The 133,747-nt window shown below is 42.7% G+C and overlaps 7 protein-coding genes, 2 long non-coding RNA genes and 1 other non-coding gene across 25 annotated transcripts in view; 3 read left to right on the top strand and 7 right to left on the bottom strand.

Annotated features, from left to right (window-relative positions):
* Window positions 1-4,278, top strand: part of LOC145659080 (uncharacterized) — a 5,472-nt gene extending 1,194 nt beyond the window's left edge. The window contains exons 3-4 of one of the 2 annotated variants that reach the window (XR_014125081.1): window positions 760-886; window positions 2,257-4,278. This is a non-coding gene — a long non-coding RNA (uncharacterized LOC145659080). Of the gene's footprint in view, window positions 1-759; window positions 1,017-2,256 lie in introns of those variants that run through there. The other variant, XR_014125080.1, reaches the window with a different exon arrangement.
* LOC113587078 (uncharacterized) overlaps window positions 1-4,625 on the bottom strand; it is a 14,494-nt gene extending 9,869 nt beyond the window's left edge. Inside the window, exons 1-3 of the mRNA XM_081720010.1 lie at window positions 4,285-4,625; window positions 1,418-1,569; window positions 1,028-1,132 (exon numbers count right to left, since the gene is read on the bottom strand). The gene's annotated coding sequence lies outside the window, so the exon portion shown is untranslated. The remainder of the gene's footprint in view (window positions 1-1,027; window positions 1,133-1,417; window positions 1,570-4,284) is intronic.
* Window positions 4,626-6,705: 2,080 nt separating this feature from the next.
* Window positions 6,706-30,009, bottom strand: prrc2b (proline-rich coiled-coil 2B). 6 transcript variants are annotated; one of them, XM_081719257.1, is made up of 31 exons: window positions 29,815-30,009; window positions 26,212-26,390; window positions 25,394-25,571; window positions 23,051-23,153; window positions 22,740-22,803; window positions 21,645-21,788; window positions 20,716-21,053; window positions 20,392-20,519; window positions 19,814-19,977; window positions 19,386-19,473; window positions 19,153-19,306; window positions 18,734-19,076; window positions 18,410-18,573; window positions 17,933-18,134; window positions 17,456-17,663; window positions 15,328-17,340; window positions 15,012-15,199; window positions 13,143-13,258; window positions 12,818-12,959; window positions 12,545-12,621; window positions 12,006-12,275; window positions 11,821-11,922; window positions 11,552-11,744; window positions 11,207-11,304; window positions 10,713-10,840; window positions 10,102-10,342; window positions 9,753-9,920; window positions 9,220-9,299; window positions 9,021-9,108; window positions 8,586-8,795; window positions 6,706-8,197 (listed from the first exon to the last, which is right to left on the bottom strand). In XM_081719257.1, the coding sequence occupies exons 2-31, from the start codon at window positions 26,324-26,326 to the stop codon at window positions 8,033-8,035; spliced, it is 6,672 nt and encodes a 2,223-aa protein (XP_081575383.1). In that variant the 5' UTR covers window positions 26,327-26,390; window positions 29,815-30,009; the 3' UTR covers window positions 6,706-8,032. The 6 variants fall into 6 exon arrangements, with proteins under 6 accessions (XP_081575383.1, XP_035382849.2, XP_035382848.2 ...); XM_035526956.2 differs by having other exon boundaries at window positions 8,706-8,795; window positions 18,410-18,576; XM_035526955.2 differs by having other exon boundaries at window positions 18,410-18,576.
* On the bottom strand, window positions 22,563-22,705 carry LOC113587572 (small nucleolar RNA SNORA68). The gene has a single exon (XR_003411754.2). It is a non-coding gene; the product is annotated as a small nucleolar RNA SNORA68 (small nucleolar RNA).
* Window positions 30,010-34,103: 4,094 nt separating the features above from the next.
* LOC113587011 (inactive phospholipid phosphatase 7) lies at window positions 34,104-40,132 on the bottom strand. The gene is made up of 3 exons (XM_027025483.3): window positions 39,585-40,132; window positions 38,729-39,403; window positions 34,104-36,422 (listed from the first exon to the last, which is right to left on the bottom strand). The coding sequence occupies exons 2-3, from the start codon at window positions 39,201-39,203 to the stop codon at window positions 36,034-36,036; spliced, it is 864 nt and encodes a 287-aa protein (XP_026881284.2). The 5' UTR covers window positions 39,204-39,403; window positions 39,585-40,132; the 3' UTR covers window positions 34,104-36,033.
* A 139-nt stretch (window positions 40,133-40,271) lies between these two features.
* Window positions 40,272-51,455, top strand: fam78ab (family with sequence similarity 78 member Ab). Of its 6 annotated transcripts, none has more exons than XR_014124928.1 (4): window positions 40,272-41,976; window positions 45,741-50,090; window positions 50,534-50,611; window positions 51,030-51,455. XR_014124928.1 is itself a non-coding variant. In XM_027025897.3 (2 exons), exons 1-2 carry the CDS (start codon window positions 41,654-41,656, stop codon window positions 46,264-46,266), a joined length of 849 nt encoding a protein of 282 aa, XP_026881698.1. In that variant the 5' UTR covers window positions 40,272-41,653; the 3' UTR covers window positions 46,267-51,455. The 6 variants fall into 6 exon arrangements, 1 of the variants encoding a protein (XP_026881698.1); XR_014124927.1 differs by having other exon boundaries at window positions 51,033-51,455; XR_014124926.1 differs by having other exon boundaries at window positions 45,741-50,611.
* Window positions 51,456-58,724: 7,269 nt separating this feature from the next.
* Window positions 58,725-94,181, bottom strand: nup214 (nucleoporin 214). Of its 3 annotated transcripts, none has more exons than XM_035527489.2 (36): window positions 93,984-94,180; window positions 92,654-92,849; window positions 92,070-92,221; window positions 91,742-91,940; window positions 91,197-91,267; window positions 91,015-91,078; window positions 90,655-90,758; window positions 90,447-90,553; window positions 90,181-90,247; window positions 89,571-89,697; window positions 88,670-88,828; window positions 87,280-87,760; window positions 86,870-87,003; window positions 86,583-86,674; window positions 86,320-86,400; window positions 86,030-86,179; window positions 85,724-85,882; window positions 85,224-85,327; window positions 84,943-85,125; window positions 84,750-84,835; window positions 84,335-84,418; window positions 83,920-84,204; window positions 81,420-81,584; window positions 80,780-80,885; window positions 76,781-76,847; window positions 75,418-75,496; window positions 74,779-74,869; window positions 74,321-74,391; window positions 72,108-73,739; window positions 70,032-70,099; window positions 69,095-69,257; window positions 66,073-66,225; window positions 64,100-64,271; window positions 61,417-61,556; window positions 60,178-60,211; window positions 58,725-59,453 (listed from the first exon to the last, which is right to left on the bottom strand). In XM_035527489.2, exons 1-36 carry the CDS (start codon window positions 94,023-94,025, stop codon window positions 59,417-59,419), a joined length of 6,105 nt encoding a protein of 2,034 aa, XP_035383382.1. In that variant the 5' UTR covers window positions 94,026-94,180; the 3' UTR covers window positions 58,725-59,416. The 3 variants fall into 3 exon arrangements, with proteins under 3 accessions (XP_035383382.1, XP_035383381.1, XP_081575106.1); XM_035527488.2 differs by having other exon boundaries at window positions 86,583-86,677; XM_081718980.1 differs by lacking the exon at window positions 66,073-66,225 and having other exon boundaries at window positions 86,583-86,677; window positions 93,984-94,181.
* Window positions 75,389-80,766, top strand: LOC145658942 (uncharacterized). Its single transcript, XR_014124837.1, has 3 exons — window positions 75,389-75,526; window positions 76,682-76,912; window positions 79,211-80,766. It is a non-coding gene; the product is annotated as an uncharacterized LOC145658942 (long non-coding RNA).
* Window positions 94,182-94,728: 547 nt separating the features above from the next.
* On the bottom strand, window positions 94,729-121,525 carry nacc2 (NACC family member 2). 3 transcript variants are annotated; one of them, XM_035527490.2, is made up of 7 exons: window positions 121,231-121,525; window positions 105,850-105,957; window positions 104,274-105,129; window positions 101,629-101,805; window positions 101,236-101,341; window positions 100,503-100,600; window positions 94,729-100,345 (listed from the first exon to the last, which is right to left on the bottom strand). In XM_035527490.2, exons 3-7 carry the CDS (start codon window positions 105,091-105,093, stop codon window positions 99,795-99,797), a joined length of 1,752 nt encoding a protein of 583 aa, XP_035383383.1. In that variant the 5' UTR covers window positions 105,094-105,129; window positions 105,850-105,957; window positions 121,231-121,525; the 3' UTR covers window positions 94,729-99,794. The 3 variants fall into 3 exon arrangements, with proteins under 3 accessions (XP_035383383.1, XP_081575220.1, XP_026881468.2); XM_081719094.1 differs by lacking the exon at window positions 121,231-121,525 and adding an exon at window positions 106,079-106,096; XM_027025667.3 differs by lacking the exon at window positions 105,850-105,957.
* A 2,028-nt stretch (window positions 121,526-123,553) lies between these two features.
* Window positions 123,554-125,430, bottom strand: tmem250 (transmembrane protein 250). Its single transcript, XM_027025472.3, has 2 exons — window positions 125,234-125,430; window positions 123,554-124,659 (listed from the first exon to the last, which is right to left on the bottom strand). The coding sequence occupies exon 2, from the start codon at window positions 124,466-124,468 to the stop codon at window positions 124,049-124,051; it is 420 nt and encodes a 139-aa protein (XP_026881273.1). The 5' UTR covers window positions 124,469-124,659; window positions 125,234-125,430; the 3' UTR covers window positions 123,554-124,048.
* Window positions 125,431-133,747: the final 8,317 nt, after the last annotated feature.

Consider the following 133,747-nt stretch of genomic DNA (forward strand, 5'->3'; position numbering starts at 1 on the left):
GAATTCAACCACTCCACATTTCCATTCAGAATGGATTCGTTATCACTACTGAAACAGCTTAGAAATGCATACAGGCACCAAAGCATACTTGACAAGCACAATTAATATTTAATGTTTAAGACCATGCATTAGACTTTTTCTGAAGACAAAGAGCTCAAGTGGAATTCATGCTTACTTTTTTAAAGCATTTTTCATTCATTTCCATAATGTTTTTCATATTAATGGTGCTAAAATAAAACAGTGCTTGAGGTGATTGTGCCAAAAGCATTGTAGCATATTAATGTGCTGTGCTGTCACAAATGGTAAAGTGAATATCATGGTGGATGCTTTGTCTCATTTTTATAATGGTCTCACTACCATGGTGCTTTGCGAGAACTGAGGCCTAAATATTTGTATAAGTCTATATATGAGCGTATGCTGTATTTTTGCCAATTTAAGGTGAAATGAGTTTCCATGAATAGGAATTTGCTTACAATTACAATATTAATGCCATACTCTACCCATGTAAGAGAATCCATTAATGCTTTATTTTTAGATACATAAGTGCATGTGATGAATATTTGAGATTTTACTACTGGCAATATACTGTAGAATCACAATAGATCTACAATCATTGGAAGTTTAAAGACAAAATTGCAATGTTTTCTTGCTTAATTAGCTGATTAAGAAATCAGCTAACCTAGAAATGCATCTTGAAATTGCACCGATTCAGAAAAACTGAACTTCACCAATTTACACTTTTTGTACATCTGGTTCTAGGTGCATCACCAGGCACATGACATTTCAGAAGCAGCATCACTGTTACGCCGTGTGCGAATTGGAGACCACCCAATTTCTGACTGGGCATCATCTGTCTGAGGTCCCCACCCCCAGCGGGAGGAGCTGCGTAAGCCTTGATTTTTTCCTCTCCATAAGCGAGGCTTGGAGTTCATCTGTGAAAACGCTAGAACATGAACTAAATACCATAAACAAACTCAACTGCTTAGCTGATCATGGTAAAAAAAAAAAAAAGTAAAAGTTTTGAGACCTGGACAAATACTGATGTGTTCATCTGGAGTGCTTCCACACGCTCTCTTAGATGACCCAGCCAGTCCACATGCTCAGTGATCGACTGTCTCAGATCACCATTGTTCTGTTTTGATCAGAGAATAACAACATAATCAACATGCTATCTTATAATTAATCAGTGCTTTTTTAGTTCTAATTCTATCCAAAATGTATAGAGTACTGTATTACATCATGACCTGATTCCTTCTCATCTTATAACCTGAAAACTGATCAGTTCATTTAAATCTATTCAAAAATGATGATGACCACAATGACCGACACTTTGAAAAAAACATACATTTGGGAAGCTTTTCACTGAACCAAAAAGTGACCCTACATAACCTCACAGAATATCGTTAATGTTTCGCACCCCAAACGGGCTTTCTCTGAGGTCAGCAGCTGCCAGGCGTATGTGTTCCAGTTTGTCAATGTGCTCCTTTAGTCGATCTTCCAGCTCCTGCATCATCATCAGACCTTCATCTCTCTGCTTCCCCTGTCCGCCCACCATGCTGCAGGACAATACTGATACAGGCAGGAGATATAGCAACAAAATAGCCATAACAGCTTGTCAGGAAGAACACTGCCAATTTATGCCGATATTAGACAGGGTTGGACAATTCCAGACTCAGGAAGCAGCAGCAGTTTTGTGATATCCCAACTCCAGCATGCCTGAACTGGCTTATCAGATAATTACACTGGACAACAAAACCTGTAATTCTTCTGTCACATATGGTTTTTAAATGACAGGGCAATTCAATTTTACATTAAATATATATTAGGGGAGACTGGGGATGGTTATAACCACATCACTTTCACTAATAAGTGATGGCCTTAGACTTGTATGATCAGTTTCATATATGACCACTTTCTTCCTGACTTTGCATGTGAAATTGCATAGCTGTATGAAGAAGTATGCAGATTTTACAGCCAAAAATTATTTTCAGATAAGAAAGACCAAGTACTATTTTTTTATTAGTACTGATTCAGTTTTATTTAACTTGCATTATATTAAAGAATAGTCTCTTAGGTAAAATGAGAGGCATTTAATCTAAGCTAATTTTCAAACCACCATGCTGCTACAGCTAGCTAAACAATGGCTTGTAGGGATGGAGATGTTTCTTGCACCTTTACAAAATGTGTTACTAACTCCATAGTAACAACTAAACACATTTTCATTATCCTCCTTTTCCTTTATATTCCTTTTCTCAGCATGCCAAGACAGCGGGTGAAAAACTGATAGGGCCCTGCGTGCACACATACTTAAATCTGCATCGGTTGAGATGAGGCAGGGAAAGACAGCAAAGTCCGTCACCAAAGGATATTCTAACTGAGCCGATACTGCAAGAAATTATTAATTTCAGAGAACAAGGATCAAGACAGCTACCCAGTGTGGGTTATGACAGCAGTCAAAATGTATTCACTGTGCAGCTAAAGGATGCAGCAGCAGATTTGTTTTTTTGTACTTACTCCACATGAGGCAGGCCTACTGAGCATCTGACAGGAACACATTAGTGTGTTAGACCTATATAGAAATTGGTTAGTATATGTATCGGTTGTTTTATATGTGTGTTGTGTTGGTATGTGCAAGAAGGGATGTCTGTGAATAAGCTTTTCATTGTTTCTGGCCACCTGTGTCGGGATCATATGACCACGTACCTAACTAACAGTCTTTATATGTATGCATCCAGAAGCTACTACTAGATGTTGAAATATTTGCATATGCACAATAAAGTGATTAGGATGTATATTTTGTGGTGTGGTCTCTATTTATAATCTTCACTCTTATTGTTACAACTTACCCGGTAGAGGGGCAGATTGTGTTAGTTACCCTGTTAGAGAGGCAGATTGTAACAGTGGAACTCCTTGTATTTAGCCTCAGTTAATGAATTATGTGTTATATGTGGAGAGGTTGGAAACTTTACTCTTTGCAGAAGACAAATAAGGGAAGATGGTATAAATATTTGAGAGCTTGAACATAAATATTCCGTGAGCTGCTGAAACAAGAAGTGTTACAACCATCCCCAGTCTGCCATACTTATTCATAAATAAGGCTGCTATCACACTTATGTGTACAGATTTACTTCTAAAATGTACAGTGCATCATTTTTGAGTACATACTATGGGACCAAATCAACTATGGGCGATAGAGAAAATTAAAAAACATATTTGGATTCAGAATGCAAAAATACATAATGAACAGGTATTTTTTTGCAGGAAGCAGTCATTGTTGACCAGTGTTATTAGGCCCTGGATAAACCAAAGATGTGCAGAGGCGAGGAAATTTCAGCAATACAGTAATGTCAGTGATACAGCACTGGACCTACTCCCCCCCCAGATCTCAGACCAGCTCAGTTTAGCCATATTCCTCCACATCTCTATGGTCAGAAAAGAAACAATGGAACATGGGCCAAGAAAGAACCCTTGTATACTGTACATGCAGTTCTTAAAATCACTTTTTCTTCTACTGGTTACATAATTTTTATAAGTGTGTCTATGTAAGAGTGTCTAACCAAACGACTAAATAGTATCTTGAAAAAAAATGCACAAATAGGGGAAAATACAAAACCATAGCTGTTTCAACACTGATCACTAAGTTATAGGTTAAGTAAAACTGTACACCTTAATTAGAAGAAAACACATGCATTACATGCAGGGGGAAAAAAAACCTTAACAAACTAACTAAGAAATTTTCTCAGAAACGACTTAAGTTTCCAAATCCTAAAAAATAGGACGTTAATCACTTTTTCACCAACTGAACATGTGACCAACAGCGATGGATGCGCAGTATAAGATGATAATAAAATCATGAATCCATACACTGCATCGGCAATGATGCAAGCATGATAGGCCTACTATAATCCCTGCGAGGATGACTATTAATTTAGTCTTTTAATAGCATTTTAGACAAAACAGAGCGACAATGGTTTCAATCGCCATTTAAATCAAAACAGCACCTGAAAACAAACCAAGTGTACGCATTCCTTAAAAGACTGGACAATCTATTACTAAGATATATGAACGAACACATCACCGTACTGTTAAAGTCCTAAAAAAACCCCCAAAACATTTCTTACAAATCCCAGCACACCCCTGATCATTCAGAACGTGGCAAGAACTAAAGCGCAACAGGTCCAAATAACGGTGTAACTCCTGATACTTTTCATGCTCAAATCGACTACGAGATTTTTGTTTACAGTATCTGAAATATAGTGATGGCACTTCTTTTAAACGACTTACTTTTCAGCACAGAGGCAGTGGAAAATTCCCTCTTGTTCCACCTCTTAACCTGTTGAGTTCATGCAAAAAATGTTTGGAATTCCGTACCTCGCCTGTCTACGTCACCACACACACTATCTCAGCCGAGGGCTCGTGTGCTCAGGGCTTCCTCATTTCTTATGTTAACTTTTTCATCTACATTTTTCCTCATTAAAAAAAAAGGAATGCAAATATGTTTTAAGGTTAAAAGGGATAAAGGTTGAAACGACACGAAGGAAAATAATTGGTCTATGTACGCATGCTGTAGAAATACTGTTATGTTAGTGTGCTGGATTAAACAAATAAAAAATAAAAGATGTTATTTTCATGAAATATTGTCGTAAAGAAAAATTTAACACGGCCAACTGCTACTTAGTCCCATCTCACTAAAACCCCGGACATGCTCTTTCCGGTTTAAGCAGTTGGCCTAATCTTTGGAGGAGCGAACACACCATGCGTAATGTACGTTCGGGACATGTATTCACTACTTTCTGAAGTGGTTCGTTTTTTACCCCCACCAATGTTTGAAAATGTAGCTAGTAATATATGAGAAAGAGATTTGCATTTCTGTTTCATTTGGGTAAATTGTTTCCTCTACAAGCTGTCATTGCTTAATTTATAAAATAAATAATTCGACTACAATTGTTATACGATGCCGCGATAATTAACGCGACACACCTAACATTGCGTGAAACGAAACAAATTCTTTTATCAAACGAATTAGAAGCCAACTACATTACAGATATTTAAACCAGAGCTGATACTTGTTCAGCGCCGCCAGGCGCTTGGGAACATGCGTGCCCAAGTATGAGGGCTAGCGGAACTGAACCCCAGGCCGGATTCCGGTTTCGAGCACTTCTCAAGCAAGTTACGCTCACGGTACATGCACAGAAAAAAGGAATACGGACGGGGATTCAAACGGACAGACGTTAATGTGGACTGCGATATGGTCCGCGCTACACTAACTCACAGTGGTGATCCCTTGGTTTGATATTATTAAAAATGGACCCATATTATTAATTTACGTGTTAAATCATATGAATGCTGTGATTAAACAAATACAGTCCGAGAAGCCTGCGGCTGCTAGAAAGTTGCTTTGCACATGTGCAGCCTTCTGCGATAAGCAAATATTGCGATATCGATGAACAAACAATAGATCGTGCAGGTTTTGCATGGAACATCACACCTGATGCATAAGTAATAGGCAGGAAAATCAATTCCTTCCTCGAGGTCCGTCCACACGTTTTCTCCATTCCCAATAGCAACTTGCATTTGCAAATAATTCTGAAAAGGAACAAGCTTTTTGGAAAAAGCAGTCTGCTTTATTTTTTCCTCTCAACGAGATCATGTAACAAGAAAAAGAGCAATTATGATCACATCTCTGAAAGGATAAACAACATGGAGGGATAGACAGACTGAAAGGGCAGCAGCGAGCACTGTCGCTTACACAAACTTAAATATGTAGAACTTCAACAGGAAAATACCCATTGTCACCCCTTTAAATACAAGTCTACAAAGAAAAGGGCAATAATGTGTGCCTGTACAGTTATTACTTTGTGATCAAAGAACGATATTACCATTGAAGTTCAAGTGTTCAAGCAGTGTCAATGTACACCTACCGAAGGGAGGGAGGGAGGGAGGGAGATAAAAAAAAACAAAAACAACCCACACACACACACACACACACACCATGAGGGGGAACTGGGGCAGAAAATATCCTGCAAACCAAACCAAGTGACAGTCCCAATTTGTGAAAGAGGTGGTGTCCCTTAAGCTAAGCATTTTCCTCAGATATTAACAAACATTATTAAATGCGTCTTCAAGCTTTTCATGTCATTCTGCAAACACAAGTATGAATGGCTATAGTGATGCACATCTGTATGATCAATACCTGTAAATTCTCGTTTGGTTCACCATTGATAACCATGAACATACTATTTACTTGCCCCACCCCTTTGAAATGAGAAGTGCAGCTGATGTGCTCAGATTCATACATCAAAAACGTGCACGTCTTCACTGAGGCGCTGTAGTCTTAACCAAAATTACATGACTACACACCAGACAAATCAGTCACCCCCTCCATGATGCCACACCCTTGGACCCTCACAACAATTAGACCACACTGTACTGCTGGAACCATCCCTTGGTACTGTACATGACAGCAAGGACATTGTGCCCAAAATAAACCTTTTCAGCACCAACCCCAATGAGCCAACACGATCACAAGCATTACGATAGGACATCTCAATCATCCACACAAGTGTTTCAGGTGAGCTGATTAAAGAGGCAGTGGGAGGGAAAACAAAAACTAAACTAAACACTTGCTGAATAAGCAAATCAGTTAATGCAAATTTAGGTCTTTGTTTCTGAAAACAACCAAATCAAGCTCACATTTTTATATTATATATATATATATATATATATATATATATATATAAAATAAAAATGAGAGAGAGAGAGAGGAGAGGCAGGGGGGAGGAACATGTCAGATCAGCGATAGGGATAACACAGAAAAGCCATTTAAATGATCAAGTGCTCCAAGTTTTCACACATTCCACCTTGGTTCACCAAATGCACACAACCCAATATTTCCAAAAACACACATCCCTCAAATAATACATGCCCTCCACTGGCCCAGGCTAAGAAACAAGCACGCACACATGCACGCACACACCAATTCCTTTGAATACTGACACCGCACCAATGCCGGTGAGACTTCAAGAAGCAAAATATCTGCAAAAAACCCAACCAAAAAAACAAACAAAAAAAAACCCCAAAACAACCCCCTCCCCCCAAAGATTAGTTACATAATACATGAAAAAAAAAAACAGCTTTTAAAAATAATATAGGTCTTCACTAAGCAGTCTTTCATAAGCTGTTGAAGTTCAGTTTCTCGTTCGCCGGGATCGCATTTTACAGGTCAAGCTTGCCTTGGATTCACAGAACAATGTCCTTAAACTGGGTTTTGAAGTTTGTTTTATTCAGTAAAAGGTGCCCTTTAATAATAGAGCAAATAGGCATTGATTATGATAGATATTTATTAAAAAAGAAAGGAGAGGAAAAAAAAAAAAAAAAAAAGTTAAAATTCCATGGTACCCAGTAAAAATGACAAATGGTTCCATACACTGCAGTTCTTACAGAGGCTTACAGGTAAGCTTCCAACATGTTCATTGATTCTCAACCGTCACTCAAAACTACAGTCCAAGCAGATGGGAACAGTTTGGCAATGGATTGGAAGATGTACAAGCTGAGGGAGGTTGTGATGCTTCCTTATTTTTCAGTTTTCTTTTTTCAAACTTTGATGCAGAAAACATGAAATTTGCCTTAACATTATTCTTTTCTTTAAATGAAAAATGTTAATAAATAAAGATGATTTTGAAGAGTCTGCTTAGAAAAGTCCCAAGCTATTGTGTGTGTATATATATATATAATATAGTATACATTTTATTTTTGTGTGTGTGTGTGTGTGCGCACACGCGCATGTATGTATGTGGTGTGTGAGTATGTATACATGTGAGGTGTTGGATTTTGGTGCTCCTGTTTCAGTTTCTTGTCTTAGAGAGAAGTGAAAGATGGACGTGGGGGGAGGGAAATAAAAATAAACAAAACAAAAACAAACAAACAGGAAAAAAAGGGTAGAGAGGTCCTAAGGTTGCCTGAAGGCAACGAAATCTGAGCAGCGTGGAGCTGAGGTGACTGCAGCAGACTGGAGGCGGGCAGAGGTTCCACATCAGACCTTGTTGTCCTCTGCTTTGGCTGCCTGGGGCTTGATGGCTCCGGTGCGCCCTGGCTTGGCTTGGCCAGAGGCCAGGGGCTCCTGGAGCTTGCTGGGCATCACTGATGAGGAGGCCTTCAGGTCGCCCACAGCCTGCCGGGACTCACGGAGGGCCTTGGTCTGTGTGCGAGCAGCCAAACAACCGGAGGAAAGGGAAGGAAATGCAATGTTTAAGCGCAAGAATGGCTCACAGATGCTGATGGGTGGGGGAAAGGCACAGTGCTTTATATAAAGAGCAACATTCTTTTCATCAAAAGTACTGTTGTTTTTTTATTTTTTCCCCCCCTCATAAAATTAGACAAGTTCTTCTATTTTCGTGTATGGAACAACTACAGAGAGTAATAAATTCTAACATGGCAACAAAGGATAGCAATAAAGTCCAACAAGCAAAAAAAACCCCACGTGACCTGCTGGAATAATGACAGAGTAAAACAACTGATTCCCACTTAGTCAAAACAACAAGAAAAAGCCGAAATGAGATTACCTACATTTACAGTGGGTGGCTCACCTTCGTGCCCTCCTCAGGCCCCTTGGTGGCCGCCTCAGGGTTGGAAGGTGGGGTGGAGTGGGGTGGCTCGCGACCCGGGCTGGGGTAAGGGGGGGAACGAATGATGACGGCCTTGTTTACCTGCACGACGGGCCGCTGGATGGGGCTGGGGAAGGGGCCCGCGGTGGGGGCACGGATGTGCATCACCATGCTGCCCTGGGGAGGGGCCACCTGGCCAGAGGAACAGACAGGAAAAGAAACAAAACACAATTAAGTGCTGGCGGCTCTTCAACAGTACTTTAAGTTGTGGCAAACCAGAGAACCTGCTCTGTAAGAAGTCCAACTTTTATCTTGTGGAATTACAAAAGGCAAGAACCCCCCAACAAAGCAAGGGGACGGAGGGAAAAAAAAAAAAAAAAAAAAAGTACAAAACCAAAATTGCCATGAGGTTGATACCTGTTGAGGGTAATGTCCAGGCAGGGGGCCCACAGCCTGGGGACCACTGGGACCAGAGGGCTTCCCACTGGGGCTAGCCGAGCCAGGCCTGCGGAGGGCCAGCAGACACGCCATCAAACCCACCATACACGTGAAACCCGCTCTTTCTGCTTTAACAAGCCAACACAAGTCATGTCATTTAGGAACTGCTCACGCTCACCTGTAGGAGCCAGCAGGTATTCCAGGTGAGTGGTTGCCCTTGTCGGAAAACTGGAATCCTTTCATCTCCATCTGGGATGGCTGCGAGATGGAGGTGGCAGAAAGGAGCAGTTATTATCAAATCAAATACACTAGAGCTCAGCCAATTGTGTGTCACACTGCCAATGTCTGGCTGGCTGCCTCAGAAGAACTCGAGGTAGAGTTCCAGCTTAAAGTTGCAAATTACCCAGATACCCACAGAAAGAAGCTTTTGTCTGAGAGCTTTTGCAACACAGCCTTTAGACAATGCAGTTTAAAACATATCGAATACCACCCAGAAACAGAGGAGTCAGAATATAAACTGCAACAATAGGTCTTAAAAAGTCCCTTTTAAAAATGTTGAAAACTTTGAATCTTCTCAAATACAAACAGAAAGAAGGGTGGTTGGGTGTTTCCAAAACCTAAGTGCTGAAAGAACCTGAAAGTTTTTAATCTGTTCTAACGCTTGGCTAGGAACACGTTATTCCCAAAGACACCTCAAGGGGGCCAGCTCACCTCCCTGTTAGTAGGCATGATGGGTGGCTGGGAGCCGGGGGGCATGATGCGCCGTGGGGCGCTCACAGACAGATTCTGCCCCTGCTGCAGCTGGATGGACTGGGGCAGGATAAGGTGCTGCTGGGCTGAGCCATAACGCAGCTGAGAGCCAGGCAGTGGCATGGGCACCTACACACACATACACAGATTTAATGAAACAAAGTAAGAGAAACACCTTAATAAAAACAAATAAAGAAAAAGCATTTCTTATTTTAAGAGTCAGTATATTTGGACAACTGTTTTACTTTTGTTACTGTTTGTTAACAAAAAACTTCAATTAAACTAAGATCACCAGATATGTTCAGGTCACCTGAATAAGCTGGGAGTCCATGAGCTGGGAAGTGCCCATGCCAGGAGCCTGGTTCATGGGCCCGTCGTAAACCAGGGGCTGATTGCCGTTGATGGGCTGGTAGTGGGAGCCTGACTGGGGTTTCACCATGTCAGAGGGCTGCATGCCAGGGAAGGTTGAGTACGGGCCTTTAAGAGGGGCCCCTCCCGACAGCACCATGGGACTCGGCTGAGAGAGGTTGGGATGCATGTACACCTGGGACCTAGAAATAGCATGTTAGTGTTCACCAACCTTGCTGGAAGGGTCTCAGCAGAAATGCAGCACTTTTCATACATGTGGTCACTATGGTCAACATTTTTAGCTTCAAACAGGGGAAGGGGGGGGGGGGGGAATTTAAAAAAAAAATTAAAAAATAATATATATATATATATATATATATATATATATATATATATATATATATATATATATTTTTTTTTTTTTATTATTTTTTTTAAATTTATTTATTTCATTTATTTTTAAACACCACTGACGAATACAATACAGAATTCACTAGTAATTAATTTCACCCAACAGATCTAACTGGCCAACACCTACAAATGAGAACAGCATGATTCCTGTGCTCAGTGTACCTGAAAGGGGGGATGGAGTTGAACATATCCTGGGACTGAGAGACAGGCAGGCCTCCCCTGAGTCCAAGCTGGGCCTGCGCCTGCAAAGATGTGTGCAGGGAGATGGGAATCTGCTGGGCGGCTGCTGCCTGCACACACGCACACGCACACGCACACGCACACGCACACGCACACGCACACGCACACGCACACGCACACGCACACGCACACGCACACGCACACGCACACGCACACACGCGCGCGCACGCGCACGCGCACGCGCACGCACACGCACACGCACACGCACACGCACACACACACGCACACACACACACACACACACACACACACACACACACACACACACACACACACACACACACAGACAGAGAGAATGAGCACAATCTTGATAGACAAGCTGAGTTAAATCAAGTCTGTACAGGAGGGGTAAAAAGCACCACCCAAGACAGCCATCCTGGAGGGCATTACGGAATACTCTTGACTGCTGCTGGTACCTGCTGGTAGCTCTGTTGCTGGGTCATGGTTGGCGGCACCAGTCGAGGCTGACTAGGAAAAACATGGCCGTCCAGATACAGAGGAGGGATGTGATTACCTACAGAGAAAGGGATAAAACATACCAGCTGTTAGTCAGCCAAAAAAATTGTAGCCAAACAATTTGTTTTCTAGACATGCAAGTAAACAAGTCATGTGAACGGATCGTAAACTGACAGATCCCTCAGGAAATGAGGTCCTACTCCTAAGAACTGCCTGCCATTTGAATGGTCACACACCTGCCCCTGAAATGTAATTCTCGTGCCCTCAGTGCAGCACTAAGGCAGACTTAACAGCAGGTGGGTCACCTTGCATGGACACAGAGGGGGCAACAGAGGCCACGGGCATGGGCGGCATGGAGACACCTCCGAAGGAGCTGTAGCTGACGCCGCTGGAGGAGCCGGCGCTGCAGGGGGGCTGGGTACCTGAGCCGGCCCCGCCGGGGGAGCCCTGCTCGGGGAGCGACTGCGAGTTCTCCCAGGCTTTACGGGCAGACTCCATCTGCGGGGGAGAACAGGAGCATGAGAGAGTCCAGCAGCACTCTCACTGGGGTATCTGCAGTGCCAGCAAGATCTACCTTAAGAGTGAGGTCCGTGGTGGGGAAGGATATTGGGTTGAGGTTGATGGCAGGTTGCAGGTGATCTCTGCGCAGCATAGGAATGCCCTGAGCAAGGCCCGCCTAAAGACACACCAGTTTCAGTTACCGTGGAGTGAGGAGACCAGTCACAAACGCTCATCATGCCATAAAGCTGGGAAACCCACGTTGCCAACGAGAGCATCCTGCAGCTTGGTGACTGGGCTGGACACAGCCACAGGGGCAGACCCCGGCGGAAGGCTGAAGTCCGAGTCCTTCGCACTGACGCCAAACTCGATGGGGGGAACAGGGATGACGCTGTCCACACCGTTGACCGGGGTGATGGGCCCCTCCAGACGCTCCATGCCCTCTGAGCCCTTGCGGTTCTTCAGTGAGCGTTCGTTGCCGATTGGACCCGGCTTGTGCTCTTTGCTCTGTTCGGGTCCCGCGTCCGAGTCCTAGAGAATGAACGGGTCAATAAAGGGACAGCTTGAACATTAAATGCTGAAGTCGGGGGGGGGGGGGGGGGGGGCATTAATATTTTATGCAGGGGCATTATTGGCACTGCATAAAAATGAGCTTTTAGTTTTGTTTTTTCTTCGTTGCCCACACTGTTGGTCATGTTACTGTTTTTGGATGAAAGACTTTAGGTAACATTACTTCATGAACCTTAGGAGGGTGTATGTAATTCAACTGAGACAAAACCACACACAACTACATGCGTTACCTCAGAATTTGGTTCGCTCCCAGTGTACGAGACCTGCTTCGTCCATGAGTCACCACCAGACGACTGAACTGTAAGAGCTGGAGGGGGGGGAAATCAAGTTTCAACATTCAGCTTAAACACACACACACACACACACCACGGCTTCTCAAAACCAGGGAAAGGACAAGGGAATTTCTCATAGCTAGAATACCACAGACACAAAACATCATGCTTCAGAAACAGGGGTGTTAAGAGTTGCTGAAGGGCTACCAGCCTAGATCAGGACAGTTGTACCTGTGCTGTTGGTTTCCCATATCTCCGTGCCCAAGTTGCTGGTTGAGAGGGGCTCTTCCGGCTGTTCCATGGACATGCTGCCCTGCTTCTTAGCAAATCGGGGAGGCATCTTTGAAGTGACTGATCTATTCTTTACTGCTACCTACAGGCAGACATCCCCACACAAACGCTGTCAGAGCTGTAAAATTTGCCTTCGGTTACTCATTAAGAAGACATGATTGTAAGTAGTTGCAGGGATGCACAGAGATTTGGCTACTGATGAGCTCTACTTTGCCATTCTGCTAAATATGGAGGATGAGTGCCTCCTAAAGAAAGACAAACGTACCGGCGGGCCCTGCTCCTTCCTCCTGCGCTCGTCCTCCTGAGGGCGGCGCTGTTTTTTTGAAAGGGCATCCTGGAATCCCTCCGGACTTGGAATGGAAGCTCCCGAATCGCTTTCAACTGTGTCACAGAGGAGTCACACTGAATTCAAGGTCACCAGACCTTGTAAGCTCTAAAACTAAGAAAATATTCTTACATAATAGCTAAGAGCAACAAGTTATTCTACAGAAACAACTTTAGTACTAAACGTTTTAACATGCACAGCCAGTATTATTAGCAGAGTAAAGATTCTCCACAAGGAGGAGCTATTAGCACTTAAGTGTCAGACAATAAGCAAGAATGGTGCTTTATGTCAGTAACAGTACAAATACATCCAAAACCACATACAGCAATAACTACAAATAGGAAGAGATGTTATATTAATGTGTCAGTATTTTCTTCCTTTCCATCTTTGTTATTGTAAAGCAACCCTGAGGCTATATAAATTAAACTTATTTTTAAAAAATGCAGTAAATGCTATTAGTATGTTACTTCATGTGCACATAGTATAGGAACATTAAGCACACTACTGAATTCGTATGTTGCAGACAACAAACTCTTAAAATATTTTTCTAACTAGAGCCATTTATTGGTATACTAATTTAATGTAGCATTTTGTAAGTTACTTTTTTGAATACAGCATGTGGGGCCTTTTTATTACTTGTATATTTCCCCTAGAGATGCCACAATACCAGTTTTTCTGGTACGAACCTGATAACGATATCTTGTATTTCAATGTTGACCGATATCGATACCAATCTAATATTTTCAGTGTTGTGGGAGATGCATTATATATTTTATTGATATCGTGCATGGATAAGACATGAATAAAATGACAAAAAACGAAACTTTGTTTACAAGACTAAAGTGTAATTTCTTCCTTCCATTGCCTTACAGTCAGTGTCTGACTGTCAGCACACATTCACTTTGTCTGGCTGTCTGTTCAGTACAGCTGCCTCACTCACCCCTGAAACTTGCACTGTAGTTTGTGCATTTTTTTTTCTTATTACTGAATTGTTCTTGTTTTAGAGGTAAATTGCTGTTCTACCCAATACACAGCGAACGCTCACCAGGTACTAATGTGAGCAACAGAGACAGACAACCAGTACTACGAATCTTCACTCGAGTTGTTTTGAAACAATTGAAATTTAATCTGAAATCGTTTACAAGATGGTCATTCTTTCTAGTGGAAAAAAAACCCCTAAAAAACAAAACAAAAAAAACAACTAACTCCATTGACGTTAGTCTGATCGCCAAATATGTGAATTTAGAGAAGGCGAGTACTTTTAGTTTGGTGATCATTTATCCTTTCTGCCTGTTTCTGCTGCTCTTTCTCCCAGACCCTGAATTTCCTTTATTTCAGGTCAAATTAGAAATGTAAAAAAAAAAAAAGTTTTAACAAACAAAATCAGAATTGGTTGCAGATATAGCAGTGAGCAAGTGCTAAAACACTACTTTTGTCTTGTTTAAATGCTCTCACTAGAAGGTAGAAGGCCTGTTCCTCACACTAGGTTATCAAAATGATAGCGATGGAAATCACGTGAGACTGTATGGATATTTGCATTTGAACATAAGTTTTAGTCATTAATGAGAAGAAAACTCTACTGTTAAACTGCTCACTGTTCTCACATGCGCTGTGCTAGTGCAAAGCACTGTTGGCCTATTTTTCAGGCTGGATTTGTGATGGTAGCAGATCAGTTTCCATTACAAAAAAATAAATTCACCGATATTCGAGCCAGCATTTTTGCTGATATTGGCCTGATACCGATATGTGGTATTGGATCGGTGCCATCACTAGTTTTCCCTTTATGTTTTTGTGTGGTCTTATTCTTACTCGGGTAACTATTCAGGTCGTATTGGGAGAGGGGCTCAGCCATGTCTCCTTTGATGCCCCGTGGTTTCAGCTCCTTCTCCATCTTCTTGGCGACAGCATCGGAGGTGCTGGTGGTGAGGCCTTCCTCTGTCTGCTCCACCGTGTACACCGGCACTGTGCTCAAACCTGGAGCTGCATCATCTGGACTCCTGCACAGTTCAAACCAGGCTACTTGTTTGGAAAGATGTGTTATTAATTAATAGGTCTAATTAATAACTTAACTCAGTCATTAAATGTGCCCCCACCATTTTAGTTCTACGGCAGTGTTCGAACTCACCTTCTGCAGTTGGGTGAGACCCCATTCTGCCAGCCGTCATTGCGGTTTGACGAGCCAACACTAGAGGGGGTGTCCGTAGAGCGACTCATCTTGCTGCTTTCCAAAACGACCATGTCATTCTTGCGGTTCTGTCGGTCCACAAGAGGGCGCTGGCTGGAGAAGCTCCTTTTAGAGAGCTCTCTCTTCTCTGAGCCGGCCTCGCTGTGGGTGGGGTCAGCGGGTGCATCGCCATGCTGGGCACCGCCCCGCTTCTCCCGCCAATCGTTAAAGTCACTGTTCTCTGAACCGGTCTCCCAGTCCTCACCCTGATGTCCAAACTCCTGCTGCCTGCCACCAGAGTACTGGCCTGGCCAGTGATCGTCGGCCTTCGAGCGACTGGGCCAAGGGTTAGCGAGGTCCCCGTTGACGTACTCCTCGCTGTTCCACTGAGCCCCAGTCTCCCGTTCCTGACGCAGCCTCCTGAACCGCGGCGGCTTGTCCTGGCGTGGCGGGCGACGTCTCCTCAGGGGCCTGTTGTCAGGGTTGTCGTTGTCCAGGTAGTAGTCCCCCTCCCCTCTGTCCTCTACACCATTCTCCACAAAGGACGCGGAGAACTTTGGTGGGTATTTTAGGGGTTCACCCTCGGCTGACTTCCTCGAATACGAGTCGCTCCCAAAGTTGTATCCATTCTCCTGCGTGACAACACCTCCAAACTGTGTTCCTCGTCCCCTCCAGGTAGAGATTTCCCTTGTGCCAAAGCCGCGGTTGTACCCGGCATTGAGGCGCGGCGGGAGGGACCGGCCGAAGCCTCTTGTTGTTTTGGGCTTCTCCCGCGCCTCTCCTCCTCCACCCTGATCATTGTTGTAGACCTTGTTGGACCTCCACGAGTCCCTCTCCACCCTCTTCATGTCCCCTGAGCCTGAATATGGCGCCTCGCCGTTCTCGGAGCCCTTCTGCCGACGCCGTTTGGGCAGCTCCTCGTACTCTGATGCCTCGCTCAGGGTCTCGCTTACATTGCGGCGCCGCGGTTTACCCCGTTGTAGCTCCTCGGCCTTGGCGAAGTCCCGTGGGGCCCTGCCCCGGCCTGCCCGCTGGCCGTTGCTGGAGTTGTATGCACCCCTGGGGTTGTCTGAGCGTTCCCCACGCCCCCTGCCGCCCCGAGAGCTGAACTCCCTGAAGCCCCTGCCACGGCCCCGCCCTGTCCCTCTGGCCCCGGCGAATGCCTGCTCTTCATCAATGAAGATCCAGTTGTTGCGGCGTGGCACTGGTAGCTCTCGGCTGTCTAAGGGCTCTTTAAGCTGGGACTTGCCGCCATCCCAGGTGTTCTCCTTGGTGGACTCCTCGCTTAGATTGCTGGCCTTTTCTACTTTGGGAGGAGCAAACTGCTTCTCCTCGTGAAAGGCGGCTGGAGGAGGAACAGAGTGCCTGCTGGTCAGGGGCTGGCTGTCCTTCTTCAGGTCATACACGTTGGTCAGGACCTCCTTCTCCAGCCGATATGGAACAGGCTTTTCTTCTGGCTCCGATTTGGGCTTCTCATTCTCCTTGTCCTCGACCTTCAGGGCCTTGAGCACGGGCTTCTTGATGGGACCGGTCCTCCTGAGGGTCCTGCCGCTGGACTCGGATGGCGGGCCAGCACTGCTGGAGCTGGAGCCGGAGCCTGGCTCGGCCCACTGAGACTGCATGCAGCCGTCTTTCTTCAGCGAGCCCTCTTTTCTCCAGAAGTCCGAGTCATAGCCCTTCTCTTTACCCTCACACGCATCGTCGTGGGAATCCGCACTTTCCCTCTGGTGCCTGGTGGAGCAGGCCTCCTTCTGATGGTCAGGTTTGGAGTATTCTCCATCTCCGTGGTGCGGGCGGCCATGCACCGACGGTGGTCGAGCCTCCTCATGCCCTGCGTCACGCTGGGAAGTCAGAGACATGTCGGCGCCTCGTCCCTGACGGTAGCCCTGGTGTGGGAGGTCATCGGTTGGGCTGTCCACACGCTCAGTCCCTCTGTCTTCATAAGAGTCCTGCTGAGAGCATGACCTGTCACTCCTGCAAGAGGAGCAAAATAAGCAATAAGTACAAAAAAAACAAACACCCCCCCCCAAAAAAACAAACAGCAGCAGCAAAACTGCAAGCACCAAAATTAAAATTCAAAACAGCCAACCTGTCATCTGTCCTATCAGTGTTTTCATGCTGTCTCTGGTAAGGTGGAGTAAAACTGCGAGCAGGAGGGTAGCCATCTTGGCTCCAGACTGGGTAGGGTTCGGTGGAGGGTGCTCGCCTCTCCTGGTGCATGCTGGGATGGCTTCCTTCATCAGAGGCTGAGCCAGGGCTATTGAGGCGATCCTGCTGGATGACTGACTTCATCATTCCTGTACAAAACAACCTGTAGTCATACAACCAGCATGGTGCACACAGGCGGAGCAGTCCAGCAGATGGCACTGTATCTGAGTAAAAGAATTTCCTGATTTGATATTCAAAAAAGGTTTGCTGATGGTAATTTTTCACACAAACACACAAGTTTCAGTGGTTTACACCACCACAGTAATAAAACGCCCCCCCCACAACTTACAATTCCCCTAATCTAAATTGACTAGTCACAGTAAACTACTTTGAGTTGCACGTGGGACAATCAGCTCACCGGAGGAGTGGACACTGGGAGGATAGTAATCAACAGGCGAGCGACCCTGGGCCATGCGGGGGTCCATGTAGGGGGGCATCATCATCCAGCGGGGGTCAAAGCCCAGCATGTGTGGGGGATAGTACCCTCGCTGTGGGTGCCCCGAGCCTGCCTGCGGAGGATGGCCTGACTGCTGCCATTGCTGCATCTTGTACACCTGCTCCTGAAGGGGACAGCACAGAAGTGTTGCATTCAATGACCACACTGGCGAGGAAGCACTATTTAAAACCTACAATGGCTCAGCGGATGCAAGACAACCACAAGGATAAGACCGTAGAATGCACATGCATGCATTACTGCCCTCTCCCAGTCTAAAACTGAAACAGAAGAGCTCCCTTTGAACTCTGCCAGAGGGCTGAAACCACTAAGCCCAGAGAATTATGGGCTTACAAGCTTCAGGGCTCGCTGCCTTTGAAGGTTCCGGCCACTGGAGCTCACCTGCTGCTGGTGCTGCTTCTGAAAGCGCGGCGGGACGGCCTTGTGGTGCCGACCGTAGTCAGGAAGCGGAGAGGTGGGTTCTGGGCCATCGTCCTCGTTCCGGTAACCCAAGCCGTCATCTCTGTAATCCTGGCTAGGGGACTGACTACAAGGATGCTCTGACACTTCTGTGACAGTTTCCAGAGAGCAGGGAGAACACGGACAGGGTTTAAAGCATTACTAAAACATGACAGGGTGGGAAAGAGGTCATATTACACTGGTTTAGGGAGGATGTGTAACTGCAGTAGTTACAGGATGAGGACCACTTCTAACCCCGTCGTTTACCTTTAGTGGCATGCTGCCAGGCCTCCAGATGTGGCTTGGTGGGCTCGCGGCCGGGGGACGGCACAGGCTCCTTGGCCTCGGCGGCGTGCGTTTCCCTCTGCGAGTCCCCGGTGCGTGGCGGCCGCTCGCTCCAGCCAAACTTCTCGTCCAGCTTCTTCAACTTCTCAGCACAAGCAGCCAGCCTTTCTTCACGGGCGCGCCGCTCCTCTTCCTCCCGCCGCCGCCGTGCCCTCTCCACAGCCTCAGAGAGGACCCCCGACACAAACTTCGCGCGAGGGGGAGCAGGGGGCCTCTGCAGCTCTTCAGGCTCCTCCGCAGACTCACTCGCCCCACTAGGCTTATGCTATTTAAGCACACACACCCCGATATTACTGCAAAAGTCACTTGTGCTGCACAAGTGCTCCAGGAGCCATTATTACCTGTGAATCTGTGGAGGCATATCTGCCATTTGCCTTCCTGAAAGGTGGGGCATCGAACTGGTGCTGGAAGGAGTCTTCTTCGGCCTCCTGTGGGTAATGACCCTCTCCTGAACTCACGGATGACTGACGTTCCCGGTGGGACTCCCACTCTCCCCTAGAAGCAAGCCTCAGCAAGTCAGCTTTAACAACATTATAAAATAGGGCATTTTTAAATCTATATCAAAAACAAGTACCAAATTTTATTCTTCTCGCTGGGAGCATGATCCTCATCGTCATCACTGAATTTGAGCTTTTCACTGTAATCCACCTCCTCATGGAGACCTTGAGGCAAAAGTCAGTTTAAATCAACCCTGCAAAGTCTTATCTGGTACAGCCATTCATAACGAGTGCGAGACCATAAATGATAAGCACTTTGATCATTATTAGCTTTACATTGTGCTACTGGAGTGAAAGTCGTAGTCAACCCACTAACTTATACTGCTTGAGCGTGTTCACATAACCTCTGATCCAGGTTTATGCTGACAGAACATTTATCTGATTGTGATTTTATCAAATTGATCTTTTTTTCTCTTCTTAAAAAACACCCTGCCAGAAACTAGAGCACAAACATATCTTTTGCAGTGATATTTAGGCTTATTGTGGCCATCCCTGGACAGCCTACCTGCCCATCCGTCCTCGCAGTCATTGTCCAGGTCATCAAGGTCCTTCAGATCATCCGGGTTAATGATAGCAGGCCGGGGTGCCCTGTCTCCAGGGCGACGCAGCGGGCGGGGAGAGGGACGCGGGGGAGCACGCGCAAAACGGTTCTCCCTTCGCACATCTCCGCTACACAACAGAAACATTTTAGACAAATACATTTTAATAAATAAATAAATAAATAAATAAAACGAATTACAACTCGAATACTCCCCGAGAATCATACGCATAAACCTCAGTCCACAGCATGGTGGGATTTAAGTACCAGCTGCACCAATAAGCCTGGGGCTTGACAAGCTGCCACCCATGTGCTGAATCTGATCTGCTATGATCAGGTGGTGGGCAGACCATACAGTACAACAGTCTCCCAGGACAGGAGGCCAAAACCCATCACAGATGCTGTACTGGATGTCCAGTTTTCAAATAATGCTTTCTCTGTCTGGTTTAAAAAAACAAACAAACAAACAAAAAAAACCACAACTGGGCATCCTGTAGACGTTCTGGCAGGTAGACAAAAATGTTGATTTGTAAGTGAGCACCTACTTGACAGGCTCTGGAGTAGGGTAAGCTGGTCTGAAGGTGGGCCTAGCATCGAAGCGCAGGGGGGCAACCACAGTGGCAAGGCCATGCTCAGAAGAGCCGGGGCCGTCACGAGTCTCTTTGGGGCACATCTGAAAAACGCGGAGGTAGTGGGTTAGTAACTCATTCTTACTGGCTGGTTCATAACTACTCACTTACAATTTTTTGCACGATCAAGCAAATTAATTAGCTCATTCCTTGCTACACTAATCTAAAGCTCACAATGTAAAAAAATCTAAAATATGACTGAGGGCATCATCTGGCAGCAGAGGTGTCTGGAGGACTCACGAAGGCAGGCAGCATGTCGTGGTAGGTGGTGCTAGTGTGGTGGAATTGGTACTGCAAGGCAGAGGGTACTGTTCTGCGCAGGGGCTGGACCGGTCGCAGCGGGGGCTCCTTCAGGTCGGGCGATGGCGCCGTGGCAGTGGTGGCGGCGGCATTGGCAGATGAGGAGGAGGAAGATGAGGAGGAGGAAGATGAGGAGGATGAGGGAGGAGGAGGAGGAAGGGGGGTTGTGGCCTCAGCCGGGCTGCTGCCACCCTTGCTCTCCGGGTCAGAGGAGAGGGCGGGTGCAAGGGAGATGGGCTGGAGGTACCGCCCACCACCCTCCCTCCAGCTCGTGACATCTGAACAGAGATGGAAGAAAAACAATTGCAAAAACTGGAGACTAAAGTAGGAGGGTCTAATTAAGTTCAGTTGTATTTGATCTGCGCTTTAAAAAAAAAAAAAAAAATTTTTTATAAACACAATAGATGTTGCCAAAACAAAACAGAAAGCCAGGAGAAGGCCACCCAAGTGAAGGCAGTGAAAAGTGCCTGAAATGGCATGAGCAAGAACCCTCAGAAGGCGCCGAGAGGTAAAAGAGGGAACACATCCTCTTCTGATTCTTCAGTCCGTGACATCGAGAGTAACTTCCCCTGTATACATTTTGGGGGCTTTACTGGTCAAATAAAAACATCACTAGGCCACCATCTCTTTTGTGTGTAGTAAAACAAACAAACAAAAACAAATAGATTCTCATTTGTCTTGGTCATTCCTACGATACAGCAGTAGCTACAATGGATAAACTATTTGGGTGAGGGGTGTGTCACTTTTTTACATGTTCCAAGTTTAGCTTCTTGTAGCCTCACTCATAACTGGAGCACCTGCAGGGTTGGTGTACTGAGCAGGAAGAGCGCCGATCTAACAGCCTTGGCGCCAGGGTGAAGTGGACTCACTCTGCGGGCGGAGGCTTGGTCCGGGCCCATACGACGGATCGAAGGCGCTTTTTTCCTTGCCAGCCCTGTCCTGTTCTCCTGCTGCTTTCAGCGTCGGAAATTCCTCGTGAGAGAAGGGCTGCAGTCGGTTTGAGGCCCTTAAACCTGAATGGTGGGCAACAGCAGCAGCAGCAAAAAAAACAAAAACAACACTTTACGACAACCAGCTCCTTAAGAAGAAGTGTCATTAATCATTAACAAGAGTAATTGTAGCACAAACAAAAGGGTCACAGTGAATTCTTGCATGTCAAAGAGTGGACTCATCTACACTGTTGAAACTCAAATCTTGCTAGTTACATATCTTACTTTGTCTTCTCCATCAGTCAGCATTATAACTGTCCGCTGCATCCTTAATCAGATGTTTGTTGACAAGTTGCTACCATTTAAGCAGCAACAGAATGTCTAAATCAAAAATAACGCCTACATTTACATATGAAATGACTACATTTACATTCAACAGGTCAACAAGTCACTTTTTTTGTTTATGCTGCCTTTTCAATCTTGTGCTTTCAAATTATTTATGTGCTTATGACCTAATTAATAACAATTCCTTTATAAGGGATAGCTTATCATAAAAAGATCCCCATAAACACATTCAAATATGGACACGCGTTTTCATGCATACACATTGTTGTACCTCCAACATTACGAGAGAGACGTAACATATGATCTTGAACCAGGATGACTGGAAATATGCTTAAACAAAGTTGATTCAGAAGGTCAAGCTACTCTAAAAGCTCTACTTAAAACGCACAGCATACAAGCGGAACATTCTCCAACCAAAAACAGAACCATGCCTGTTCGTGACTACTGCGAGGTTCTAGAGTGATCTCCCCTAGCCGCAGGTATTCAAGTTTCAAGGACTCCAAGTCTTGTGCAGAATGTCGTACCTTGAATTCACTTTTATTGGCACAAACACAGCCTATAAAAGGCAACAAGGTCCTTACATTTTCTTTGCGCGCACACAGCGTAAATCACCACAGGAAACTAATGACCTTTGGGTTTGTTTATTTGTGTGCAGTAAATAGTAAAAGTGATGGGTGTAAAGCCATTTACCATCTTGATCTGCTGCCTTTCCATTTAGTTGTGCCCATTGCTTTGGTCCACCTGTGCTTGTGTTCTATATATATATATATATATATATATATATATATATATATATATATATATATATATATATATATATATATATATATATATATATATATATATATATATATATAAATAAAAAGGAAAGAAACAAATTAACAATGAAAATTGTTAAGCCATGAGTGTAAGCCAATATTGATACAAAAAGCATTGATTTTACTGACATGGAAACTTTGCTTTGTATAAACAGGGGTGAAACTTCCCAGGTTTATGCCTACCTCCTGGCTGGCTGCCGGTGTTGGCTTCTGAAGATTGGAGACAGATTTCTGCAAAGGCAGTTGCTGCTGCGACTCCGGCAGCTGTGCTGTCAATGCAACGGAACTGGTGAAAGGTGGGGAGAAGAAAAAGAGGGAGTTAGCCCCCCCCCTCCGCTCTCAACACCCTGACAAGGGCACAGAATGTGCTGACTATGTCGCATTTAAGTGGTCCTTCAAAAAAAAAAAAAAAAAAACCCCACACACACCACACCACCAACCCACACAATGAGATGACACCTTTATCCAAAAATATAACATAGTACCAAAAAGCATACAAAAGCATGAGACTAAAACAGTAGGCATTTAACGCATGTTGTAAGCTCGTTAGTACAGGTCCTGAACCTTTTCCCCCATTAAGACACTAAATGGAATACAACACAGCATCCCTAAATGTGACACCAAATGCATTGATCACGTAACTGCTGCCCAGGAAACAATGATTGCTTAAAGATTAGAGGCTGCAAAAGCAATACCAGGCTCATGAAATGATAGCAACCAAAGATAGATGCTACAGCAGGACACCAAACTTACTGCATCATGACTCGCCCGTAATAAGACTTCGATTCAGCCTCTAAAGTTATAAATTTCACCTTACCCACCCCCAGCTGGTTTTTGACCATATTCCCATACAACAGCAGACTGAAATAATTGCCTTTGCCCTAATCTCTCCTCATGAACAGTACCAAGCACACAATCCCAACAGTAAAAGCTTTAACTTACACTCAGTCAGATATTCAGTCCAAGTGAGACCCGACCCCCCCCCCCCCAGAAAACTATGCATTCCAGAGATGGCGGCTAGGTGATCAAGTTGCATCCAAACAGAAAGCACTGGAAAGCTAGGTAGCCTGAGGTTGAATTGGGGAAATCCAAAAAGCAAATGACTGGTGTCTCAGTAGTACAGGCTAGACTGTTGTGCATTGCATTTTTTTGTGTTTAAGATCCATTTTCACAGATTCATGTGTCATGTGTGATAGCTTTTCTAAAAATCACAGTAGCTTGGGCCCCTATTACCAGGACCCCTCAATCCATTACTCAGGAGGCAAGACCGTATTTGTGTTCTTTAACATATGAGGTACCGTGTGTATATTTGACATCCATGCAGCACATGAACAGTTTACTGGGTGGGCCACGAAAGCGCATGCAATCAGGATTCTGGCATGTGCACAAAAAACTAGAAGCAAGGTCTGGGCCTGTTCTAAGGACTGGTAAGTCTGGTTCATCAGCAGGAAATCAGCATATGGCTTCATAACATGGCAATTTGCATTTATCTACAAATGTTCTGCATGTTCCAAATCCACCTGCTTGGAGTTAGACAGCATCATGTTCTACTGTTCTCTACACACTTATGCATGCACACACTTTCCTTTTTTCTTTGCTAACTCATTCAGCCTCTCCATGGTCCTTTGTCTTGGCAAAAGAGTCATCCTCTGAAGCACACTGGTTTCTAACCGAGGCCAAGCTAATGCATACGGCTAACTCACATGGCCATCCCAAGGCTCTGTGGAGGTGTTCATTCATTCTCTCTCTCTGTCTCTCTCACACACACACACACACACACACACACACACACACACACACACACACACACACACACACACACACACACACACACACACACACACACACACACAGACGCTCCCTCTCTCTCTCTCTCTGAGTTTGCTCTTGCTCACAGACACACACGCATAGATTCAGGAGCAGGAAACGGGCCACAGTGAGAATGAGCTGTGGTCATCACAAAGCCAATCACATCACAGTCTGGCTGCCAAAACCCTGTCACTGCAACAGCAGTTAGACAAAATGTATTAAAACTTCATGTAAAAAAGAAGAAAAAAGGAAAAATGGAGACACTTTCAGTCGTCCAATAGCTGCCACTTTGACTTTTGATAAGAACAGGGTCTAAACCTGCCAAGTCATGAAATTACCTGGAAATTAGCCATTGTATGCCTTTGTCCAATTTTTACGGTAGCCATATTTTACATCTCATATTTCAGATTTAAAATCAGACAAACAGGGACTATTCTGAAAGTTATTTGAAATGAAAATAGAAAATACTGAGTTACTTCCAGCACATTTTCTTTCACTCACTCAACCAATTCATTACGGGACAAGTGAAACATCACATCTATGACAGGTAGCACATTCAAAAACAGCGCCGCCACCCCCCCAAAAGAAACTACTGCCATACATGGACTCGCAAGTATTGTAGAAACTGCGGGGGTGGGGAATATAGTCACTGATAAAACCACTGCAGTTTTTCACAAGACAGCGCAAGTGACAAAAGGCCAAAAAGATTTACCACACCTCTTTTGATCGGACTGTTCCTGCTTGTTCGCCCATCCTGTTCCGTCTTTGGGCACAATAATCACGTTGGGATCGTTTCCTTTATTCTCGGATTTCAAGCTCGGCAGGTGAGCGGGTGGGGGCATGCGCCGGGCAGTGGCCACTTTGCCAAGACTCTGCAAGCCATGTCGCGGAACAACTGATGAAGAGGAAGTGCAGGGAGAGGCAGAGGATAGGGGGACGGAGTTGGAGAAGGAGAGGGGGACAGAGAGGGAAAGAGAAGGAAGGTGTAAGAAAAATGGGAAGGGGAAAACAAAATGCAGCCTCATGACTTTAGCAGGTTTTCTGTGCGTTTTGAAACAATTAGGTTACCACACAATTCAGCTCAAAGTAGGGTTGTGAATTTTAGAGTTTTGACCTCAAAGTGAAGAACAGTGCAACATGAAATCAAATTCTACACTCTGAATTCTGAAGTGTTAAGTTTATTCTGAGCAACTAGGGTTAGCCCTAACTAGCTTGTCTCTGCCACACAGTGCTCTGTTACTGAGCAAATGTGCTGAAAGTAGACTGGGAACCTGGATGTACTGCATTTGAACATTTCAAAATAAGACAAGAATTTTATATTGGATAAAAATGATCACATACTTTGCTGAATATTAGGCTCAATTAAAAATTATTGACATGCCAAAATTCATGCGGATTAATCACCACCTTCACATGAATACATTATCAAAACACCCAATGAAAGAACCACACGAACATATTGTCTTTCCATCCACTAATCACGCTAAAGAAAAAGCTGATTTCTTATGGCAACATGCAAATGCATCCAGTCTTACCTGTGGTTTTCTGAGTTTCTATTGACTTTCCCTTGTATTTGTCAAATAGGCTGAGCGAGGAATACTTGCTTTTCCCATCCTTGGACTTGGTTATTTGCCCCAAACGATCGGACATTGCGATGTAATGTCATCGAGTATGGGAATTTTTCTTTGCACCTCTTCCTGTGGACGTTTTGATTCTGTGGATACAAAGACGATGGTATGAGACTAACCACATACCAGACAGAGCTAAAAACAGCGTAGAGATTACTTTGGAGATATTAAAATGTGTGTGTGTGTGAGCAAGTTTGTGTTTGAGCATTGCTTAACCACTTAATCTGAACTCTAAGGATGTGTACATGTTAAAAGTCATATTTAATGCTACTAGTAAAATAAGGACATCACAGCACTGAAAGACTTGCAAGGAAACAATGATTTACTTTGTACAAGCTGCCCCATAAGCAGAAATGGGAGTTTCAATTCAGGTTTTTGATAATATCTACTGGGAACACTGAGCACTAATACCAATATGTAAACAAGTGAGTGTCTCAGTATTACCAGCACATTGGCTCTTATTATCCTCACTAAATTTCTAGAAAAATTTGCATTATTTGCCATATATAGAAAAAGTGTTAAAATATAAATTATACTTCATAATTGTAAATGACCTACGAGAAAAACTAAAAAAGTCACACGAGTAATGTTAACATCCCCTGTATGAAAAGCCAGTATAAAGCAACTAAACATCTCCATGGATCTCAAAGCATCTCCTCAAACAGAAGTTCTGATTTGAAAACCTATTTCACAGAGTTCTCTTAATCAGTCTGAAACCTTTAGGTCATTAATATCTTTAGCATGCTAGGTTAACACAAATGTCAATGTTTTTAATTTGGAGCCAAACACTTTCCTCTCAGTATTACCAGGAGGTTCTGCATGTGCTCAAAACAACATTCAATGATGCAGTCCTCAACTGCCTTAGGGAGGCGTTTTGTTTTTTTGTTTTTTTTGATTAGGTCTACAGACTGAACTTAAGTGACATGTTCAGTTCAGCTCTGCCTCATTTAGCATTTTAACAGCCGGTTGTGTCATACACACAAACCTGTGCAAAAAAGGGCACAGGGGTCAAAACAGTGCCTGGCAGCCATTAGTCAATGGAAATTGGTTTTGGCTACTGATGGAGTTAAATTTTCTGTTAAAAGACCTTTCAACTTTAATGAGAATTCATAGCTGATGTACCACTCTTTCCTGGCAGAGAATATGATGAGCAAAGTATAAAACATCTAACTCAAATGAGAAGCAGGCTCTATCAGAACTGCCATTTCACTATAGAGCTACACAGCAAGTTATTTCAAACTCTAACCTATTTCTCTCAATATATATTTGCAATATAATACACAAAATTCATTTCAAAGTCATTCACTGTAAACTGTTTCACTAGTTACACCATAACTATGATATGGTGTCAAATAATGGTGAAATGGATTGTCTAACAAATGCGCACCATAGAGTCAGCCAATGTGGCATGTGCATTTCGAATGTGAAATCTAACATTTCAGGTAGAAACAGTGGACAGCAACCACCACAGGCTCCAAAAGAACAAAGCAGTCATAACAAAATCACTTGAGCCTTAACAGACTTCCAACAATCTAATAAAAGGGGACACCATTCCACACAAAGTGCTCAGTGGAACGCTATGACGGGAGCTCAAAGCCAGGGCTCAGAAGAGCGCCCCAACTACATGTTGGGTGCTGGCCAGCCAGCCAGCACACCAAGGAGAGCAGCAATGACACAAATGCATGTGTCCTCTGTATAGACAGTCACAAATTACTCTTCTAAGCAAGAGACCATAGCAACAGAAAAGGTTCCTGTCCTCTGCGGGGGGAGAAAAATGAATACTCATGAGGCAACATTTGGATGGCTTGGTAGTCAGGTGGAGCAGGAACACTATAGAACATAGACGAGTAATATCTCCTTGTCAAGCAATTCTGTCCACATTTTCTGACCCTCATATACGGCACTGATAGTACTTGTAATTGATGATAACTGAGAAAGTCAAGAGTCGCGAATAGGTCACATCTAATTGTCAATCGAGGTATCGGCTTAGGCGTTTAGGGACTAAGCCTAGCTAACCAACCGCGACTGCGGTAGCAAACCCTTTCGAGATAAAAAAAAAAAAAATTAAATTTAAAAATAAAAAACCCACCACATATGTAGCTAGCTATAATCTTGGTAAAGGACATTAGTTGGCTAGCTAGCCAGTTAATACACCATATAAACAATGTACTCATCTTGTAGATAAATAATTTAGGGTCTGTAATTTAAATTAAGCCATACAACGACACAACAAAACAGCAAGCAACGTGATCCTCAATTTATGAAAAATCTGAAGACTGGAAGTGTCTGGGTTCCATCTTGATGACTAGCTAGCAGCAGAGCGCCGTTCCTCTTCACTGGTGTCCAAAATCCGACATGCAATCAGTTCAGGGGCGTAATTAGTTGCCAAGTCTAAACAAATTTTATGCACCATTTCAAATTACTATCTACAACACTAGGCTCACGACGGCAGGTCCAAAATACGTATGTTATGCTATAGTTGCGCAAGGCCAACTCTGAAGTGCCATTTGACAAAGCTGTAGTTAGCAAGTTAGAAAAGAGGCTAACTGAGAAGAGCACGTTTGCTGGGAGAAAAACGATGAAACAAGCTCGCTAGCTCATCACTGTAGTCCAAGCCACCGATGTGTGTAGTGTGTACCAACTGGTACGTTAAACGACAGCTGGCTAGGTTTGCTAAGATGAACAGAAGCTAGCGTTAACTAGCTAGCTAACGCTAGAATCATTAGCCACAGCATCTAACTTGGCTGGTTAGCTCAGTTGCCTAACTAGCTAAACAATGAAGTCCGTCCTAGAATTCCTATATTCGATTAGCAACGCTCACAGTACAATTTCCACTCGTGAATACATGTAGCTAGAACATGGCAAACATTAACGACCACTGTCCAGCCTACTCTCAAGTTTTATGGACAGCTTGCTATCTATATAGCTAATGCTCGCTAGTTACCCATCACTGTATGTAAACATAGCTAGCTAGCTAATGCGGCTTGCGCTCATTTCAAATATAACGATTAGTGTTCCAGCAGGGTTTTGCGACAATATAGGAACATGAATGCAGTTAGCTTGTAAGTGAATAGTTAAAGAACTGTCAAACAGAATAGCCATTGGCTATATAGTCAATAGTATTTGCAAATAATGCAATGGACCTAGCTAGGTTAGCTAGCTGGCAATGCTAGCCAGCTAAGTCAGATGCTGTCGTGATCATTTAAAAAGAAAGAGCTTTGGGGCTGCATAGAAAACGACACCAGGGTGATTACACCAACTTTCGGCAAGAATGTAATACTGTAAAGCTCTGTCTGTTAACAACTTTCGAATAAAAGCTGCTTATAGACGTGTCCAACATATTTAGTGCTCCCCTGATTTCAGGTGCAAAGAGGAAAACGCGAAGTATACTGCCAGGGCGATTAAAAATGGCTGCTGCTCAGAACAAAGCAACAATAAAGTAAGGGTAGGGGAACCTCCGACGGACCTCAGGGAAAGAGCCTTTTCACGGATATGCAAGTAAGAACTCACCGATTCAACGTATTGCGTTTTCTTCAGATCAGATATCGTAAAATATTTCCACCTGCTAGTAAAACCCAAAAGGATGGATAAAGATTCTTCGGCCAGTTCTTTTTCTCCTCTCCGTTTACTTGTGTTGCCTATAGGACCTACTCGGCCTAGTAAAATAAAAGCAGTTGCGCTCATCGACTATGGTGTCGCTCTGTACGGATGTGACGTGTATGTTAAACACCGCCCCCTACAGTCGTTCTCGTGTATCGTAGACATAAGTGTGACGAAAGTTGCCTTCAATCTTTTTAATTTTTAGGGGGTTACTGAGCTCTTAATAATGATATAAATACGTTTGTGCAACTTTTCCTGCAGAAAACATGTAGCCTGCATACGTCGTGAAAGGTGTAACACAGTGAAATCATAATTATATGGCCTCTTTGTGAATCTAAATATTTTAGCATACGGTAATAAGCAAAACAATGACATTAACCCAGGGATGCCAGATTCCAGTTTTAGTGGATACTATATAAGCCCAATAATTACTTTATAAATATATGAAATGTTGATATATTGACTGCTTTATATAAGGGTAAATATATTTAAGATTCAGGGTGTAATTATTTTCACTGGGGCCAACAAAATACAAGTGTCAATAAAATAGTTAAATAAGATGTTTCTGCCCTTGAAGGCAATTGCTTAGATTGAGTTGTTGAAAATGAAACGGTATATGGAAAAGAATGCAAGTTGTTGAAAAGTTAAAGGCTAACATCGTACTTAGGAGTGATGGTGTTTTTTCTTGTCTTGAACTACATTCATTGCACAGGGTCAGTGCGTTTATACACTTTAATCACGTGATATGATTCAAGGGAACTGCAGTTAATTAAATCCCTTAATTTGGAATACCCTGCAACGTCAGCACGCAGAAACATGACGTGTGTTGCAATTAGACAGTTCCTTTGTTTGCTAATGCATAATGTCGGCTATATTTTGCACGTAAAAATAATATTTCGCAAAACTAATATTTACTAATACAAGCTCCTATAGCTACCTCAGCATTTAGGCTACCTCAGCATAATTAGCTAACTAGGTACAAGTTAACTAGTGAAATTCGTTTTCCAGCTAATTTGGGACCTTTTGAAATATTGATTGCACCCACGCACATAAGTAAGCTCTGGCATATTCCTGTTTATTTACTGCTCTCCGATAATTAGCCAGCCAGCAGGCTCAACTAGTCAGAATATCTTGACGAAAAACCCAATTATTGATGGATAAACCTTCATGTCAGCTTCCTTTATCGTGACAAACTGTTATTCACTTCTCCCTGGACATTCTAAAATTCTCTTCGATATGAATGTTTTCACTCCATTCGGTTTGGAATCTCCCTTAAACTGGCCGAATTTCTTGTATAGTCCACTTCGCAGGGAACTAGGCGATGGGAACGCACCTTCAGTCCGCTTCTGCACTGCGTTGTCTGCATTAGCTTGAATTCCCCACTAGGTGACATCCTTGTCAAGCTATGGTTTCTGAACCTCGCGTATATTGAGCAGATGTATTTTAGGCTTGCCTAAAAGTAGAGTTTATGTTTATTTGAAAAAAAAACCCAAAAAAAACCCAAAACAAAGTAGATGCACCAAACACTGCCAAAGCAAACAACAAAGTGTAATTCCTATTTTAGATCTTTAATAGTTTATCAACATTTATGTACTTCTTTTAACATTTACATTTACATTTATGGCATTTAGCAGATGCTCTTATCCAGAGCAACTTACAAAAGTGCTTTGTCATTTACTCATAGAATATATCCAAGTACAGTAAAGTAGGTTAGAATTAAACATACCAATAAACTAGAATACTGTAGAATACAGGGATGAATGCTGATACCTAGAAGTGCAAAATACATAAGGTCTATCCTAAACAATGATAAGTGCTATAAACAATAAGTGCTAGAGTTTGTTAAAAAGCATAAATAGTGCCCTACAATAAGTACTAAATTAGTCAGTCAGTAAGGGAGCAGTGTCAGTTGTCCTTTAAATATTCTGCAAATAGATGGGTCTTCAGTCTGCGTTTGAAGACTGCAAGGGACTCTGCTGTCTGGACAGCAAGCGGGAGTTTATTCCACCATCTTGGAGCCAGGACAGAAAATAGTCTCGATGCTTGTCGTCCATGAGACCTGAAGCAAGGTATTTCAAGCCGAGCCGTACTTGAGGTTTGAAGTACTCGAGGTACAGATCGGGCTTTGACCACTGACCTCATGTATGAAGGGGCTGGTCCATTTTTGGATTTGTAGGCAAGCATCAAGGTTTTAAATCTGATGCGTGCAGCTACAAGGAGCCAATGAAGGGAGCGCAGCAGTGGAGTAACGTGTGAACTTCGTCAGATTGAAGACTAGTCGTGCTGCTGCATTCTGGACAAGTTGTAGAGGTCTGATGGCTCTTAGAGGAAGACCAGCAAGTAGCGAGTTGCAGTAGTCTAGCTTTGAGTTCACAAGAGACTGCACAAGCACCTGGGTAGCTTCCTGCGAAAGAAAGGGTCAAATCCTTGGTATGTTACAAAGGAGGAATCTGCAAGACCAGGTTAGATTAGAAACATGAGTTGAGAATGACAATTGGTTGTCAAAAGTTATGCCCAGACTACGGGCAGCTTTGGATGGTGATACCAGGGAGTTCTCAAAGAAAACAGTGAGGTCATGGTAAGGGTTGGGAGTACCTGGGATGAACAGAAGCTCAGTTTTACTGGGGTTGAGCTTCAATTGGTGGGCTGTCATCCATGACGCAATGTCAGTCAAGCATGCCGAGATACATCTGGAGACCTGCGTGTCAGAGGGTGGAAAAGAAAGAAATAATTGAATGTCATTGGCATAGCAGTGGTAGGAGAAACCATGAGAAGATATTACATCACCAAGAGAACGAGTATACAAAGAGAAGAGAAGGGGGCCCAATACTGAGCCTTGTGGAACACCAGTGGAGAGTCTACACAGTTTGGATGTAGATTCTCTCCATGTCACCTGATAGGACCGTCCATCCAGATAGGACTGAAACCATCTCCAAGCAGAGCCAGTCACACTAAGCCTGGAAAGAACAGTTAGAAGAATGTTGTGGTTCACTGTGTCAAAGGCTGCTGAAAAGTCTAGAAGAATCAAAACAGATGACTGTTTGGCAGCTTTAGCGACATGAAGTTTCTCAGTCACTGCTACGAGGGCCGTTTCTGTAGAATGTGCCAGTTTGTAGCCAGACTGATTGGGATCATGCAGCTAGTTCTGGATGAGAAAAAGAGACAATTGATTATAAACTGCTCGTTCAAGGGCTTTTGAGAGGAAAGAGAGAAGTAATACCGGTCTGTAGTTGGTAACGCTGGAGCTGTCAAGTGTGGCCTTCTTGAGGATTGGTACCACCCTGGCGGTTTTGAATGCAGTAGGCACATATCCAGAAGATAAGGAGTTGTTGATATCCAGCACATATCCAGGAATACTGAAAGTGCTTTCATTCCGTTTCTCATCATGCTGTAATAAGCAGGAATTCCTTGTGTTCCTTCAGAAAGGCGTGTGTCTCGGCTACATTTGATGAGCCTTATGCTGGGACCCATCAGATAATTCTCCCTCCCCCACACGTTAACCCCATAATAATCCTCTTCTTTCCCCATCAGTCTTGGCCTATCCTGAGTCTACCAATCAATGCTTCTGAGGGACATCCATCTACTTACTGGCCCATTGTGCTTGTGTTCACATTTATTCACCTCTGCCTGGAGCGATTAATTCTGCAGGGCTTTAAAAAAAATTGAATCCCTAAACTTTCATCTGTTATGCAGCCTAAATTCATTGTGCAATACAATTTAATATTTACATTCTGTGTGTCTAAAAATATTAACTGGGGTGTATAATAAAATATTAGCTGGTGCTCAGCTCTGTAAAACAATCTGGATTATTTTAGTGTCATGTAGATTGAAGCTGTGGAGTTGATTCTTTTTTTTTGCGAAAGCACTGAAGGCAAGGAGCCAATTGTGGAAACATTTGATTGTGGAAGCATATTAGGTTGGGAAGCATGGTGGCACAGTGGTCAGCACTACTGCCTCACAGCTTCTGTGACTTGGGTTTGATTTCTAGCTTGATTTCTGCCTGTCTAGAGTTTATGTGTTCTCCCTGTGCCTGCATGGGTTTCTTTGGGTACTCTGGTTTCCTCCTGGCTGGTGTTTTTGCGGTGACTCTCTGTGTGTGTGCTCTGTCCAGGGTTAGCTCTTGTGTCAGGCCCTGTGCTGCTAGACTAGGTTCTGGATACCTGTGACCCTGAATTGGATTGAGCAGTTTAGAAGATGAATTACTTTCTTATGGCCTTTATTAGTTAACTGTATCAGTACGTTTTTGTTTGAAAATATATATTTTTTGTCATGGGTTTTTTAAAAATGTTTTTTCTGCCTGTAGTTTCTATAAACACTGTGCCCGTTTCTTTGGAAACAGACTCACATTGGATAAACAAAGCAGACATGTCTGCCAGTCCGATGGACAAAGTTTATGGAGATCATAATATTGGTCTGTTTTACGATTACCATCAGTGAATATTCAATTTACAGTGTCCCTAGTTTTATTACAGTAAATACTGTAGAGGTAAACATAAAGCCAACGGTATTGACAAAGTTGTAGAGAAGACACATTTCTTGCCGTTTTTTGTTAAATTTGATGGGCACCAGACATTAACCCCATGCATGTGACCCAGACAAGCATGGTCAGCTCTGATACTCTAATCTACCAGAGAGCAAGCAGCTCGCTTATCTGCTGTGTGTAAGGAGAGCTAGAATTATCATGAATGTGAACACCACATTAAAGTCCAGCTCACATGATCAGTGAGGGTTTGTATAAGATCATGCATACAGACTATAACAGAATAAATAACAAATAAAAACCTATTAATACATCATATATTACAACCAATATTAATAATGGTTGTCACATAGAATGGAATTTTTCATCATTACATAAAATGTACTATTTTAGCCTATATGGGTTTAAGAACTACACTTGCTAAACAGAAAAAAACCCAAATATTGTAAATAATCAGGAAGGAAAACAGACTAAAATATGGCAGATGGTTGATTTTATATTGTATGCCCAGAGACTAGTGAAAAAAGGTTAAACTGAATACTAAGAAAGAACAAGTAAAATGTTACATCACAACAATGAAAAAAACCTTTTCTTGTCTTCTTAGACAATTTCTCATCCTACACCTGGAATGAACATGTGCATAATTGAAAATGAATCGCAACCATTGCATGCATGCTTATACAATGCTTATACAATTATGTAACTGGGACACTTAAGAAAATACCCACACCCACACAAAATAAGCAGCTGCCAATGTGGAAATTGGTGCAGACAAACAAACAAAATAAATGCTAAAAGCATATTTTGAGTACTCAAAAAACATGATATACTGAACACGTTGAAGGCTTCCTGAGTAACAACCCAACATAGTCAGCCCAATATTGTACGATATGCAGTGTGCTAATACATGATCATTTACACACGGCATATGGCAATTTACTTGTATGCTGCTGAGGACATTAAAACACAAAAGCATAGTGACTAATGGTTTATGGATGACACGTTTCTCTTTCAACATTCATGCCATGGTGAAGCAGTGTCATAGGTGGACAGAAGCTGGGACTGATGTGTAAATGACGTGTGTGTGCCAGCAGTAGCTACACCTGCGTTCAAGCCCTTTCACATTCACAGCATATGAAACTACAACGCACATCACTCATGACTAAAAGAACACACACAGGCATTGTATTTTTACACTGGCACTGAGGTTTTCATTAGAGGCAAAGAGCTGAAACAACCACATACATACAAAGGTAAATGCACCCTATAATTTGTTGCATCGAGTAAGCATGTCAGTTTGATAAAATAAGGTAAGTGGTAAAGTAGAAGAGAGAAGCTTGACAGATTAACAAATTAGAAGAGTCTCCATTTCCCCTGCTACCAAGACTGGCAATTTGCCCTGTCCTGTGCATCTTCGAGTATGGTTTGTATATCAAGGAATTATCACATCTGATCTTTTACAGGTCAAATAAAATCTCAGTGTATATATTTAACTGTCTTCTTGAGGTTATTTCCCTTTATTTCATATGTATCCCCAGGTCTACATTCTCCTTTGCGCAATCAATAAGAGTTAAAGCACGCTGGCCTCTAGGTCTCAGGGTGGCTCACGGACCTGTAGAAACTTCCCGTTTCTGCCGTGAGGATGGGCTCTAACGAAACGGGCTCCAGCTGAGCGTTCCTATAGAGATGAGGGTCTGGCAGGCGCTGGAGGACAACCAGACCATCTCCACTAGGCTAAAATGGAGGAGACCAAGTGCAAAGCCACACGCCATGTCTGTCACATGGTGCCTTCCCAGCAGCACCCGGGACAGCCCCACCAGAAAGGCCCACATGACCAGCAAGATTCGCAGAGGCACAGCCAGCACCAGGTGCGAGAGCAGGAACTTGGACACCATCGCCGCCCTGCTGGCATGGGCTGCAGGGAATGAGTAGACGTCCATGGCTACGTAGTCCAGCAAGCCAGGGCTCATTTCCCATGGTCCTTTGCGCTTGACGAGTTTCTGGACTCCAGCCACAGTCATGATGTCAAGAATTAGAGCTGAAAGTAGAGGAAATTATTTCAATTATGATAAAGGATATCCATCTCAAATGATGGTTAATTAATTGCAAATTGGTCAATAAACGGGTACAGGGTCAACATTTATCTACACTATACAGCACAATACTTGTTGTGGCTAAGTAATATCATCTTCATACAAAGACATCATGCAGTTGGTCACATACCATTTAGACTTATACTGAAGTTCAGCTATACTGCCTAGTGATAAACACTGTAGTGTGACTCTCCCGTAAAATACACCATTTTAAAGCCAAAATGTTCACTATCTATTGCCTAATTACAGTTCCATTTATAGCGTGGATCTGTGCTGAGTTTCCCTACAGATACAACCAGCAATCCTACATTACATCTTTAAATAGAACTAATGTCACAGCTAAAAGAGAAAAGTGAGCCATTTGCAATGATTTATTAGGGTACAGATTATGGCAAAAACTTATCATTAAATATTCTCACTAACAGTTAATATATTAGTATTTAAAGAAGTAACTGCAGTTTGGGAGAAAAGCTACACCTAAAATCTCTTAATTTACATTTACATTTACATAAATGTACACACCCGCACCATGTGCTACCTACGGGTGAATGCATATCCTAAGGACTTTATCCAGAAGCATTATACATGCTTGATTTGGGAGTCCTACTGCAACTACTCAAGGGAACTTATGCACCCAATGCGCCAGCCACAAGAGCATTGCTTCTACACAGTTTTCTCACATGGGCAAAACTGGTGCAAATCCTGAACCAGATCAGTGTAAACAGGAATGCATCCAGATTCAGAGAGCAGCTCTATGCCTCCACAGGAGCTGCTGTCGGCTGTGGCCACATCAGCTAATTAGCTGCAGGTTATCAATTATCATGGTGTGCAGAAGTCCGAGCACTATCTTTGGCAGAATAGCACTCATGCGAAATGTACCAACATCAGAAAAATTGAGTCATTTCATCCATTGTTTCAAATACATGTTACAAATGTCATGCACCTGTCTGAGACTTTAAGAGTTTATTCAGTCAAATGATGGGTAGAGTTTGCTGTTCTTGTCAAGAATCGAGTGTACCTGATGCCCTAGTACATTCTTGTTTATAACTTAGTTTATAAACTAAAGAGAGTAATGATGACATGAATGAACACTGATCTAAAGTGACAGAAGTAGGGAGTATGTAATACAGTTTATTTTATACTGCTGTATAAAATAAAGCAGTATAAAATGATGGTTTTACTTCACACTAAAGAGTTCTCAAGAACCTAAAACAGGGAGAACTTTTACATGGTATCAACATAACACAGGCACAGCCATTTAAACAAAGTTCAGGAGAGGGATTTTAGATCACTGGGATTTAATATTGTTTCTTTAGTGTGCACTGTAAGAGACATAAATCTGCAACCAATGGTTGGAAATGTTAGAAGACTGACCTTTCTGCATATTACTTTTCACCATGTTGGCTTGGTTTTGCACAACCTAGTGAAACCATTCAAAAAAGGATATTTTTATAATTTAATGCCTAAAAAGAACAATAAGATCTCATCAAAAATGTTTCAAGAAACTTGGTGATGAGACTCTTGTCCATGTGCTCATTAGATTAGATCCGACATTTAACATTTAGGACATTTAGCTTATACTTTTGTTCAAAGCAACTTACAATTATGACCGAAAACAATTTGAGCAACACAGGGTCAAGGGCCTTGCTCAGTGGCCCAACAGTGGCAACTTGGCAGTGGTAGAGCTTGAACAGCAACCATCTGATAACTAGTCAAGGATCTTAACCACCACTGCCCAAAAATACAACTTGAGTCCAAAGAGAGAAAATATACAAGTCTGTTTATTATGGTGAGGCATTTGGAGTGAGATTGCCCACACAATACTGTAGGCAGTATGCTTATATAGTACCTGCCAAAAGCATCCTGATTGCTGCAATATTGTCTGTGTAGCTCTTATTCATTTAGCACAAGGTTCATTGGTTGGTAGTGACTATTAAGTGTTCTCTTCCTCTCTATCTACCTTACACACACACACACACACACACACACACACAAACACACTCACACACTCTCACACACTCACACTCTCTCTCTCACACACACACACACACACACACACACAGTCACACACACACACACACACACACACACACACACACACACACACACACACACACACACACACACACACACACACACACACAACACACGCGCGTGTGCAGGCATTTTATTGACTCAGGCATTTTTTTAGTAAAATGGTATGCAAGGAAAATGTTCACCAGAAAAAAAGCACTGGCTTTAGTGTATTTACCCAGCAGTAGATTGACTAGGACCTCTTGTCCCGCCAGGGTATTACTCCTTGTGAGACACACCAGAGTACCACAAATCCAAGTGATGCCGTGTCCGGTGAGCGCGAGAAGAGTGACCATTGAACGGACGCTGCCCCATGAAGACGACGTGTAGGCACAGACCCCGAGCCGTTTGGATAAATGTATGTCAATGGCCAGTAGGGAGTTCATGGCAATCCCCTTAAAGGACGGATTGAGCTGCATGCAGTCTTCCTCCGGCATTCTTTGCGGCTCTTTACGGTCCTTGGCGCCGTCCGTAGGCACGTGTGGGGGATCACTCTGCTGGCTTTGGTGGCTCTTGGCTTGACCCACTCTTCTGAATGCTCCGCGGTTCTCGCCGCTGCTGCTCCGCAAGGGTTGATTCAGTGATAAGAACTCGGGTCTGCCAAGGACGTTGCCGCGGTCGCGCGCTCTGGTTCGGCTCTGATTTATAGGCATCTTGCGTCCGTAACGTTCGTTTGATGACTGGTTTGTTTTGATGTTTAGGGGATGTGAAGATACCAGATGATATGCCGTATGTAGATCGTAAGGTCTAAGTGCGATGGGGGTTGTGATTCGGAACCGTGATAGCCTATATTTAGCTCTACCGGAATGCGTATGCGTTCTTGTTTATACTAAGACCAAGGGTGCAAACTAACCTATCAAAGAGAAACAAAGGCACACAGTATCAACAGTATTAGGCGGGCCATTATGAAAGGCTAGGCTTACACAACGCTGGCGACACATCTGACCTATATCCACTGATTAAAAAGCAATATTTAAATAGGATTGCTTGATGCTTAGAAACTATCCCAACGACAAATGCTTAAAAAAGCCTACCGCAGCGTCAGACAAGCCTTCTCTTACTTCCCCGCAGGCGGCTTGCTATCGAGGAGGTGCGACTAGAATGCAGATTTATGAGAGTTCTGTTAGGAGTGATGGAAACCGCTACCCCGATATGCATTGTGGTGTCCACTAGGATTGCGTATGTCTCTTTATTAAGAGCATATGTGATATATTGCTATTTGAATGGCCAAGATCTCCAAAGCGTGTCATGGAGCTAAATCTCCGCCACCTTCTTTCCAGGCGTTTCCGGTTTGAGGGTTGGCATTTTGCAAGGTGTTTAAAAGAGGTTTTATACACAACAAATATGTCAACAGCCATTAAATACAATATAAAAATACTAATTAGGAAAGGGCCAATTGCATGGCTCGTGCTAATTAGAACACACTGGAAATTTTAGGACTTAATTGTGACTAACAATTTATTTTTTGTTAGAAATCAAGAAATATTTGCTTATAATTTAAAATCACTAGTTATATTGCATTTAGTTTGCAATATTATTTTATTTAACAAAAGAAAAATCAAAGAAATAAAAGAAAAATCACCTATCGATCTGCATCATCACAGTACTCATAAAACAAAGCCTACTAACCTTAAGACGTTCACGATCCTTGCGTTACACTACATTACCCAGAATCCTCTTCTTCGTGGAGGGGAAGTGTCTTTGGAGGCACTTAAAATAACGGGGCTTGAGGCATATCGTCTGAAACAGTGTGGCAGCACAAACAGTCGGGGTTCACTGCAATGAAATTCTTAGGCAAGGGAATAATGAGACCGAATTAGGCTGTGGTGCAAAGACGTTCCAACAAAGAGATAAGAGGGAATGTTGCTATTATCTAAAATATTAATGTGTCCAATACATTTTTTTGCTATCATATATTTTTATTGACTGCCTGCATAGATACAGAAAGTTGACCCGGTTGCCTTTGGAATGCTGCAGTAGTGTCTCCGAATTCTGAAGAAGCACTCTACTTTTAATTTTCAGAAGACAAAGAAATGGAACATGATTAAATTCATACTTTTTGAATTTGAGCAAGATTCGTACTTTTCCACAGGATTGAAAACATCCAAACATGTAGGGAAATCAAGATTAAAACGTCTTCTGCCAAGCACACTGCAACTCTTTACTTTTAAGAAATTTTTAACTGGAATTACTTCTGACAATTACACGGTTTGTGGGTTTTACCTCATTAGAGTTCTGAGATAATCAAAATTAAATTGCATTTCTATCGACTGACATAACCGGGGATACCAGTCACACTCATACTATTAATTAGAGGCAGATATATCAATAAGGACGGCAACTTTTAATTCTGCGGCTAGCGTATTTAGTCTATTGCTTAGTTGGCGCATTTGCGTGCTTTTAATTTTACATTTTCTAATGCAAATGGGATCCATATTACAGATGTCAATATTATTTTTACGTAATAAGGACGCCGTAAGATTGCACTGTTTGATATACAATGTCCTATCGTCATAAAGTTTTCATAATTCGAATCAATTAGTATATTATGAATATTTCAGATGTTTGTGACAATTCATTCAAAGATGTAAGTCCGACGCTTCGAGCGAAACGCATCCTTATCATAATCCGTTTTATATCAACTACATGCTTGCAATACTGGACAAAATATGACGTCGAAATGTTACGTTAGCAGTTTCTGTAAACTGTGCTTAGCTCGGAATCAACCGGCAGTCTCTATAAGGCCATAAACTGAATTCGTGCCGTACGAGGCGCGTGGGAATGTCATTGAACGCACGTGCGCATGGCACTGTAGCCCTCGAGACGTCTGCTCGCTGCTGAAGGAGGACAAGGTAAAGAAAGTTGCATATGTAGTGACCGCGTTCTGAAAGGGGAGAGATGAGGTTCGAAACTAGGCACAAGTGTCCAGAGGTACTATTGCCATAGCCTACTGAAATCTCGAGGAGCGCACCCACATTAATCACCTCAAAAAATAAGAGGAAGAAGACAAACCGAATGGAGAGTCCTCTGTTTCACCCCTCCATTTAATTTCTATTCCGTGAAAGAAGAAAATACGAATGCAATTTTTGCGGAGATAGTTTCCATGCGTCAGTCTCCTTCAGACGCTAGGACATTTTTGTGGATTTTATTTCTGTTAAATGCAATGGGCTGCATTCAGAGTATTAGGTGTAATCCAAAGAGCTTCCGTGAGAGTATCATGGTTCTCGAGGTGAACTGCTCTATCGATTCCAACCCTACGAGCATTGACGAGTCATCTAGCGTGGTCCTGCGCTACCGGACACCGCACTTCCGAGCGTCAGCTCGCGTATTGGTACCGCCTGTGGCCGGAAAGGAGACATGGACCGTTGGATGGATTCAAGCATGCAACCACATGGAGTTCTACAACAAATACGGATCGAAAGGGATGTAAGTACCTTCTAAGCAGCATTGCAACTTTTTAGAAATTGCACATTGTCATAATCACTATTATCACTCAGCAAACATGAACAGAAGGGGAGAAGAGTTTGAAAGCCTTCTCCCCTTTCATGACAGTCATGAAACCGTGTTTACACCTGTGTCTTGCACCAGTCCTAAGCGCATGGAAGGTATGATGGGGAGTTTCAAGATCTGTTTATATGCAGCCTCAACACGCGTACAGTTTCCGCTGCGCTCGAAAAGCGCATTTCCGTATTCAGCTCATCTTGAAAAACGAAGAAAAGAAAATCCAGCGAACAGCAACCGATGGCAATTAGAGAAATGTACATTACATGCATATGTGCATATCTGAAACTTATCGCAAGGTGCAGACTGCGCATGATGTCTTCCAAAAATCAAGCAGGCAGCCTAGTGATGCGTAATGCACCTGATAACAGCATATGGATATACAGTAATGGTGCGTCGCAAATGTTCTCTCACGACCATCAATCACAAATCAAAAATATTAAAAGGTGTCTTGCAAATATAGCATCATTTATCGAATGAACTACAGATTTTGCACCTGAAAAATATACGTATTGTTTGGGAAGTGCAAATTCTGACATTTCCGTATTGCTTTCCGCAACAGGCTGTATCTACATATGTCACTTTTGACATCTTAGGTCATGGTGCAAATAACCATACCATGCTGCATACACACAATTACACCGTTTAGACCCACTTTAAAAAGGCAAAACCTTAAAATATGTGCAAAAGTGACATAGTAAAATATTTAAGGAATTAGAGGATTAACATGTCAGAAATGTCAAAGAATTCTGTTTAAGAATTTAAGGTAGCTGCTGTCCATAAGCAAAGACAAAATTAATATAAATGAAAAAGTTTTAAATCATGTAATTTAACAGGCTCAGCATATTGCCTTTCATAAACAGTAGTTTCAGGTGTTACTGACTTTAGCACTGCTGTTGACAGTACAACATCATAACAAAATAGGTCTGATTATGCTTAGCAGAGTATGTTAGGTACATTTCCCTATATAGTTCTGACTTTTGTCAGAAATTTGCCAGTATTTGGTGAAGTGCTGCTTAGAAACTACTAACTACAGGAAAATACATAATCATACATGCAACCAGTTTCGAGGAAACGTAAAACACAAAGACCGTTGGTGGTTTTCATTTCAGATCATGCAGCTCAGACATCTCATGACATTATGTAGCCCACATACTGTCACTACTGCTCATGGCCTACTTCTTGTAGGACTATACTTTGTGGAAACTTTGCCCTATTTCCCTATAATAAAAAGAACAAACAAGCAAATACCCCCCCCCCCCCCCCCCACACACACACACACATTACTGTGTCACATCTTAAGGCAACATGTTTGAAAATACCAATGCTGTTTGAACAGGGTCTACAAGCTTGTGCAGACCTTGTGTGGGATTTCTTATGCACCCCCTACTGTGGTTAATTAATTGTAATTTATTAATTTGGGTTCCTATGTTGAAATGGTGATTGCGATATGTGTGTTGGTGTTTCAGTATCTCTGTAATCAGGGGCAAACCTACTGAAAGCAGTGGAGGGCCCTTTAGCTGCAATGTGGTCATTTAGGGTTAAATCCCAGTGATGCTGCATCCTGTAGAAGAGCTGAAATGAAGCAGGAATAAGAGCAAGTCAGAATGCCTTGAACTAGTGTATACTGTGTGCTGTCAATGTCACTGCCTTTATAACTACTGAATAACTACTGAACATGCTTCATATGCACACCTGCATTTTAAGGACCTTTAGGAGTTTGTCCTGTATTCTTTCTTACTGAAATTCCTTACTGACACCATATGAACATTGTTGAATCTAACACACACAGCTTCTCCCAAAGTAAACCCAAGCCGGTCAAGGATAGAGGTATTTCTAGGTATAGACAGATTTATGAAAGAAGCTGCATAAGTTTTGTAAGGTGCACAGTGAACAGAAAGGAAATTCCTTGCCTCCCACTTTCTCTCATGCACACACTGACACAGACAAACACAGGGTCACTCAGACTCTGAGACGACTGATGTTGTGCAGTCTGCTTGTGCTGGTGTGAACCAACCACTTTTCTGTGTCTCCATGCCATGTACTCTTTAAAGTCATCTGAACATCACAACGGCAGCCATTGCCAACCATCAAAATGCAACAATACACAAATCAGGACCAATTTTTTTTTTAATAAGCCAACTAACACATCACTTAAAGAGAGTCTGTCCTGGAAGTAGTTCATATTAACACAGTCAAAGGAACAAGTAAACAAAATACAGTAGAACTGAGGGAAAAAACAGAGCTTATAGTAAATATTTAGAATGATTTTTGCTATTTCTAGAAATTACACTATTCATAGTAGAACAGTATTGACAGTAAGATAATTTACCCATTTCAGTGCAGATTTAACAATCTACAAAGAACCTAGTGACTGGCCTATAATATCAGCCCTGGTGTTATGTAGGCAATGCTAAGAGTGTGCAGTTAATTTCTATGTAAGAATAATAATAAGGTCGAGCCCTATTAACCGAGGTTCCAGCCAGTCTGAACGATGCACTTTGACCTGCTAATTAACAGCTCTATGTTAAAATACACACTCTCGTGCAGACACATTGATTAGCCACTCGTCTTTCAGCATTAGATCATCCATTAAATGTAAATGGAGAAGGTGTTCTCTAGCACAAGAGTACAGCCTCTGGTTTTTTAAGCCAGTGGTTTCATTTCTGGTGTTGAATAAAGAAGCACTTAGTGAACGTTACAGTCAATCATTGTCATCATAAGACAGGAAGTCTGTAAAAAAACCCCACAAGGTATGTGTGAATGTTTGCCTCTGCTTCAGCACTGCAGAAAACCTGTCCTTCACAGTGAAAAGTGTGCATGCGCATGCCCTTATTTTGGCAGGCTGAACACATGGTATCATACTGCAGTGAGGAGAACAGGCCTCTTGTTTCCTGTGTACTACTTGTATTAAATTTATACTTCTTTTCAGCAGCTGTTTGGAATATTAACTTTCCAGACTGAAAATAGATGAAAGAAGTATACCTTCAAACATTTTAGCTTGACCTCTTTTTTAAAAATGTCACTGCTGTCACACACACACACACACACACACACACACACACACACACACACACACACACACACACACACACACACTGTGCTTTAATCTACTCCTGCTGTCGGGTAAATGCCTGTGTATTTCTGCTCATGTGGCTCCCGGTCAGGGCCATACTGCTGATCCCGCGAGTTCTAAGTGAACAAGGTCGACGTTTTCAGAACAGCCAGAACAGCCTGCGAGGCGGGACTTCTAGGAGCCTCGAGCTTCGCTCCTCACTGGCTGCGCACTGATGCCTCTGCTGAACTTTGTGTGGCGTGATAATACCTGCCATTGTTGGAGTGATTTACTAGGCAAGCCAGATGATCTTGGGAGTTGTTGGGAGCTTAAAAGAGACACACACAATGTTTACAATGGCTGTGATGTTCTTTGAACAAGAGGTGACTTTAATTCCCTCCCCTCTAACCTAGAAAGCCCCAAACATGAAAATGTGATGCAGTCACTATGCTATCTTTAACCTGATCCTACACAAGTCTTTAGCCTTCAGCAACTTCTGCTCCAATACTACCTTTCTCACCAATTTGCCATGGTTACCAAAGAATCCTTAACTCAGTGAATTTTCGTGGTGGTTTTTCCTGATTGGTCTTCTGGGCTATTTTCCAAAGTGGTCATCTGTGTTTCTGTCTCGCAGGTCGAGCTGGGAGCTCCCAGACCTGCGCGATGGTAAGATCCAGGCCATCAGCGACTCAGACGGTGTCAACTACCCCTGGTATGGCAACACCACAGAGACTTGCACCATCACGGGCCCCACCAAGAAGGACACCAAGTTCACCGTCAGCATGAATGACAACTTTTACCCGAGTGTAACGTGGGGCGTGCCTGTTAGTGACAGCAACGTGCCAATGCTGAGCAGCATCTGGCGAGACCAGAGCTTCACCACGTGGCTGGTGGCCATCAACCAGGCATCGGGGGAGACACTGGTGTTGCAGACGGTGCGCTGGCGCATGAAACTGCACATCGAGGTGGACCCGGATAAGCCGCTCGGCAAGAGGGCCAGGCTGCGTGAGCCCTTCACACAGCAGCAACCACAGGTGCTGGGCAAGAACGAACCAATCCCACCCAACGCCATGGTCAAGCCCAATGCCAACGATGCCCAGGTTCTCATGTGGAGACCTCAGACTGGGGATCCGGTGATGGTCATCCCACCCAAGAACTAATATGTATACACATATGAAATGGAAATAAAACCACTGGAGGTGCGTCATCTTGCTCTCCTGGAAATGTGAACAAGGAGCAGTGGAACAAAGTGCAACCTTTCTACCTTCAAAATGGGTCGGGAATCACTGTGCTACATAAAGTAATTGCAAAAACAAAACAAATATACTTTTTTTTTTGAGGACCGGGACTGGGTGTGTGCAAGTGTGGGAGTGTTAGCTTTGCAGCCATATAAGAGAATGTGGCTAATTTGTATGTATGCGCTGGGAAACCAGCTGTATTTATTTATTTGGATGCATTTAGGCGGGGCGCAGTAGTATGACTTGCTTAAGGCATTTTTTTGTGCTCAAATATATGAGTACTGGAAAACAATTGAGTCCAAAAGGACACTTTTGGAGTTTTAAATTATTTTTTTTTTAAAACATGAAACATTCAATCCATGCTGCCTTAAGTTTACATTGCTCTTACTGCAGACTTTTAGCCTTAAATGACATGCAGTGCAGTAAACCCTCATCGATCTGCTACACATGATCTGTGGTACACTTGATGGGGGTTGTGTTCCTTTCATAGCGTGTTCTCTTCATAGAGAACCTCTTTTTAAAGCACATTTCAAGATCTATTTGTAGATTAACTTTTAATGAAAAAAAAACAGACACGAGGGCTGTGATGAGGAAAGAGGACGTCTGATTTAGACACTGCAGATATGGCAATAACTCTTCATTCAAATAGTGGCTCTTTAGAGAGCTTAGTGCTTTCAGAAAACCATTAAACAGTAGAGAGCTTGCATGTCCTGGAAATGGAGCAGGCCCTCAGTAGAACACAGCACGTTAGCCCTTCAGTCCAACTCAGCTTCCTAGAGCGGGCTCTTTTGCTCTCTGGTTGTGGCTCCGGTAATGATCAAACTTGATTAGACAGCAGATGCACGCCAGACACGGGCCCCTGTGGGCTGAACATCACTTACGTCAGGACGGAGTGAAATAAATTAGTGAACCTCACAAGTCTTCCTCTTCCCCTTGTGCTCATCAGCTGAACTCTGGCTACATCTCACCAATCTGAAGCAGAGAATATTTTTACACGGTGTAAAGACGTTCTGTATAAACAATGGGAATTTAAGCAAACAACAAAACAACTAAAGACTGATGGTTACAATTTATGTTTGTTTTGAACCACTGTCAGCCCCTCAGTATTGCAGTATCTGGTCCAGTTTTTCAAACCAGGAAATGTTGAGAAATGAAAATTCTATTTTTAAATACATATAGTTTGTCTTCCTTTCCCTTCACCCCATGTTTGCTCGAAACCAACAAGTTTCCCCCCTGACATGAATGTCCCAGACAGATTCATGGAGAGAGGAATAATCAATAATCTCATAGAAAATTTACCATGCATGCTGGGAGACAGGGACAGAGAATGGATATTTAACAATTGAGCTCTAACACAGCACTCTACGCAAGGCCTGACAGGCACTACATACTTTTAACCATCTACTTGGACAGGTTTGTTCTGAGGGACTCATTACCTCAGAATAGCTCACATAAACATGTAATAACATTTCCACTAATGCTCCAGAGGTAGGCAGGTTACTACTATACAAACCAAATTAAACTAATTGACCCCCATTAGCATGTATTAATTGGTAGGTAGGTTAGCGTGTATGAGTTCATTTCAATTAGGTATTACTTAATGGATATTAATTGATATAGCAAAGCTTCTGGGTTTTTTTTTTAGGTTTGAGAGTATGTGTGTTAAGCATCAGTATGTTTGTGAAAGTGAACATTACCAGTGCTCAGCAGAACCTGAAATACTTAGTTTGGGTCCACTGTGACATAAGGGTCATCTCCCAGAATCTCAGATTTTGATGCTATTTAGTTGATGAGTGGAGGTTGACCTGAAACTAACTCCACCTTAGTAATGATGATTAAACAATTACTCATCAAAGGTTTTCCTGCATGTGTCATGCCCTAATTAAGATACAGAAATGCACAGGTGCTCTTTTAAGTGCTTTATAATGGTGCAAAATGATTTTTTTTGCTAAATTTAAAAAAAAAGAAGGAAATTTTAATTTAATTTTTAAAAATGAGTCTCCTATTTTATTTGCACCAATTTATATTATGTGAGGCCCCAGGACCTTACAAAGCTCTTGTTTATAAAGCCGCAAAGGTTTATGGTATACACCACTTTGCAGGAATCTCCGCCATTGCCCTCGTGTGTGTGGATTCGGTGTGGATGGAGTTCAAGGTGGATTCTTTTGCTGTGATACCTACACTCTCCTCTCCCTCCCCAGTCCTTCCAGGGCTGTTGCCATGGATAGTTCTTCATTATAACAATATTTCAACATTTTTTATAACAGATTGGAGCATCATGTATGAAAAATTGGAGGTTCAACTGGAGGTTCATTTTCAAATTCTGATTTTAAATGTTTTTATATTTTTTAAATTTTGGAAAAAAAAGTCCCTTGTATTGTCAAAAAAATGTATTTTTTCAGAAACGTTTACATTGAGTTAGTTTCAGGTCAACTTCCACCCGTCCAATAATGGCATTAAAACCAGAGATACCAAAGAACAAGTCCTGGTTGAATTGGTGTGGAATCACCAATACAGTAGTTGCGTCTGATCTACTGGTTTTCCTGATGTAAATTATACATAGTCCTAAAATGAATTTTTGGAGAATTATAGAATTCTGCGAATTCTAGAGAATTTATTTTTGGTCTCATGCCATTTACATTCTAACTGAGTCCAAAACCGGTCTCTGTCTATGTCTGGAAAGCCAGCACAGTGTGTATTCAACTGTTGGCTGTTTTCAAACTAGCTTTAAAGATTCCATACAGATTTTATAGTGAGATCAAATTATTTTTTCCAGAGAGGAATGAACTGAAAATTCCACCCAAGTAGCTAACATGAGGCAGAGCTACATCTTGTGAACACTCAGTGAAAGTCTATCTATAATTGAAAGAAAGTAGCTGCCATTTGGATCTATAGCTGGGCTTAGATTTGATATGCTGGGGTTGGTGACCCTGTTCCTTCAAGTCTAGCAACACCAAGGTCATGGGCTTGATTCCCAGGGACTGCACACACTGTCAGACTGATATCTGTATGTAAGTTGCTTTAGGTAAGAGAATCTGTAAATGGATTTTTTATTTCCTTAAAAAAGAAGAGCTTCTTCATGGCTCTGGAGTGGATGTGATTTGAACCCCCTCCGCTATGGATTTATCTTTGTGCACATGTGATTTTGAAGGGTTTACATAATTGCCACTACTCCCTCGCCCCCTTATTAGGATATATAGAAATAAAGACATGAACCCGAGAGCCAGAGCAGTAGATGAAACCTGAGCCATCAGTAGATGTATTCCACTGTAGTTTGAAGGCTTAATTACATTAAACGCCTCATCACCCAACAGCTATGACGCTTTTATTGCGCTAGCTGTGGGCTCCACCTGCTCACTTTGGCTTTCTGGTCAGTCATTAGGGGTCAGTCATCAGAGCCGAGAGGCAGACAGGACCCTGCTGCTGCCTGACTATGGTGAAAACATGATGTCCATACACCCAACAGCCAGTGTGTAACTGTGCACATCCGAAGCATCGTTACGTTATGGTAGGTGAAGTTTAATAGTTTAATCATCTCATGGCACACCTTTGTCTTTTGAAGGCTTCTGGGAGGCTGTCGTGCCCTGTGGGATTCACACATCCAGCTGGAGGAGATGGGGAATTGTTGCGGATGTGGGGAGTGTGTACCCACAGCTCTGTAGCGGTGCTCGCTGCCTACAGAGGGTGAGCAGCTGGACCGCGCAACAGCCCAGGGTCCGAGGTCGCTGTGAGCCCCAATTCTGCAGGTGTGCTTTAGATCAAACCATCTTCCCATTATTTGCTGTTAGGCAGCAGCTGCCTTGGGAGATTCGATTTGCACAACTCTGGTCACCCTTAACTAAGCCCTGTAGTGTTTGGTTATGTTTTGCCATGTGAAGAAAGCATGCTTAGTGTGCTCTATACCAATCTCTGTGTGCATTCATTCACACTGTGTGACTAGTACACAGAGCAGTGGTGGAGGTGTGATTAGACTGAGGGTGTTGTTTACCCAGACTAAGCCATGCAGAGCACTATAGGTTGGCCAGTGACAGCCCACAGAGACAGACTTGGTCATTCGGTAGAATCCCCATAGGTTCAAAACAAACAAAACATAGAACTAAAAAAATAACACCTTTAGAAATGAGTAATCCTAAGCCTTTTTGGAAAGTTTTTTTTCCCTCCCATGATTTCTTTTTTTTTTTGGTCATAGTTGAGGAGATGAATGTGTCATGCAGCATACAAGCGAACAGAGGGAATACACAACACCAAGGATGGGAACCTAGTTGTGGTTTGTAGTTTCGTTTTTTAGGACTATTTTCTTAGACCTGCCACGAACAAGCCTTTGCCAAGACAGCATAAAAATGTCCACTGCCTGTATATTGTGCAAGCACCTACTCAAATGTGGCAATCACACAATCATGAACAGATTCTGTTCAGATATTTGAACAGAATTTGCCGACCTCCGTATTTGGGTACATGATAAAGTTCATTAACCAAAGGCCGAGAGTCTGCTGCTCCTGCAAAAAAGGAACTGAATACCAGCAGCTGTTACTGTCAGTACTGTTATTAACATCAGTACCACCCATAGTACTGCATTCACTATTAGTTCTTAATATTACAGTCTAATATACTCTTACTCAGTTTTCAGAATTATTTCTCAAATGCCTGTGTCGAGCATTACCTTATACTCAATCTTATTCTGACAGCAGAAGAGAATCTACCCTACGTCACAGTATGGTGACACCAAGCATGATAGTACAGAAGTCCTTGTTCTGTATGGCCCATACCAAAACACCGACTTGCTGTCTCTATGGTGACTGGCTGAAGTTTCCCGAGGCCTTTTGCTTGTAGGTGCATGTTTGTTTTGCTTTTCATTACTCTGGGGGAAGAGTAGATGAGGTGTGCTTCTCTGCACTATTCACACAAGGGGCTATATTATTATACTTTCCATTTGTTTCTACATACAAATCTATATTATACAAAACGTGATTTTTTTTGTTGTTTTATAGTAGCTTTGCCATTGAAATTGATACTTGAAAAAATGTTATTGGCAAAATATTTAAAACTGTGACAATGAATAATGTGAAAACAAAACTTTTAATGAAATAATAATAATAATAAAAAAAAGCAAATCTAAAATACTTCATGGTCTTGATTTAAAATATGATGATGGCATCTTTCATATTTCATTGACTAGTTCATGCCATATATAATGCCATATATTGCAAGCTCACTGTTCACCAGGTATTCAGTGTCTATTAAGTCACTATTACATTATGCTTCATTTGTCGCTTACTCTTTGGACTGAGTTTTGATCTGTAACGTGCGCCAAGGTGAACCGAGGAAATAAGCTCAGCAGAGAGTGGGCATCTCAACTCCACTGCAAATGTGCAAAGTCAAAGAGGAGAAATGGGGCAATGAAAAGCCAAGACACAGCAAGCTGGAAAACAAACAAACAATCTCACTCTCTCACACACACACACACACACACACACACACACACACACACACACACACACAAGGACCAGCGAAGCAGGTGCTTAAGGAGGCAGGAGGAAGTGAGAGTGGTGGGTAGAGGATGTGGAAGTGAGTCTGGCTTTTTGAGATTGCACAAGCGAAAGAGGGAGGAAGGGGAAAATACAGCCCTCCGAGACTGAAGAGAGAGCAAGAAGGCGAGGAAAGCACAGCCAGCCAGCCCGAGTGCGAGTGAAGCATGCTGGATTATTAACGACAGCGTCTGGGGAGTCAGTATTACATACTCACTTCACTGCCGCAGGGGGCTAATAAATCAATTAGATGGTGTATGTGCTCCTCATCACTGCCCTTTGGAATCCGATTTTCCTCGCAGATATAGATACTGATGAGGCCCTGAAGTCATTAACAAAAAAGTCCAACAGTTCTCTTACTATTATTGCTGTTCTGAGATCAGTTTATCTACCACTCTGGCCTTAACCGCTATCTATCCTAGACCTAATTATCCTAAGGACTGCAGTGCTATGAGTGTCTCGGCTATTAAAGGGAGTGATTAAAATGATCATTGGGCTACTGTAGCCCAGTGTTGCTATTGGCTTCGATTTTGGTAGCCTCATCCCTGGTCTGCTCTACATAAACACCTGCAGGTTTGTACGTTAGGGACTGGGTGCTATGATGACAGCAAGCACACAGTGGCACAGCAAACTCAAAGGGAAACCATAGAAACTCTTGTGACAAACCTCCGCTTCTGAAGATCCAGGGAGATGTTTTTTGACTCTGCCTCTCAAAATGTCACTTTGCAAATACCTCAGGATCTTGTGTGTAATTTTGATTTCAGGCACTTCATTCAGAGGTGCCTGTGACCTTGAGAATTGGGAAAGTGGTAGAGCATTATCAGCTGTGACTGGTGTATTACTTTTACTAGAGCTTTGTGCATGACTGGAGGAAAGGCTACTTTGGACATGAAATGAGCTTGGGGCTTTGACAGCGAGTGAAAGAGAGCAACGTGTTCTGAAAACCACTCCCTCTGGCTGTCTGATCCACCTGTGCTCCTTTTGAAGGTTCTTTCTTTTACAGATGCCAACCATGGGGCTGTCAGTTTGTTGCTAGTGAGTGTCAGTTCCATTTGTGGCTCAGAATGCCCTATGCAATGTGTCAAAGAATTCACAGTCCCTCGTAGGGTGAACTGGGCTCGGGTGGGCTCGTGGGAGAGCCATACAAAAGCAATGCGTTACACTATTTTACTATTTATAACAACATGTGGGCACTTTGTTTCTATCCATACACGCCACATGCTTACATGCACAATTAGTTATGTAGTTTCAGACACTGCTATATATAACAAATAAAAAGACCAAACTTCCTGTTCTAAACTGCAGTAATCAATTGCATATGTCAAAGGGAACAACCAAGGACACCATGGGGAAAACAAACAAACAAACAAACAAACAAAACAAAAAAACGGCATACAAAAACATTGTTTCCTGTCTTATAAAGCAAACATGAACTATGAATAAACTTGTAGCCTTCAGAAGCACTAGCCCTATGCTATAATTCATGCCAAATGGCTTCACCAACTGGTCATCGGTCCCTTTGAACACTTGATTGTGGAGCGTATTATCCTGTTATTCATGGCTGAGATGGAGGCTCAGACTGGTTTGTTAAGAGCACCGCTGGGTGCCCACATTCTCACTCACTCCAGCTCTCTGAGTCACTGCAGAAATTGACTGCTTCCTTCAAGGTCAAAGTTCAAAGTTCAGTTCAAAGAGGTTTTATTGTCATTTCTGCTATATACAAGTACACAACAAAAATGAGACAATGTCCAGGACCACGGTGCAACACAAAAACAATGGTGCAACAGACAACATGCTACACAAGTGCAAACAGTCCAATATAGTGCAAAATGTCATTAAATAAACATTAAATAAACAATAATAAATACAGGACAGGACAAATACAAAATGAGTAGACACCAGAGCTACAAAATCTCTCATTTATTAATCATCAGCACAATATTGGTATAAGGCTACTCTATACAAATGTGCCCAATATCCAATCACAGTGTATTTTTATTGTGCACTGTAGGCATCTTGAGCTCTGTGGGTGCTTTGAATAACCAAAATTGTCACATGACTCATTAAAATGTGATTTTAGCAGAAATAAAGCAAGCCTGTCTTTACTCATGTCACATCAGGGGTTCAACAGCGTGTATAATCCATGGCATACCGCAGTTGGAACTTGTAATAATGTAATCACAATGCATCATTTTGTCCATATTATACAGCCCTGTGTCTTGCTTCATCATCAAACTGAATAGCAAAGATGTCTCTCATTGGTAAGGCGGTAAATTCTGACCCTTCACAGAAAGGAGAATTAGGCACAAAAATCTACCAGGTCATATGTTCTAAAAGAATGATGAACTCAGCCAAAGATTATATAAACATACTGAAAGACAGACAGACACACACACACACACACACACACACACACACACACACACACACACACACACACACACACACACACACACACACACTTCTGGTTATGGGAGGCCATGAGCTCATAATGACCCTGTATCTCCCCCCCCAATCACCTACTTCAGGGCTCGTTAAGAAAGAGATTCACAAACACATCCCTTCCATACTTCAGCCACTGCTGTTCTCTAGCCCTGCTGTTGTCTGAAGCAACGTGCTTGCTGTAGTCTCAGACACACGCCTCCAGTTACACTCCAACAGGAGCAAGAATGCCTTTTGGTTTCAGTGCTTTTTTGGTCTGTCTATTACTGCCATCACACATGACCAAGAACTACACCATCAGAATACATGCCTTATCTGTTGGTGAGTGTTCCAGCGTGGTTTGGCACTTCACAGAGGCTTCAGATGGCCGTGACCTGCTCAGGGCGACTACGCGCTCCTGGTTGTCTGGCATTCCCAGGCCTCGCATTCAGAGCTAAATTTAACAGAAGCCTTCAGTCTTACAACCAGCGCACACCTGTCTCAATCCATAACGCCATGTAATCGCAGCAGGATTGCTCTGTGCCTATCACATCTAGATCTCCAGTCCTAATATTGGTGCATGCTAGTACAGTGTCTCTGAGCCCAGGACAATAGCCTCTTAGCAGCTTGAGCTCGTAGGGGCCCAGGCATCATAAGAGTGTGGTGATGTGAATGAAGCCTCACCTCTGTATCAGCCTCAGGCTCTTTGCCTTGTTACTGCCCATTGGCTTACACCGCGTCAGCTCATTGAGGTATTTAACACCACCAAGTTCTGAACTGAGACCAGCAAGTTGGGTCGGATATGAGGCACCAGATGCTATTGAAAAAAATGCACATCAGGTCCTCGGAACAGTGACCTTCCAGTTGTCCTGCAACACACAGGAAACTGTGGGAGGGAGTTTTGTGATGAGAGAGAGAGAATGCATGCCAAGGTTAGTTGAAGATCGTTGCAAGGGGCATGGCCATGGTTACAAACAGCAACATGAAAGCTCTGCCCTACTCTGCCTAAGATGGATGGGTGTGCATTTCATCAGCGCCAAGAACCAGGCTGCGGCCCACATTTTTTATAGCCGAAGCTAAATCAAGGTTCTGCACTGCAGGGATCAAGAGAGAAACAGTTTATTAAAGAGCATTACAGCTACACAATCATGAATAGGAATGGACATTTGAACTGAAATGTGCAAATGAATACAACAAAAACACACCTTAAAAGTGCCACCTTAAAAGTGACTCTCATAGGCTTGAACAAGTATTGCCTCAAGCAGTAGCTTAAGACAACGAAGATGATTGCAACACTACAGCGTTATCAGGAAGATGAGGCCATGACTTTAGGCAACTTTGAAGGCTAATTCATCTGCATTAGCCAGGGAGCTAAAGTCAGTAAGCAGCTCCACACCAAGCACGAGCACCAGGAGTCTTGCAGAAATCCAGATGGAAAGCTGCACTCAATAAGGGATTCAGAAGAGGCACAGCCACATCTTCCAAAGGCATAGACAACGCAAACTGCCCTGACCCGAACCTGCCCTGCCCACAGACTGCAGCGGCTCTAATCACCATCAATAAACAATGGCCACTGATTGATGTCATTTCCCTGACATGATGCAGTGGCCATCGGTGGGGAGGGGACCAGAGGACGTGGGTCACACCAGGCAGTGGGTTTCTGTTGAGAGCCTGCATGTCAAATCATGGGAAATTCACACACAAGCCACAGAAGCCAAGTTTTGATGCAGAATACCATAACTTAAAATGCCATGCACCCAATAGTCTACTTTGAGATGTCTTTCCAAGAAGAAAGAAATGGGTCAGTGGCACTCTCTGACGAGGGGTTTTGGTAAACGATTATAAACAACCAATGTGAGGAAGTAAGCAGATGTTTGAAGGTGCAAAGCAGATCTACAAATATCCCAAATGCATCGAGTGAATCTGCTCATTATGTCTCTTAGTGTCATTCAAACTGCAGTTGGTCTCTAAGGTAAGGGATTTTTATATGGAATATAGCTTTTATTTGGACCATCATACATACATTGAATCCGTAATTGAACAAATGGAAGTGTATGACATGGGAGCAAGAGTAGGCTGCTCAGTTGAAAGATGTAAATACCCTGAAATTAGGGCTGCACTTTAACTGCAGTCTTTTTTACATTTAAAACCCAATGTGCTGAAAATAAAGATTAGGAACAAAAACTGCCACAGAATAATCAATTACAGCCAAAAATGTAAATCACACCATCTATTTAATTACAGTCTCTCAGTACGTGTTACTTTTAATTGTACTATGCAAGAGTTTGAAACCAAAATACCTCGATATCCTTGATTGTGGGCTTTGAATCAGATAATACCATAAATACATATAGCTGTACCTTCCAGAAATCAATATCTGCCACCACCACACATCAAAAGACCAGATAAAGTTTATCATCTACCCAGCAAGCATTGGGGAACAGTGAGAGCCAGGAGTGATAATTTCCTGAAACGAGATGGGAGAGTAAACGTAAGCCACGCTAGCTTTTCAAACTGCTGAGTCACACTGCACACAGCTGTGACTAATGAGAATTCAATGAGAACTCTGCCAATCACTGACCGGGCCTTTCCTAATCATTTTCTGTACACAAACACGCACAGCTTGCAACCAACATGACTTAGTCAATGCCAGCCTTCCAAATAAAGAAACAAAACAAAACAAAACAAAAACAAAAACAACAACCTAAAAAAAAATAAAGCACAGAATATTTACAGTATTCAAAAGCTCAAAATAAGCCAGCGCTGGAGGTGAAGCAGCACCACCTGGAACGGACCTGGGGAGAGCAAGGAAACAGGCACAGAGGGGCCAATTATTCCACATTTCACCTTTATCTGGGTACGAAGGAATGACGCCGGGAGAGCCTTCAGCCACATCTCTGGATCTGTGCCAAGACGTGCTTACCTGCGCACTTACCCCATTAAAGCACTCGTAGGTGCAGTTATAGAGCTACAGACATTTGTTGCCATGCAGTCAAGAGGCCAGTTTCTGTCCACAGGGCAGCTGCTGACCGAATACGTCTGGGTGGCAGGCTACTCTATGCAAATTTTAATGATAAACTTCACCAACACCGCTGTGCTGGAAACACTCCAACCAGCACAACCCTTGCAATCATGTCCCTGCCGTGTTAATGGCAGCTGACTGGTAGCCATTTGCTACACATCAAAGACCATCCAAAGCATATCTAGTCAGCATTGCACTGGTGGTCAGAAAGTGACTGGTGTTGAACAGGGCATTAACTAGCTGACAAAATGCGAGTGACAATAACTGGACTAGACTGTAATTGAATATGTACAAAACGCACCAGTAAGAGAGGCCTGCCTAATACAGGGAACAGAGACGCAAGGTAGCCATCTGAAACTGTCTGACGAGTGTACTGTGAATGTCCACTGGGGATGCACAATACAAATCCACCACAGAACAATGACCGGTTGGATAGTCAAGGTTTTTGAGCATTTGCATAGTATAGCCTTCTGAAATGTATGCATTGCAAAAAAAGGCCAAGACTATGGTTGTGAATATATTGGCCAAATATAAGGCCAAAACGACAGCAATAAGCAATCTTTCAGTGAGAGCTCCGAGAGCATCAGCCTTTTGGGCTTTCTAACGCATTAAATGCACTTATACTGACCAAAAGGTCTCCATTAAAAACAGAATAATTAAAAATGTTCACATAATGCATCATATTTTCACATAATGCACCATATCATATTTTCAGTCACTATAATATGTAAACTTGACAGGACCTGCAATGTTTGTCACAAAATGTGAATGAAAAAATATGAAAATATGACAAAACATCCTCACTAGCAAAAGAAAAAAAAAAAAAAAAAAAAAGGCACACTAATAGCTAGACGGGGTGCAGACCCCACGCCCACCTAAGGCCCACCCCAGGCCAGAGAATGGAGTGGTTGACACCAATACAGACCCCTCTGGAGGACACTGAGAGAAGCATTCCTGTTACTGCTATTGGCCCCTATCCCCTTGTTGCACGGTCACCAAGAGGATGATAAGGATGTGGGTGACAATGACATTTTCCATCACATCTGCACAGGCATTTGGAAAATAAGTGTCCCGTGTGATGGAGGCATTCTTCATACACAGTGATAATACAGGAGCCCATAACAAGCTTCAGCAGTGTAACAGCTAAACTCGCCGGGGGCCGCCTGGCTTATCTTGCTGGATGCATTCTTCGTTGTAAATGCACTGTTCAATGTGATAAACTTACTGACTGTAGCTCCAGTCTAGATATCATTCCTTAGAATACAACTATTTCAAATTAAGTTTTACATTGTGAAAGAAGGAGGGGGGGGGAGTAGACAAATCATTCATTCATGGCAGGACACTGATAAGATGGTCGCGAAAAAAACCCAAACACTCAACACTGCAAATTAAGAGTGCACAGTAAAAAAGAGTGACATTACCTGAGTTTATTTCCCCATTTTCCATGCCTACAATATACTTTTAATGAAACATAGGAAAAGTGAACACTTATTTCATTACATCGGGATAAATGTAAAGTGACATAACCCACCAGGTTTCTAAAGGATAGAGGTATTCTACACCTCATGTCTACCTTGATTTGTATAAAATGAGTTGTATAAAATAACACCCAACTCTCCTATAAGTCTGACAACATTTTAGCAAATGGTAACACCATAATTTGGGCTATTCATTTATTCAGAATTGGGAAGAAACAGTAAACACATCTAAGAGAGAGCAAACAGGCAGTCGGCAACACAACCGTGTAACACACTGGGATAGCAACACTGATCAAAACCAGCTTTTGCTCACAGTAAACTCTTCAACGCTAACTATCTGGTTAACATGGCAAGATTTAAATGGGGGAAAGAACGATGTTGCTTGTCGTGGGGTTAGTATATAGGAAAGGCACTGTCATCGCTTGTGAAGCCATGATGCACAGTGGCACACACCTTTAAACTACAGGTGGGAAGAGTGTTACAGGTAACTCCCCGACGAGGAAGTTTCACATTCATTTCACGAGGAAGTTTCAAAATATGATCAGGTCATGACCATTTCCTGCTTGCTGAATGATGAACAGTTATAATCAGAGAGAACATGAATACAGCAGTGTGTTCTCCTGTAGCTAGCTTCTCCATCCACCGAAGGTTTGAGAAGTAGACCTGGAGTGAATAAAGAGGGAGACAAAGCAAAAGGACAAAAGAAAAATCATTACGACCAAGAAACCCAAACATGATTCATTTTTTGTTTTTTTCTTTTTTTTCTTTTTTTGAAATGTTTTTTTTTTTTTTTACATGGAACTCCAGATAAATTTTTGCCTGTCTGAACTGGGACGATTTATTTATTTTTTGCTCCACAGTGGTGGGTCGTCACTGACAGTCCCAGAACCATCCACACACACAGCGATTAAGACCGCAAAGCACCGTGAGGGACAGAGATGACTTAAAAATGTGTAGGCGCACTGCCTTCACATATTTAGGCTCACAACTGCTAGCATATGGGAATAAACCATCCACTCTGGATGGTAAAGACATTTTACCATGAGCAAGACACACAGGATAAAGGCAGAGGAGTGTCATTTGGAAGTGGTGTACATATGCAGCATTTGGTATCTGCCAAATTGTAGTGTACAGAAAGGCAAAGAATATTATGAATAGTTAAATAGGTATTCCCCCTTAGAAATAAAACTGGAACACTGGTCTCTGTGGATAGAAGTATACCATCGAGACTAGGTTTCCCCAATTAGTGTGGAAGCAGCGTGTATATTACAGAAAGTTAAGTGTGTGAGAGGTGTGTGTGTGTGTGTGTGTGTGTGTGTGTATATGTGTATGTGTATGTATAGAGTTTTTAAGAGCTGCGGACACACAAGCACATATTCATACTTACTGATTGGTATTCGTACTTCCAAAGCCGCCAAAACCTTCAGGGAGGAAATAAATGAATGATGAACCAAGTTTGTTTTTTAACAAAACACACTGAAACAATTTCAAATTGCATAGTTTTCTGCATTGAACTGTAAACTGAATGCCACATTTGAAGAAGAAAAAAAAAAAAATAGAAGAACCGTACACATACAGTGTCCAAATAAATCCAAACAGGTTTTAAACACATCTTTGGCATGCTAGTCAGAAGTGGGGCAATTATTAATTACGGTGTACAGAGCTAAATTGCTAGTTTGTTCCAGATTCAACACGACTTCACAAAGGTTGACATATTCAGTACCATCTTCCTCAGCAACAGAGACAGAGAACTGGAAGACCATAGAACCCAAAGCACAATGAACAAACACCCCCAGCAAACCCCCAACACCAAGAGGACCATTCTAATGTTGACAGCCAAAACTGGAAAGCTATGCTATCTAGGTTAGTGTTTGCTGGAGAGCATGGGTGTGTGTTGCATACACTGGGCTGGTGTGGCTGCTGTATAGGGTTGGTACAACAGAAGGACTTTTCAAAATGATTTCTTTAAAATTCAATGCAAAACACACCACCAATTCGCAATCCACTAGCTACAAAGTAGTATCAATGGTTTTAACAGTCTTACCGAGTGAATTATACACTGAGCTATATTACAGGTAGGCAGGAACGTTATACATGGAGTGGATTTTCCACACTTCATTTAAAAATGGGCCATTGTGTTGATTTATACTGGGAGCCCCAGACCTGCGGCTGGATGTGGGTTAATAAAGGAGCCCAGCACACAGCCATGACAGAAGCCAGCAGAGAGGGCCGGTGAGCCCACTGTCTGACTGACGTTTACGTCTGGCCAGTGGTAAAAGCCCTCCAGGGCCTGGCCAGTTCCTGCAGCAGGGTTTTATACAGACTTACAGGCTGATTTAAACCCTTCTGTTTACTCATCATTGCAAGGCACAGTGGAAGGTGCAACAGTCAAGACTTAGGTACCCTGTACTCTGCTCAATGTGGTAAATTCATTAAATGAACAGATGGAGTAAACACACCACATATAAAAGCATCAGATTATGTAAATGTTGGCATTTCTGAGGAAGCTAGAGGCAGCAAGTCTCCAGACACCTCAATAGCCACTAAACATACAATTACTTGGCTGGGCGGGCAGACCATATAAACCTTTAGCATGGCTTCTGAGAATACAGCAGCGCAAACTCACCTCCAGAGGACCCAAAAGTGGAGAAGCCACTGCTCTGGGCACTGAAGCCCGTAGCCTGCTGGGCCAAGCCGCCAAAGGACGGAGTGCCGGTCGGAGGAGCCATGCTGCCAAAGGAGGGGGCTGAGGGAGGAGAGGCGAACCTGCATGCACAGAAAAAAAGGAGTTACACACACACACACACACACACACACACACACACACACACACACACACACACACACACACACGGTGATGTCTATGTGATGTTATGTCTGTGTATATGAATGAAGGCTAAAACTGTCTGAAGAGACACGACTATTTAACTGACTGGCAACATTTAAAATTCATTCAGTAATAGACAAAAAACTACACACACAGGGGGGGGGGGGAGGCTAAAGGGGACGTGACATAAAAAGATGGCAGCACCTTAAAATATAGGTGCCAGGCAGTGACAAGGAAAAAGAAAGAAAACCCAGTTAGTTCTGATCTCAATAGGGGAGCCAATATTTGGCAGCTGACCTTGCTGTCAACTAACAGGCCAAATCAGGTGATTGCCTGAGCTAAAGAAGGGCACTGATAAATTGAGGTTACAAGGCAGACACCTGGCATGGTGACTATTGAGAAGGGTTCAATTTTCCCCTACACAAGTGCTGCATAAAAATCTAAACTAATTTAATACTACTGCTGTCCAGAGATGCTGCTCATATTTACAGAGTACAATTTCTTATTTGAATACACTACAGCTCTTAGAATAAGCCCTGGTGATTGATACATTTAGGATTTAGCTGTTACTAACTAGCGCGTGACAGCACATGACAGCAAATGTAATTACTGCATGACAAGTCAAACTGTTAACACTTACATATAGTGAAGAGTAATTAAAATGTAATAAATGTAATGCTTCTTAAAACTTTAAAACCAAGATAATGTGATTACATAGACATATAGGCACATTGACAGCTCAACTGCATAAAACAGAACCGTTTTATCTGTTTGCTTCCCTGTTTTACTTCTACAGGAAATGCATCATCATCATCATCATCAATAAGAAAATAAAATGAGTAAATGTGCCAGCTAGGTGCTCTGACAAAGCACTTTAAACCTAAAAATACAGTTAAAAACCTTGGGTATAATTAAGTGAGATGAAGTGGGCTCCACACAGGCACAAAAACAAAAACAAGTGCCTGAGGACCCACTAACTCAGTACAAGTTTTCCCCAAGACTGCTACCATTTCACAACCTCATCACAGCATTAAACTCCAGATAGCCAGATTACGGCAAAGGAGGGGAAGGGAGTAAGGGATACTCTCTGTGTGTGTGTGTGTGTGTGTGTGTGTGTGTGTGTGGATGCCAGTTGTTTTTCGTCATGTGCAATAAATCACAAGTCTCCTGATGCTTCTCATCTCTGGAGGCTGGGGTACAACTCCCTTTGGGGTCGTAATCTCCCCCTTGGGTGACCCGACCCACTAAGGCTTTCCGAAGTGCCACCGTAATCTGTCGCCCAGCCAGGCGCATGATCCTAGGATTATCTTTCTGTAATCTAGCCCTCAGCTTCACTGCAAGATTCCAGACTTAGTGTCGCCTGGGCTGAGAGCCTTCACACAGCTCAGCAGGATGCCAGGAAGGGGGATGAGAATGCTATATGCCAGAATATTCCAGTCTGGGATTATTTTAGATCATGAAAGTCATTTTAAAGTTGTACCACTGTGTCCTACAGAGGAGAACTGGGAGTAATTCTTACCAGATACATCACACATTTGTTACTCACTAATTTGAGCAACACTAAATTAGTCAAGAAATTGACAAGAGTGATTGTGAAGAAATAGAGATTACTCTGGAAATCAAACATCCGTGCACATGCCATCTTTACGACAAAAGATTATAAACTCATTTATTCAATGCTGCCTATATCCGTCCTACAGTGGAAGTAATGCTGGAGCTATTAATGTTGCTGTTTTTCCCCTCTCCCTTCATGTTTCACATGGATTTTACTCTCCTATCATAAGAGGATAAAAGTATTTCCTAATACATTTGATTTACCTCTCCATTCAGCTTCAACTAGAAAATTAAATAGGCTTAAATTCTTACTTTTTATGGGTGGGGTGGTGAAAGCAATGGTCAGACCAAGTAAACAAAACCCAGCATTCTAAAAACCAGCCTCACAAAGGCTCCATGTGGTAAACACATGGTAACTCTCCCCATATATACAGGGTTGCAGCCAAAAGTCACACTTTACAAGCAGTGCAGATACAAGTACACATGTGGCACTCTGCTGTCTCTGCCGAGTTGATGTAGTATAAATGTGACGTGGTTAAGGACAACGGTGTGCAGTGTTGATGATGGAAATGATGCAGATCCATCAGCCTGTGATTCACCCCAACAGTTCAGCTAACAGCTGAGGCTGGCCCTCCATTTCTATGATTTGTTACTCCTTTCATTTGCACAGTGCAAGCCTTTTGGAAAGAAACCAATACTGCGATACTGATTATTACTAAGCAATGTATTCTGCAGACATAACCACAATGTCAGTGTAATTCACCTTGTTGTATCAGGTAAATGAAACAATCCAACACTAGGTGATGTTATCTGTCTTTGGAAACGCATCATTCAGAAATGCACAGGCCCTGTTTGTCTTTGGAGTAGGGCATGCATTTCCCCTCCATGACCAACATATCTCTGTGCTGGAGGTCTGGAAAATTCTTACCCGAATCCCCCCATGTTGGCTGCAGCCGTCCCCTCTCCAAACACCTTGCACGGGGTGGAGCCCATCGGGGTGTTGAAGGTGGGTGATGCGCCGAAGGTGGCGGAGCCACCAAAGGCAGGTGAACCCCCAAAGGCAGGGGGGCTGCCGAACACTGGCGCAGACCCAAAGCCACCTGCAGAGGCAACAGAGATAGGCAAGTCAGCCACAGAAACCAAGCTCTCTGAACATCGAGATATATATCAATCAAAGTATAGCTCTTATATATATATGTATGTATGTATGTATGTATGTATGTATGTATGTATGTATGTATGTATGTCTTAAAAGGTTCTATAGACTATATTCTTATGCTTTTTTCCAATGACTTCAATTTATTACATTAATTCATGAATTACTATTAATTAAAAACCCTATATACACGGCATAAACATGACCTTCTGTTCTACCCCCCAAAAAAAGTAGCATTACTTAAAGAATTATTTTTAAAAATGCCCACATGAATAAAATAGGGTAATTCTAAATAAAGCATATTATAGCATTTTACTGTAAAAGGTTGTACAAAATCAAAATGAAACTAAAATAGCGGATTACTTAAAAAAAAGGGAAATGGACTCGACACTCCTTTAAATACACATTCATCTTCAAGCTGATCTCCGAGTAAGGAATAAATATAGTTTTCCTTATTAAAGCAGACACACAAATTATAGCAGGCAGGGTTGTATAACTGTCAATGTAGAGTGGATGCAGTATACCAAGAATGGTCTGGAAAAGAGAAAATATTCAGTGAGCAGCAGTTCTCTGGGCGAAAATGCCACATTGATGCCAGAGGTCAGGGGAGCATGGCCAGACTGGTTTGAGCTTATAGTAAAGCAACAGTAACTCAAATAACCACTTGTACAACTGAGGTATGCAGAAGAGCATCTCTACATGCACTCCACGTTAAACCTTGAAGCAAAGTGTGTGGAGGATATTTTCAAAGTTAGGAAACTCAAAGAAAGACTAGACTCTCAGAACCCCATGAAATCAATGTTATGATTGAAAGATCTGCCTTTTCTAATATAAACTGGTTTCTCCTCTTACAAATTGAGAGGCACTTTGCTTGCACAGCTGAAACGTCCTGTTTCTTTGGAAACCTTGCACTTAGTCCCGCCCCTCGGCTGCTATAACAATCACCATTCTCTGTGATGATTCACACAACCGTGTTGTATAGAAGGCATTCTTGTTGCTGCATATTGACTGCTAAGCTCATTCATTCTCCCATGCAGGTGCCGGCAGGGAGAGTTGCTCACTGAGCGTGCTCTGAAATTACAGCCTGGCTCCATGCACATCCCAGTGAATAATTGATTGAGTTAATGTAATTGGATTACACTCACTGGATAACAGCCATTAGCGAAGCCTCTGAAATAATCAACCATGACAGATGTGAATTTATAATGGGTAGCACATGAGGGGAAACAGGTTTTATACTTTTTCAGTCATTAGATCAAATAAACAAATGTCACTGGGTGAATGTTATATTTTCTTTTGTACATGGAAGGAGTGTATATCATTACTTAACAATGGCAGTCTATTTTCAAAATAAGAGAAGCAACTCTTTCTTCTGTGTATGTACACCTTTAGGCATTGTACTAGAGGGACTGTATGCATCTTATAAACTGATTTCTGTTCATTTTGCTGGGCTAATGGTGCGGTTTCACCACTAGGAATGCTGTCAGGGTCAGCTCAGCTACCAGGGTGGGTCGAAACAAAACATGCAGATGTTTAATCTAATGTACACCTGCCCTTCAACCATCATCACATTACTGTTACACTCAAATAATTCATTCATACAGCAGATAGATCCCACAATCCTTCACCAAACCCAATCCCAATGACGTACACATTCATATCGTTTGACAGCCGGTGCCTTATCGCAGTAGGGTGGATGTGAAAGGGAGGCACACCCGTCTTTTGGTCGGGAGAGGGAGGTGCACCTGTTTTGGCCGGAGTGGAGAAAGAGCCGAAGCCTTGGGTGGCCACTGAGCCACCTCCAGCACTGAACGTCCCAGAGGCCTTCTGATCTCCAAATGCTGAGCCCCCGAATCCGAACGTCTTTGCGCCACTGTTCCCAAACAGGGTGGTGCTCCCTGGGAAAACCAGGAGACGGGTTTATTCTTTCACTGTCCTCCAACACATCTCTGATTCAAGTTGGTAAAACACCACTCACAAGACTATGGTATTTTTTGCTACTGACATAAGCTGAATGTTCAAAACAACAAGAATTTATATAATCGCTTTTCAAGAACACAGACACTTACAAATACACAGCACATGGAGCATCAGAAAACAGTCAAGGCACATTAAAACAGGAACAGACAACACTAAATAAGTCATGGAAAGAGCATAGTGGAACATCAGGTATAGATTAGGCTTGGAAGGTTGCATGTTAAAGAAACAAGTTATGTTTTAAGGTTGAATTTAAATATGTTGAGAGAAGTAGACTATTGGACAAGTTAATTTAGTGAGTGCCAGAGGTGTGGAACAAATCTGGAAAATGTTCAATCACTGAAACTACTGAAGGTTGGATGAAGGAACAGTGGTGAGTGTAGCTGAATAAGACTAGAGAGTGAATGCATTTGTACTGAAGATCACTTGTTGCTGTTCAACATAAGGAAGTTGTGTTTCATCCAGAATTTAATTTCTGAAAGGCATGCTTCTAATTTACTATATGGTCCTGAGACAGACCTGGAGACCCATTTTGAAATGAGGTATGATATGTCCAAGGGGGAGAATGTACATGACAAACAAGAGGGATCCCAGGACTTAGCCTTGTGGAACCCCTGGAATAAGAAAAGAGATGGCGGAGGTGTGTCCTGGGAGAGAGATAAACTGCTTTGTCAGAAAGATAAGAGGTGAACTTGTTCAGGACAGAGCCACAGAGCCTTGACAGAAGGATGGAGTAACATACCATATCAAAGGCAGCACTTGGATACAAGTAGAATGAGGATACTAAGTGCACCCTCATATGCAGACAGGAGATGGTCATTAATGAATTTAACCATGGCAGTTTTTGTGATAAGGAAAGGACAAAAACCACACTAGAAAGGTTCAAAAAGATCATTAGCTTCAAGGTCATCTTAGAGTTGAACAGCAATGGCTCATTCAAGGACTTTTGACAGAAATGGAAGATTAGAAATGGAGCAGTAGTAATCAAAATAAGATGGGTGTAATGATCTTATAGACAGTAGGAACATGGCCAAGAAGAAAAGATTTACTGTCAAGAGCTGTGAGATGAGGGACCAGGGCAGGAGGAGAAGCTTCGGTTAGGTAGGTAAGGGACCAAGAGAGCAGGTGGTAGCTTTAGAAGTAGTAATGATAGTCATGAAAGAACAATTAACAGTTTTAAAAGCAGAAAGAGGACAAGTTACTGGCTAGAGGATGGAAATCCAGGGAGGAAAAGGAAGAGACATATGTAGTGTTAGTGATCAAAGAGTTTTTGATTTTACAAATGTTATCATTAAAGAAGTGTAGGAAAGTATTACATTTGTGGGGCTTAAATAGTTCATTAACTGTTAAATATTCATGGTGGGAGAGTTAAGTTGACTTAGCAGTGTGCAAGGTATCTTTGTCGGCAGATACATGCTGTTTATAAGCCCCAGCACAGACATAGTTTACGTTTCCTGTAGTCATTCTAGTCGATGACCAACCTGCTTTACAGCACGCAATGTATAGTGTACCAGAGAGAGGAAGTAGTGAAGGACACAGTTTTAATTCCCATGGGGGATAAGATATTAAGAGACTCAGAGAGAGCAGGATTACATATTGCAGCATGTTCTTCAGGAGAGGCAGGAGCAAAGTTTGTGGAAAAATGATGGTGTGTGTAAGAGTAAGAGGGTCAACAAACAGATTTTGGAAGGAAATAAGTCTTCTGTTGGAATGATAAAGTGCTATGAGAGGACCTATGAACAGACCTGTCTCAAACACCCCAAAACAGGTCTTGATTATGAAAAATAATGCATAATAATGAATAATGAATACTGGCAGCAAGGCTGAGAACATAAGCCAGCATGGGATGATTGAGTAGAGGAAGAGTGCTGCAGCTCATAGCAGTGGTGCAGGTGCAGTCAGGGCTCGTTCCCTCTCTGCTGAGGGTTAGGAGAGCAACAGGTCACTACAGGCTGCACGGGCCCACAGCGCAGCTGCTGCTACATCAGGGGCTGTTGGATGGGAGCAGGGATAATGGCTGAGGTTTCAATGGGAGATGAATCCACAGCCAGCACCTGCAGAAGACATCGTTGAACTTTGCTGATCTATTATTCTTGGGTGTTCTTAATTTCTTTCAGGCAGATGGGTCGAAATTAATCAAATCCCACCATAGTTACATAACGATCTTGTCATCTTTGACAACTCCCTTTTACATTTAAAACAAAAAACCAAACCACCAACAAAACAATTACTTTTAAACTTGGCACAGCACATGAGTACAACCATAAGCTGAAAAGCTCTGGAAGGACTACCACCAAAAAGGTCCATGCTATTATAAGTAACATTACCTCCCCCATTCACGACCCGTTTAGCCTTTGCAGCTGAGATACAAATGTATTCATACTCTATATATACACACACACCCATGACATACCAAAGCAGCTCTTTTCCTACAAGTCATAAGCTGCTAGAGGTGGCTCACCCATTGACCAGATCAAGTCCTTATTAATAGTATCTTTCATACAAGCCAAGGTTTATTAACCTTGTTATTTATGTATACTGTCTAGATAAGGTACACTGTCTGAAAATGCTATATGTTGCAGAACGTGGTACAAACTGTGTTCTATATGCATATTGTCGTTTAAATGTCTAATGCAGTACATGTCTGGTTACAGTATACATCAATAACACAAAACAGATTGCCTTTTGACTGGTGGATCCGGGGACCTCAAGCAAAAATAAATTCCATCTTAAAATTCCATCCCCCGTGAGCTTACATACTGTGAAACCTCTGGGAAATGGGCCCCTCACCTGCTTGGCTGGTCTGTCCAAATCCACCCGTCGCAGTGGTTCCAAATGGGTTTTTGTTTGCGGCGTCTTCGCTGGGTTTGCCTCCCAGACCACTGAAGATGCCCCCAGCTGAGGAAGCAGTGTTGCCAGCCCCTGAGCCAAATAGCCCCCCTCCGGATGAGGGCTGCCATGAGAACCAGAGAAGACAGAAAGATGTGTTTGGTCATACTGTTTATTTAAAACAAACTCATCCCTCATGTGGTAAGGATGCTGATGGAAACTGACTGCAATGATATGAAATGCAAGGCCCAACACAAGCTGAAGTTGTGATAAACACTGCGGCAAACATCAGAGAAATATGTGGAGAGAGACTGGAACAACAGAGCCTGGAAGACACTGGTAGACGGTACTGAGAAAAGACTTGGACAGAACAAGACATGGCTCTTTCTGGTCCAGAGACCTTCCAAGTCTGACCTGTATGCCTTCCTGAAATTGTAAATTCTTGTTTCCAAAGACTCAATTAAAGTTGACATTGATTGTACATCACTGATAGCTCCTCGTATATGGCACTGGTTTAAGGAGCACTCCTTCACTCTCAGTTAGGATCAAAGTGATATATAGGTTTGAGATTTCAGTTAAAGTGACTCAGCAAATTCAAGTGAGCCGCTTGTGTCATTTTCACTGGATTGTGAATGTTGCCAGTTGTAGGTAACTGATTGCTCCTCCTGTATGAGCATAGTTCATCTTAAATGTTAGGAGAGTATTGGCTTGGCTGTATTGACACAAATATATAATATTTAATTTAAATAGTCTATACAGTCTCAGTCTCTCTCTCCATTTAAAAAAAAATAAGAAGGTGTTTCTCAGGCCATTGTGGCAGAAAACATAAGCTGAACAGCAATGAGCTGGGTGTGGTAACAATGCCTCCTGTCTGACAGAGTGCTTCTAAACACATTACCTGGCCAAAGACGGTGGCGGTGCTGGGTGGCTGACCAAACACTGAGGGAGTAGGTGTGCTGCCAAAGGCTGTGTGTAAAGAGGGAGACGATACAGACCACAGTGAGAAAGATATGAGACAATACAGATGACAATGAGAACGTGTGAGATGATGTAGACGACAGTGAGAATGATGCAAGAACCTCAGAGTTGGCTCCTTGGTCCGACCTTTTGCAAAAGTGGCTATTGACTGAGATCAAGAATTTACACTGCAACTCAAACCGCATGCTGAGCATCTAGACCTAGTGCATATTCATACACAATAAAGCCTGTACAACAAAGATGCACAAAACAGGTCAAAGGTCAAGTATAATGATCAGGACTACATAAATTACAAGGGTGCACCACATGCTGTTTTGCCCCTCTTGCGACCTTCTTTTACATTATATAAATGTCTGAGAAGCAGGTACATCAGAACATAAACCTCTAGGCTTGGTCTGACTCACTCTTAAGAGACACCTGCCTTAGCTGCCGCTTTTATTTATCTATTCATTTATCTATTTATCTATTCATTCATTCTGACGAATTCATCTGAACCTCAGGGTGAGGCTGAAGTGATCGATTTATGATTTATCTTCTGCCCTTGACCCTTGCCGCTGCACTTCCGAGTGTCATCTGTCATTACTTACTACTATGGATGGCGGCTATAGGGAGACAACAGGAGAAACACCAACAGCAAGTCTTTTTTTAATCATTATGTCAGAAGGTGCGTTGAGCGGCTAGTGCGCAATGTCTAGCAGATCTCGGCGATATTCACAGCTCTCAGTCCTCTCATGTGAGGTGCTTTGGCAGGCGTAAAGATTGCATCATATAAATCCATCATGCTCATGGAAGGGATGACCGCTACCTTGGAAATGTCTGTACTGGGAAGCAGTTGTTTACTGCAAAACCATGCAACACTCACACTCAGGAGACGTCTGCATGAAGGGAACTGAAATTTTGAGTAACACAGCCTGGGCTATCTGGAAGGAAAAGCCCTTAAATTACCATTGCCAGGCAAACAGTTCAGATGCCTTCACAACAATAATAATATTACAAATCATACACAAAAAAATGTTCTTGGTGATTTAGATCAAATGTAAACTGAACCTGCAGATTTTGTTGATGACGCTGACTATGAGTGAGGCGAGTTGGCCAAATAAACCAGGGTGACCGAGTCATTGTTTTACTATGAAAATGAGCAATTTAACTTGTGCAGAAAATGCAGACCAACCTATACAAATTACTGACAGGCCAGGGAACATTTTCACAGGACATTCATTTCCCTTTATTAGACTTTGGCCTGATTATGTAGCACAAGAGAAAAAGAATTTCACTAAACATCCAAACTGGAAATCTGTGAAGAGAGAGCTTCAAGTCTGAGAACAGAATCTACCCTGCCCTCCAGAGCTGCATATCATTTCAATTAGCAAATTCTTAAGGGGGCAGAATTTGACCCCTAGAGTGCATGCAAACAGGTGGAACCTGAAATGTCTAGTCCAAAGCCTCAGTAAAAAGCTAGACAGCAAGCTGGAGAAGACGTGGCTATGGGCCACCGATCAGCTGTTCCACGGCGTGGCTCACCCACCCACCCGATGTTACCAAGAGAATTCTGGGAATTCATGAGAAGGGACGAACTCGTAAGAATGTAGCTCACGCCTTTAGATTAGGCATCTCCCGGTGGCCCTAAGATTAAGTCCCCAGCTGCCACCCAACAACACAGATACTAATGAGAGGCAGAAATTCCAAGACTGGTCTGGACCATCACATTAAATGTAACCATAATCACCATCATTTAAAATTAGTACAAACTGTTTTTAGTTACATTTTAAAATCAGTGCTACAAAATCCTTCAAGAAAAAAATTCTTCTTATGTCAAATAACTTATAAATTATACTTTTAATATTTGATTTTAATAAAACACCATAGTAACTACTATATTTGGGTGACTCTTTTACAAAGCTCTTTATCATGAAAAAGGATAGCATAATAGGCTGAAAAACACACAATCAATCATACACGCACATGCACACCTACACACGCAAAAAATGTTCCTTACCGGCTGTCTGCCCAAAACCAAATCCAGACGAGGTGGTAGTGGTGGTGTTGCTGCCAAATAAGCATCCCTGTCCAAAGCCGGTGCTGGGCTGGCCGAAGGCGGGCGTGCTTGTCTGCCCAAAGATGCCCCCCCCTGTGCTGACCCCAGAGCTGGTACTGCTGGCTCCGAAGGAGAAGGAGCTAGCACTACTGGTGCTGGATGAGCCGAATAGGCCTCCTGCGCTGCTGGAGGCCGGGGTGGTCGTTGCGACAACCGGCGTCTGACCAAAACCGGAACCACCTCCGAACGACGACTGGCCGAAAGTGAAGCCACTGGCTGAGGTGAGGGCGGGCTGCCCGAAGCCGGCTGTTGCCGCGACCTGCCCAAAAACTGGATTGCCAAAACCAGAGGTGGTAGAGACTGCACCAAAGCCGGAGGTTCCAAACACTGACGCGGAGGTGGTCGAGGCAGGCTGGCCGAACACCAGGGCAGGGGTGGTAGTGGTGGTGCTGGATGCTATAGGTGCCGCTGGGGCTGAGGGGGGTGTTGAAGATGTGGAACTAATGACGGGGGTGAAGCTCGTGACTGATAGAGTGGTGCTGTTTGTGCTGACAACTGGCTGAGCGAAGATGGAGCCAGGTGTAGCTGAGGGTGGAGCAGCAGCTGCTGTTACTGTGGCTGGTACTGTTGCTGGTTGTTCTAGTGCAGCAGGGCTGGGCGTAGGTGCTGGTGTCATCTCCGGAACAGGTGTGGGGGCAGAGGGTTCCGGAAGAGGTGTCGGTTCAGCGGGCGGAGATGTGAGGAGTGGGGGTGTGGGTGTGGGTGCGGTCGCTACCTCAAGAGCAGGAGCAGGCTGGGTCGGTGGCTTTTCCACAGACGCCGCGGCAGCCTCTGTGCTGGCTGGCTGGGAGGGCGGAGCCTCTTTCGTGACGGACACGGGGGACGGAGTGGACGAAACGGGAGCTTCGCGACTCAGCTCTGTGGAGGCCTCCTCATGCTGCGCAGCCAGGGAGGGCTCAGGTGGGGGTGATGGCCCAGGTGCTGGGGGCTTCTCGGTTGTGGCTGGGGTTTCCAGAGGAAGAGCAGCTGCCAGGAGGCTGCTGAAAGAGGCGGCTGTAGAGGAGATTGAGGAGGTGGGAATGACAGAGAAGGCTGGTTTGGGGGTGGATGATGGTGCAGGTTCAGGGGGTTTAAAAACCCCAGCAGCATCTGCGAGCGTGTGGGGTGCGCTGCTCTTGGAGCCGTCCGCTGTGCCTGCGGAGTCCAACCCGTTACCAGCAGCAATGGACTTTGGTTGTTGAGCGCCGAATGTGAATCCCGTGGCGAGAACGCCATTGCCGGACTGTCCGAAGGTGAAACCCACTGAGGTTTTAGGGGGCTCCTTAACCTCGTCGCCCTGGCCGACTCGCAGGTCAGAGAAACTACCCAGGGTGTCTCCTGTGACACCCTGGGCTTTGGGGGCCTGGAAAGAGGGGGTGGTGGAGATCAGCTTGGTGGGTTCACCCAAGGTGGGTGGAGGGGCAGACGAACTGGTGGCCACTACAGAAGTGGTTGGTTTCGGGGTGAGGGAGATGGGGGTTTCTGAGGCACTGAACAGCATCTTCCCTGTGCTGCTGCCAAAGGAGAACTTACTCACTGGAGCCACATCTTTGGCTATGAGAAGATAGGGACAAACAGATGTGGAGACATATCCCAAACAAAAACATTTAAATAATAACATGCAAAATGAGTCATCAATTGAGATATACTATTCATATACTATTTTTGAAATAAAGTGTGTTTGATTAATATAATCTGTATATGGTTAATATCACCTAAATATGATAAGCATACACTAAAGTATACAAATAAATAATAAAAATGGTTATTACACAAAATTGGATTTTTTTGGGTAACTTTTCTACAGTTTGTGATACAATAACCATCCTTATGCTCCTTTCATGAACTCTGTATTTAAATAATCCTGAGTAATGTAGCTGATATGAAAACAAAACAAAAACAAACAAATACAGCCTGAAAAGCCATATTTAAGCACATCAACATCAAACAGCATGGTGGCTTATTTTGTCCAGCAGAATCAAGCACACACACACACACACACACACACACACACACACACACACACACACACACACACACACACACACACACACACACACAGAAACACACAGACACAGGAAAAACTATCAAACAGCTCAGAAGCATAACCAATGTGATGAGAACCCCATAGTTACCTTGTGAGGTGGCAGCTGGCTGAGACTGAGATGATGTTGAGCTCAGACAGAAGGAGAATCCACCCGGTGGCCTTTCACAGAAAGGACACATGCACACAGAGCAATTAAACCCGACTACCTCACAAATCAAAGTCCATCGCATGCTTGGAATTAAAGAGTAGATTGTGGCAAAAACAAACTAATAAAACAATATCTTAAATACCTTAACACCCAGGTCACCCTTTCTAACGACACGATTCAATTTGAAGCGTGTGAATGACATTTACTTTATGACTTCATTCCCACAAATAAACAAACAGATAAACAAACAACCATTCTAAAGTATTAAAGTTCATGGCACCTGATGCTTGTAAATAGATAAAAGGAAGCTCAAATGAATAAAACATAATAAACAGCATATGGTTTGATGGACAGGTATAGGTAAGCTTGAAGGGTGTGAAGTTTGAAGAGACACTCACCCTGTAGAGAAGGAGAAGCCCTTGCTACTCTGCTCCCCGAGAGAGGGTGTAGAGGTGGAGACTGATGGGGCTTCAGCCTTGGGGACTGCACCTACGTACAGACCTACACCTTCACTATGGGGCTCGCCAACACAGTCAATATTTCAAAGGATTCAATAATTATAACACAGAAAAGTCAACTTTGTGATACTGAGATTGTGTAGGTGGTATCAAAGGTGTAGGTGAGGAAAAGGTTTAAATATCATAGGAAAAATTATACATTTTTACATTACTACAAGTTATGGAAAAAAGCCTGTATAAAACGACATTATATAGTACTGAACTTCAATCATTTAAGTGTCTTGAGAACATCACTGCTCAAGTGTAAATTGAAAGTGAAAAGACCATTTAAATTAAAATGCATATTACCCACCACTACTTCATTAGACGATAAGGTGTAATAAAACAAAATCAACAGGCAGAAACAACTAGCTAACCAAGTTCCTGCCACCTATGAAGAACGGCATTCAGTTTTTCTGCTGAGTTGTGGCATTACAATATTGAATGCTGACAAGCCGAATTCTTGTTTCCATTTTGTAATGGTCACATTTTCTGGGGTGAGTGGCAGTTCAATGGAGTGCAAGTCGACCACAAGCATACCAAACACAAAGCCCTGGGGTGCCGGAGGGGTATTCTCTGGAACTGGGACAGAGACCTTTACTGCAGTCTGGCAGGAATTCTGGGGGAGAGTCAAGATGAGTACAACAAAGTAAGTTCACATTGTTATTAACAGACATTCTGGTGTGCTGACAAATTTAGTAGGTACAAACTGCAGCCCATCTGGTACCATGAATTGTCTTTGGTAGCCATGCACTGGCCCTTCAGACCCGTGATGATCAGGGCAGAAGGTGGCTGACAAACTGCACTACAGCCTGTAATTGAATGCTTATAAAAACCACATATAGCACCAGTGTACCTGTGAAAGTGACCAGTGAGTGCAAGTATAGGAAAGGCATTTCTAATAAAGTGACTGGTGAGTGTATGAATATCATGTTGCTTATAAAGAGGGGGGGGGAGGCCAAAATATATAAACAGGAAAAGCATAAAAAAACAAACAGATTTTATCTTCAGAATTGTGCTTTCTGAGTAAAGCCATTTTGTCTTCTGAGTGTCTGGTAGAGGGGATGTTGGAGCACCTGGCCACACCACCTCATTACGGTTGTGTCCTGCAAGAGGTGCTGCAAGTTTCACATCCCTGCTAGAATTTCAGAGGGGTCTGGGGTATTTCACAGTGCTGTTCCGGTGTCTCCTTAGTTCCACCATATAACAGATGACGCCATCTCTGCAGCTTCTTGTTCTACACATGCATGTTAATATAGGCTGTACTACACACAAGTACAAGCAAAAGAAAGACGTGTGTGTGTGGTTATTCGGTCTCTCTGCATCAGGAATGTGCACCCACGACAGCTACATCAAACAACTCTGAGGGCTGTTCGTACGAGTGCTTCATGATCAAAACAAGTCATTATCGAGAGCTTCTGTCACATTTGTGTATTTGCAGGAGCAAGAGGAAGTGAGAACTCAGTGAAAAGCTTCAAGGTTTATCAAGGTCCCTTCTCATCCAGCTAACTTTAAAGGAGCTCACACTTGAGCAGAGTCAGTCTTCCTTTACCATGCATCACTGATATGAACAGTGAGAAGGTTCAAAGTTCCCAGCAAAGCGTGTGCCTCAACATACCAACCTGACTTTTAGCAGGACTGTAAGGAAGATACTCAACCATCAGTGAAGAAATTAAAATTTAAGCTTTGGTGCTTGTGAAAATAAGAAAAAACAAACAAACAAACAAGCCTGCTACTTTTCTGTGGAACTGTTAATGTTTAAATGAACTGGAAAAAAAAGGTTATTCAAAACATCTCTTTACAGAATATCGGAACATGAAGACAAAAGGATGGCTGAGGTACAGGCTGTCTTGGAACAAGTGAACTTGTCTGGGCTACAGGTTAATGGCCAAAAAGAACTCACTCTCTTGGCCTCCACAGAGGCCAGGACCTGCTGGACAACTTGAGCTGCAGGCACAGGTACAGAGGAGCTGCAAGAGAGGGAGAGGGAGAGAGCGAGAGAGAGAAAGAGTGAAACAATTCAGTTCCGACTTTGGTAAGCGAAGCTAATGTTTCAGTCCAACACTGCAGTGCGTTAGTGATCCATTACAAGTGAACAAATGATCGAAATGCTAACTAAGAAAAGCATGCTCATCAAAAACCCATGATGTGTCTTAATAGTCCAGCTTTACAATGTGCTGCTTTAAGTCTTTTCGTTTTTATGGATTACACAATTTATGCTTCAAACAAAAGCTGTGAGCTTCAGACTAAGATAACATTTTTTCTTTTTTTCAATAGCAAGTTGAAAATATTAATCTAAATTCTGTGCCAATTCCAATCCAAGGAATCCAAAAACAGTAAGAAATACTTTTTAAAAATGATGGGAAATAATTAAATGTGAAAAAAAGAGAAAAAAACAATTACCAGAATCTCTGACATAACACTTCAAATTATACACTACAAACATACATGTGTGAAAAGAGCACAGTAACCTACGCTCACCAATGGTATAAAACCATGTGTTAAACAAAACAATACCACTTTCTCTAAGCATTAATCTCTGCATTGTATGTTCTGAAGCTGCCAATAATGTGAATGAATAATGTTAGTGTTAATAAAGCCTTTTAGTTTCCTGGTGAGGTTTTGGGGGGGTCCCCCATCCAGACAGTCAACACAACAACAGCACCAGCTCTGAGAGCACGGGAAGCCAAGTGTTATGTAGAGGGCACAAAATGGCTGTGGAGGTATGGATGCATGGCACGCATTCTGGTTAGGAGCTTGTGTGTGTGTGAGGGACTGAATATGATCGAGGCAATAAGCCAATAACAATGACTGTGTGTGAGCGACATATCCGCCTATTCAGAGGCAAACAATAGTGGATGCAAAAGGTGGGATAAGACGACTTTGTTTGGGATATAAATGCACATCAGTGTTTGTGTGCGTGTGTGCATGTGTGTGAGAGAAAGAGAGATTCCTCATCAGTCTCTCAATATGCAGTGCAAGCACTGCTGAAGCTAAATCAGCATGGGGAATACATCATCACTCTATTGATCAATACAGACAAGGCAGAGAGGACACCAAGGACACATTCACACCCACACAGCCTATTAAAAAAGTGTCCCCATATTCTGCTCAAAACCTTATCACAAACAGCCAGCATGTCCAAAGAAACAAACCCACCACTGAACAAATGACCAAACTGAAAGGGCATCAGAACCAGAAAACAGCACAGCAGTGCACATATCAGTCCAGCTCAACATAACATAACAAGCCCTTGACATCCGCATGCTACAAACCATCCCTCATGAATCATTTGTGAAATAAACATCACCTTAAAAACAATACCTTAAGCATGCAGAGCATGTAATCGGACATATGCACACTTCGACCACAGATCCATGAATTTTGACTCATTGGTTCCTCCTTGTGGTCTACAGGGGTCACTCAGGTGCTACATGCAGCAGGTGTCCACCACATTAGGTTTATCAGACAGACTATAAATATTTGAGTGTTGGCATTAACGTTGTATGAGTGACCATGGAGACTGCATTAAGCAAGACCGGGGGCACCTCTCTAACTACTTCCACCAAGTCAAAGCCACCAGCTGTATGTAATACAACGCCTACAAGCATAAAGCTACAAGACGTAGCCCTGTCACAACTCTGGAGATGGTTTACTAGATTTCAAATAACCAATCCACTTCAAAACAAAGGTTCTCCACAGGAATTTGCTCACAGAATTTAAAAGAAAGAACTGAATTAAGAAAACCTGAGAGTTCATGAGCTAGAACTTGAACACAAACAAATTAAGCAAAACAAATTTAAAGGGAGGACAACTAAAAAAATAAAAAAAATAATAAAAAAAATTAAACAGGTGGAATGCCTGAGTGAACATCTCAAACTCTAGAGACGTGTAAGAGAAGGCTGAAAACTGGGCCTGTTCAATAAGGCCAGTATGACTGTGTGGTTGCACTGGTGCACACTGGAGTCGTGATGTGTCAAAACCATGTCACAAGAAACAGCAAGAAACTTCTGGCATTGTATTGACCACTGTACAAAGAAAGTTGTTTTCTCAGCTAATGGCCAATAAGTCTTAATGTTTCATCACTACAAAAAATTGACACATGCTACTGTTACATGTCTGTGAAATATATCATTGAGTTTTACTCAGAAGTTCTGTTCGCTTACCCAACCTCCCCAAACAAATGAACAAGCAATGAAACAAAAATCTACATGCATTAGCCCATCAAGTCATAGTCATTCTGTTCTGGCATCACTCTGGAAAGTGAGCTAAAAATAATTTAAAATGTGCTGTCCAGCCATTACATTGATCATGTACAATCTTTGCCCTTCAGGTAAATCAGGATGGCTGAGTCAGCCGACAGACTGTGCTGGCTGCCCTGCTCTCCAGCTCTGACCTGTTACACACGCAGATAATGATCTCCATCCGCACGGTCCCTTTACTGCTGAGCTGGCAACAGCATTCTCTAGATGACTGACTGGATCACCTGCTGTTTGAGGCTTGCAGAATGGGACAGAGTCACCCAGAATGCACCTCCGTATAATTAGCTTTAAAGGGAACTCACCACGATACATTGTCAGTTCTTAATGAACCCATTTTTCCCTCCAAAGATCAAAGCATCCTCTTTTATGCTTACCTCCCTTCTGTTTACCCTCCCAGTTCCCATCTCTGCGTTTCTCTGCCCATTAGTGAAGGGGTTGGTACACATGCTTGTCAAAGCAGACAGGCACGAACACATGGAGGGCAGGTTCACTTTATGGCTCCAGGCCATCTACAAGATGCTTTCAACAGCCGTAATATGCAATAAGCCAGCCGCGATATAGAAACACCTCAAGGTCTTTTGCTTAAGACCACGGTGCTGGCCTGCATGCTCTAGTATACTCCTTCCTTTGCCCATTTCACGCTCGCACTCTGAAAAGCATACAAAAAGCATGGGGCCAGATGGTTTGGGCTATAACCTCATGTGTATACACAAACATCTCAGCATACACTTCTTACGCTTAAACATCTGAAAAGCCCTTTGCTGAAAACATTTTGGTCCTCCTTCTCCTCCCTATAAATTATCCCCTAATTTGGCCCCTGGCATGACATCATTTTTAAAGGGCAGTGTAGAGACTAAATCAGTCTGTGATAAACAAGTATATGGAATGACTTACTAAAAGGTTAATAAAAGACATGAAAAGAAAAGGGGCTCCAAATGCCATCGGGGGAAAGACGCAACGTGCAGGCTGGAACCAGCCACGGTGCCAGTGTAACGACTGTAATGCTAAGAGCACAAAACATTCTGCTCCACTCCTGACATGGCACAGAGGGAAAACAGCATGTCTTTGAAGGTTTGACAGAGCACAGAATTTGAGCAAATTTATATTTACACACTAATGTTCCCATTTCACATGAAAGTGATCCAGTTGCTTAATGACATAAGTGGATGATCCCCCAAAAGAGAATTTTTTAAATGTGAATTCAGTCATAATTTGCAAGCTACATATATTTTAAAAGTAAAAAAACAAGCACGAAAGTATGATGTTTTGTAAGGTATATCAACTCTACTGTAAGGTATATCAACTCTACTGATATGTGGTTTAATAAGAGTGCATCACTAGTGTGAAAATGCTTTTGTCGTTACATAAATGCAATTAGAGCCTGCCTCTTTAAAGTGTCGTACTGCACAAACTTTGCTGTGGAAGACAGCAATTAACTACCGCTCTACATGTCAAGGCACCATTTGTCAGACCCTATATTTAACAAGTGCAGCAAGATGCGCAAATAAGATCCAATACAATTGAAGCAAGAGTAATAAAATCTCTCTGCAAAACTCTACAGGCTATGCAGATGAAAAGACCAGTAGTCCATTTAAGAGGCTGGTGAATGGTGGAGGTGTGAGACAGAAGAACGGACAGACCTGATGACAGTAGAGACGGGCAAGGCACTGCCCTTGTCCTTCAGCTCCTGGACGTTAACCACCTGAGGCACAGACTTCAGAGTGAACTCGGTCAGAGAGGCGCCCGCTGCAATTCAAGTCACATTTATTACGGGCCACTGTGAACGGCACATTTAAATCAGTCCTCAATGTAAACTACACATTAGTGACCACTGTAAATGACACATTTATTAATGATTTCTGTTTACTACACAGTTATGTGTGACCTACGCTAACTAGATATTTATTAGTGACTACTACAATCTACAGATTTATTACTACACCAACTGGGATACAGTTCTCAAACTGAGCAGAAAATCTACTTTTACTATGTCCATGAATAAATATCTTGCTGGACTTAAAGGAAGAAAATGGGTTTCATACAAGTAGAAATTATGCTTCACTGTCTGGTGACTTTTTCTCTTTTTTTATGTATTAACACAATCAAAGAAACATCCACCCATTACATGATAATGACAGTATCAAAAATTATAATTATGTAGCTAAACATTATGTATGACTGAACAGCGATTGCAAAAGAACAGTAACTATACTAACTATAATTTAAAAGACCTGTTTGAAAGAGAGGACCATGGTATAATGGCTGAAAATGTCCTCATACCTGGCTTTTGACTGATCATCTGTCTGTTTAGAGCAGCCCTTCCTGCAGCCTGGGGGGCAGGGATAATGGTGGACATGGTCTTCTCCGTGGGCGGTGCTCCATGCTTCACTGTCTTGGTGGCCAGTGCCGTGCTGTCAGCACTACCCACGTTTATCTTGGGTCCAACTGGAAAATGAAAAGAGAATGACTGAGAACAATAATGGGATTTCCAGAACAATCTGTAGTTATTATATACAGTGGTGTGAAAAAAGTGTTTGCCCCCTTCCTGATCTCATTTTTTTTTGCATATTTGTCACACTTAAATGTTTCAGATCATTAAACAAATTTCAATATTAGACAAATATAACACAAGTAAACTCAAAATGCACTTTTTAAATGAAGCTTTTTATTATTAAGGGGAAAAAAATCCAAACCTACATGGCCTTGTGTGAAAAAGTGATTGCTCACTAAACCTAATAACTGGTTGGGCCACCCTTAGCAGCAACAACTGCAATCAAGCGTGTGCAATAACTGGCAATGACCCTTTTACGGTGCTGTGGAGGAATTTTGGCCCACTCATCTTTGCACAATTGTTGTAATTTGGCCACATAGGAGGGTTTTCAAGCATGAACCGCCTTTTTAAGGTCATGCCACAGCATCTCAATCAGATTCAGGTCAGGACTTTGACTGGGCCACTCAAGTCTTCATTTTGTTTAAGCCATTCAGAGGTGGACTTGCTGGTGTGTTTTGGATCATCGTCCTGCTGCAAGTGCGCTTCAGCTTGAGGTCACGAACAGATGGCTAGACATTCTGCTTCAGGATTTTTTTGGTAGACAGCAGAATTCATGGTTCCATTTACCACAGCAAGTCTTCCAGGTCCTGAAGCAGCAGAATAGCCCCAGACCATCACACTACCATATTTTACTGTGGTTCTGATGTTCCTTTTCTGAAATGCTTTGTTACTTTTACGCCAGATGTAATGGGACATACACCTTCCAAAAAGTTCAACTTTTGTCTCGTCAGTCCAAGGAGTATTTTCCCAAAAGTCTTGGGGATCATCAAGATGTTTTCTGGCAAAGCTGAGACGAGCCGTTATGTTCTTTTTGCTCAGCAGTGGTTTTCATCTTGGAACTCTGCCATGCAGGCCATTTTTGCCCAGTCTCTTTTTTATGGTGGAGTCATGAACACTGACTTTGAGGCAAGTGAGGCCTGCAGTTCTTTAGATGTTGTTCTGGGGTCTTTTGTGACCTCTTGGATGAGTCGTCGCTGCGCTCTTGGGGTAATTTTGGTTGGCCGGCCAATCCTGGGAAGGTTCACAACTGTTACATGTTTTCGCCATTTGTGGATAATGGCTCTCACTGTGGTTCGCTGGAGTCCCAAAGCTTTAGAAATGGCTTTATAACATTTTCCAGACTGATGGATCTCAATTACTTTGTATCTCATTTGTTCCTGATTTTCTTTGGGGCAGCATGATGTTTAGATTTTGAGGATCTTTTGGTCTACTTCACTTTGTCAGGCAGGTCCTATTTAAGTGATTTCTTGATTGGGAACAGGTATGGCAGTAATCAGGCCTGGGTGTGGCTAGAGAAACTGAACTCAGCTTTCCAAAGATGTGATAAACCACAGTTAATTTACGTTTTAACGGGGGGGGGGGGGGGGGGGGGGGGCAATCACGTTTTCACACAGGCCACGTACGTTTGGATTTTTTCCCTCCCTTAATAATAAAAACCATTTAAAAACTGCATTTTGTGTTTACTTGTGCTATCTTTGTCCAATATTGAAATTTGTTTAATGATCTGAAACATTCAAGTGTGACAAACATGCAAAAAATAAGAGATCAGGAAGGGGGTAAACATTTTTTCACACCACTTTATACTGAAAGTATGAACCATCAGTTTATTCATAAATTCCAAACCTCATCCCTGGGAACTCCATGGATTGCTTTAACTCTCCCTGCTCTAACACATTTGATTCAACGCATCAGTTAATGACCAAGCCATGAGTGGAATCAGGTTGGAAAGACGTTAGCAAAGCATGGGATCCTGAAGACTGCACAGTGAGCTCATGGATCAAAGATACTTGCATCTCTTTCATAGTAAAGTGGAAGCACTACTGCTTTAATCCCAAAGCATCTCAATGTGAGCAGAAAACCTTGCCTCTCCAAAAACTGAACTTCACAAGAGAATATAAAAAGTTCTTAGCACCTGCCAATAAGACCTACGAGATTCTTATTAAAAGGCAAATCCATCATTTCTACTGATGCTCTCATCATGAGATGTTCCCACATTGCAAGAGGCTATGCAAAGTCTACATATTTATTGCTACCATAGTCTGCACTTTAATTCTACCTCTACCCTCTGCACCTATTCTGTATTTATTAGCCATTAGTCTGTGTTCCATTGTTTTCTTTATCTTTTTTCACTAGAAATGTAGGCCAACACTGCTTTGTTATACTACACAGCCCTGTACAGATATGATAGTAAAGATGAAGTGAATTGAATATCCCACCCTCCTGTCTTACCAGGACTACTGTTGGGCCCCAGACCTGTTGGCACCCTGGTGAAGGGGGCTGATTGTATGGTGAAGCCCGGTTGAACGGAAGATGTGCGCACAACGGTAGGGTGGCGCGGGGGAGCGGGCACCAGCACGGGGATCGAGATCGGCTCCTCTTCCTCCTCCTCCACTTCTTCAGGCACTGGCAGGGACTCGTCTGGCTCCAGTGCCTGGGACAGGGAGGACGTGGAGCTCACATCGTCCAGGTCCTCAAAGTACTTGGGGGAGAGGAAGGCTGACCGGCACAGGTTGGCTGAGGAAGGCAGGGTGAGATTTGTGAAGGATCCAATTTAAATGGACCAGCAGTTTACAGAGCTTGTCAATTAATCTTCTGAAACCGATTCTTTCTTTAAAGTGTGTTGCACTGTTTATAGCGCAAGTACCTGGTGCAGTGGATCGGACAGGTGGAGTCTGACGCTTGGACAGAAAGTTCCTCAGTTGACTCTGTTTCACAGGGGTCATTTTAGCTGAAGAAGGAAACATTTAATCATCACATAAACAAAGTGTATGCAATCAAAACAACTACTTTGGTGCCCTCTGGTGCACAGTATGGATAATTGCAACAGCATGGTCCATAGGAGCCCACTTAAAGGAACAATAAGTCATTTTTCCAACGATTCCTCATTATGTTATGAAACAGCCATTATTCCGATACCTAGTGGCAATCTGATTCTTCATTTCATGTGAGCTGCACTTCATAGGAAATTATTTTCATAAGTACTGCTAAATGTGTGCTCACTTAAACTATTTAGAGTTCTCTGTGATATTTTTCTGATCTTATTGTGCATATGAGCCTACATGGAGATTTTGAAGGAGCTTTGGGTGTGTCCTCCAGTTTAGATCTCAACAGATCGTTTCTTAGACTCTCCAACTCATTATCCAAGCTACAAAAGATGGGAAAAATTGAACTGATTAAAAACAGAATACATTCAACTGAACATTATAGTCATAATTATAACTAGTGCTGAAAGGTGGTGGTGTGGGCCCTTACCCCACTGGTGAGGGAGCGAGGGTAGGCTGGCTAGAGGCACTCCAGGCTGAGGTCTTGTTATAGAGCCTGAGGCTCTCCAAGTCCCTCACCAACTGGTCCAGCTTTTGTTTCTGTGTGTTGATGATGTCCATGTGGTTAGCCAGAGCTGTGTAAAGGGCTTCCCTCTCTGGGACTATCATGTGTCTACAATAGATCACAAAATAAGGTCCACAAGCCTCATTATACATTCTACATAAAAAGCAATACTTGATACTTTGATGGAAGACTTAAGGGACACTCACTTCTGTTTTTTCTTCTTCTCAAGGTGCTTTTCCCATTCCAGATCCAAAACATCGTTGACGTCCTCCACAGCAAACTTCACATATTGATACAGCCTGCGGATCTCCTGTTTCAAAACACACAAACACACTTTCTTCACACACCAACGCATTTATTCCTCCCAGACACCAGCGTAATATGATGTAGCTTGAGCAAACATCAAAAATGGCTACTGTCATTTTATTTCATTGTCTGTTCTTCTTTTGCTATTTCACTTTATTCTTACTTTTATTCAAACTGTAAAGGACTTATTGCTTATTGTTATTATTGATAAACATTTTACTTATTTATAAATATATTATTATTAATACTTTGCACATCAGCACAAGATCTGTAATTGAAAAGCAATGTAATCTAATGCTAAAGCAGCTGTTCCTGGTGGGGCCAGCTTGACTCCAGCCTCCCACAGAGCTAAGCCATGATGGCAGTGCCGAGCCGGGCTTTTCCCACCACAGGATCTGACCTTCAGTTGCTGCTCACTGCGTGGGTCCAGGGGCTTCTTGTAGAGCAGCTGCAGGTAGCCCTTGTTGCGGTTCAGCTCGCTCTGGGACCGGGCCTCTTCAACTCCCGCAAAGCCCTCCAGCAGGGTGGTCTTTAGAGTGCTGATGTCCCCATGCAGAGACTGGAACAAGACCACAGTGGCTATGACTGATAGGTTTACTCTTAAGTGCACTGATCTCTCTACACGAAACCATATGCAAAATGGTTGAACATACTGGTTCTGGTCCTATATATTACACTGTGTGCTGACTAGTTGAATGTACTGCACCTCCGTGGTGTCTTTGATCTCCAGCACAAAGGCGTGCAGGTGATTGCTCTCTTTGCGCAAGTCACTCATTTCCTCAGAGCTGCCTACAAGGAAGTCCGCTCGGTTACTGCGTGCCTTCAGCTCATCCATCTCTTTTTGGAAATGGGTGATCTGGAAGGAGAACAACTGTCATTTAAAAATGCAGAGGAATACAAACAAACAAACAGAGCTTTCCACCTAGACAGGCTGCTGCTTTTGTTAAACTTCAGAATTACGTACAGCTGTAGGGTGTGGCTGAATTGATGCCTCACCTCCTCCATTATGCCAACCATTACAGGATCTGAATCCTTCTTCTGCTGTAGCTGTTTCTCCAGGGCCTTCACTGAAAGGACCTTTAATTAAAAAAACATTTAAATGATGAGCAAATAGGTGAATCACACCACCACCACCAATACATCTGTAACATGAACTCAACTTTCCTTTTCAACTTAGCAATTGTTTATTCAATACACATAAGGCAGAGATCTCACATGCTGAATGTTGAGCTGAAACAAAAAGTAACAGGAAGCTGAACCTGCGGTGCAGTGGCAGCAGGGGGCACTATTGGAGCAGGAGCCGTTTTCTGCGCTGCCACAGACGGCGTGCTGGTCTGAGCCGGACGGGACACTGCTTACAAACACAAACGCAGGATCTGAGTTTCTCTTCAATAGTTAAAAACAAACACTGAAACTTAACATGTCCAAATCCATTACACAGCATCTTAACCTCTCCGCACTGCGCTACTCCTGCTATCCACGTAAAGAGTGTGTAGATGGATCAGTGTGTGGGTGGACCTAGCAGCTGGCGTCCTAGCCAGGGTACCTGCGGGGGCAGCAGGCTTGCAGATGCTGAAGGGTGAAGCTGGTTGGATGCTGCTCTCTGCTTGTGGGGTTGAAGTGAGAGAGAAGGGCTGGGCAACCGAGGCAAGGGGTGCAGGGGTTTCCGCTGTCAGAAACCTACACAGACACACAGATCAGCAGATGCACACGCACACAGCGCTGGGTAATACTCAGGTTTTCAAGGAGTCAAATAGAGAAAACAAAAATAAGCGTGTGCATTTGCTCAATTAATGACGTCTCCTCAGTTGAGCACGAGTGCAAATCCCACCATATACCACCACCACAGAGTATTAGAGTCAGACCGGTTTTGTGCAAATACACATAGACAGGACACACACACACAGACACAGACACAGACACAGAGAGAGCAAGCCAGCAGGTGTCCCGTCTCACCTGTCATTGAGGTTCATTCTAACGTTAGGAGTGGCCGGCTCCAGTGGGCCCTTCTGCACAGAGATGGGGGACGCCGTAGCACCTCGCTGCGTAGCAAAAGCTGTGGCAAGGGGCAGCACTGGCATGCAGGTGCTCTCTGCCGGGGGTTTAGGGGGCAGGGCACTGAAGGAGAAGGCTGAGGAAGAGGCGCTGTCGCCCGAGGGCTTGGGTGCCGTGAATGAGAAGCTGGCCGAGGAGGGGAAGGCAGAGGTGGTGGAAGAGGTGGAGCCGAACGAGAAAATGGAGCTAGTGCTGGAGGCCAGCAAGGGCAATGTGAAGGATAGGCCTGAGGAGGAGGAGGTAGAGGTGGATGGGGTGGAGCCCTGGACTATAGTAGCAGGAGGTGGGGCAATGGTAGTGGTGGAGGGAACTTGAAAGTAGGGGATAGCAGAATGAGGATTGGTCACAGTGGCAGCTTGAGGTGGAGGGGCAGAGGAAGACTCTGAAAAGAATATTTGGGGATAAAGGGGGGGGGGGGGGGTCAAACAACAATAAAACATTTTTAGCTGTCACTCAAGCAAAATATTTTACTTAGCCAAAGTTTGTGGTTGCTTTATCCCTGCCAAGGTGTATGTGATTTAATGATCAACCAGTTTTGATGATATTGGTCCAGATTTATAAATCATGACTGTAACATGGTATTTAATTCCTAGTCATATAGTAACCTTGGTGATAATCATCACACTGGTGTCAACTTACTCCTGCAGTAAATTCAAAAGTAACATGTAAAATGAGGTCATAAATATTAAAAGCAACACCAAGCAACAGATGATTGACTAACCCCAGTTATGAGACCAGTAGTATGCTGAAAACTACCAGTTCCATAAAAATGTAACGTATTTGTAACTAAGACAGGAACTGCATGGTTCTGCTGAGTTGATTAATTCAGCTCTTCTTCTAAATCATGTCAAAGCAGCAAAATTGTATCTTTAGTTTTGTATCTTCAGTCTATATCCATTTATAGGTTCTTCCAATAACACCTAAATTTGCATTTCTTATGGCAAAAGTTTGTGGCATTCTGAGATTCTCCTCAAGAAAGCCACCCTCCTCTTTGTGTACACCTACTGTTGCATTTGCAAAGTTTACCTTCATGCTCACTCCAGACAGACAGGTTCAGGTGGTATTTTTTGCAGTGGTGTACTATTATGAATCACTAATGTGATATGCAAATGATTAAAAAAATAATAATTCAGTAGCATTATCACAGAGTACAACACACCAGCAATCCTGTTATGAATGACAAAATCTGGCAATAAGTTTTCTGAATTTGACCCTGTGATTTGAGGTTAAGTAGAGTCAAAGCCAGCAGACCATATCAAAAATACTGCATGCGAGTACAGCAGGCCCTTACTGGCTAAAGGAGGCCTCTCTCCATCCAGGGCCAGGCTGTTGGCAGCTGTCACCAGCTGTTGGACCCCTGGGTTCTGGTTTAGCAGGGAGAAGGGACACAGCACGCCGTCAGTGGAGAGGATGAGCAGTGTGGGGGCAGGAGGCAGCTTTTTTTCTTCAGCTACCGACAGAAATTAAAGAAATAAAGTAAGCCGACAAAGCCAAAGAATTCAATAAGCATACATACAGCGAATGTATAACACAAAAAAAGGAAAGAAAAACATCATGTAGTATAAAATATATCCTGCCTCGAGAGAGATAAAGAACTTGATTGCTGGAGTGATTGAACAGAGATCCCGACTAACATGGTTCAACTAGCCAGTGATGTGCATTAAGGTTGTTTGCCCTGTCTGAGAGCAGAACATGCATTATAATGCAGTTAGGAGTGTAGGCTCTATAGATGTCACCTTGATTTCTTGTGCGAGTGAAGCCGTGAATCATATTTGCATTCCGACATGGCAGTCTGGGCTTTTTGTTTTGAATTTGTCTGATATTCAAATGAATGTGAGGGGTGGTGATTGAACTCTGTTTACCCTTCATGCTGCAGCAATCTTTTATTCAGAATTCAGGCTAGACAGCAAAATTAAATGGCCAGTCTGGGCACACAGAGATAAAGTCTCATCTGCCTCCTCAAACAAACTACTGAAGACACAGTAACAAAATAACACCTAATCTCGCTCTCAGAGAAATGAAAATCTGTTAACCGTGTTAAATTGTCAAAACACTGTCTACTAACTTTTTAGTTTTAATACCCAGATCACAGCTGATTAACCAAAACATCTTTTCACTATTAAGTTTTAATGAGTTTTTATTGGATAATTTCATGCCAGTGAACATGGTGATCTGAGGACCCCACTGCTTACATATGTGGATCTCTCCCTGGCTGGTGTAGTCGATGCCAACTCCCACAGGCAGCGTGTCATCATTGTTCAGGGTCACAGGCAGCTCCCCGCGGCTGGCGTCCTCAAGCACCCAGAGCTCCCAGTTTATCTGAGCCAAAACCAACATGTGAGAGCACAGTACAGCAAGGACTCACTCTAACATTACCAACAAGGCCATCATCGCTTTCCCTTATTCCTATAGCACTGACTCCAAAACTGAATTTTCATTGTTAACTGCACTGTAAAATGAAATTAATTTTACTGTATAATAAGTTGGGATGTAACCTTTCACCACATACTAGACTGAATTCTGCTACAGAAGCAGGAGCCCCAAAATGACCATTCTCTGACAATAACACACAATATATAATCAATCCTCTTTTTATTTAGTCTGTCTCATGGAAAAAAATAGAAAATCTTTAACCATGACACCTTAATATAATAAAGATGTATATAAAATATTAAATGAGTCATTAATGCATACTGTCATTTTGTTTAAAATATACTCAAACATTACACCCATGATGGTCACAGGGTGTGTTTTGCCCATTAACCATGGCTGTCAGACATGTCCAGAAGCCAGCTCCATTACCTTGTCATCTTGTTTGGCAATGATACTGACTTCAATGGAGGCTGCTGATGCAGCCAAGACAAGATCCCTATGGTTGAGAATAACACAAACAGGTTAGTCTATACAGGAGAATAAGGGGACAAGGGAATTAACATACTACACAAACAAACAAACAAGATCTAAATTCAGACCAAGTGCTGACTATTTGCTTTTCTGTCTCAGTAAAGTTCCTTCTGTGAAACAAACACATGCTCACAAGCATATGTAGGAGCGTGAGGCCATCTTACCAGTCTTCAACATGGCAGAGGAAATAGTGGTGCTGCCGCTCCGTGCACGTGCCATAGACCAGGTCGCTGAAGTTCAGATACTTCTCCTCCTTCTTTTCATCCTTCTTCTACAAGAACAGAGAAGAACACCACCGTGGAACAGGTTAGAATGCACCCACTGCTCAATGTGCCAGTGGTAGTTACCAGTTTCAGAGTAGTAGAGACTCACAGGAAGTGACACGACCACCAGTTCGGGTGGCGTCTCGGGGGAGCCGTCGGCAGCTGCGTACGCCACTGCAAAGTTGTAGGTGCTGAGCCACAACACATCTAGCACTGTGAGACAAAACACACGCATGGCCAAGCTGATCATAAGAAAACCATTGCTAGCATTGAACAATTATCACTACTACTTCTTCAACTATCACTTACTACTCTTATTTCTAAAAGTAATAATACATGCAATAACAATAAGATAAAGAATCATTTGTTTTAAACTCTGAATAAGACAAAGAGGGATATGCAGTAGAGTGTAAGTCTTTGCTGTATTAATAAGCAAATATTTATTCCAAATATTCAGTCCTTGTATTACCTTTGACAGGGTTATCAGCACTGTAGAAGTTTGGACAAGGGATAACCTTCTTCTCCTGAAGATTCTGATGTGCACAGGAATAAGGACAGAGTCAAAGTCAAACAAAGCAGAAAGAGTCATGCTTATACAATGAATTGCTTTAGCATGCAGCAGGCTTTAGGCAGATTCTAGAGGAGACTTACAGGAGTGTACTGAACCACTGTCGCGTTCTGTTTGCCTGCAGCAACCTGCTTTCCTTTAGGACTCCAGCAAACTATGTTTCATGAACAAATTAAACAACTGAAGAACACACTCATTCATAAACAAATTCAGGAACATGGATTATTGATTCATTTAATTATCTTCAACTTTTGCCAAACAAGAATTTTTGATAATTCCAAGAGAATTCAATATCCAATTAACATAAAATTTAGACTGAACAAATATGCTGCTTCTGTTTCATTCAGTATTTGTATACTGCCTGTGTTTCTAATTTTTCAATTTATGTCTATTGAATGTTGCATGCAAAATGACAGCTGTTTTTTAAGACCAAATCTATGCACAATTAGCATATTAGCAGGGTTATAAGACAGTAGCATCTCAGATTCTTGATTTTAAATATACATCAATATCCTCAGAAATTCTCTCTCATTACTCATTCATCAAATAAATCCAAACCTTTCTTTCCACTCTTGCATTAGAGTTAGTATGAGCAGTTCCTCACTGAACATGTACTGCCAACACTCACCACAGGTGATGCCCACTGAGGCTGGAAGTTGGGCCAATAGGGCAACAGTGTTAATCACATCCAGAACCATCATGCTGCCATCAGAGAGGCAAGCAGCCAGCCGGGACGCTTCCACTGGACTCCACTTCAGGTCCTGCACTGATGTGTTCATAGCTGCACCTGGTTTAAAAGAAGCAAAGGGCCTTTTCTCTTGTCGGGCCTGCAGCAAAAATAGGTTAAAGATCAGCAACTATATCATAATACATACAAATTAAAAGTCCACTTGCAGCATCATACTCTAATTACAAAACAGAGCGAATCGACATCAATCGAGACCCTGGCCGTTTACCTTGTTGAAGAAGGTGCGGATGTCATAGAAATCCAGAATGAGAGCGTTCTGCTCACTAGCGCCACACACAGACAAAGTTAGCTCATCACTACTAAGGGCAAGGTGGTGTATGGGCAAATCCACAGTCACCACCTGCGACTTCACATTCTCCACTGTGGGACAAAAAGAAAGTGACATCAAGCAAAACCCATGTAAGGCTAGCCTGCTGACTGTTTCCCAGGCTTTTGTCTGGTGTGTCTCTGGTGGTAACAACGAGACAGTGCCATCTGAATACAACAATGTTCCAGTGAAAAGTAGGACACTGCTGTTTGTACAGACTTGTAACAAAATAGCTAAAAAAGGCTAGATAACCTATTAACAAAAATAACTACCTGGATGTAAACACATTATGCTGTACAACCTATTCCCTGTAGCTACACTTTCTACTTGTTTACATATGAAAGCACCAAGCGACAAGAGGAGATATTCATCCTGCTCATATTACTCACCAGCACAAAATTGTCAGGAGCCCTTGTATTACTGAATAGGGCTGCTTTTTTGACATGCCACTCAAAGACACAATCAGTCAGTCCATCAGGTCTTACCTATTTCATTGGTATTTCCTTGTGCTTTAGCAGCAGAGATGATGTCTTGTGTGAAAAACACCTTGAGCGTTCTGTCCTGGCCAACAAAAGTCAGGCCATATTTGTTTGAGATAGCAAGAAGGCTTGAGCGCTCTTTTGGTAAATCATTGGGAGAATCAAAGACACGGATTTTCTTCATCTGACGAAACTGAAAATCCTGTCAGAAAGAAAACATCACAAATTTGCTTAACAAATCAAGGATGAAATGAGAATATAAGAAACAAAAGCATCACAGCAGTGAGAGTTAATAGGTACAGGCATCCACATGTCCCGAAAAGAAGCCTTTGCTGGGAAGTCTCTGTTCAGATAAACACACTCCAATTTAGCCATTTAAGCCAGTGTTTTTTCCTCTGTGGTGAAAGGTGCTATATCACAATTTAATTCATATGAAACAGAGGTTTCCCTATAGCTAAAGCCATTTACCCTGACAAAACACGATGTCCCTAAAAGTAAGTAATGTTGTCACTCTCACACTTGATAGGTTTAGGCCACTGGAAAGTGTAAACATTAGCAGTGGGGAAAACGGTCATGACGTATAACAAACATATCAAAACACAGGTAATATTATTAGATACAATACACCCTTTGCTTCATTATTAAATATAGCTTCTTGGAATCTCGGTTCAGATCTGTACCTTGAATCTATCTAGCAAGCCATATCACATGCATTTACCAACATGGCCTAGGATCGATTTCCCCCTGACTGTATCCAACAATTATTGGTCATAAGCTAAATACACACTTCTCGTTTGAGATCAGCGTCTATATGTTGTTTTGATTATAATAAGGGTACTATTGTACATTTTCAAACTTCAGTTTTCCATTGTTAGTCACCCTTCCATAAAGCTAGCTAGCCAACTGTACGCCTCATTAAGGTAAGATACGTCACTCTTGGATAATGTGAGATTTTCTATGTGCGAATGCTGTTTGTGTACATTAACTCATTAACAGCCAACACTGACCATTTGGACAAACAAACAAATTCCGATGACACATGACAGACAGGATACTGAACAAGCGCATGGCCAGTTGTTAGTTAGCTAGGTTAGCTAGTTAGTTAACCACATTGAACAATAACGGAAAAAAGTCTTCATTTTAAAAATCAATATTTTAAGTTCATTTTAGCTAAGTTACAGCTACTATCAGGTTTTTGTTTTTTTTTTTGTAAAAAATATGACGTCGTATCTAGTTAGCTATGTAGCTATCTAGCTAATATAGTTGGAGGTCCTGCGTATCTACATAAACTTAGCTAGCGTTAGCATTAACTAGCTAGCTGGACTAAAACGCTTACCTTCATTTCCCTTTCGGGAATGGAGTACGGGTCATCACCCATTTCTCACTTTTGCTGTGTTTCAAAGGAAATTTAAGAATAAATCTAAAAAGATAAAGACTTCTTGGATTTCAGAGTTAGCTAGCTAGCTGGCTAGGTTAACCAATTTTCAGCTAGTTAGCTAGCTACATTTTGTAAGAACAGCAACAGAAATAAATCGCGCGCATCACACAGCGCCACAACTTATTTTCAAAATAAAAGGCCCAATACTAAATTTTGCAACTTTTCATGCGTCTGTATCATTATGAAAATCCCCATATTCCTAAATCCATTTTATTGGATATCTTAACATAAAGATATAGGTAGTAAAACAGTGTGATATATCCGCACTATGCAACTGAGCACTATATATACTCACAAAACACTAAAAAACTAAGCATTCAGTTCTGAAAATTCTTTTAATGTATTAATATAAAATATCACGCAATCTTGTAGAAATACATAAATTAAAAAGAATAAATAATGCATCTTGGAAGTAGGCTTACTTTGCTATATGGTACGGATGTCCTAAAGTGATCTAAGCTATAACTGTATATGATAGTGGTTATAACACCCTCACCAGTCTTAAATCAGTCCCCTTTTCTTCAGTCTTTGACTTCAATGCTAAGTGATGTGAGACAATGTTTGTGGACAGCTGGCAAATTCAGAAACTGGCTACAGAAGCTGGCAAATAAATTTTATCTGGAATAATAAATACAGCAATGGATTTGGTGAAATAAGGAATTTTATTACAAAGCAGACTTTTTTAGTATTACATTTGAAAATCAGTCACTTGAACTACACAATGTCAACCTAACCAACTGGTGGTGGTGGTGGAATAAAAATGGAAATGATTGATTTTACAACATAGTTGGTGGCATTTTGCATTGGACTAAAGTGTCATTTTAGAAGGCGTAAACAATTTTTTACAAGGAGTTTCATTTTAAAACACTAAAGCACATTTATTTTTCTCATTCACAATATATTGCCATACTGAACAAAGCTTGCCTTTTTGAAGCATTCCAGACCTCTGGTTTATTTTAAGCAGTTAGCCCAAAAGGTACAGCCTTTAAGTTAGCTGTTGGTATGACAAGCTGGACACTTTGCAAAAGCAAGGCCAACTACTAACCAGGGACTCACCGATCCATGGCCCTAGGGCAATTTTCAGGCAATCCTCTCAATGAAAAAAAGACAGAGACAGAGAGAGAGAGAGAGAAAGAGTGAAAGAGAGAGAGAGAAAGAGTGAAAGCGAGAGAGAGAGAGAGAGAGAGAGAGAGAGAGAGAGAGAGAGAGAGAGAGAGAGAGAGAGAGAGAGAGAGACTAGCAGAACCTGTAGTAGCTCATGCACACAGAGACCAAGCAAAGCTGGAAACGTCACGGAGGTTTGCAGGAGCTTAGCCATGTGCTAGCACTTCTCCCAGAAAAATGAATGCACATTATTTCTCTGATTGTCTGCGCTCTGAACACATGGCTTTTGAAGGCTGTCTGCTCAAACCATAGGTCTCACCAACCTCCATCCAAATAGTAAGGTGTATAAAGTGCTGGCATAATTTCCAAGGAGAAAGACACAAACTTAGTGCAGTTAGGCACGCATACACACATCCAAATACTGAAGTCAGTCCTCATGGCTTCACACTGGTTTATGCTGAAGGGTCTACAGCCATTACTAGTGGCCATCACCAGTATTGTGTTCAGTTTTCTATTTCAGTTGCCTTTTTTACATGGAAATTTGTTTGCAACATAAAAATAGTTTGCATAGGAAAGACCAATTTGTTTACACAACATGTCATCTAAGGAATATGTCTTTCCTTTTTTATAAATTATAAAGCCATCCTAGTCAAACCTTTTAGTGCACTGGATACATATTATTTCAATTACATGATCAGACTGTACTAGTATTAAATACCTCAGCCAGTCACAGCATGTTTGTTTTGTTTAAAACCAGTCTTATTTGTTAAATGATTAAGGATAGCAGCCCCTGTGCAAATAGGTGTATAAGGAGGCTCAGAAAATATGTTGTGCTCGGCCCACCCCTCATCCAGAATCTTATCAGACTTTAAGAAGACCTCTCTGAGTACCTGCTGAATGAACACCAGCAGCATCCTTTCCTTGCGGGGCTATGCTCGTGTAGAACTGTGAAGCACAGCAACCAGCAAAAAGGCAGTGTGATTCACAGCTCAGGGGATTTTGACAGCATTTCTGTGACTGCAGAAAATGCATTTGGTTAGATGCCATGTGAACACACACACACACACACACACACGCACACACACACACACACACACACACACACAGAGTGGAATACGAAGACAGAAACAGCACAGGCGATCGCAAGCAGGTTCTGAAACTCGAAATCCCTCAGACACATCGTTCACACACTTCATGCGTGCACACTTTCAGGGAAGAGACAACCGATCCCTTGTGGACGTGCAAAAGCAATTACATAAGTCATTAGTTCATTAGTGCCAATATTTAGAGACCGCAAGGTCTTAAGAAAGAAGCATCTACAACATGACACACACAAATTAGCCTGTCACACACATTGGGCAGCATTGTCCTACCCCAAACAGCTTTCTGCCATATAGGTTAGCAGGCAACATTCTCTGAGTTCCTCTCAGCATCTAGTGCAACATTTTATATAGATTAGAGCCCAATAGTTTTTTGTTGTTGTTGTTTTGTTTGTTTTTTTTAGAAAAAAAAATGAATGTGAAAGGCAAATCCAAGAAAAGTCTTAGAAAGGTAGATATTGCAGGTGCAGAGATATGGAAATAGAATGGAAAAATGTTTGGGAGAAAAATAAAATGGATTTAAATAATTTGCTGATAGATTGAATGACTAATAAAACCATGGGCAACTTGAACACAGGACTAAATGCATTTTAGCACCAGTGTTAAGACAATAGTGTAATACCTCTTCTGGGTGATCATCTTATAGTACACAATTTACAGTTTAGTGGCAGGTGGAGTATTTTCAGACTTTTCTCAAATCTTCAACTATTCCTTTCAAATAGTGTTAAACCGACAGATATGGAGTACTTAGGCCTATCAGAGATCTGGTGATCACATCAAAACATAAACAAAATGAATTCTGTATAATCAGAATGAGCACCAGATTTTGGTCAGTTGTTGTCAGAATCCTCAGTTGTGTTCAAGCTTACAGTAGATACAACAACAACAACAAAAAAAAATTAAAACATAACATTTGACTAAATTATCTTCAGTAAATTTTCCCCTAGCCCATTTTGCTCCAAAAAAGCACATCAGAAATCATCCTTACAAAATCTCTCAGGTCTTCTTTAAGGTTCAGCAGTCTGTTACTTACTTCAGGTCATACCAAAGTGTGGTGGAGAAGGGTTTCTTTCTTCCATGCCAACTAGCTAGCTGTTAACTCGTATGCATATAAAATCAAACTGGGCCACATTTTCCCACAGTCATCCTAGTGTTAAGATCATCTTAAAAGAAAGAGAGAGTGTAATACTCACTCTATCATTTAAAGCTCTTTATTTTACGATGCTTTTGGGAAATCCAGCCCTTTTCAGTAGTCTCATTAAGGCACTAACCTTCAGAAACACAGCAAGTACATGACAGATTCATTGCACTGAATGGTGACTGCATGTTTAACAAGATGTCAGTAGCGGCCACATGGCACCATCGAGCATGACAATTCATACGCTTTTTGTTTCATTCACTAAATACTGCTAAATATCATATGTAACCCTCACAGATATGCTTTGTAAACATAATCATGTACTAGTGCAATTCAAAACCCTCTGATGCATTCTTAAAGCCACTCACACATAGAAATGAATAGGCAAGTATAATGGCACAAAAAATAAGCTTTAAAATTGGTGTAAAATTTGGTTCCTTCCTTCCCATTCTTAAAAATCATTAAAGAGCAAAACAGAAAATTCAAAATGGCACAAACTCAACATATCTGAAGATTCTGACAACCAGAAAATGCAGCATTTTGTATGGGAAGTCTGACTTTTAAACTGCAACTACATGCGGCTTTTTCTATATTCCATTTTCCATATTTTGAGTAGAAACTTTCTTTGCTCTAATAAGTCTTTGCAGAGTGCAATGACTTGTATGGAAGTGCAAAATAATCTTATATAACCCCTTAAGATAATATTGCCACAAGATCAATGTCCACAAAGGTCTTTCACAATGTATATGGGAAATACAGCATCATATTATACACCAACGTGACTAAATCACAGAGGGGAAAGACGGAGCTTACTGCATTTGCTATGGGCGACATGTCAGGAACAACAAAGCTCTGTGGTGACTTCTGACATAGTGTCAGAAGGTCATAATGTCGCTGTGCAATTTTCAGGCTTCTACATCCCTCAGAGCAGCCCTTGCTAACGTGATGACTGTGGGTCAGATCAAACCTAGCACGCGGGGGTCTGGGGTCCGGGATCCGGGGCTGAAGCGTGGGCGGCTGGGTTGCGGGGAGAAGATATCTCTAATCACGTTTTTCAAAACAGTCAAACTGAATGCTTCTGCCTCATACCCACCCCAGCCCCCCAAGTGCAAATGCAATAAAGCCAACCAAAAATATATATATATATATACTACTTTTGTTAAATAATTTACAGTAGAGAGCCATAGCCAAGATGCATGGATCCTAAACTCTTTCTTCTGACACAGTAAAAAGTAGGTTCGTGCTTGTTGCATTTGGCAGGTATATGGCACCTTCCAGCTTGAGCGAAACTTGGCAGAAATCAGGCCATCTAGGTTTCTGAGAAAGGAAAACTGTCTCTCCTTGGACGATAAACAATAGCTCTTCAGGGAAATGGCTGCAGTCCCTGTTTATTTTGGGATGCGGATTACATTGTGGCTTGGTGAATTGTATTCTTATTTAATTTTGCATGCAAGCGCTTTTTGTGTTAGTGCATGTTGTGGCGATACAGATATTTAGTATGTAACAGTCCACTCTGTAAGGGGGTTCTGGGAAGTGTAGGCAACCACCTGCTTTGCGGTATTACTGTGTATGTCAATAGGTGAAGTCAAGGTGGTACTGAGGTGGTGTGTTGGGGTGGGAGTGTGTGTGTGTGTGTGTGTGTGTGTGTGTGAGAGAGAGCGCTTGCTCTCTATACAAACACAGACATTGCATTAATTATTAAAGATATAACCTTGTAAGTGTTTGGTGTTTTACATAGGCCTTTCTGGGACAATCAACTGAAATCTAAACATGATCAGATTGTGCCTGTTTGTATGAGAAATGTTCTCACTGCGGACCAATGTGTCATTTTCTTGTTTCTGTCAGCTGTGTGTTGCTGTAATCTTGGAGAGTACAGAACATTCAGTGTATTTAAAAAACTTACATTAAATCTCCAAACGAAGGTCGCATGAAATACTTCTGTGTATTCAACAAGACATCTTTCCTGGTCTACATACCAAGAAATAGTAATGCCTACACTCCTCAGTAGATGTTAAAACCACTTGCTGTTGGACAGGGATTATAATTATCCGTTTGATCACCCCTAATCTATACTGCCACTGCAAATGTAGTAAGTTGTTAGTAGTAAGTTGTTCCTCTGCCTTCAAAGAGTTTAGAGGGGTGTTTAATGTCTAATGTTGATACACAGTTTTGAATTGTATTCTTTTATCAGGGTACTTACACAAGCAATGCCTGTGTTTGTCTTTCACCCCCCCCCCCCCCCCCCCCCGCCACATTGCATGTTAGTGTGGTTGCATGGGTACTGAGAGGGTTGTTTTCTGCAGTCAAGTGCTTCCATGAGAAGAGCAGCAGGGGGCGCTATAGAGAGAGCAGGAGAGCAGCGGGTCCTCACTGCCCATTTATCCTCAGACCTTCCACAAACTCTTCCTCTTGCTGTCCCTCATGTGGTGTGTGGCTCCTCACCCCACCCTCACCACCCAGGATGAGTGGGGTCGCCTCCAACGTCCCCTCCACGCTCTCACCCGCCGCACCTTCCTCGTCTTCCTCCTCGGGGCCCACTTCGCCCTGGGCTTCACCGAGCTCAGGCTCGTGACCCTCGGCCGTGTGCTCAGGGCTGTCCCCGTCCAGCTGCAGGTGAGTTCTCAAGGGCTCCTTACGTTCTCCGTAGAGCCGCTGGTCAAGGCTGAGCCCGGACGCCGTCAGGGGCTTGAAATCGGGGTCGAAGGGCAGAGGCACGCCCGCCGGCGTTCCTCCGAGGCCCAGGCCGAGCCCCACGGCCGCCGCAGCCGCCCCTCGGTACACCTCCATCCCATCGGGCAGCATGGACTTGATCTTGGGCAGCCAGCGCTTTCGCACACGCCGGGCATTGGTGCACATGTCGGCCGCAATCACGTTCATCTCGCTCTCCTTGAAGTTGGGGGCGAAGTTTTGACAGTAGACTGGTGGGAGGAATCACGAGGAGCGATGGAAGGCAGAAAAAGATGTTACTATTATACCTTCAACACGGTTCAACAAAATCGCGATTAACAAGCCTCAACTATACAATAATGCGCTAACATTATTTCAAATGATTATATTACATCAAACTTAACGTACGTTTGACAGCGTTGAGAACTCGGCTATCTAGAGGCTTTCGGCTGGGGTCACTGGTAGAGGAGCGGATTCCGGTCCCACAGCTGTTAGCCAGAGTGTTCCTGTACATACACCAACCGACCACCAGAGGGCACAGTGAAGAGGACGTTCATGCGGAATCATCTGTATATCAGATGACTCCAAACCTACTGCTGGAGACGTACCGTCAAGCAGACCTGAACTGTAGCCGTAATTTAACACACCTGGCTGAAAAAGGTAAAAATAAGGGCTGGGAGCTAAACTCTGCAGGTGGTGGTGTGCACATGCAGGCACCATACAGGTCTAAACATTATGCATCTCCTACACACAGCACAGCAAGCAAACATCAAATAATTTCTGTACACTATAATTAAACTGTAATAACTATAACACATTTTGAGAGACACACTATTCACTATTCACTATTATTAGGATTAATTCAGACTAGTCACTACCTTTTGGATTTTTACATATAAGTGTCTCTGCCAGGTAGAGAGGGTTCTGACACCCCAGAAATAGCCAGCCAACAGTACTCCTCCTGTGTTCAGGAACTGACCGGTGATGAAGAATTCAAGGATGGCTAACACAAACTGTTCATGGCCAGGGATGGCCAGTAGTCTTGAGACTGTAAACCTATAAGGTGTTTCTAATAAATAAACATCCCTAAGAAAGTGGGAGGTGGGCATGAATTATTATTATGTAAGCTCTCCTCACAAACCTGTCAAAGAATGTTGCCAGCAGTCTCCTCAGGAGAACCTTGTGTTTGATGCCAGCACACAAGTGGCAGTTCATCAACTGTCCCCTGGTCATGAACACCCCCGTACCTGTAACACACACCCACACCCACACAACTGGGCTCTTCAAAAGTACTCCATTGTCCCACTGCAGTCTGTCTGAAAGTATAACAGCCTCTGGCAGTGGCAAATCAGGTAAATGCAATGCATCGCGTGGCTATGACACCAGTTGTGATCCATTACATCATGCTTGGGCTTTTGGATCGCTATGGTCCTCACTCAAGCAAATAGCTGCCTTGGCAGTAGTACGCTGTGGGCACTGTTTAACTCTGGATGAGAAATAATAAGCAAGGGCCGTAGCAGGCAGCTGTACCCACCGGCCACTAGTTCCAGCTTCTCCCCAGGATCTCCCTCTGTGTAGAGTTTGGGGTGGCATCGGTAGCCGATCTGGCTGATGAGGCTGGCAGGCAGGGCCACCAGGTCACGGCGCAGCAGCATGCAGGGCCGGCTCTCCAGGGCCAGGGGCACGGACGTCACGTCGGACTTCTCCGAGACTATGGATTAGACGGGGGGGGGTTTGGGGTGGAGCGACACTCAGATCACCCAGTGGAATGAACACACTGTAACCCGGCATGGAAAAAGATACGCTCGGTGCAAAAACCAGGATGGTTCCCTTTGATGGTGCTGGCTTCTTTCAAGTCTGGTCACAGTTTGGCCTCCTGGGGGAAAAGTGACCATGTGTTTTGTATGGGGTTTAGTGGCTTTAGGTTTCACGGCTTGAGAGCTGTTACTGAGGCATGACTTATTGTGCTTTTTGGGGTCAGGTGAGGGGTGTGTGTGCGTGTGAATGGATTCCTTGGATTGTAAGCCAAAGTCTGATGAAAGGCAGATATAAAGCTTCCTGCGTGTCACTTCCTCCCAGCAGGCATTTCCTGTGGCCGCAACAATGTTTTAATGGTGCACAAGTGAGAAGAGTTCTTGGTTCTGTCTGTTCCTCATCCTCATTTAATTGACCTCTATGAATGACAATCTACTCAGTACGAAGACACACATGCACGCGCGCATGCACACACACACACACACACACACACACACACACACACACACACACACACACACACACACATACACAGACACACAGACACAGTGCTCTCAAATATCACACAATGTCACCCTCCTGATGTCCTAATTCATTACAGATGGAATGGATTTCAGGACTATCTGAAACTGAAGCCTTTGATAAAAACCCATGGCCCCATTTGACTGCAGAGAGCCCCGTGTGTGTCAGTGTAGAGGACCGAGTAAAGATACACACCACCTGAGTGTTTATTCATCAAATGGATATGTGCTGCCACACCCTTCACCCTCTGCTGCCTACCTGAGACATCCCGCTTCATGGATATTTCTAGAGTACTGATCTCACAAGATAGATCACCAAAGGATACTGAAAGCTACTGCTAAAAAGTATAACTTTGACTTTAAAACCCTCTTTGCCTTTATAAATGTTTTCAAATGTTTTATCTTTAATCCCAATCCACTGGAGAACAGTCTTCTGTTGTATATGCAGTTACACTCGAAAAAACCTATTTTACCCTATTTTACCTTTCAGTTGTCTTTGTACTTGCTGCTGGTCATATTTTGAGTCAGTAACCGTTAAGTGATTCATTGGACGGAAGCAGCAAACTTCAACCTGAAAGCACGCCTGCTTAGCAGAGGGAGACCTTCCTAGCAATAATCATAAGGCCAGACACCACTGTATTTTAATGTGGTTTCAAAGAACAGTTAGGAGAGAGTAGTGAAAATGTTTCAGTTTGACTTGCTCCCCACCCCATCCTCCACCTATTCTTTTGTGCAAAATCTTATTTAACACATTAGATGAGAGAAAGGCCTATTTAACAAACAATCTGCTATATCTTAAGTAAATAGAGACTCAGGCAGAGTTTCTTTTGCGCAGCTAAGTTGAATGAACAGGGAAAATTGCATAAACTAACAAATAAAAAAATCTTTTAGCAATCATGTCTTTATTTCTATTGAATTAAATGAATTTCAGATTGAGGACCTCAATCAGCTAGGCAAGCAAATTGCTCTCTCTCTCTCTATAATCTATCTGTCTATGGACCCATATATATATATATATATATATATATATATATATATGCATATGCGCAAACAAAATGGCTTAACAGCTTTCCTTCATGACCATGGCAGTGACCTGATCGGCTGACAAAGACGCTAGTAAACAAGTCATGGACAGGTATCACAATATCACAATCACCATGACCCCACTAAGATGGTGATGAAAGGCAGGTGGAGGGCTTTCTCAGTTATGATTAAAAGCATAGAAAAGCATACACCAAAAACAGAATTGTATATATGAAGAAATATAATATATATTGGGTGTCTGAAATGTCCTGTTTCCCTGGAAATCTTGTGTATGACACTGCAATTTTTACTACCTCTCTCTGAGTCTCTCTCTGTCTTATTTATACATACATAGATATGACACATGCACACACACACACACACACACACACACACACACACACACACACACACACACACACACACACTGTTGGATGTCTGAAACATCCTGTTTCTCTGGAAATCTTGTGTACAACACAACAATTTTTACTACCTCTCTCTTACTCCTCATATATATATATATATATATATATATATATATATATATATATATATATATATAAAATTTGTGTTTAGATGGATCCTTGATTCACCATAACATTAAAACATTTATAGTGTCCATTTACATAGGGCATTTTGCAAACTCAATGATGCCAATATCATGATAATGATTAACTAAAAATATATTGAAGAGCACTAAACACAAGCCAGAGATTCTGATTCCTGTACTCAACAGCCAGTTTAGGGTTTTTACTACACTAGTCCAATTTATTTAGCTTAGAAAACATGTCTATTAGATGAGATTAGACCATTATATAGGTGTGTTAAATGAGGAAATACTGAATTTTGCACTGAATTCATGAGCAGTAAAAGAGCTTACTTCCATAAGGGTTAGCCACGCGTCCGTAGATCTGGCTGAAGGCCTCCTCATTGATATCGTAGGACTCTTCCTCAAACTCCTCATCCTCATTCTGGTAGGAGATGGGACTGTCGGTTGTGGGTAGGCTGGATGCCCCCGGGCTGGAGCGCTCACCGGGGGTGATGGGATATGGCTGCATGTTAGGTGGGAACAACCCCACTGCACCTGCATAGAACAGAGAGCTGGTCCGCCCTGCTCGCGCCCCCCCGTCACCACTGGAGGTCCTCTTCACTCCACCCTGCAAGTGCAGCAGCTGCTCACCTAGCTCCAGCTTGATCTTCCGGGCAGGTGCCACAAGCGACGGCGCCCAGCCCGGTGGCCCCAGCACGGAGGCTGGGAGGTTGCTGGGACTCTGGGGCTCCGAGCCGGGCTCGTCTATAGCCGCCGTGGCCGAGTCACAGTGGGGCGAGTTGGCCTTGAACATGAGGTCCATGCCCCTCTCCACGATGTGCTGGATCTGCAGGTAACCAGCTGTGTACATGACCACGAGCTGCTCACTGGCAGCCATGGTAAGTTTCCCGGTGTAGCAGAAGGAGAGGATCTGCTGGAAGCAGGCCGGAGTGACTGAGGAGGGTAGCTCGAACTGTGTCTTGCTGCTGGTGCTGAACAGGTCTCGGAAGTAGAGGCTGCTGGCAGCAAGGACGGCCCGATGGGCCTTGAACGCCTGGCCCTTTACCAGGATGGACACGTCGCAGTACTGGCCCATCAGGCGTTGCTCGTTCAGTGAGCCCAGCACCGTGCTGCCGAAGTTGGGGATCTCCACGTGGAGCATCTGGGACATGGCGGCCAGCTTTCAGATGTTCAGAGAGTGGGTCATCTGAAGAGGGTGAAATGGGCACGAAGTGAGACGGCGGCACGTGTGTGGTGGAGAAAGAGCGAAGCACCAGCGGACAGAGGGCAGGAGCGAACAAAACACAAAAATCAGACACTTCTAGCCGAGAAGAATAAATCTGTCATTCCTTGTTAAATTCTACATTTCATTCAGTTTGGAGTTTGCAGCCACGCATGCCAATTCCTTCATTTAAACAAGTGCGTCGGCTGAGGTCGGGAAAAGAGAAGAGGGGAAGGGGGTGGAGAGACAGAGAGTGCTGTCAGCATCATCAACTGCAATACAAATTGCCCTGTTATTGTCATGCTTGCACATCCAATGGATTGAAATTCAGTTCAGAGACACAGACAGGCTGGGCTGGCGAGCCAGAGGCACGGGAGAAAAGGGAGGGTGAGAGACAGACAGCATGAGTCATGCAAAACCCACCAGGATCCTCTAGAAAAACAATCAGAAGAAATGAAAAATGTCACAATATGTGACACATACCAAAATAATCTGTTAACGGGGCATCAGTGAATACACCATCATATCCTTTTGTCATGAGTGCAAACAAACGTGGACAGCATAACCTGTCTCTCAAAATGTTTAAGAAGTCTAAAAAATGAGAAAACATTTTGCTGTGTCCTGATTAGTAGCAGTGTTTAAAGTCATGTAAAGTATATGAACAGTGAACACACACACACTCACTCCACACACACACCCACCCACCTCACAATTGCACAAACAGAGCAGAAAGAAAGAAGAAAGTAGTCTCAAGCCTCCTGATGACCACTTCGGCTCCTTGTCTTGTCAGACAGTTGAGGTTGACCGCACACTCTGAGCAAAAAAATCCCCCAACAACAATACACTCATCAGCGACTAACTACTTAAAACACACAAATCCCATAAAAATAATCTCCAGCCTCAGAGGCACAAATGATGATGGTGAGACACGCACGGTAGCTCATACAAGCACAGGAGTTACACTCTTGAGAAATGTGCTGCAGATGATTTCCAGGAACAGTAACTGAAACACCGCCACCCCAGCCCACGCCCCCCTGTGCTCCTCCCCTCCACCACACTCCTCTCCTCTCTATCCTTCCATCACAGAAGTCCGACCTGCCCGCTCCACTCCGCTCCGTTCCTGTGGCAGGCGGGCCGCGGCTTCCGCGGCTCTTGCGCGCCAGCACCCTGTCGGGGGAAGAGGAGAACTCCAAATCTGTCCGACTCTTGTTTAAACGTGACTCTCTTTCTCACACTTTGTGTCTCGCTCTCTTTTCTGGGCTGAATTCAACAAGTGCTGCTGCAGCTGAGATCCAGCATGCCAGTGCTGAATGGGAGGCGGTAAAGTCTGTGTGCAATCAATGCAGTATCTATACGTCGCAGGCAGGGCGAGAGAGAGGGTGAGCGGGAGGGAGAACAGGCTACAGTTACAGAGAGGGAGCCAGTCAGGGAAGGGGGAGGGGGTGCAAGACAGAAGGAGAGTCATTTAAGGACAGCACGAGCAAAGAAAGGCAATCATGCCGTAGTGCTTTCAGTGAGCTTCACACTTCAGAGCCAAACCCGAGAGACGCGGAACACAATGCTGAATAAATACAAAAGCTGGAACCTAGGCCAAACGTGCACCGCGCTGCATAAGTACTGACAGGAAGTGGTTTAAAAGAAGAAATCTGAATATGAAACTATGAAGCGGAGTCCTGTGAAGACCTACCCACACCATTAATCAGTTCAGCACCTCTTACGCCAAGACGTCGAGTATACTAACAAGTTATTCAACACAAAGGAATGTGACCTTATAAGAAACCAATACAGACACAATGCATTATTGAATGATAAGCCAAGAAGCAGACATGGATCCTAGGTTCAATCAATTTTAATAATTTTTATGCATGAGAGAGGGGCAGCCAATCCAAACTCTAGTGATTCACTTCCACAAAACTTCCAATTAATACTTTCCCAATAGCTATGGTCAGCATTCCTGAAATACACATAGTGCCATACATGGAAACAGCATACATGGGACAAACATAGACACACATGTTAACATTTCCCTGCAGGGCAGTGGTAACTCAGTGGTTAAGATACTTGAATTATAATCAAAAGGTTGTTGGTTCAAGCCCTACTGCTGCCAAGTTGCCACTGTTGGGCCCCTGAGCAACCATCAATTGCTTAAGCTCTAATGTGCTCATAATTGTAAGTCACTTTGGATAAAAAAGTCAGCTAAATTCCATAAATTTCAAACCCCCTGAGCACAGCTGTCTTTGAGATGCCTGGAATGTTCTAAAAATCTTTTGACCCCTCAATTTAATTCCACATTGTCAGAAACCAGTTGCCCACAACTGCCTTCAACCCTCTCTTTCTGATGTGTACCTGCCAAGCTATGTGTTTTTGGTACTCTCTCTCTGGCACAGACACCACTGAAGCTGTCCACTCTATTATAAGATTCTAAATGCTTGCTATGGCTTCATCTCCACTGGCAGACGAAAGCTGGAGGAAAGGTTAGTGTGTGTCTTCGACAGACAGCAGCTCTACAAAACGCAAGGCCAGCGTGAACCAAAGGCAGCCAAGCCGAGCCAGTCTCTGCATTTGGCTTTTGTCTCTCCACATTTCTGAGTGATCTGTCTGAGCTTGCAGCCGCTGGGGCACACTCAAATGGAATTCATTTCAATTTTCGAGAGGGACAATCTGTTTTGTCCACAGATTTTCCATTTGAAAGATCAACTCAATCCATTGTCCAGCAGGCCAAACACAAGGCACCAAAAAACACAATTCCATCCATAAATGATACACGTACATGATTACTGGGAAATCAAGAAAGCACATAACTACATAACTAGGAAAGCCACAATTTCAACAGCTCCACAACATTTCACATATCATGTGGCAATGGCAGATGGGACAGTCAAAGACAACGTTTCCTGCCAAATACGATGCAAATGGAGACAAAAGAGGAGCTAAGAAAACATTACACTCCACATAGAGAAAGATAAAAAGACAAAAACAAATCATTGTGCTTTCTTTTCTTTTCAACATGCTCTGAAAACAGTGTAGTTTCTGCAACAGTGGACGTTCGACATAAATCTTCCATTTATCATTAATTACCTAGGCCTAAGTCTAATTGTCTGAGAATTTTATGAAGGTGCATACCCTTATTGTTAGTGTACTCTGCATAAGTCAGTTTCCTAGATCAGAGTGTAACAATCCAGAATACATTTAAGAAATGTTAAATATTTTTGTTTTTAGTTTATATACATTTCAGAAACACAACCTCTAATCTTTTGGGAGACCCTTCAATGCTTTCATGAGTGAGCAGTCATGAAAATGCTTGCCTTAGTCTATCTTTATTCTAATGTTCTTCTCCCTAAAGGACTGGCGGATCTTCTACATCAGCACAACCATGTCCGAGATGGCTGCAGGGCGTCTGGGAGGCAGGAGAGCGTGTGTGAGCGCCACAGCCCGAGGTAGCCTCGCCCTGCTCTGCCAACTGAGCACGGCATGCCCCTCCGTCGCTTCACGCTACTCAATTTCTGTGCTACGCTCGCACCCGCTGCTGTCTCCCCGCCAATAAACGCACAGCGCTGCAATGCAGTGCCCGTGCTCACTTGGGTACAGAGTCTACAGACATGCATGTACGTGCCAGCTTGATGCCTGAAATAATGTTGAGTCAGGCCAAAAAAAGTCTCTGTTCTCTCACTCTCACCCCCCCCTCCCACTAAATATAGACTTTGCACACCTCTGATAACAATATAGAGAAACGAATCCTGTCAACCTCACTCGCGAATCCTCAAAGGACCTGAGCTGTTATTCAGAGCATGTCTTCTCAGTATGTGATGTAATGGTTGAAAGTTTTGACGCATGGCTACAAGCATGGAATTATCAAGGGAGACAGTCAGATTTTAAATGTAAATAAATGTGTGTGTGTTTAAATAATAAAAAAAAAATAGCATTGCAAACCCAGCTAAAACAAGTTTGAAACCTTGATATTCTTTTTTCATGTTAAAATATCGTTCCTTAAAGTGTAACGGAAAACATATACATTAAAACCAGGAGAAAATATGTAGTTTGATTCAAATAAAAACACATAGTTTAAGTTTAGGGACGGCATAACTGAAAACTCCAAGTATGTGTAACCTTCGGGAAAACAAGAACAAACGTGTGGACAGCCCCAGAAAAGGAAGCCTGTGTGCCAAAAACACACGCTTATCCATACCGACCAGCTTTACGTCTCCTTGATATGAATCGGGCTTTATAAATATTCAGACACTGCGGTGGTTCTCATGTCTGAGTACACAGGCACATCAGATTCTATCCACGCGGAGCCGGCGGAGCGTCCTGGCAACACGCCCACCAATCAGCGCAGCGGACCGGTCTGAAGCGCGTTCTGGGGATGCGCGCGGCGGGCCGGCGGCTAACCGAAACGCTGAGAGGCCCGATGAGGCAGTAGTCGAGCGTCTCAGAGAAATTTAAAACGCCATGTTTTGGGACATGGCGCGGGAAAAAAAGTTAACTGTCTTTTTTTTAATTTTATTTACCTTTTAAATTACCTTACATATCTCACTGCAATTAAGGTAGAAGTAAAGTCGCACCGGAGTGCTGTTTTACTTGCAGTGTTTTTGAGGACACGCGGCGCGTTAACAGTAGGTCTACATGTAAACAACAGAAGTGCTGACGATCGCACGTTTCGCTACCTTCAAGAGATGAGATCAGCTACAAGGGGAAATCCGGCAGAAACTCACCGACTAAGCTCGAATGAAGCCCCATTTTCACATTGTCCTCGGTAATTAAATAGCTGTCTGAGCAAAGTAAACCAATAAAGTGCTGTCATCATGGTTCTGGCCATGCTGCCCATCAACCACAGACCTGAGGATGTCGGTTGGTTGCCTTGTGGTCTTGGAGGCTTTCTAATGTATGAACCGAAGAAGGCTTTCGTACTACCTCAGTACGTTGAGAATTCCCGCTAAGAAGTCTTATGCCCGATAAAGATGAAAACCCGCTGTAAATTGCACGCTGTTATCATAAAGTACACTTAGAAAATTCATCTCAGAATTGTCACCACCTCAGTCGGTCATGTCTGATTTGAGTTCCGCGACCACAGATCGCATAAAGGTTCCCCTCGAAGGGATTTAACTACTTTTGAGCAGTCTTAGATGTGAATAAAGAAAATTAAGATTTTTTCCCCCTGATCTACCAGAGGCAACAGCAGAAGCACAAATTGTTCCGTGGGCCAGGGTCCTGCTGCCTAGTTCAGCATTATGGTAACACGCAACCCTCCTAACCACTGATCTATAATATGGTACGTTCCCATTACCAGCCTGAAGTTACTCATCTAATTATTTGTCTTAATGTGATTCAAATCAGATTTTAAGTGCTGTGTGGACACACAAATCCAATATTTCCAAATCCGATTTGAGTAATTAATAATGGAAGTGATCCTTATCTACATTTTTAAACCCAACGATTTTCGACAATATTAGTTTGGCGGCGGGATTTATTTTATTAGCTAATTAATCTATTTGGTTTGGTTGAAAATGCGATAAATGTCGCTTTTGCGGTTATCCCTGAAATGTTGGAAATGTGTGAACACGGTTGTTTTCAGTTTATACAATGTGCTATAATTGATTGGAGCTTGAATACAAATGTATTTTACCCTAAAATATAACATTTTACCGTTATTAATAATTTTGTCTATTTTTTCTCTGTTGGCAACACCCCCTAAGATTAGCTAGTTAACTAGCGAGGTAGCTAACGTTAGTCAGCCAAGATAGGACATGCTTTCAACATCCCATGCACCCATCCATCGTGTTAGCGTACTTGCTACTTACTACTTGCTAGTTACGTAAAATCTAGTTTAAAGAACGTAGTCTCTTTGGTGTGTTTTGAATAGGCCTAACTGTAATACAGGATGCATAATAATATTAGAGAGCATTGCGGTTTTAAAAAGACCATCATTTCAATAATAGCAATACGTTTGTGTGTGTGTGTGTGTGTGTGTGTGTGTGTGTGTGTGTGTGTGTGTGTATGTATGTATATATATATATATATATATATATATATATATATATATATATATATATATATATATATATATATATATATATATATATATATATATATATATAAAATATAAACCCAACAAATTTAGCATATTTAATATACTTACTGGACCAACAAAATACCATAAAGTAAAACAAAAACAACAATAATTTCCATCAGTTGCCATAAAAATCCAGTACTTCACTATACATTCAGTAGTTTTGATGTACCTGGGTATACTTTCTATGAGATCAATCTGCTTTAGATATGATGTGCAATCCGCATGTGGCCATCTAGTCTAATACAGGCTTCCACAGAAACTGGCCACTTCACATCTATAATTTAGCCAGAATTGTTTTAATCTTGATTTTATTAGACTTACAAGCCTAAAAGTCATGGAGCTTCCACAGAAACTGGCCACTTCACATCTATAATTTAGCCAGAATTGTTTTAATCTTGATTTTATTAGACTTACAAGCCTAAAAGTCATGGAGTGTAGGTGGTGGGGTGTGAACTGAAGGAAACTGATTTATGTCAAATTATTTTGTCACATGCATGCTGTACACAGACAAAACAGAATGCACAGCCAAGTCACAGCCATATTATCAGCTCCATGTTTGTGGATTTTAGTTTTGTTTTTTTTTTTAGGTTTGTGCATTTTGAGGCCTTGTTGTTGTTCCATACATAAAAACACATAAGTTAAAGTTAAACTTCACATATTCTCTCTGACCATATGCTTCTGTGAACAAGCTACACATCCACACACTAAAAGGAAGTCTGACCAATGGTTCTGTGTAGGGTGTGTACATGTTCGACCAGTTGTGGCATGCAAGAAGGCGAGCCCTATAAAGAATGGTCAAAACAATGCAAAAACAAATGCATAAGGTATGGTAGGAAGAAAATGTCAACATATCTTGGGCATTTTAGGCATTTTAGAAATCCCGGCCAGAGACATTTTTAGCTACCCAAAAGAGGACATGTCTGGGAAAAAGAGGACATATGACTCTAACGTTAGTGTTAGAATTCCCTACAATACGACTCACTTTTCTGTAAACAGCCTATCCTTGAATTAGTAGTGCTACAACTTTATTCACTCTCATGTCATGCTGTCCTATGCTGTTTATTTTTTGATAGGTGCAAGGCTATGTCAAACGGACTGGAGCTGGTGATAGACGACTGTCTCATTTTAGACACCATATATCGTGTCATGTCTGAACATCATGTTTAAACATGTTCCACTTGCTATGTCATTTACATATTTTTGCTTACTCATCTGCTTTGCCATATATTCTCATGTATCTCTGAATAAAGTGTGCATGCTTTTCAGCATCTCTAACTCTGTGTCACTCATTCTGAGGAACATGCCCCAGGGCTCTGAGGAAGACAGTGGGACCAGAGGGACAGGGTAAAGGAAAATAGTGAATTTTTCCTTATAGGTAGATCAGCTGTAATTAAATTAAGCCATTTTAGTACCAACCAACAGTTACAGATAGATAGCAGCTGAATCGTTGGTAATGTTTGAATATATACGTTAGCAAAAACATAACAAGCAATTCATATTAAAATGAACAATACAGCCATTAAGTGTTCTAATTAACTGCCCCCTGTGGCCTTTTTTTGTATCCCTTAAAAACAGATTGAACTGTACTGAAAGGCTGTGTGTTGTGCTGTCCATAAGAAACAATATAGTAGTATATAGGTATTAGGCACACCAATATGGCAGATTGACCAGTTCTGGTGGCCTAAGCAACAGAGTTAGTTTATTACTGTGTCAGATATACACAATACACAAGTCAAGTTCTTTACTAAATATCAATGCTCTTAACCCTAACACCCTAAGCCTAACCCTAGGTCTATTATATAGAGAGACTTGGCAGTGTAGGGGAACAGTGAACCCCTGTGACAAGTTCCCACAGTATGTGGGACCAATGTCAAATTACGTAAATCCAGAGCTGAGGAGCATCTTTTTAAGGTTCCCATTATGTACTATATAGAGCTGAAGAATATGGGACATTGGGAACATAGGAGTGACCTGGGCTTGTCAACCCGGGCACTAAGTCACCAGTTGCAGCTATGGTCCCAGGCGGGTACGGACAATAAACAAAGATCCACTGCCAGCTGCAGGAGAGGGAAGCCTCTGCCGCAGTGGCAGGGCAGGAGAGCTCAAGATCATGGGCACGGCCCACAGAGCCTGCTCAAAATGGAAGGCAGAGGCACACTAAACTTTACTCGGTGCAGCACAGCCTGGCAGATGTAACATACCCAGGACAAAAGTCAAAGAAAAGTGGAGTAAAGATGTATTGAAGCATTTCTTGGAGTTGTGCATCTTAGACGAGAGGCCAGAGAACATCCAAAATGAATTGGCGCCACGACGACATTGATGCATGGCAGAACAACAGCGTGCCAAAAACACTGCGTGAAGCACGATTCAGTGTCCTTACTTCATGTAGCAAACCACTATGAAGCACTGCGGTGTTTTGTGTAGCCATAGACGTTTATGGGCTGCAGGTGTGTGCGTGTAGTGCAGCACACTCTGCATGGTAGGGGGACTCACTAAATCAATCCACAAGAGGAAAACTCTGCAGTGTTCCTTGCCACTCAGTCACTGGTTTTTAAGGACAAGCTGCCCTGGTTCCTCATGAGCAGGAACAGAAGCAGACAGACAGGAGAGACAGACAAGCAGGACAATGATGTCTCTCTCTTCCGTTCCTTTTGCCTCATTGTATCATCTGAGTTTTACAGATGCCCCATGGTCTCCATTCGTTGTCCTGTTGTCTCCGCCACTATTCTGCCTGTTTACATTCTGGATTACAGTACTGTAAAACAGAATGGAGTTGCAGAGAGATCTGCTTTGTGACTGGTACTAGGAGCACTGGAAGTAAGGGACCCAGCCTTTGTGGGGAATCCTACCAGAGAGAAGTATAATGGTCTGTTTCTCAGTGATATTTATGCGGAAAACTAAATCAGCATTAGTTTTATTGGGCTGTATTGAGCCACATAGATTACTAGACAAAATACTGCAGCTACGATTCCATAAGTATATGCTTGCAAATACAAGCGTAAACCGTTGTTAATTAAAATGATCATTTGTTCTGAATACACTTTTATTTTAACTTCCACCAAGCTTTTTTATTATTTGGACATACAAAGCTTAAAAATCAAACAATATAGTTTCATTGATTTGTTTGTTTATAAAGATAATAGAGTTCACCTTGAGATTTCCATCTTTTCTGCAAGTGAACCTTGAGTCAGGAAACATATCAGTGATTAAGCGTTGTAGAAGTAATTTTATAAAATGTCTTGCTGCATGTCTTGTCTTATATGTATTAAAATGTGTGGTTAGACATTATTATTAGTATCAATCAGGACTTAACTATAAAAAGTGCACAAAAATGAAAGTTGGTCATGACTTGAGTACATGAAACATATAAGCTTTGGAGAGCATGTAGTCTGCACACGATTGTCCTCTGTTGTACCATCTCCTCGCCCATAAATAGCTTTATAGGTTTCCAGTGCATTACAACACGTGCGGATTAAAAGACACACAACGTGCAGCTCTTGTTCTCTCTCATCCCCTTTTGACAGGCTCAGCACTGCCTGAAGGGTCAGAAGTCACAAAGAGGCTTATCATGCACGTTACAGTTTTCTCAGAGCAAGGCTGGGATTTACTGTGAACCTTTTAAGGTTGCCTCAATTCTGTGACTTTCTGCTATTTGTTCTGTTTATGATTGTGGGTTGTTTCTCACAAAGATTGTCATGGAAAGTGTTTGTTGTTGCTGTTTCTCTTTTTATGTTTTAGTTTGAGGCATGAATGGAAAGGAATAAGGTCAATTAAAACAGATGACCAAACTGTTATGGCTTTAAATGCCTATAACAGGGTTAAAGGTCAATTCAGCCCATTTTAGTGCTGCTCTTCATCATGTTTCAGGGCCAGAAACTAATTGTTCCACTATCACATGCATTCTGGACTCAGTGATAAAAGATTTGTAAGATCTGGTCATTACTGCAGTTAATGAGTCATATTACAACGTCATCATACGTATTCACTTTATTTAAAGGCATAAACCTTCTGTAAAGCACCTTTGTATAACATCTATACATCTATACTGAAAAAAAAAACTTTCTACACAAATACAGTTAAGTAAAAACACTCTTTTCAAATAACTAAGTGGAATTCCTCTTAGGTGCTTTTCCTATAAGGTGCTTTTTGGTATGTTTAAGTGCACCCTCGCCCCTCAGACACACAAATTAGTCAATCTGTGAGTCAGTTTTAAATGGCTCTGGGAATGAAGGCAACCTAGAGCATAAGGGATGTTAAGCTCAGTAATGGATTTTTTTTTCTTTACACGTACAAACAGCACCCTCTACTCCATTCATCAGTGGCTCGGTGTTCTGGCTGGATATTATTTGTGGACCATTCTTTGGTAATTACATGGTAGTGTGCATTGCACTGGTAGACTTTCAGGAACAAGATTGTTGCTGGAGTTTTTATACAAATCAGTGTCATCGCTGGACTCTGAATATTCTGGATTAAGCATGATGAAGTACTTGCCCATGGCTAATGCAAACTGTGCAGAGCTACAGATGTGGCATGGCTTTTAATTTTGCACCTACATGGTAGGTTTTTCTAAATACGTGAACGTCTTGTCCCGTTAAGTAGAGATAGGGTGCCGAAGCAGAGAGGAATGGTGACGAGAGGAAATGAGAGGAGACTAGAAGAGATGAGGAGACAAGTGGAGAGGAGAGGAGACGAGACAAGAAGACAGAATGAGGAGAGGAATAGAGACAAGGAGGTCTGGCCTCCTTGGATTCCAGGTTTTTTCCACTCTCCTGGAGCTGCACCAGGGATCTGGCTCAGGCCACGCATAACACGTACAGTTCAGCTGTGCACAGGAGACGATTCCCATAACAAACGGGGGAAACAAAGACCTAAAGAAGAAGGAAAGTGATGGCATTGGGAGTATCTTAAATGATTCCTTTGTGGAATCCTGCTGGAGTAAAATATACATTTTAGGTTTAAGATTCAATGGGCCATGTTAGTTTGTGATACAGCATGCATGACACCTTAAAGCACATGACAAGGTTAACTCAGTCTTTGGCTGGAGGGAAAGCCAGCATATAGAAATTGCATTGTAATTACATATCACATGACACCATAGAAGTGTATGTGCATAGTACATTTGATAGCATGCAGACTAACATGCAAAAACCTGCCCGGCAGAAAGGAGCAGGAGTGCCTGTCCCATACACTAAAACAGATCTTGCGGATTCAATTTAATAATGTTTGTAGAAAGAATAATGTCGTGTCATGCAGCAATTATGAAATATCAGCAGTGTGATTTCCTGTTAATGTACTTCTCTGCAACTAAACTTGTTCAGCTACTGAGTGGATTTTAGTATCCTACAATAAAGTCTTAAAAATGAGATATTACATAGAAAATACACAAAGAAAATACCATATTTCAAATACAACCCCAATACTGAGGGCCCACATTAAACATAGGGCTAAGTGTCATGGGCACCGATTAGCGATCAGAACAGCAGTTCTTTGAGAATCCCCATTCCTGAAATGAGCAAATAAGCAATAGATAAACTAACATACACACATCAACTATTAAAGTAAATTAAAGATTTTACTCCTCCAGCTTTGCTGCCTCAAACAGTGCAAATAACATGATTAAAAAACAGTTTATTAACCATTCTATGATTTTTCACACTTGCATCACAGTTACACTAATGTTTGTATTTCCAGTGCTTCTAGTGGATGTGACTCATGGCTATAGTGGTGTCTGTTCATTCGCATCCTTCAGAAGATTTCACTTATCTGGGTTAGGACCCAACTTTCATTTATGGTTAAATTATGGAAAAAATACAATGAGTGCAAATGTTCTAAATAGAACACTATACATGCACACACTCACTCACTCACTCACTCACTCACTCACTCACTCACTCACTCACACACACACACACACACACACACACACACACACACACACACACACACACACACACACACACACACACTCACTCACTCACTCACTCACTCACTCACTCACTCACTCTCTTTCCCCTTGGGTGCCACATACAGAAACACAGACATGCACACTCATTTTCTCTCTGTCTAGCTCTCCTTCTCTCACTCTCTCCTTTCCTCCCCCACAGGGACACACACACACACACAAACTGGCGTGACATCCATACCATGTGATCATGCCAGGCGTTATGCCAAAGGCCAGCCATGTCACTTACCAGAAATCTCACACAGAGTGAGGGGGGAGGGGAGAAACAGAAGAAAGGGGCTTTTAATTTATCCAGCACTCTCATCACATCTTCTAACACACACACACACACACACACACACACACACACACACACATAGGCACGCACACGACCGCACACAAAAATACAAAAGCCATATGAAACTTCTACAGCTGAGACACAGAGTGCCTGGCACAAGTCAGGGCTAAATGTTAGTCTAACATGTCTGAAATTCCAAAAAATGTGTTTATTGTTTAGTGTTACAGTTCTTGGGAAGTGCAGGGTAAGAGCATGCCTTCACTGGTTCCAGTGCTCCCTCCCTTCTTTCTGTGGCATCTGGGTGGGAGATTACCTTCACCAAGCTTTCCCTTAAGATGAATACACAGCAGTATGTCCGAGAGTGGACAGATTTTCCACGAAACAACTGCATAAGGGACAGATAAGTTACTGTTTATCCTCCAACAAAAGGAAAGGTGTGAGCGCAAACCACCCACGCTTTACTGCAATACCTCACTCAGTGTTACAGCAGCCAACAGTGCACTACTGCACCTGGAGAGTGACACACTCACTCACTCACTCACTCACTCAGGAGAGTTTAATAAAGCATACAGTATAGCAAGCCCCATTTGAGTTTTACATGCCAGTGTCTCATGACATAGTACACATAGCGAGAGGTTCGTAGTTACTATTAATACATGCCAAGTGTGGTTCCAGGCACTCTAAACAACACAGGCCAAATACTGGACGGCAGGGACTGCGTCCTCCAGATTTTGTGGCCCTTGGAACCGTGTTGAAAAAACTGGCTGCTCTGCTTCCTATTTAGGAAAAAAACTAATGGCCAAAATAGCATGTCTAAAGTTACATAGGAGTACAGCTTCAGATCATCTGGCATCTTTGTGATTAAAGATGAAGGAACGGCCCCAGTCTGTGTTCTGGGGCTGCCTGGAGATCGGCTGTATGAAACGTAGCTTTCTGGGGGTCTCCCATTCGAGTAGTTGAGGTGAGCTGCCTGCTGCACACAGGGAGTCTGCGCGTGGCCTGGATTCACGCATTCTGGTCTGTGTCGTGTATTTATTTGCCTCACCATGTCCAGGGGCCTCATGACAACCACAGAGCAAATGAATGCTCAGATCTATGCGAGCTTACATACAGGATGCAGGCCAAGACAGCCTTGCAGGCCAAGAAACAGCGTGGGGCTGGCCAGCTTTAGATCAACAGTCGAGGCAGAGAAAGGCAAACACTGCACAACTGTGAGGTATAGATGTTTAGTGTGGCAACGTTCCTTCACTGGGCTTGTTGCAATGTGTCATAAACATGTCATAGGACCTGTCATAACAGCCCTGTGCAGGACGTTTCGTATACACTCCTCAAAGTAAGCCATCAACTGTTGTCCCGGCGCGTCACACGCAAAAGGAAGTCCAGAAGGGGATCTAAATACTGATTCGTGTGAGGGAGGTCACTCTGTTCAGGGAGGCATCGCCTACCAAGGAAGCGCTGGTGGCGGGCACCGCGGAGGTGCCTGAGTGGGGGCCGGGCGCGGGCCGAAGGTTCCGGGCTGCCACTTTGTTTGGCACGGCCCCCTTCGGCCCCCCGTGTGGAATGTTTGGTGGTGTGCGGCCCGCGGAGGGCAGCCAGGGACACAGCGCAAAAATCCAGCTGGTGCATGTCATGTAGGGCTTGGCAGTGGGCCAGGCGGAGCACAGTGTTGTTAAGGGCCCGCGCTGAGGGAGAAAAACATGGCTTGTATGTTGTGTGAGAAGACACGGGGGCCAGGCGTTGTGCACAGCTGATGACCATGTTTCCTCAGACTCCTGAGAAAGCAGTTAAAAAATGAATACGCTGTCCATGTCTGCTGGCTACAGTGAGACTCTTCTATAAATAACACGATACAGAGCCAACCGAGTTGGATTTCTATGGCCTAAAACATCACCTTTAGCCATTTATACAAATTCTTGAGCTTGCTTTTTGCTGTATATCTTGAATATTACTTAGAAAAACAACAATAAAAGAGTAGAGAATAAATAAATAATGAAGCACCTGCGATGTAAAACCAACAACCTACTAGGCAGGTTAAAAACTAACTATACATACATGGGTTTACATAAATATTTCCTCTGTTACTGAAGAGTTTTAGAAAGGCAGCATTAAAGGGGTTCGCATGTGTAAAACCACCCAGCTCTAGTCAGGCATGCTGGGAGGAACAGCTGGGCTGTATTTCATACTGGTGTGTACCCAATGAATGGAAACCCTTTGGGCCCAAAAGCTTGGCTACGGCAGCAGAGCTCCACCAAAACAACGGTGCGGCGAAGCCTCCTTGCACTGCAGCCACAAGCCCTCAGCTGGGCTGGAGCGCAGGAAGGTGCTGTGGCAACATTCTCAGCTGCATAACCTTTTCTGGGGGGTTTTCTGCTCTGGTATGTGCGCAACTTAATGTATAACAAAGCTTTTAAACACTTTATTGTGAATGCAAGCGAGAAGGCGAGAGAAAAGGAGACTGAGGGAAAGACAGATAGGGTAAGAAAGCGGAGAGAGAGAGAGAGAGAGAGAGAGAGAGAGAGAGAGCGAAAGAGAGAGAGGGAATGCAGGAAATGCCATGAAGAGCACATGCAAGTTGTATAGGAAAGGCAGCATTGTGCATAGTCACATGTCTTGGAAACCAAACAGCAGCACGCAATAGTTACCACACACACTACACGCACAAACACACGCACTCGCACACATACGCTCTCTCGCGATCTCTCCTATGGCCAAACTTCCTTTCTCCAAGTTAGTCATCATATCAATCTGAGCCTAAGTCAACAACTAAGTCACAGTTAAAAACTGTGAAAAAAGATGTATGTGATCGGTAATCATTTAGAAGTCAGCTTTCTCTTCGTTCCGTGATTACGAAATGAAATCACTGATATTAATTATCGCATGTCTTCTTTGGACGTAGCACGTAAGACATTACAGCCTAATATAATATATATTACGCTAATATAAGTTACATTTGTACGACATTAGATATCAAGCATACAATTGTTTAAAAATAATTAAATGAGGACAAGCATATCATGACAAACAGCTGCTAAAAAGAAGATAGTTCTTTGAGTATTATTCTTTGAGTGTTTTTTCAATTACAGTCTTGAATCGTCACGTTATACTATTAAATGCTGCGCTTTTGAGAGTCTATAAGTTATAGTCAAATAGTTAAATGTTCCTAACGTTATCCTTGGACACTTTTCCTAACGTTACAGAAAGCAACTTTTAGGTAAATAGTCACGGCTTCGAAATGTTCATCTTATTACCGTCCGCATTCCGGTGCCAGCACAGAAAAAAAAAGCAACGTGTGGATGCGTTTGCAAATTTTGCGCGAGCAAGTAAGCCGTAGGCTGCCTACGTTTGAGGTGCGGGGTTCTTTACTCGTGACGCAATCAGCAATTTTATGTCATGCACCGCTGTCAAGTCAGTAAAAGTGTCCTTCTAACGCGCGGCAGCTCACGGGCGCACGTAAACACTACACTCACTCCGGCGAAACGGACGACATTCCATCACAGCCTAATTTTCATTTTCGCAATTAAGTTGCCGTTAGATCATCAAATCAATGCCGGGACGGTCGGCGTGCCAGTACTAAAATGTCAACAAGAAACTGAAAAAAAAGGTGCCGCTGCACAAACTGCGAGGTCCATTTCGATACCGCGAACACTACATCAGCAGGAATACTGTAGCTCACTCTTATTAACATAAATCATTGAACTAGGAAATAAAATATGGCAACCATATGCGTCATACAAGCAAACCATAAAGATAGTAAGCGATGATGCGCAAAATATTTACCCAATATGTCCCTCCTCCATAAAAGTGAACTACTGGTGGACACCGTGATATTTCTTCGGATGCAAAGTTTTCCAGGGTCCTTATTTGTCCAGGCCCCTTCTTCACTTCGTGTGCTCGCTCGCTCTTCTATATGCTCGCTCTCTCCCCATCTCTCTCGCTCTCTCTCTCTCTCTCTCTCTCGCTCTCTCTCTCTCTCTCTCTCTCTCGCTCTCTCTCTCTCTCTCTCTCTCTCTCTCCCTCTTTCTGTCTCTCACTCCCTGCGTGCCTCTTTCGAAGTCCAGGAAGTGATTGCGGCTCACATGGACGGCGACTGAACTGCGCTTAGCCTGACATCATTCTTAAATCGTTTAGGGAGTGTTTTTTAAAGACACAGGCTGGCTGTGTGGCGCGTCCCACGCCAGGCTACGGACTCTCGGATCTCAAGAATAAACTCCGCGCGGTCTGGACCGCTACTCTTTCTGTTCAGCGCCAAAAGTTTCACACCGATCTCATGCATTCTCGGCCCGTCTCAGACTACAGTAGCTTCTGAGTTTATATAGAGAAGAGCAGGAGCTGTTCTAGCTTCGCGTTCAGACTGGGGTCCCAGTTTTAGGCCTTTTCGGCTACTAGCTTCTTAGTCATTCCTTGAAAAACCGCGTGCTTCAAACAACCTGCTTCCTGTTTCAGCCGTTTTTAATTGATGTCATGTACATTTTTGAAACAATGTGATTTAGTGCTTGCCATAAATAGAGTCTAAATTAGAGGTACGTGAGTTCTTTTGTGCTACTCTTAAATCTAGACAAGAGCTGGGTGAAGAGTTACTTTATGAGGGACTTTAGGCAGAAAGTGAAGTCTAAGAGTTGAGCCAAATGACTCACGGAGTAGCATGTTCAATGTTAACACCAGCACACTCAGAACACAACTTCAGACGTTCAGAACGTCAACCCCAACACTCAGATCACAAGTTCAGACGTTCCGACTGTGAACCCCAACACTCAGAACAAAAGTTTGGATGTGAAGCATCAAACTCATTTTCAAATACTATCTTAATAATTTATAATAACTTAGTAGTTTTGACTGCTAAAAGTTGAAGTGAAAATGGGAGGTATGATTAAACAAAATGAGTTTAACACAAGTTCCTGTCAGTTTAGAATATTTAAGTTATTAAAAAGTGGACTGGAGCTGCTTCCCGACAGACTCAGTTCTCTGGAACATTCCTTTATCAAAGGGATAGTGTTTTGTGCCTGCTGTTTAAATCAGCAAATCTGAACACACAGTACTGCATACTTTTGAGGTTACTTTGTAGTTTGTCATATTGGTAGATATGGTATTTCTTCAATGGTGCTTTCATGCGCTCTACATAAAAGTCATACCTGGATTATTTTGTAGTCTAATTTACAAAGGAAAGATTCTTTCTATTTCTGAGCTTGTATTTTGAGTATCATTCAAAATCACATACAGTATTACACTTTGTAAATGTATACTGTATGTGATTTTGTCTTACAAAGTGCAGGTTTTGAAACATCTTTGTTATAAACAGGTTAATGTAGTGATACATTTCCAACACAATAACATAATTATATTTGTTTAGGTTTGTGTGGATTGCAAACTATTTTTGACTGATCTTAACATCTTTATCTTAATATCATGCATTTATCTGAAATAAAACTTTAAGGTCATTAGACCCCGTGTTTCCTTTTCATTGTCTGTAGTCAAAGTTAATTGCCTGGCCTAACAGCGAAGACAAACAAGAATGTACACTGGCTGGAAGTAGCTGAGAGCTAGACTATATTATATGATATAAACCAAATTTATAAATGCAAAAATCACATAAGCAAAAAACCCAGATGGTCATAAACTTCAGATCTGTTAAACTGAAAACACTGCTGTTCTTGAGAGGGCTCTGATCATTTTTTGGATTTCCTATTATGTACATGAAACCATGTCACCACAAACACACAAAAATCTGGCCATTCCCACTACACGAATTACGCTGTCCTCAGGGCACAGACATTTGACCAAAGAGCTATGTCATATTAACACTAACTTATTAGATGCTAAACCTGTTAGATTTGACACGTGCACAAAGCCCCGAAGTCACTCTGGCTTCATTTTCAAAACAAAAGAGGGCGCTCGGTCAAGTAAGCGCTCGAACAATAGCAGACTGTGCAAAGCAAACGCATTTCACTCTCACGTCAAGCTGGAGCCCCAACACGGCACAGCAGAACATGGGGCATCAGACACTTGGTCTACTTGGCATCAAAAGAACAGGCCTGAGTAAAGAGAAAAGAGGCCAAATGGATCGCTCTATATTAGACTGGAATGAAGGGCAGGGTGGGAAATGTTACAAACACCTTACTAAAATCCAGCTTTAATCTAGATCGCATGATGATTCCATGTTACATGGCAGTTTGACACACTGACACAAACCAACAAAAGGACATCATTTTGTTGTGACTGATGACACATGCTCAAGACGACGCATGATACTTTCTCCACTTAAGTTATAAAGCTACCATGCGTTTTTACTAGCCTATTCTTAAAACATAGAGAATGTAGCCTAAATATTAAACACTTACATCTAAAATGTAACATTTAGACTGATCACATTGAATCAGTGCTTGCAAGGTGTGTTCTGACACAACTGAGCTGGGTCTCATCAGCTCTTTTGAGTTGGTCCTGAAATGATTAAATAAGTTCAGCATGGCCCGGTTGTGCCTGGCCTTCACACAGCCGTGTCTATGAACACAGCAAAACAGATGGAACATGGAGAAGAGCCAGACAGATCCCCGAGATCCGTGATGCCCCAAACGTGAAGACTGTCTGTCCCGAGCGATGCTTACATGTCCACAAAGACCATGAAGCACCAACCCAGGCCTCCCACCAGGAACATGGTGACATGCATGCAGTATATGAAGATCTCATTCAGGACGCCAAAGTCCAGCCTCCTGTGGCCCAGCAGCAGCAGAATAACCGACAGCTTGTACTGGAGGCGCAAGAAGACCCGCACGCAGACGTACTGCAGGCACAGCAGTGCAGAGAGCGCCACCCACAGGAGAGAGGTGAACAGGCTGCAGCCGAAGTAGAGGAGGAAGCGGACGAAGCTGTATATCCAGCGGGACTTCAGGTAGAGGTCAAAGTTGTTGTACTTGGTGCGCACCAGCTGAGACGCGCGGGCGGGGCCGCAGGCCGAATGCATGCAGGTGGTGTGGGGGCCATGGAAGGAGCGCACCCGGCGCGGGATGGGGATCACAGGCATGAGTGGGCTAGGCGATCCCCTGGCTTCAGGAAGGCCCACTGGCAGGACTCTTCCAATGCCTCATGGGTTGCTTTAGTCATTACAGTGCAAGAGGAACGTCCTGTAAGCGTGGAGACCCTGTGAGTTGCTGGGGTAAACACCTGCAGGGCTCAGGTCGACTGCATGACTCTGACCGCTGGCGTCTCCTGAATCTACAGACAAAACAAAGGATTTCTAAAAGCAATTCACTTTTACCAGCAATCACATGCAGCATATAGTTACATAAAAGTGTCAGTTCGTGATGTTGATTAAGAACAAAATGGGCTTTAAGAAGGTTTACTGATCTGTGGCTTCGACTGTGTGTCTCGGTTTCAGATTTGTTCTGTATTGATCTCGCTAACTGCACTGTATGTTTTAACATTTTGCTGTTGTAAGTGCTAACTGCGTATCCAGCTAACATAGCTAATTCATCTGGTTTATATGTCTGTCACAACAGCTGGGTTAGCACATCGAAAAAGTTGGGAGCGGATATGTTCAGTACAATGAAAGACTTTCGAAAAAACAAATTAACAAAGCATCAAGCTAGCTAGCTAGCACTAGTGATCAGAAAACACCCGGTTTTATAGGTAGATTACACTGCGCCAAGGTTTTTGTTACCATGCTAATTTGCCTGCACTGTCACATAACGTTAGCCAGTGAACTAGCTATACAGCTTGGTTAGCTAGCCCAGCTAGCACGGTTTAGCATTCAGCCACAGCTCAACCCAACGGAGAAATATACACGTACCTTGTGTAAACGAATATGCGGATTCAGACTAATTTACTCTGTCTCAGACAACTTGATCGTATACAGTAAGACAGTAAGAAGTTTTAAATTTCAGTAACGTTTTCAAACGTAAACGATAAGCACAAAGACAATGATTAGCTAGCCGGATTTTAGCGTTTCAACAAGAGGAACAAAATACGTTTCGTCGTAAAACACGGCAATCACTGGTTGTCATGACAACAGTGCAACGATTTAAAGGTTCAAGAACAAGCGCGAAAAATCAGTGGGTCCCAAACTCAGTTCTGAGGATCACATGTGCTGCATATTTTGCACTTGTTCTAATAAACCTGGCTCTTTTAATAACTATGTAGCAGTTTTAGAGATGTGCTATTACATTTGTGTTAAAGAGGACAATCGAGAAAACAGCAATGCTGTTCTCAGGAATGAGTCACTGGCATGTCTGAAAACATATTCCTAAGGGCTAGAAGACATAGCCATCTTAACAAAACACTTTTGTAGCTCGCAAAAACGTTTAAAATGCAACACACAGGTTTCTTCTGTTTGACTATGGTGAATCTAAAAAAATAATCCACAATATTTTACAGAACCCACATAACAGATTAAGGAAAGATTCCCTACAAGAAGATTCTCTAAAAGGCTCTACATTGGGACTTAATGTCTCCTAATTTCACATGCCTTCACTCTCTCCATTGTTTATTTGTAACCTAGTGAAGGAGCAAAGCCCACAATTGTTCAGCTGATGTTACTACACTGTTATTACAAGAGCATTTATACATATAGTTTGTTTGAACTTCACAATATAATTAAATCTGACTCCAGGAGTTCCTCTCAGGTCAGTCAAGACTGGCAAATGACCATAAATGGCACTTTCTATAAACCTTTTTGATAAACTGCCTGTGCTAAAAGCTGACGCCAATGTGGGTGTCTCTGTGGTAATAACACTGTAAAGACATGATCTTTGTGATTTTTAGCTCTGCATGTTAATATCTTCACAAATCCAAGATGGCACGCCCACAGTGTCTTAACTCTCAGGAACAGTGTGTGGGGGGGAGCATGGGGGGTCCTTGTAAACTTCCTTTCACCTCTGTCTAACTCCTCTAACACGCCGGGCTGCAGTTAGCAGATTTATGGCAAGACTGCGAGATTGCATCCTGCGTGTTTGTCAGCTGCCCAGACAGTGTGGGGAGAGAGCTCACTCCTGCTAGATCCATCATAAACAGGCCTTCTTAAAAAGGCTTCATTATGGTCGTTAATGGGCTGGCTGATCACTTTGCACAGGATTTAAGGATATGTTATGCAAAATCAGAAAAACAAACCTTATTATACTTCATCAAAAATGCATCAAACTGTCATGCAGGTAAATAAATTCTCTCCATTAACTTGCTTGAAGATTGTGATTGCTTTTACTAATTTAATCAAGGGTGTAATAATTTGAGTGCCAGCCAGGACTGATGGCAGTTCTAGTCCCAGAATTTGAGGGAAAATGGAGTATAGTTTACCCTTAACAGCATACTTACTCTGTGCCAGAAAGCTTTTTCACAAGTTTATGGATGATGGCCTCAGTTATTTGAGGAAATGGTTGCACAAAACTGTCTTTATTTAATAGACTATGATATATATATATATATATATATATATATATATATATATATATATATATATATATATATATGAAGAAGATTCTAGGTGAGTAAATGCAGTAACTACAGTGTACTGTAGTAAGAGATGTAGAGATATTCAAAATTGTAGAAAAGTACACAGTCTCCAGAGCTGATGAAGGACCTCTGTCCAAAACATTGTCTCTGTGAAAATCTGTGAACTTTACTACAATTTTGAATCTCTCTCTCTCTCTCTCTCTCTCTCTCTCTCTCTCTCTCTCTCTCTCTCTCTCTCTCTCTCTCTCATGTAAAGGCACCAAATATAGGTGTTACTAGATATTACATTATTCATTAGTATATACCAGAGAGTTTTATGTCTGCTGTATTGAATCCTATTAATGTATTTCTGTTGTTAAAATTTCAATTTATCGATGAAATAAAGGTTTTCCAAGATACATTGTTTTCACAAAGTATATTAGAGTAATTCTGTGATTATCTGAACTTTTCAGATATGACCACTAGAGGGAAGCATGTCTCAATTATTATTGTACCATTCTAACCTGCCTTCGTTCCACCATAGCAAGGTTCTTCGGGATGTGTGAAATAGTAAACGTTTGGCCAGATCTCACTAGTACCACTATTCCACCGTTTGCGCATATTATTTACAGCACAGGTTAAAACACAATATGCCATTCTCCAGAATCAAACTGTGGAGTTTGGTGCAAGTTGTGACTCACTTCATAACCAATTTTTGATGTTCAGTCATTCATTGATGAAAATAATTGTCATAGTGGTATTGTATAACACCTGTTTATAAAATCACATTTTATAAAACCACATTTGGAATCAATAGAAGTCATGGTAGCGCAATATATTGTGCATATTAACAACTGGAACTTGTTATATTGTCATTTGAAAGCCTGCTGGCTGTGATAATGCATGATTTGAGCTTTTAAAATCAAATGTGGGGTGAAGAGGCATTTACAAATGTCATGGGTCTCGCAAATGCAATCCTTCAGTGGGCAGAGAGCAAAAGATTAAGGGGAAAGATGTCAAAATCCTCTTACCAACCAAAAATACATTGGTGGCAGATCAATTAATTCATTAACTAAGTAGAGGTCAGAGCCGCTACTTGAGGAGAGACAAATTAAATCAATTATGAGTGGCTAATAAGAACAGAGCTACTTTAATGAAAGAAAGTTTAATTAAGATGGTGCTGGAGGTAAGGCCTCATTTAAGGCCTGCATGAAGACACAACAATAACACACATAGGCAAAAATGGGAGAACACAACCAATGAATAAAAAAAAATATATTCACTTATACACAGAAACTGAGATGTTTTCCCTCTCAGTCTGAGAATCTTACCTGGCCTATATGCCCAGACTTCACAGTGAAAACCAACAGGGATGAAGTAGTGGGTAGAAAGTTTGGTGAGCGATTGTATTGTGCTGTAATGTGATGTGGCCCCTTTTCTGCTGGATTAGAGGCCAGAAGGAAATAGAGACCAAACAGCCCTTTTCTGAAGTAGAAGGAATTGCCTTTATATTTCATTCATATGTTATGTCTGTTTTGTTATGTATTACATGGTATTTCTACTCATGCAGTAACTTCCAAATAAAGCTGCTCACACGTTATTATTTTAGTATTTTTTTCCCCTCAAACACAAGCCAACTACACACCCACACACACACCCCCCCACACACACACCACACCCACACATACGCAAGTGTGTGCTCAAACACATGCACACACACAAACACTGACACACACACACACGTACACACACACACACACACACACACACACTCACATAAAACACTCAAACACACACACATACTGACACACAAACACTGACAAACACACACACACACACACACACACACACACACACACACACACACACACACACACACACACACACACTCATACACACATAAAATACCCACAAACCAGCTGTTACCATTAAATCTGCCTTTCTACTCTCAGCACACATTATTTATTGCTACCATTTTAGTCACTTTGTTACCAAAGCTGCATATTTTTGCATATATTAGCATGTCTGCATGCATATGGAAACTTTCCTTTTAAAGCTGGTTAAACTGCAATATAGAATGCAAAGATAAACACGTTGGACTTTCTGTCTAACTGGCTTTCTATACAGTTAAAACAAAACAATTAGATCCGTCCATCATCCATGTTACGTAGCCTTCTCTGGGCACGCCATACTCTTAAAAATAGTGAGTTAGTGAGTATCTAGCCTCTCACTTCCCCAAACCCCCATTGTCAGACAGGGAAAGAGTGTTAATCCCTGGCATAAAGGGATTGGCCCTGGATTAGAGTTCCAGAAACATCTGCAGTTGTTTGGATCAGGGCTTCTGCATGAGGAGCTCAGAGACTGAACTCCAGACTTCCCGGATTTCCGATTATGTCAGATGTGGTCAAGAGGGAAGGCCAGTATGATCTGGATCTGTTTAAAGACTGGAGTGGTTAGAGTGATACAGAGCACACACATGCTGTGTTTCTGATTGCGGGTACAATCCTCACTCACACCACAACCAGGTGTTTTTACTTTACATGAATTAACTCAGAAGTAGCACAGGAACATTCTAACCCATAATTACTTGGTTACTGCTTCCTACTTACTTACTTATATTCAAGTTTATTTATGTATTTCTGTATAGCACTGTGTTCCAGTATTTCATAGTGAAATTATAGAAGTTTACCATAATGCAAACATATACAATATCACATATATGTAGACCCTCTCTTAAACATATGGACAATACAATAACCATTATTTACTTTTAACTTCAGAAAAAAAGAGATAAAAGAAGTGTTATAATGTGCGATGATGCCTATCGTAATGATACGAACTGCAGTAACAGGAACTGCAACTCTGCAAGTTTAGCCAATAAGGTATGAAATATATAAAGCAGGAGCGAGAGAGAGAGAGAGAGAGAGAGAGAGAGAGAGAGACGCATGCACACTGGATGCCACTGAAAGGCCAACATTTTGCATGCATTGCTTTTCTGGAGTAAAATAGAGCATGAACACAGGACTATGAATGTCTCCAGCAGGATTTAGTAATGTGGGCTAACAGGGAGTACTCTCCTGGCTCCCTCACTTGCCGCTTAGTTGGCATAACTTAGCCGGGATGATTCAGTCAGCATAACTTAGACGGGATGACTTAGTCGTGATGAGGCTCAACAGCCTCTGATTTATGCTGAACAGATGGTGGAGAAATGGCTTGGAAAGATGGTTTGGAAAAGGACATGCAGTTCATCCACGTCTATACTGTGTGCAGCGGTTTTGCCTTTTGTCTGCTGTGTGGTAAGGAGAGGGAAGATAGCGTCGGTTTACAGATAGGCAGTGTTTTGTTACAGCTAGAGTTACAAATAAGAATTGAAATAATGTTATATACGTCTTCTGCCCAGTTGTTTATACATGTGATTTTTATTCATAGTGTGTGTATGTGAGTGTGTGTGTGTGTGTGTGTGTATGTGAGTGTGTGTGTGTGTGAGTGTATGTGTGTGTGTGTGTGTGTGTGTGTGTACGTGTATGTGTGTGTGTGAGTGTGTGAGTGTGTGTGTGTGTTTGGGGGTGTGTGTGTGTGGGTATATATGCCAACCATAAGCAGCTGTGTGTAGGTAGGGGCCTCATGTTGTAGAGTAGATGCCCTCTACTCACAGCTGTTCACCACTGGGCAGCTTAAGGTCCTGTCACACATTTGGCACAGGTCTCAGTGAGTGGGCTCAGGAGACTCTTGTGAAGCTTACTATTCTAATCCCAGCACTGGCTGTCTTCATCTCTAACCCAAATCTTCAATCCTCCAAGTAATGGTGAGAGATTTGCCACTGCACACATTCTCCATGCCGAGTCGTGGTTAACATGCCAGGACTACTGGACCAGGCTGCACAGTACCATGCAGGTCTGCATTTATTCATATGGCATTTTACACAACAGACTTTGTCACAAAGCAGCATTGCACAGGCTGAGACCCTGATGAGCAAGTAGGGAGTGGCAGGGAGAATCTCCCTGAGATGGGGTGAGGAAGGACCCTTCAGAGGAGCCACAGATCAAAAATGGAAGCGATTCTGCACTGGCTGGCAATGAGCAGATTCACAGTGCAGCCAGCCAGCAATCAGCTAGTTGAATTAGTGCTTAATTATGTGACAGGTGTTTAATTAATTAGTCTTAATTGATGAGGGATTTCACCCATACTAGACTGCTGATGAAAGTAGAGAGCTACAGATGAATGCTTGAACCTCTCTCATCCTGATGCTGTGTGAGGTGTCCTATTTAACATACACAAAACACAGAAATTGCATACTTTATGTTCTACATCTGCATTGCTTTGGCATGTAACCTCTTCAACCAGGTACACACAACTGAACCAGGTGTGCCTTTTGCTATGTCAAAAATTAGATAATATTTGGGGACTTAAGTCCAAATGGAGAGGACATTATTAGACAGCGCTAACTGAAATAAAAGGCTTTCACTTTCCAGCTATTGTCCAGAAAGCTATAGCCATAAAAGATTATGAAAATCAATTTATGCAGATTTGAAATCATTGATCCCTCATGCAAATGTATATGGCATGGATTTATTGTACCTAGTTACATTTGCATATGTAAACATATGCTTTACTCAATTAACGCGGCTGCGGTTTCACAAAACTGCGGTACAAAGAGGAACTTTCTGGGAGCAGTGATGAAAGACTAACACTCCACAGAGTCAGAGTTGTGCATCATTAGAATATTGAGATGGTTCGTTAAATCCGTTAAGTGTAATTGCCCTTCTCACAGAGTGGGAAAGAGGTCAGTACTAATGAGGCTCGCCTCTATGTATGGCAGCACCAGGGTAGACATTTAAAGCACGTTCAGGGTTAGACACGTGCGGCCCATGCGGGACCACCGGCTGGGGATAAAGACACTGACCACCATTAGCTTGATTGGCCAAAGAGGTCAACAGGAGTCAACTGTCATGTCGATTGTGCGACCGGCCCTATCGGACACTGGCCAGGGTCACGTTAGGCTCCTTTACGCTGAATTATGTGTGTGCCGAGGTCCTGCTATATTACTGCCACAAAATCCATGATTTCACTTCACATGATTTACAGGCATCGAGCAATTGTGGCTTTTGAGCGAACTGTGGAAATGTCAGTGTGAACATTTCAAATGCAATGCAGATTTATGTCGGTGTTAATTCACAGTGTTGGGTGATGGAGAATATCAATACCTCTGCTGGATTTGGAACAAAACAGATAGATACATGTCCTCCTGCTTGCTTCTTTAAGTGTATTGCCATTGTCGATATAATGAACATTATTTTAAATGAGAAATATACTATTGTGCACACTGTTCTCTTAGAGAGTAATAAAGAAAGTGTCCATAAGCAGCAGGTGTGTGAGCCACGAGTTTCGTGTTGTTCTCCTACGGCCCACTGAAAGTGCACTTGCACATTCATTAAAGTTAAAGGGCGGAACCTAAATGTGTGGTGAACCACAACTTGGCCTGAATCAGTCGAGATAAAAGCATCAGTTTCCACTCCGTTCCCTACCTTAATTCATCACAGAGCCACGGGATCCAACTTTATCAGGCCGCATTAAAGTTACAGTGAGTACAAACATATCACAGGTCACTTACCACTCTTCCTTTAACCTGTTCAGAACACATCTCCGATATCCCCTTGAAAAAAAATACCCCTGTAGCCCGTGAGCTCAAAGGTCATGGGTTAAGGAGCTGTGCTGGTGACCTAACCCCATTACATCATCCACAAATCCAGGCTACACTCTTGCGAGGTATTGGTGAAGACATTGCGCTGAAGGTTCGGTTTCCATTTGGTTAAAGGAACTACATTACACCCCAACCAAGGGAATAAACGGAGTCAAGGACAAGCATTACGCTACAAATCAGAAGGTCAGAAGACAGATAGCTTAGTTATCAGTCACTGATCTAAGAGCACATTTCCTCCTTTAAGGTTTAATCGGAACAAACAGGTAGTGATGTGGGTCCCTGATCTCAGATCAGAATTGTGGTTTGTCCTGTAGGGGACTGATTCATGTCAGCCCCCCCCCCCCCCCCCCAAACTCCCTAGGCTGGCAGAGTGTATACAGGCCTCTAAGTGTCTGATTGATTACCCTCCACTGCAGTATTTCTCCGTTCCATGGCAGGAGATTATGGACGGCAATTTGTGTTTATGAGATTCCCGAAATTCACTTAACAACTGGCCCCCCTATTAAGAGGTCAGGCTGGGGGGTGGAGTGGCATTTTTTCTGTCCGCAGTGCTCCTGTTCCTGATGAAAAAAAAAACCCCTTATAACTGTCATTCTAGTAAACTAAGGACTACTGAGCAAAACAACTAGTTTTGATCTGATCGCCTGTGAGATACACATGCTGCACTCTCACACACTGAACCTGATGTACAGTAGCTACGCAACTGCATCCAAACAGCTGTGTACAACAGTGTACAGCAGCGTATCACAGAGTACACCTTCCTCTACACAAATGATTTACAGCCAAGATAAAACAGTACCAACATAATAGTTATTAGGATTTTTAATTTGTAAATGAAATGTAGCTTCCGGACAAAGGCCGGCGATGCTCTTGACGGACGCAGAGTCCCTGATATTGGTGCTGCTGCTCAGGTGTCATGCTTTGCACCGAGTGACCTCGACTTTGCTGGTTTGGGGTTTCAGCCCTCCCTCCATTATTGATGGAGTCACACCATTATCGCCTCCCAGGATACCATTTCAGCCTGGCCAAGCATATACGCAGCCAGGATATTTTTAACTGGGTGTACACACATACACACACTGATACATGCACACACATGTAGACACACATACACACACATACACACACACACACACACACACTTTGGAGCTATGAGTTTGTGAGAGCTGAGAGATGGGC

The sequence above is a fragment of the Electrophorus electricus genome, chromosome 8 (assembly GCF_041902795.1).
Source record: "Electrophorus electricus isolate QZ-2024a chromosome 8, ASM4190279v1, whole genome shotgun sequence".
In the NCBI taxonomy this organism is placed as follows: domain Eukaryota; kingdom Metazoa; phylum Chordata; class Actinopteri; order Gymnotiformes; family Gymnotidae; genus Electrophorus; species Electrophorus electricus.

Excerpts from the sequence above, each read along its gene's own strand:
- prrc2b (XM_035526955.2), bottom strand. The coding sequence starts at position 26,326 with ATGTCCGATCGTTTGGGGCAAATAACCAAGTCCAAGGATGGGAAAAGC. Across the intron at positions 17,664-17,932 it reads TCCCAGTGTCCACTCCTCCG|GAATGATGAAGTCAGTCATC; the intron begins GTGAGCTGATTG and ends TGTTTTGTACAG. Across the intron at positions 15,200-15,327 it reads GTCTCACCCAACTGCAGAAG|GAGTCCAGATGATGCAGCTC; the intron begins GTGAGTTCGAAC and ends TGAACTGTGCAG.
- LOC113587011 (XM_027025483.3), bottom strand. The coding sequence starts at position 39,203 with ATGCCTATAAATCAGAGCCGAACCAGAGCGCGCGACCGCGGCAACGTC. Across the intron at positions 36,423-38,728 it reads CCTAGTCAATCTACTGCTGG|CTCTAATTCTTGACATCATG; the intron begins GTAAATACACTA and ends CTCTACTTTCAG.
- nup214 (XM_035527488.2), bottom strand. The coding sequence starts at position 94,025 with ATGGGTGATGACCCGTACTCCATTCCCGAAAGGGAAATGAAG. Across the intron at positions 88,829-89,570 it reads CCAGGGAGAGATCCACATAT|CTGAAGAAAAAAAGCTGCCT; the intron begins GTAAGCAGTGGG and ends TTCTGTCGGTAG. Across the intron at positions 69,258-70,031 it reads CCGCCACCGTCTTTGGCCAG|CCCTCATCCGGAGGGGGGCT; the intron begins GTAATGTGTTTA and ends TTCTCATGGCAG.
- tmem250 (XM_027025472.3), bottom strand. The coding sequence starts at position 124,468 with ATGCCTGTGATCCCCATCCCGCGCCGGGTGCGCTCCTTCCATGGCCCC.
- nacc2 (XM_027025667.3), bottom strand. The coding sequence starts at position 105,093 with ATGTCCCAGATGCTCCACGTGGAGATCCCCAACTTCGGCAGCACGGTG. Across the intron at positions 100,601-101,235 it reads CTGGCAACATTCTTTGACAG|GAACACTCTGGCTAACAGCT; the intron begins GTTTGTGAGGAG and ends GTGTATGTACAG. Across the intron at positions 100,346-100,502 it reads AGTTCTCAACGCTGTCAAAC|TCTACTGTCAAAACTTCGCC; the intron begins GTACGTTAAGTT and ends TCCTCCCACCAG.
- fam78ab (XM_027025897.3), top strand. The coding sequence starts at position 41,654 with ATGCGTCAGTCTCCTTCAGACGCTAGGACATTTTTGTGGATTTTATTT. Across the intron at positions 41,977-45,740 it reads AAATACGGATCGAAAGGGAT|GTCGAGCTGGGAGCTCCCAG; the intron begins GTAAGTACCTTC and ends TCTGTCTCGCAG.